This window comes from Corythoichthys intestinalis, chromosome 6 (assembly GCF_030265065.1).
Source record: "Corythoichthys intestinalis isolate RoL2023-P3 chromosome 6, ASM3026506v1, whole genome shotgun sequence".
Lineage (NCBI taxonomy): Eukaryota > Metazoa > Chordata > Actinopteri > Syngnathiformes > Syngnathidae > Corythoichthys > Corythoichthys intestinalis.
Window position 1 is genome coordinate 14721732 of NC_080400.1, and position 128425 is coordinate 14850156.

The window sequence follows — 128425 nt, forward strand, 5'->3', positions numbered from 1 at the left end:
CTGACCAGAGAACATTCTTCCAAAACGTTTTTGGCTTTCTCAGGCAAGTTTTGGCAAACTCCTGCCTGGATTTTTTATGTCTCTATGTCTGAAGTGGGTCTTCTTGGGTATCCTACCATAGAGTCCCTTTTGCTTCAGACGCCGACGGATAGTACGGATAGCTTTACACTGTTGTACCCTCGGACTGCAGGACAGCTTGAACTTTTTGGGATGTTAGTCGAGGTTCTTTATCCATCATCCGCACAGTCTTTGGTTGAAATCTCTCGGCAATTTTCTTTTCCGTCCACATCTAGGGAGGTTAGCCACAGTTCCATGGACTTTACACTTATTGATGAAACAGCGCACGGTAGACACTGGAACATTCAGGTCTTTGGAGATGGACTTGTAGCCTTGAGATTGCCCATGCCTCCTCACAATTTTGCTTCTCAAGTCCTTAGTTCTTTGGTTCTTCTTTTCTCCATGTTAAATGTGGTACACACAAGGACACACACTCAAAAAAATGAATCAGGCAGGTTGTAAAGTTTACTAAAAGACAGTGTGCATTTTCAGCAAGAAACCATCATGTTTCCAAATTGAGCATGATTGAATCATGCAGTCTCTACATAAACATGAACAGTGAATGAGGAGCTCGATTAGATATTGTTGATGCAACATAATGTTAATGTGTCTTTCCAATTAATTGCAATAGTCTCGTGATTTCTCACGAGATTTAAAAGTAGGATTGCCAACTCCCTGAAAAAGTAAGGGACACCTAATTGGTACCGTCACCATTGAATTATTATTTTGTATGTGAAAAGAGATTTTTTATTACATGGGACTTTGAAAGGCAAAGGCCCAGCTAGTAAAATTCCTGAACTGTATTTTTATTTCTTTCTTTCATAATCTTATTATCCACATTTTTTTGGCGCAGTGGAGACTCCAAACCGTTTGACTGACCGGCACCGTTTAAATATCAAAATGACCGGAATTCCATTCATTTTTAATGGCAAACATTTTCCCTTCATTTTCAATGACAGGAAAACATAGGTGGTTGTGATTTTTGACCACTTACCATTACAGCCCATTACAGACATTGAAGTGGCGCCTTAGTAAGTCAATACCACTGTCAGCTGCAGTTGTGGTCAAAGGTTTACATACACTTGTGAAGAACATAATGTCATGGCTCTCTTGAGTTTCCAGTTATTTCTACAACTCAGATTTTTCTCCGATAGAGTGATTGGAACAGATACTTCTTTGTCACAAAAAACATTCATGTAGTTTGGTTCTTTTATGACTTTATTATGGGTTAACAGAAAAAGTGATCAAATCTGCTGGGTCAAAAATATACATACAGCAACACAAATTAGCAATTTCTTGTGAGTGATTATTGACTTGAACAATCATTGACTTGAAAACAAGTCAGGAAAGTCACTTGGAGCCATTTCAAAGCAGCTGCAGGTCCCAAGAGCAACAGTCCAAACAATTGTTTGGAAGTATAAAGTGCATGGCACTGTTTTATCACTGCCACGATCAGGAAGAAAACGCAAGCTATCACCTGCTGCTGAGAGAAAATTGGTCAGAAGGGTGAAGATTCAACCGAGAATCACCAAAAAGCAGATCTGTCAAGAATTAAAAGCTGCTGGAACACAGATGTCAGTGTCCACAGTCAAGCGTGTTTTGCATCTCCATGGACTGAGAGGCTGCCGTGCATGAAGGAAGCCCTTGCTCCAGAAGCGGCACCTTAAGGCTCGACTGAAGTTTGCTGCTGATCACATGGACAAAGATAAGACCTTCTGGAGGAAAGTTCTGTGGTCAGACGAAACAAAAATCGAGCTGTTTGGCCACAATGCCCAGCAATATGTTTGGAGGAGAAAAGGTGAGGCCTTTAACCCCAAGTACACCATGCCTACTGTCAAGCAAAGTGGTGGTAATATTATGCTGTGGGGCTGTTTTTCTGCCAATGGAACTGGTGCTTTACAGAGAGTAAATGGGATAATGAAGAAGGAGGATTACCTTCAAATTCTTCAAGATAACCTAACGTCATCAGCCCAAAGATTGGGTCTTGGGCGCAGTTGGGTGTTCCAACAGGACAATGACCCCAAACGCACATCAAAAGTGGTAATGGAATGGCTAAATCAGGCTAGAATCAAGGTTTTCGAATGGCCTTCCCAAAGTCCTGACTTAAACCCCATTGAGAACTTGTGGACAATGCTGAAGAAACAAGTCCATGTCAGAAACCCATCAAATTTAACTGAACTGCACCAATTCTGTCAAGACGAGTGGTCAAAGATTCAACCAGAAGCTTGCCAGAAACTTGTGGATGGCTACCAAAAGCGCCTAATTGAAGTGAAAATGGCCAAGGGACATATTACCAAATATTAGCACTTCTGTATGTATATTTTTGACCCAGCAGATTTGATCACTTTTTTCTGTTCACCCATAATAAAGTCATAAAAGAACCAAACTTCATGAATGTTTTTTGTGACAAAGAAGTATCTGTTCCGATCACTCTATCAGAGAAAAATCAGAGTTGTAGAAATAACTGGAAACTCAAGAGAGCCATCACATCATGTTCTTCACAAGTGTATGTAAACTTTTGACCACAACTGTACAGTATGTACGTCCACGCCATTGACTATTATAAATGTCGGTACTATTGATGCCAATGTACTGGATTCCATTGAGGCATATATAAATTGATGCCATTGACGGCCATTTACGTTAAAATTCGGGCTGTCAAACAATTAAAATTTTTAATCGCGTTAATCACAGCTTAGAAATTAATTCATCGTAATTAATCGCAATTCAAACCATCTCTAAAATATGCCATATTTTTCTGTAAATTATTGTTGGAATGGAAAGATAAGACAAGACGGATATATACATTCAACATACTGTACATAAGTCCTGTATTTGTTTATTATAACAATAAATCCACAAGATCGCATTAACATTATTAACATTCTTTCTGTGAAAGGGATCCACGGATAGATTCTAAAAGGATAAATGTGAGTTTGTATATTGTGACCAAATATTGCCATCTAGTGTATGTGTTGAACTTTCAGTAAATGATAATGTAGTGACAAAACTGTTCTGCCCAAATGCATGATGGAAAGTGGGTAACCATTACTGTGTGTGGCGGCCGCAAATAATATATCTTCTCTGTGTTGTGAACAATGCAGGGTGCTAAGAAAAAGATCAAACTCCTGCCATTCTTCCCCACGCTTCCCGCCTCAATAGTTATGAGTGTTGTGGAAGAGTTGGCAAAGCTTTACGCAGTTAAGAGCACGGTCCAAATTAATGCCTGTATCCACTCCACTCACTTGTCACTGCCTCTCAGCCCTATATATACTTAGAACATTGCCATTGTAGGCTGATTGCGGCAATATGTGAACGGGCCGTACCGTGCATGCGTTAAATATTTTAACTTGATTAATTAAAAAAATTAATTACCGCCCGTCAACGCGATATTATGTTGGCTCAACATGTATGCTTTATGTTAAAAGAACACAATTGCTAAATGCTGAAGGGAAGCAATATTATCAGGTGCAAATTCTTTCCATTATTTTTTTATGTCAGTTCAACACCCCATTTTTTTGAGTGCAGGATACAGGTTGAGACAACTTTAATCCATCTTAACTGGCTGCACGAGTGATTTAGTTATTGCCACCAACTTTTATGTGCCACAGGTAAGTAATAGGTACTGTTAATTACACAAATTAGAGAACCATCACATGATTTTTCAAAGAGTGCCAATAATTTTGTCCGGCCAATTTTTGGAGTTTTGTGTCAAATGATAATGATTATTTTTTTTCCCCATTCTCTTTTGTGTTTTTTCATTGCAAGCAAAATAAATGAGGATATTACTACCAAAGCATTTGTAATTGCAATCATTTTCTGGGAGAAATCAAGCATTATCTGACACAATTGCAGGGCAGCCAATACTTCTGGCCAGCAGTGTACACTTACATAAAGCAGTCTTGTGACACCACTTGAAATAAGGTTTTTGCATAAATAATATGTTTCATTTTTTTGAGTTTGTGTCACGTGAAGTGTCCACTACTTTCATTTATCCGCATTGCATCAATGGCCAGAAGGTGTCAGCCTGGTTCAATAAGTTACAACACAAACTGCACACGTTATCATTAAAATGTGTCTGGCTTTAAACCTTGAGAACAATTCCACAACATCTGCTTTTGTTCTATTTTTTAGGACAAGTGACAATTATTCAGAGACTTATTTTTGGCACCGTTTTCTCCCAATGCATGATGACGACTTTCAAGTGGAGGATGAAGATCTTCCACCCGAGTTGGGACATCCCGAGGAGGTGGGAGCGAAACTCGAGCAGCACGAACTCCACCGTGGTGCATGTGAAAGTGTTGTCTGCCTGCATATGAACTCACTGGAGATGAAGCCGATGGCGTGCGTGCTCCTGACTTGCGCGTGTTTGTGCACGCTGGCCCCGACGTGCGCGTGCGAAATGTTCACATCGCTGATGGATGTCCAGCAGGCCATCACCGTGGAGAAGAAGCTCATGGGACACTTGAGGACGTACATCCACAAAGAGTGGAAGAGGCTGCAGGACGTCAGGCGGTGAGCAGGAAACTTGTCAAAAGTTAACTTATCTGCTACCAATGACAGCGATAGACGTCCAATCAATCCAAGCGATCATTCGCCGCCAAATCTCTCAATCAAAATGGATAGGACGTCCAGCACCGTCAAAGGCACAGAAACATGGTCGTCAATAGGCCTGTCGCAATAACAAATTTTAGTGTGCGATAATTTATCTCATAAATTATTGCGATATGCGATATCATTGCGGCCCCCCCCCCCCAATTTTTTAAAAACTAATTTACAATAACACAGTGAGAATACAGTATATATTAATAAATCAAGTACACCCATTTAAACGCGATAAATATTTACTCTTAAATTCAAAAATACTTTTTAAGAAATCACAACTAAAAACAATAGACCATGCCTCTTAAGTAAAAGACAACAATATTGATACCACAAAGAAACACAGAATAAATAAAATGTGTTTTTCAAGAAAATAAAATAAAATTGCATTTTATAACTTAAGCATTTAGGCCAGGGGTGTCCAAACTTTTTGCAAAGGGGGCCAGATTTGGTGTGGTAAAAATGTGGGGGGCCGACCTTGGCTGACAACCTCTACATAGAACAATATATTTAAGCAAATTTTAGCAAGCCATTCTGTGTGTCACATTTGCCTTATTATCTTTTTTAATTACCGTATTGGCCCTAATATAAGATGGTGTTTTTTTGCATTGAAATAAGACTGAAAAAGTGGGGGTCGTCTTATATTCGCGGCCTAGACGTTATACCCATTCACGACGCTAGATGGCGCCAGATATCATTGAAGCGATGTTCTGTCATGACAGATCTCAGCTACTCTCAAGTTTAACAACATTGCATTATTTTATTGCAGTGTTTTTCGATCAGATTAGTTTTAAGACTACAGTTACAGTAAGACTTCACTTTGATGGTTAATGCAGTTATTGCAATTTTGTTGTTTTATCACAATAGATTGGTTTATTTACATTTCAAAAACCAGAAGCCATTCATTTACGAATGTGATTGCACTTTAGTTTACATATTTAAATGTTCAGATATTAAGATTTGAATGAGGCAAAATAACATGCTTTTTCTCTCAAATATATTGTTATAATTCTTTGTTTCAGATGTACTGTAATTATTTTCTGTATAAAAAATAATTTGGTGTTCAAAAAGTTTTTATTCAAACTTGAGTCTTGAAAAAGAGGGGGTCGTCTTATAATCAGGGCCGTCTTATATTTGGGCCAATACGGTAATAATTTCAACAGTCTCGCAACTAGCCTTGTGGCGTTCTCTTTCGACTCTCGGGCTCTTGTGAAATACTGCTGCTTTGAAATTAAACAAGCTTCAAGTTGCTTCAATTTCTCGCTGCCTGTAATCTTGTTGTACAGGTCAGCGTGTCTTGTTTGGTAATATTGCCCCACATTGAAATCTTTAAAAACAGCGACTGTCTCTTTGCAAATGAGGCAGACACGGTTGTTGAGTATTTTAGTGAAGAAATAGTCCAGTTTTCACATATCCTTAAAGCGTCAGCCGTCGCTGTCAACTTTTTTTGTTGATTGTCGCCATTTTAGAAAATCAGGAGTAAAGGGTCACACGGGGTAATGTTGCTTAGAGTGCTGCTGCCTTTTAGTGGGTCAATGAGGAGCAGCATTTAGTGTGTAAGCTACTTCATATGCTGGTGGCAGTACTGCTGACCAATTTATTAAGTCTGTGTGCGGGCCAGATGTCATTGATTTTATGACAGAGGCTGGGGGCCGGATGAAATTTGACCACGGGCCGCATTTGGCCCCCGGGCCGGACTTTGGACATTCTGATTTAGGCAAATGAAAACTTTGCCCGTCATAGCTTCTGCAATGGTGTTCCATAGGGATGCAACGATACAGTTAAGTCACGGTTTGGTATGATTTTTGATACGGAGGACACGATTTTCTTTTTTTTTTTTTTTTTTTTTTTTTTTTTTTTAAACCTGTCCTGTTCAGCTGTTTGACACAGAGAATGGAAGTCTAAGTGCCCAGATTCTGAACAGTTTTAATGTTTCACATTGAGAGTCTGACATACTCCCATTGTGATCATTCAAAATACCTTTTTATTATGACAAAGCAGCGAACAGGAAGGGATTATGGGGGGACAGAAGAAAAGAAATACAAGAGAAGAAGGAAAAGAAACACATACACAAACAACAACTAGATATACATTGAACATCTAAACTAGTTACTAATATGCTGGTGCTATCGTCAGCGAGATGTATTTCCGGTTTACACCATGTGGGGGCCTATTGGCCAGTGAAAGAGGAGAATGGGGGTGGGGGTGTCTATAAGCCTATAAGCTAAGTGATTGAAAGGGGTAGAGTGTGCACAAATCAGTTCTGTGATCTAGAACCCAGTAATCGTGTGAATCTCTTACGAGTAAGCCCGTTGGCGACCAACCCTACGCCGCCGCATCGCCAATCCCGGCACCGGGACCCCCGACCCGAGAATGCCCTACCACATCCAGCAGCACGCAGGCCCCACCGGGCGCGCGACAGCCACGCAGACGGGCGGAGAAGCCGCGCGGACGCCAACCCAGGGCCACAGCCCCCACCCAGCCAGCCCGGGGAGGGAGGGAGGGCGGGCGCGGGGGCGGGGGGCCATGCGCAGCCCATCCCTCCTCCCGCAGCCCAGCAAAGGAGCCATCGTCCCCCCCCCGGGACCCAGGGTGGTCCCCCGGGCCACCCGCGCACCCATCAACCGGCCTTCAGGGATGGCAGGAGGGGACGCACCACCAACCCTACGCCTACACCCACTCCCGCCCGCCCACCCGGGCCACGAGCCACAGCCCCCCAACCAGCACGGCACGCCACGGGACCCCCAGTGGCCCACCAAGCCCCAGGCAAGGCAGGGTCCCCCGCCGGTGCAGGCGACACCCCGCTGATACACCGGCGCCCAGCCAGCGACCCGCGACGGAGCGCAGGGCGGATGCCCAGCCAGAGAAGAGAGGGGAAGGCGGAGGCAGGAGAACGCCCAGGAACTGCCACGGGGCGATGCAAGATCGGGGACCCGACCCCCCAACCTACTCCCGCGGCCGGCAGCCGAGGCAGAGGGGAGGCCACACCCCAGGAGCCACGCCATATAAAAAAAGTGTGGGACCCACCTACCACCCTATTACTGTGGCTGCCAGGTTCCCGACTGGCAGCCATCACCCAGCACCGTGATGGGGGTGTGAGGGGAGGGTAGTGCAATGTATGCATTAAAATAGGAGAGCTTGGCTTGGGGCAGTGGGACCGCAGCATGGAGCTTCTGCCCAGCCGCCCGTCCCACCGCCCTTTGCCAGAGCTCTCCTGTGGAGTATGATGTGTGGTGCATTTAAAAAAGGTGCAGAGATGGCGGGGCCTGTGGTGAGGAGGCAGCCGTGAGGTACCCCCACCCCCAACAGGTCCCAACCATCCCACAACCTTGGTGTGTGGTGCATTAAAAACAGGGGGGAGCCGGGCCGGGACTGTAAAGCCCCGTCCCAACTCTCCCCGTTGAAATGTATGAGCATGTAAGTGCCAAGGTGAAAAATATTTACAGTGCCGAAGTGAGAAGTGCGTGAGTTAAGAGGCAGGCTCCCGCGGGCGTGGCCCCGTCCACCAGAACCACCGGCCGCAGGGCAGAAGAGGCGTCAGGGCCCCGATCAATCCCCGCCCCAGACCACCCACGGCGCCTCCGCGACCGCCCCCCCCCCCCCCACCACCGAGCACCCACCCCGCACCCCGAGCAGGCGCCACACCAAGCGCCGGTGACCAGGGGACGTCCACCCCACCGGCAAGGAGGACACGATTTTCGATCCGACTCAATACATTTAATGCTCTGAAAAAAAAATAACAATTATATTTTATCTCTCTTAGCAGCTAGGTTTACTACATGAGCAAGACATCCTATTTGTGGTCCGAATCCATCTGTGTCATCTGTGTCAAAAATTAACAATATTTGCAACATTATCTATAGTAACTGGTATGGATTGATTTGGCCTTCTTAACTTCCATTCAGTCATGACAGTTTAGAATTCATCGATGGAGTATATGGACTACGTGTCCCATAATCACTCTGGGCTCACGTAGCCAATGGCATGGGACGTACACATCTAGTTAGCTATTTCATGATATCTAGTGTGTGCGCGCATTAAAAAAGTTAGCAAACGCCGCTGAAGTCACGTCTGCTCATTACTACACAACACCAGCATATGACAATCGACTTTCATAAACAGGACGAGTTTGAAGCACAGCGCTCTTAATTTCATTCAGCTGTTCGTTGTCAAAGCGAAGTTGTTCATAGCAGCCAAGTCGGTAACAATGTTTTGGCAGACTTCGTTATGAATATCCGGCGTTGTGCCGAAAATAGCCGCCCCGCGTGAAATGTCACTCCTGACGGGAGCGCCCACACGTCAACAACACCGGCGCATCGGAGTTGGAGATGGTCCGCAGTCACTCCGGAGCACTGACGCGGCCGGTATACATTGAACAATAGGAACGATTGGCTCCGGCGCTAGTTTTTGCCGGACCTGAAACAAAGATGCATTTTGCGCGGTTGGTAACAAGGAATCCGCACGTGCACGCGAGGCGATAAATCGCAGCGGAAAAATTACCGCCTTCATTTGCATTTATCGTGCGATAAATGGAATTATTGCATATTGCGACAGGCTTAGTCGTCAACGCACATGATTCTAAAAAGGTTTTCTTTTAATTGTCAAGTCAAACAATCTAGTTTATTATATAATGTAATAAACTTGTTTGAATTTTTTTTCTATAATTATCAATCTTCCCACTCATCTTGTATATCTGAGTAAATTGACAGCCAAATTGCCTTTGATCTAATGCATATTGTAGAGATATGTAATGCAATCATTGTTAGCCTCCTCTCACTAATAGTCATATGTAGGAAGAATTGACGTGAAATTTAAAGTGCCTGTGACACGATAAAAAAAAAAATCTTAAATAGCATTATTGTGTGAATTAAAATCATGTCTTCAGACAATTCAACTCTACAACAATTTGGCATAGCGCAGATGACGACTAATGAGTCTTTCAATCTGTCGTTTAGCTACTCCTATCATTATCGCACTGTGGCGTGCAGCTGGGTGATGACGTCGGCAGAGTAACAATTTCAGCTGATTTAGAATTCAGCCCAATGGAGGAGGAAGATTCAGAACAAGGAAAACGCGACAGAGAGCAGCAAAATATCATCATTGTTTTTTTCGCTCCACTCCAATATTTCCACAGGATATTCTTTTTATCTAACTATTTTTCCCTAATTGCTAAATAAATTGTATGGTCATGACAAATAACAGTCTTGTGCTAAATGGAATATAAGATATTAAAAATGCATTTATTCAGTGCAACAGGGCTAAAATACTGCATAATGGTCAAAACTGCCAACTTCTTAAACCTTCCGAACGGTATTTTATGCCACCGGAGTTAGACCGGCTTTTGTCATTTCCTTGCCCCGGCTTTGGAGATGGAGGAAAGAGCATACAACAAGAAACAAAACAGGACGCATGAGAGTTAGGCGACATCCTAACCTGAACCGAGCGGCTCTTCCAAGTCTTTTCCTCTCCTTTCGAAAACGAAAAATCACACAAAACTCTACCGACTCGTGTCACACACGGTGGCAGGTTTGATTGTCTTCACCAATCGGCCAGTCCCCAGTGGGTTCGGCTTATTGTCCTGCTGCGGCCGCAGCAGGCAGGCAGTTCTCGTCACCGGGGACGCAGAGGGGAATGAACGCTGAAAATGGCGCATTCTCGGAGGACAAACAACGTCGGAACGTGTGGCTGCCCAAGCCCAAGCCGTGTATAGCGCTCTCGAGGCGGGCACGTGAAAAGGGCCGAAGGGGGGTGGAAGTCATGCCAAAATCGAGTCCCGATGACGAAAGAGGAGGGCTCCCTGGGCCCAAGCCGAAGGTAGCGGTCTATAGGCGGGCAGGCCTTTATCGGCCGGTGACCACGGTGTGCGATAAGCCGCTGGTCGTTGGCCGAGTGGCCTTCTCAGTAGACAGGGACCACTGTCACCCACAAAATGCAAGCCACCTCCTCATTAAAACGTTTGCCATGATCTCAGTATTTGACATAACATAAAACACCTAGCTTACTCACTTCGTCATCCGTCCAATGGTCTCTAGATTGTCGGACTTGTTTTCCCCATTCATCGCGGTGAACAGGATCTTTTGGAAATCCAAAAAGCCTCCCACCCCTCATCCTGGTGTAGCAACAAAAGCCTGCAGCACATTGGTGTGACCCCAAAAAATAAAAGAATCCGCAAAATCCGCAGTCCTTTTGCATACAATAGTAATGACTGCTTTGTGAAGATGATTAGTCTGCTGTCATCACATTCGCCTTCTTCCTCAATCCAGACTCCGGCCGGAAGTCACTGATTTTCATATCCCGGGATTCAAAAAATTGGATAAATATAATGGGGCAAATAGGTATTTAGTCAACCACTAATTGTGCAAGTTCTCCCACTTGAAAATATTAGAGAGGCCTGTAATTGTCAACATGGGTAAACCTCAACCATGAAAGACAAATTGTGGAAAAAAAAAAAAACAGAAAATCACATTTAAAAAAAAAAAAAATTTTAAGAATTGATTTGCAAATCATGGTGGAAAATAAGTATTTGGGCAATACCAAAAGTTCATCTCAATACTTTGTTATGTACCCTTTGTTGGCAATAACGGAGGCCAAACGTTTTCTGTAACTCTTCACAAGCTTTTCACACAATGTTGCTGGTATTTTGACCCATTCCTCCATGCAGATCTCCTCTAGAGCAGTGATGTTTTGGGGCTGTCGTTGGGCAACACGGACTTTCAACTCCCTCCGCAGATTTTCTATGGGGTTGAGACCTGGAGACTGGCTAGGCCACTCCAGAACCTTGAAATGCTTCTTACGAAGCCACTCCTTTGTTGCCCTGGCTGTGTGTTTGGGATCATAGTCATGCTGACAGACCCAGCCACGTCTCATCTTAAATGCCCTTGCTGATGGAAGGAGATTTTCACTCAAAATCTCTCGATATATGGCCCCATTCATTCTTTCCTTTACACAGATCATTCGTCCTGGTCCTTTTGCAGAAAAACAGCCGCAAAGCAGGATGTTTCCACCCCCATGCTTCACAGTGGGTATGGTGTTCTTCAGATGCAATTCAGTATTCTTCCTCCTCCAAACACTAAAACCTGTGTTTCTACCAAAAAGTTCTATTTTGGTTTCATCTGACCATAACAAATTCTCCCAGTCCTCTTTTGGATCATCCGAATGCTCTCTAGCGAACCGCAGACGGGCCTGGACGTGTACTTTCTTCAGCAGAGGGACACGTCTAGCGGTGCAGGATTTGAGTCCCTGGCGGCGCATTGTGTTACTGATAGTAGCCTTTGTTACTGTGGTCCCAGCTCTCTGTAGGTCATTCACTAGGTACCCTCATGTGGTTTTGGGATTTTTGCTCACCGTTCTTGTTAACATTTTGACGCCACAGGGTGAGATCTTGCATGGAGCCCCAGATCGAGGGAGATTACCAGTGGTCTTGTATGTCTTCCATTTTCTAATAATTGCTCCCACAGTTGATTTCTTTACACCAAGCGTTTTACCTATTGCAGATTCAGTCTTCCCAGCCTGGTGCAGGTCTACAATTTTGTCTCTGGTGTCCTTCGATAGCTCTTTGGTCTTGGCCATAGTGGAGTTTGGAGTGTGACTGACTGAGATTGTGGAACAGGTGTATTTTATACCGATAACGAGTTAAAACAGGTGTCATTAATGCAGGTAACGAGTGGAGTCTCGTTAGACCTCGTTAGACGAAGTTAGACCTCTTTGACAGGCAGAAATATTGCATGTTTGTCGGTGACCAAATATTTATTTTCCACTCTAATTTGGAAATAAATTCTTTAAAAATCAAACAATGTGTTTTCTTTTTTTTCCCCCCACATTCTGTCTCTCATGGTTGAGGTTTACCCACGTTGACAATTACAGGCCTCTCTAATCTTTTCAAGTAGGAAACTTGCACAATTGGTGGCTGACTAAATACTTTTCTGCCCCACTGTATTTCGATCGCTTCCGCACACATCCAAGCGGTCCATTTCATTCAGGAGCATAAAATACCACGTGTAATATGAAATAAACAATTTTTTTTGTCCTGAGCACTTTAAATATGTAATATTGTTTGTTTTTAATTTTTAATCATAAAATAGGGTAAGTTATTAAACACAAATACTGATCGTTCAGGTGCTTGGTAATTCATTAAATTTCATAATAATACAGTCACTGTACACAACGTTTGTCTACATCCAAAAGAATACACAGAAATACATTCATTTGTAAAATGTCATAAATTGTTTAACTTTTTTGCTCTTATGTGTGAAAGAATGGGAAGATTTGGAATTCCACGCAAGATTTCCTTTAAGTTTGTTGGAAAAGATAATGTGCACTCACACTGACCAACTGGCACACGCAGGTTTTACAGCAAAGTTTGGCGCCTCCACAGTGAGCTGTACAGAGGGCCGTCCAATGGCATGGCTAACCCGCTGCTGGCATTCACGCTCATCAAGCGCCTACATGCAGACTGGTTCAACGTCGTAGATAGCCAACAGGCAGCGGACAACACTCAAGGTTGCGCTCACACACACACACACACATGCACACACACAAGCACACCAGTGGCAACTCTGGAAATTTTTCACAGGGGTGGCCAGATGGGTGCACTAAAAACTGGCACACAAAAACTAAAGGCCATCATTTAAAAACATATTCAGTATAGTGTTGTAATCCAGCCCGTATAAAATGATCAGAAATACTTGCCTACTGTATACTTTGGTTTATTGTATTTTATTTAATGTTACCAATGAGCTATTGTGCACAGACAAATAACAGTAATGTAAGCATTTTAACGTCTACAAATATTATGATTTATTGTGGAATGAAAATATAAGGCATAAGGTGTACATTAAGTGTTCTACTCTTGACTGGTGAAGGAATCTGACCTTTTAGCCAGACCTTCGGAGTCACATCAGCCGAACCGCCGGACCCATGCTGGCGCAGCTCCAGCAACCCAGGCCGGCTAAACTCTAACAACCCGGCCAAAAGGCCAAACTTCACGCGTTCACCTTAGTCTTAACCCCTTGTACTGACTCACCTTTGAAAGCTGGAAAAAGGCTTCGAAGCACAAGTTGACAATTTATTCAGGTCGACAGCGATCATACAGTACAGAGGGACCCAGGCGAGGATTCAGGGTCACCATATCACAAGTCAACAAAAGTTTCCCGAGAAAAATGACAACGATTAGTTAAAAATTGTCTTTTTGAAGGCTCTCGTGGGGCGGGCTGTGGGCAGAAGAAGGGTGTGTTTGGGCATTGCTAAGCATTATTGTCTGTTTGTGGATTGGACAAGAGGATTTGGGAGTTACTGTTGTCAGGGCAACGAGGGTTGTCGATTTTGCCACCTCAGCATCAAAGGAGCTCTTGGAGTCTTATCAGTCGTGTTGTCAGTTGGATTTCGGGCGTTCTCCGGTGTTCCTTGTGTTGGGAGAGGGCGTCCCGCCATTTGTTCTGGACTGTCCAGGAAAACTGATTGCGAGAGTTGGTGGTGCAGACATGGGCTTGCCAGCATAGGCGGAGTTTGACTTTTGGGGCAGGCGGGGCACAATATGTTGATGACCCCATAACGCAGTGTCGGCAATAAAATTAACTTACCAGTATATTTATAATAGTAAGTTGAAAATTAGCATGTTTTGTTTCCCATCATTCGTGAGGGGAATTCTAAAATCAGGCTGCTTAGACTATACTTTTCGCCAAGATCTTCATACACTGAATATGGTACGCCCACCAGTGCCGTGCCAATGTAGTTACCTCAGTCTGGGTGGAGCCACTACACTGCACTGATTTGCTTGATTTCCGTGTTTTGATGATGTAGTTATCTACAAGGTTTTAAAACATGGCACATCCATCCAAAAAACCCCTTTTTTTTTCTGTTGTATACCATAACATACGTACTTAACGTTAAAAAAGGCAATGTTTCACTGTTTTTTTCTGTTGTCTACCATAACATACGTACTTAACGTTAAAAAAGGCAATGTTTCACTGTTTTACTCGTAGGATGACCTATAACCGTTCTTACTGCAATTCAAGTCCTGTATGGAGTTTTTCCAGTTCAGTAAACGTCAATGTCCAAAATATATAACTGTGGGTCTTTTCTGGCTTCAATTAATTGTTTAAGTCAACAACCCTCATACCTAATGTGTGTGTGTGTGCTCCCGCGGCCAGGGGACACAATTTTTGACGGGGGTAACTACATTGGCAAGACACCGGTGGTGGCTCTGTTGTACAATTAGTGTCTTTAGTGGGGCTAATTGAAACTCTGCTCAGTAGGTGTTGTCGCTTTTGAACGTTAGGTTTAAAAAAAAAAAAATACGTATAGCGTTGCCTTTTCGGTCCTTGGGTGGTTTTGGCTAAGCATACAAATGTCCGTCTAAGGTGCTAGTCACATAATCTGTTCAAAAAATAATTTTGACCCATTATAAAAATATCTTTTTTCGTTCCTTTCATTCTTTTTTTGTTTTGTTTTGTTTTTATTTTTTCTGTTTGTTTGTTTTGTTTTGTTTTATTGCTTTACAACTTTTATAGACAATATTTTACCGGAAAATTCTTAATTTTAAAATCATATATTGTATAGGAAAGTCAATTACATGCAAAGACACTTTTCAGCCATGGGGGGGGGGGGCTGGCCCCCCTGCGCCCCCCCCCCCCCCCCCCCCCCGAAAATCCGCTTATGCTTGCCAGCGTCAATCTTGCTCAGTCAGTTGCATGACGGAAACAAAAATCCAGCCAGACCCAACACGGCCCGCTGGTATTGAGGCCCGACCCGGCCCGAGCTCGATCACTTAACTAGATTTGCAGGCCCGAGCCCGAAAAACCCGATTTTTTTTTTTTTTTTTTTTTTTTGGAGTGACGTGGAAAAAACGCAGCAGCAGCAATTTATTTTCATTTCTTCGAGTTGGCAGAAAAAAACGCTTTCTTTTTCTTTCTTTAAGTTTTCTTAATGTTTAAATAATCTACATATTTTTTTGAAAATTATCAAAGCATTCACACAACGAAATAACGCTGGGAAAGTTTGTTAAACATATTTCTGAGTGTGTGGGATATTGTTCTCACATGGACGCGCCTCTCTGACAAGGAGAGGGAACAGCAGCAAAAAAAAAATAAAATAAAACTACAAATGCTTTGAAATAACATTCTTTATTGTAACGACAACAATACCAAAATAAAAAATAAAAATGAAATAAAAGCTTTAAACTGTGGGCTGGCCTTGACTGCAGTCGGCAACTTGCGGCCCCCGCCTCATGTCTTGCTCTTTACAAAGGATAATAAAGATGTTTGAGCAGTTTCTTTTTTGCCCGCACAGCTTTTAAGATGCCTGCTCAGCGTCGAAGTGCCAGTCTTTTTGCTGTCGTACGAGAGCAATGTGCCGCACTTGTTACATTCGACGAAGCCGACACAGTTATTTGTTGCATCTTCCACGATCAAATGAAATTCTTTCCACACCTCACTCTTACCGGTGCATTCTTGCCTCTTCCATTCCCCCGTCTTCAGTTTGTTTTTAGCTTCTTTCTGCTCCATATTGGAAAAGTACCAAGAGGATGAGTTGTGTACACTCGGTGAAGAGAGGGAGAAAATGAAAATGAGGGCGGCGCCTCGGCCGTGCGCAAACGGTACAGCGGGAGGACAAGAAGAAAAAGCGGCCGGCGCCACGGCGTTCGTGCACACGCACAAGCAAAAGCGCAATACAGAGAGCCTGCTCTCCATTTTTTTTAATTTTTTTTTTAAAAAATAATTTATTAGTCCGGCATGGCGGCCCGACCTGACCTGACCCGAATGTCGGGTCGGGTGCGGGTTCAGGCACAAAATCTAACCTCTACCAGGTACCCAAAAAGCTGTGACACAAAATTTTGGGATAACTGAAGTCACCCACATAGCAAGTCTCTAATTAGTTATACCACACCTTTTTATATCTGTAATAATAGCCTGTAGCCATTTCAATCTGAACAAATAAAACTGCTGATAAACATTAATCAAAAAGCTTTAAATGATGATGTCATGATTAGGCCTGCACAATATATCGTTTGAACATCGCAATCGCAATGTGCGCATGCACAATACTCACATCACAGGACGTGCAATAGTTTTTTTTTTTTTTTTTTGCTTTTAACATGCAAACTTTTGTTTTACTTCATAAAATCATCAAGTGTTTTCATGCACTTTCAGAAAAAAGTTACAGTGGTATGAAAAAAGTATCTGAACCTTTTGGAATTCCTCACATTTCTCCATAAAATCACCATCCAATGTGATCTGGTCATTGTCATTATCACACTGATAAAAATGCAGGGTCTGCTCTTAGTAAAACTACCCAAATATGTATAGGTTTTCATATTTTAATGAGGATAGCATGCAAACAATGACAGAAGGGGGAAAAATAACTAAGTGAACCCTCTGCCTAAGGGGACTTATAGAGCAATTGAAAACAACATTGTTGTTCGATTAATGTTCGCAAAAAGGACACTGGACACTCCACAGAAGTTTTGGCAAAATATTTTGTGGACTGATGAAACCAAAGTGGAATTGTTTGGGAGCAACACACAATGTCATGCATGGAGGAAAAATGGAACAGCTCACCAACATCAACACCTCATCCCCACCGTGAAGCATGGTGGAGGGAGCATCATGGCTTTGGGCTGTTTGCTGCCTCAGGGCCTGGACAACTTGCATTCACGAATGAAAAAATGAATACGAAAATTTATCAGGATGTTTTGCATGACAACCTGAGGCCGTCTGTCAGAAAGTTGAAGCTCAAAAGAGGATGGATGCTGCAACAAGACAATGATCCAAAACACAGAAGTAAATCAACTTCAGAATGGTTTCAGAAGAACAAAATACACGTTCTGGAGTGGCCAAGTCAAAGTCCAGACATGAACCCCACTGAGATGCTGTGGCATGACTTAAAGACAGCGATTCATGCCAGATATCCCAGGAGTCTGACTGAACTACAGCAGCTTTGTTGAGAAGAATGGGCCAAGAATAGTCCTAATCAATGTGCCAGACTGATCTGCAGCTACAGGAAGCATCTGATTGAAGTTATTGCTGCCAAAGGGGGGGGGGGGGGGGGGGCACAAAATATTAAATGTGATGGTTCACTTACTTATTTTCCCCCTTCTGTCATTGTTTGCATATTATCCTCGTTAAGATACGAAAACCTATAAATGTTTGGGTGGTTTTAGTTAAAGCTGACACTGTTTTTTCATCTGTGTGATTTTGACAAAGATCACATTTGATGGTGATTTCATACTGAAATATGAGAAATTCCAAAAGGTTCAGATACTTTTTCATACCGCTGGATACACATAAGGACACACAAAGTTGTCATGACGGGATGATGTATCAGCTTCCTGCTCTACCTCCTCCAACATGGCGCCTTCCAATGCGCCGGTCAGCCCTCAGGTGGAGTTACGAGCAAGAACAAAACGACTTGCCCAAATCGGAGGATGTGCGCGGGGCGGCCCGAGGCCTGTTGAGGCTGCAGGACGTCTACGCGCTCAACGTGGCCAGCCTGGCTGCTGGTCGCTTCCAGAGAGCCACCGGCGACAACCAGCTAATGGACGTCTACACACCTGCCGTGGCTACGCCTCTCTCTGGAGATGATTGCTTTTCAGTAGGGAAGGTATGCTATCTAAACTAGTCTAGAGTTCATTTTTTAGAATTTTTTTTTTTTTTTGCACTGTGCAAAAAAAGGAAAAAATATATATGTGAAACATTTAATACTGTATGTTTAGGTTTCTAAGTAAATACAGTGCGGCAAATAAGTATTTTGTCACCCACTAATTGTGCAAGTTCTCCCACTTGAAAATATTAGCAAGGCCTGTACTTGTCAACATGGTTAAACCTCAACCATGAGAGACAATGTGGAAACCCCCCCCCAGAAAATCCAATTGTTTGATTTTTAAAGAATTTATTTGCAAATCATGGTGGAAAATAAGTATTTGGTCAATACCAAAAGTCCATCTCAATACTTTGTTATGTACCCCTTGTTGGCAATAACGGAGGCCAAACATTTTCTGTAACTCTTCACAAGCTTTTCACACACTGTTGCTGGTATTTTGCCCCATTCCTATATGCAGATCTCCTCGAGAGCAGTGATGCTTTGGGGCTGTCGTTGGCCAACACGGACTTTTAACTCCCTCCGCAGATTTTTGAGATCTGGAGACTGGCTAGGCCACTCCAGGACCTTGAAAAACTTCTCACGAAGCAACTCCTTTGTTGCCCTGGCTGTGTGTTTGGGATCATTGTCATGCTGAAAGACCAAGCCACGTCTCATCTTCAATGCCCTTGCTGATGGAAGGAGATTTTCACTCAAAATCTCTCGATACATGGCCCCATTCATTCTTTCCTTTACACAGATCAGTCGTCCTGGTCCCTGTGCAGAAAAACAGCCCCAAAGCATTATGTTTCCACCCCCATGCTTCACAGTGGGTATGGTGTTCTTCGGATGCAATTCAGTATTCTTTCTCCTCCAAACACGCGAACCTGTGTTTCTAGCAAAAAGTTCTTTTTTTGTTTCATCTGACCATAACACATTCTCCCAGTCCTCTTTTGGATCATCCAAATGCTCTCTAGTGAAACGCAGATGGGCCTGGACGTGTAGTTTCTTCAGCAGGGATACACATCTGGCAGTGCAGGATTGGAGTCCCTGGTTGCGCGTTGTGTTACTGATAGTAGCCTTTGTTACTGTGGTCCCAGCTCTCTGTAGGTCATTCACTAGGTCCCCCCGTGTGGTCCTGGGGTTTTTGCGCCCCGTTCATGTTATCATTTTGACGCCACGGGGTGAGGAGGGAGTTGAAAGTCCGTGTTGCCCAACGACAGCCCCGAAACATCACTGCTCTAGAGGAGATCTGCATGGAGGAATGGGCCAAAATACCAGCAACGGTGTGTGAAAAGCTTGTGAAGAGTTACAGAAAACGTTTGGCCTTCATTATTGCCAACAAAGGGTACATAACAAAGTATTGAGATGAACTTTTTGTATAGACCAAATACTTATTTTCCACCATGATTTGCAAATAAATTCTTTAAAAATCAAACAATGTGATTTTCTGTTTTTTTTTTCCACATTCTGTTTGTCATGGTTGAGGTTTACCCATGTTGACAATGACAGGCCTCTCTAATAGTTTCAAGTGGGAGAACTTGCACAATTAGTGGTTGACTAAATACTTATTTGCCCCACTCTATCGAGTAGAACAGAATATTAAATCAAACAATAATTTAAATTAAAAAGAAATATGTGAATGTAAAGTGAAATAAATTAAGGGTCATTCAGGGCCCCTTATGGTCCTGAGGCCCGGGACAGCATGCCCCCCCCCCCCACCCCCCCGTCAACGGGCTTGAGTATGAGTCAATACAGATTTATTTTGATTTGATCATTTCACCTATCAATTAATTAGGATCATATTCGTGAGAAATGTGGCCCTGACTCCCGTTCAATAATCTTTTTGGTCTTTTTAATGTCCGGTCCCCGGCAAAAAGTGTTCATGCAGGTTATGCTGTTATATCATCTCTACCAATGTTGAGACCAAACCTATGCCCTTGGCTGGCAGCAAATGATTGCTTTAACTGATTGGCATGGCAACGTTAATGGCAGCCAATTTAAAACCTTCTCTTACGGAGTATGTATTCTTAGAAAAAAACTGCATTTTATTGGACCATGTGAGCAAGCCTAAGAATTTCATGCACGTGCAAGTCATGATTGGATGAAAAATTCAAAATGCTCTTGTTTCCAAAAGTATGCGGCGGAAGAAAAGTTCTTCTCGTAGGAATCACGAGGCCCACGCACCACAACACATTCCAATGTCAGCCAACGCTCATGATGATATTTGGCTGGAAAGAACATTATCGACAGACCTTAACGTTTTCTTCCTATGTACTCGCATTTTTACCAAAGATCAAGTTTCCTTATGATTACAACAGCCATTCTTTGAGGCAGGTGGCCTACGATCAGGAGGACTATTACCACTCAGTCCCGTGGCTGCAGGAGTCCGTGAAGCTTTTTCGGGCTGCCAGTGTCCGATGCAACCCTGAGGATGAAGCCACACTAGCGGATGCGTTGGACCACCTGGCCTTTTCTCACTTTAAGGTAATACACACAAACACTGCCCTAAAGATGATATCACTAAGTGAGTTTCCTTTTACAGACTGGTAACATCTCTCATGCTCTCAGTGTGTCACAGGAACTGCTGCATTACGGTAACCTTTCCAGCCTTGCTCAGAAATATGAATCATTCTGTACTATCTGTTACATAGTACACCAACATATACTTGAACTATGGGTAATTGAATGGTTCCTTGTGTTGGTGGGTATAGCTAATGTCACAAAATGGCTGCACTCGTAAGTGCTATCACTCTCCTTAATTTCTCCATTATCAGAACTGGAAATCCCGGCTTTTTTTTTTGTCTATAAAGAAATGTCAAATGACCAGTGTTGTTAATAACGGCGTCAGAATATAACGGCGTTACTAACGGCGTTATTTTTTTCAGTAGTGAGTAATCTTGGCAACACCGTTACCAGTACTGAGGTTGGAGAGGCGTGCGTTACTATGTGTTGCTATATTGGTTGAATGACGCGATAAAAGTCTGAGGGGCAGTTTGCATGGCGACTTTGCGACACAAAGACGCAATGACTGAGTAGCGGACTCGCCTCGCGTACATATGGTGTCGGCGAAGACGAAAAATTCTAAATCCTGCCTCCAAAGTGGAAGAATCCGATTGCAGGGGGTTGAGGGGGGCTTCCTCGGCATGCATATCAAAGGCTCCTGCGGCGCGAGACCGCGCCGTTAAAGTCAGCACTCGTACACGTCACATTGGGCGTGCGCAGCGGTGCTACTAAACATTCAAAACAGCAAATATGGCAAAATGTCGGCTTTAATTTACTGTTTTAATAATATTTTTAAATTAAATATGTTGAACGTTTCAATTTTTGTGCCTGTTTGAACAAAGGAAAAATGACATTGCTTCAAGTGGGCGGGCATATTTTTTTCCGGGCTGAGGGCGCTTGGTGGGGTGCATTCATAATAATAATTTCCAAGCCTCAAATTAATGGGATGAATGTTTTAATGCAGTCCCACCTACTCATTCATACATCAATGTTTCAGACCCAATGAATGGAAGAGTGTTGCAGAACGTGGAGAAATATGAGAAGCTGCTGGTGGCATCGGTGCCAGTAACGCTGGGCAGACCTGCTAGCAAACATTTGAAGACCAGGGAAGCTTATGAGCAATTGTGCCAAATGGCAGCATCTCAGGTCTGAGTATACTTGACCTTCCTTTAACTTAAAAACAGGAGTGAAAGTGGGCCAGAACGGTCAGGAACGCAGTTCCGGTATAAGATTCAGGGCCAGAACGCAGTTCCGGTATAAGATTCAGGGCTGGAATGTTGTTTCGGTTCACGGTGCTTTGATTTCGAAAATATGACCGCAACTGTCAAAATGCTATGTAAAAAAAAAAAATACTAAGCTGCCACACATGCATTTCATCTCCAAGAAGAAAACAATCTACCAACATCAGATTTACACACAAGTGTTAACAGCAAGCATAATAAAGTGCTTGTGTAGCGTAATCAGTTTCCACCAATATTTTTTTTTTTTTTCACGGAGGGCATGGAGGTTTCCCCAACTGCTGCAGTTATCTGAGTCAAACGATGATGAGTCATGTCAATGTGCGAATACACGCAGCAAAGCAAAACACCTGGACTCTTTTTATCAGTTCAACTGGCTGACATCCTGACATGTGATCAGCAGAGATAGTCATAGGCGGAGTTTGACTTTTGGGGCAGGGGGGGCACAACATGTTGATAAACCCGAAACGCAGTGTCAGCAATAAAGTTAACTTACAAGAATATTTATAATAATAAGTTGACAATGAGCGTTTTTTGTTTCCCATCATTCTTGAGGGGAATTCTAAATCAAGATGCTTAGGCAATACTTTTCGCTAAGATCGTCATCCATTGAATATAGTACGCCCGCCGGTGTCGTGCCAATGTAGTTACCCAAGTCAAAAATTGCATCCACTGGACGGAGCCATATGGAGGTAGATTTGTGTCTTTATTATTCAATGAAAAAAAAAAAAGTTGCATCAATCAAAATATACAGGTATATTTTTCAATTTAAAAAAAAGTCGTTTCAGTCAAAAAAAAAAAAAAAAAAAGTGTTTGAATGCAAAAATAAGTTTGAAACTCAAAAAAATGCGTGTGAAAGCTATTTTTCCTTGATTGGATTTTTTTTTTTTGATTGAAGCAACTTTTTTGATTGAAGTAATGTTGATAGGTGTTTGGGCCACATTTTGGGTAGGACGTTTTTGTCTTGATGATTCAATCAAAAAATAAGTTGCTTCAAAAATATATAAATTTTCGAAAAGAAAAATCACTTAAATAAAAAAAATAAAAAAAATAAAAATCATAGAAAACATTTTTGAATGCGAAAAAATATTTGACATTGAAAAATTTGCATTTGAACACTTAATTTTTCATTGAAAAAGTTTTCTTTGATTGAAGCTTTTTGTGTTTGGGCCATTTATGAGTAGGACATTTGTGTCTAAATCATTCAATCCCAAAAATGGTTGCTTCAATTTAAAAAAAAAAAAAAAAAAGTATTTTCAATCAAAGAAAAAAATCATTTGAAAATTAAAATTGCCCGCCTCTAGTTTTTTTTTTTTTATACAAAGCAAATGACCGTCTAAGGTGCTAGTCACATGATCTGTTCGAAAAGTAATTTTGACCCATTATAAAACTATTTTTTTGTATATTTCATTCATTTTTGTTGCAGTTTTATTGCTTTACAACTTTTATATATATAGGAAAGTCAATTTCATGCAATAACACTTTTCGGCCACCAGCTCCTCCCCCCCCCCCCCTTAAAATCCGCTTATGGAGATAGTTATCTCTGATTGGTTCAAATGTGCATGTTTTCTGGAACAGCAAAAAAAAAAAAAAAAAAAAAAAAAAAAGGTTGTTGAATTGATGCGACAAAAAAGGGCAATGCAACATAAAATGGATCAAATCTTTGAGAGCAACCGAAATAGTTGAAGAGGCTTATTTATCATATTTAGTTTTATTTACTTTGATGGGGAGGTTCAGAACATCTTAGCTGTCAATGTGCACTTTGAACTTATACTTGTTGATTTATGTTAGGCTACTTATTCATTTCCTTATGATGAAAAAAAAGTAAATGTTTGCTCGATCTTCAAAATATATTGCTCTGCATAATATAAGTCATTTGTACTTATTTTTCTGAATGTTTATTTTAAAAAAGTAAATGTTTACATTAACTTCAACTTTGATAGACATCTTATGTTATTAAGTAGTTAAAATTGAGAGATTTGGCATTTAGTGTGTGAGGAAATGAGGGAAAATAAAAAATTAGGAGATGGAGGTTGAGGTTATTGCTGTTTTTGTTAAGATTTATTTTGCAAATCATTGAAAAAAATATTTTGAATGAAAAGTCAGTTTTTGTATGTGTTATAGAAATAACTGTGCTAAAACAGTTTTCTTTGCATTTCAGTAGTGTAAGGGGTTTGACCCCCCCCCCCCCAAAAAAAACACTTGATTCCCTTAATTTATTGTTGGCCACTGACTGTGATAGAAGTCCAATCCATCCATTTTGACGAGGAGGCCTGTCAACGATCATTTGCTGCCAGCTTGTCCAAATTTAAATGGATTGGACGTCCATCACTCTCGATGGCACACTTATATACAATATAGTAGTATTTATATATACTAGTGTGTGTATATATACAGTGGGGAGTGGGGAGAACAAGTATTTGGTATCAAATACTTGTTCTCCCCACTGTATATATATATATATATATATATATATATATATATATATATATATGTGTGTGTATATGTACAGTATATATATATATACATACTATCACTCGTGAACAAGACCCCAAGATTCTTGAACTCCTCCCCTTGGGGCAGGATCTCATCCCCGACCCGGAGAGGGCACTCCACCCTTTTCCGACTGAGGACCATGGTCTCGGATTTGGAGGTGCTGATCTTCATCCCAACCGCTTCACACTCAGCTGCGAACCGCTCCAGTGCGAGTTGGAGGTCACGGCTTGATGAAGCCAACAGCACTACATCATCTGCATAAAGCAGAGATTCAATGCTCAGGTCACCAAACCGGAACCCCTCAACGCTCGGCTGCACCTAGAAATTCTGTCCATAAAAATTATGAACAGAATCGGTGACAAAGGGCAGCCTTGGCGGAGTCCAACCCTCACTGGGAACGAATTTGACTTACTGCCAGCAATGCGGACCAAACTCTGACACCGGTCGTACAGGGAACGAACAGCCCTTACCAAGGGGCTCGGTACTCCGTACTCCCGGAGCACCCCCCACAGGACTCCCCGAGGCACACGGTCGAACGCCTTCTCCAGATCCACAAAACACATGTAGACTGGTTGGGCGAACTCCCATGCACCCTCGAGGACCCTGGGGTGTAGAACTGGTCAACTGTTCCACGGCCTGGACGAAAACCACACTGCTCCTCCTGAATCTGAGATTCGACTTCCCGACGGACTCTCCTCTCCAGCACCCCTGAATAGACTTTACCAGGGAGGCTGAGGAGTTTGATCCCTCTATAATTGGAACACACCCTCCAGTTCCCCTTCTTAAAAAGGGGGACCACCACCCCGGTCTGCCAATCCAGAGGCACTGTCCCCCTCCGTGAGTCATCACCTTATCGTTGTGGAGGGGTTTGCGTGTCTCAATGATCCTAGGAGCTATGTTTTCTGGGGCTTTAAGCTCCTCGTAGGGTCACCCATGGCAAACAGAACCTAGGTGAGGGGCCAGACAAAGTATGGCTCAAAAAGACCCCTTATGATGAGTAATATAAATGAACTCCAGTTTCCCTTGCCCGGGCGCAGGTTACCAGGGCCCCCCTCTGGAGCCAGGCCTGGAGGTGGGGCTCGAAGGCAAGCGTCTGGTGGCCGGGCCTGTCCCCATGGGGCCCGGCCGGGCACAGCCCGAAAAGGCAACGTGGGTTCCCCTTCCCATGGGCTCACCACCTGTGGGAGGGGCGAAAGGGGTCGGGTGCGTAGGGAGTTGGGCGGCAGCCAAAGGCTTTGGTAACAATGTAACTAAATTTCTATCCTGTAGAGCCTCCTGTTCTCCAGGATAAAAAGTACCCAACTGTCATGCGACTACTTCACCAACGGGAATCCCTCGCTGACGCTGCTACCCGCCAGACGTGAAGTGCTGAGTCTGCATCCTTACGTGGTTCTCTACCACGACTTTGTCACCGACCGTGAATCCGAACACATCAAGGACCTGGCGCGCACTGGAGTAAGTGTACGCTTTTAAGTTCCTCGGTCTACTGTTATCTATATCGGTGAATTTGTCGCGTTAACGGGCAGTAATTATTTTGTTGAATTAATCACGTTAAAATATTTGAGGCAATTAACGCATGCACGGAATGACCCGTTCATTGGTTGCCTCATAACAATTTACAGTGATGCCGTTTTATCACAATGACAGCGAAAAAGCAGAGAAATGCCGCGCCTTTTATTGGCTTAAGCTTTGGCAACTCTTTCATAACAAATATAATTATTGTGGCGAACGACGTGGGGAAGAATGACAGGAAACGATCTCTTCTTTAACACGCTTAATTGAACCCAACGCAGAACATACTGGATACCATTTGCAGCCACCACTGACAGTCATGGTTGCCCAACTTCCCATCATGCATTCGGGTGGAGCAGTTAGGTCACTACAGTATCATTTAGTGATAGCACAACAAAAATAATATTCCTATCTCTCAAAAAAATAACTTTTACAAAAAGAAAAGCACTCAATGCAGAGAGAACTGCCATTCCCAATCAAAATAGCTATGCAACATACACATAAAACCTACTCAGACTTTGCCATGGCTAGATTTCTTATCAATTTAAAACTCGCTATTGACACCTTGTGGTGTATTTCAATCACTACCTTATGCAGTTAAAGACACTGTGGAAGAACGGCAGGTGACGTCCCGCTCGGCGATGTCAACAATGGCGAGCTATTAGCTTATTTTTTGATTGACAATTTTACAAAGTTTATTAAAACCAAAACATTAAGAGGTGTTTAATTAGGGCTGTCAAAATTATCGCGTTAATGGGCGGTAATTTTTTTTTTTAATTAATCACGTTAAAATATTTGACGCATTTAACGCACATACCCCGCTCAACGAGATTAAAATGACAGCACAGTGTAATGTCCACTTGTTACTTCTGTTTTTTGGTGTTTTGTCACCCTCTGCTGGCGCTTGGGTGCGACTGTTTTTATGGGTGTCAGCACCATGCATTGTGTAATTATTGACATCAACAATGGCAAGCTACTAGATTATTTTTTGATTGAAAATTTTACAAATTTTATTAAAACGAAAACATTAAGAGGGGTTTTAAAATAACATTTCTATAACTTGTACTAACATTTATCTTTTAAGAACTACAAGTCTTTCTATCCTTGGATCCCTTTAACAGAATGTTAATAATGTTAATGCCATCTTGTTGATTTAATGTTATAATAAACAAATACAGTACTTATGTACCGTATGTTGAATCCGTCTTTTGTCTTATCTTTCCATTCCAACAATAATTTACAGAAAAATATGGCATATTTTATTGATGGTTTGAATTGCGATTAATTAAGATTAATTCATTTTTCAGCTGTAATTAACTCGATTAAAAATTTTAATCGTTTGACAGCCCTAGTTTTAATATAAAATTACTATAACTTGTACTCAAATTTATCTTTTAAGAACTACAAGTCTTTCTATCTGTGGATCCCTTTAACAGAAAGAATGTTGACAATGTTAATGCCATCTTGTGGATTTATTGTTATAATAAACAAATACAGTACTTATGTAATACTTATGTTGAACGTTTATGTCCGTCTTGTGTCTTATCTTTCCATTCCAACAATAATTTACAGAAAAATATGGCATATTTTAGAGATGGTTTGAATTGCGATTAATTAATTTTTAAGCTGTGATTAACTCGATTAAAAATTTTAATCGTTTGACAGCCCTAGTTTAAATGTAAATTGTCACAGCACTGAATGTGCTTTCACAGAAGTCGTCGGTGGGCTACCACAGTCTCTTTCCTATGAGTGCTGTAGGTTTTGGCACGGCTCACCGAGAGTTTCCATCATTTAGGCGAGCTTTATTGAAACACGCCGAGCTATTGCATTACGAAATAAGCTCTCACGTTACATCATGTGTTTTTATAAAGTGACAAATTACGTCCTTGAGAGAGCGTGACACCACTTTCAGTCTAATACGGCCGTTCCAATTGATCGCTAAACGGCTCCGGAACATCTGGGACCTTCTGGCATCTGCACTTGCACTTGTGGCTTGCGGCGAAATTCCCAGGCATTAATTAACATAAATTGACTTGTAAGAGATGTGGCAGATTTAGGGGAAAAATGATTTTCTTTTTCTGACGCCTCGTGGAATTTTCTGTCGCTTGTGGATGAGTGCATAATATCTAACCCAGATGTGGTTATTAATATTTTTTCTTTTCCTTGCTGTTAAGTTGAGAAGATCGGTGGTGGCAACAGGAGAGAAACAAGCCACGGCAGATTATCGCATCAGCAAGAGGTACTTCTTGAAAAGGGGCTTATTAGAAATGAAGGTAGTTTTGAAGTTCATGAAAGGCAATGTCATCACCATTTAATAATCAATTCTTGAGAAGGAGCAGCATGATGTACTATATTTTCCGCACTATAAGGCGCACCTAAACGCCTTCAATTTTCTCAAAAGCCGATAGTGCCCCTTATAATCCGATGCGCTTTATACTGGATATGGATCATTATTAGTTAATCGTGGCATGACATTCCCTTTAGCGCAGCTCTATCTCGTGGATGCATACCGCAACCCCAACCACTACTACTTCTACACTGCCTACAAGGCGATGCGCCCTATATATGAAAACAGTTTTAAAATAGGGCATTCAATGAAGGTGTGCCTTAAAATCCAATAAGCCTGACAGTACGGAAATGACGGTAGAAGCAAGAGCAGTATAACATTATCAAAGTGTAATATATGCCGAATAATTGGGGACAGTGACAACAGAAGCAAATTATGATATACAGTGATCCCTCGTGTTTTGCGTTTAATAGGGACCTGAACCTGCTGTGGTAAGTGAAAAATTGCAAAGTTCTTTTTTGTTTTTTTTATTGAAAAAAATCCGCGATGGACTGAGGGCGCAAAGTTTGAAGCGCGAAGTAGCGCAGGATCGCTCTATTTTTTTTTTTTTTATATATACATGTATGTGTATGTATATGCATGTATGTATGTATACAGTGTATCACAAAAGTGAGTAAACCCCTCGCATTTCTGCAGATATTTAAGCAAATCTTTTCATGGGACAACAGACAAAATGACACTTTGACACAATGAAAAGTAGTCTGTGTGCAGCTTATATAATAGAGTTCATTTATTTTCGCCTTAAAATAACTCAAAATATAGCCATTAAAACTAAACCACTGGCAACAAAGGTGAGTACACCGCATGGGAACTATGTACACATCCCTATATGTCAAAATTGAGTACTGCTTGTCATTTTCCCTCCAAAATGTCATGTGGCTCATTACAGGAGTGGTGTCAGCATTGCTGCAGAGATTGAAGAGGTGAAGGGGTCATTCCCACCACCATGCTTGATTCTAGGCATGACACACTTATCTTTGTATTCCTCACCTGGTCGCCACCACACATGCTTGGGACCATTGGAACCAAACAAATTATCCAAACAAATTAAATCTTTGTCTCATCAGACCATAGGGCATGTTCCAGTAATCCATGTGCTTTGTTGACATGTCTCAGCAAACTGTTTGAGGGCTTTCTTGTGTACCGTCTTCAGAAGAGGCTTCCTCCTGGGGTGACAGCCATGCACACCAATTTGATGTAGAGTACGGCGTATGGTCTGAGCACTAACAGGCTGACCCCCCACCTCTTCAATCTCTCTGACCTCTCTCTCTCTGACAGCACTCCTGTAACGAGTCACATGACATTTTGGAGGGAAAATGACAGGCAGTACTCAATTTGGACATATAGGGATGCACATAGTTCCCATGCGGTGTACTCATTTTTGCTGCCACGGATTTAGATATTAATGGCTATATTTTGAGTTATATTGAGGGGGAAATAAATGAACTCTATTATATAAGCTGCGCAAAGACTACTTTTCATTGTGTCAAAGTGTCATTTTGTCAGTGTTCTCCCATTAAAAGATATACTTTAATATCTGCAAAAATGTGAGGGGTGTACTCACTTTAGTGATACACTGTATGTATGTACAGTATGTATGTATGTATGTACTGTGTATACATGTATCTGTGTATAAGTGTATGGGTATATGTATGTATATACAGTGGGGCAAATAAGTATTTAGTCAACCACCAACTGTGCAAGTTCTCCTACTTAAAAAGATTAGAGAGGCCTGTAATTGTCAACATGGGTAAACCTCAACCATGAGAGACAGAATGTGGAAAAAAAACAGAAAATCACATTGTTTGATTTTTAAAGAATTTATTTCCAAATTAGAGTGGAAAATAAGTATTTGGTCACCTACAAACAAGCGAGATTTCTGGCTGTCAAAGAGGTCTAACTTCTTCTAACGAGGTCTAACGAGGCTCCACTCGTGTTAGTTGTTAGGACACACCTCTGTTATTGAGAGAGTTGGTATGCTCTATTAGCCACAGGAGCTAAGCTAAGGAAAAGCTACGAGTGACGTCACCACTTAAAATTAGTATCTCAATAAAAGCATAATACCGATCTACAAAACCGTTGCAGCACAAACTAGCACAAATGACAGACACAATTCTGAATTGAAATGTGGGGCTAGCTGACCTCAGATTTACCCAAAAAGAATTGTAAATATCTCTAGAGCGAAAGCAGCACGAACAAAGCTTTTACAGTACAAACGATTGACATCATTTTTATATAAATATGTCTGATGGGGGGAGGGGGCGAACTTCACAGAGGTCCGTAGAGATGGTCAGAAAGCACATACAGCAATATACAATGTGTCGTCCTTTTTTGTTTTTTTCTTGTCCGTAGATGGTCTCAAAGCACTTATAGCAATATACAATATGTCGTCCTTTTTTTTTTTTTTAAATCTGAATTTTTTTGTACTTCCGGGTCATTCTCTTGCCGTCGTGTTGTGGGATTTTGCTGTTATGTTGCGGGATTTTTGCTGCTGTGTCTTTGCATTCACCTTCTGAGCCATTCGTGCTGCGAACCATTTGCTGTTGTGTTGTGGCAATTAGGGTTCGTGCTTTTGCCAATTTGCAATCGCGCTTTAGGAACTGGGGATCGTGTTGTGGCGGTTTGCATTCATGCTTTTTTTCTTTTGCAAAGGGTTTGCAATTGGGGTTCATGCTTTTTTTTATTTGCAAAGTGTTGAGACTTTGCATTTCGCCTGACACCTCTCAGCCACCATAATTTCCTGCTCCTGTTCAAATCCACCCCGTCAGTCGACTGTCGCTCGCTCACACGAGCTCGGTCATCAAGATAAGCACATCCCCCACCCCTTGACGTAGTTAGCACTTTGCATTCAGAAAGCCACATGGCAGAGCTGATCACACTTGGGTTGGGTTGTGAGACCAAAACATTTGAGATTTTTTTGTTCTCACAAATGTATTGATTATTTCATTCATTATAACTTTATACACGTTGCAATGGTCTGTGCGTTTGTTTATTTCATTGCAGTAATTTATACATAAAGTTGCCTGTGTGTGCTATAGGAGAAGAAGAAAAAATGGGCAGAGCAATGAATGAATAAAATAAAACCATATTAAAAAATAAAACTCTCAAATAAAAACTGAAACTATCATGGCAAGAGTCAGTGTAAACTGACCAACCCTTGTGGGTTAGAGTAAGGTTGTTTGCTTGCGTGCTTGAGTGCGCCTATTTGAGAGACAATGACACACTCATTTGCACATATACAGATGCTAATTGTGGATACCCAGAGTTGTGGGGATCATCTGATCCCCTTCTGGGCTTTCCAGTAGGCTAAAAAAATGTTGGGTTTTCTAGTGTTAAGGTCCTGGAGTGGCCTAGCCAGTCACCAGATCTGAACCCGATAGAAAATCTATGGAGGGAGCTGAAAGTCTGTGTTGCTCGGCAGCAGCCCCAAAACCTGAAGGCTCTGGAGAAGTTCTGCATGGAGGAGTGGGCCAAAATCCCTGCTGCAGTGTGTGCAAACCTTGTCAAGGACTACAGGAAACGTTTGGTATCTGTAATAGCAAACAAAGGTTTCTGTACCAAATATTAAGTTCGATTTTTGTGATTTATCAAATACTTATTTCATGCAATTAAATGCAAATTTATTATTTAAAAATCATACAACATGATTTTCTGTTTTTTTGTATTAGATTCCGTCCCTCACAGTTGAAGAGCACTTATGATACAAATTACAGACCTCTACATGCTTTGCAAGTGGGAAAACCAGCAAAATTTGCAGTGTATCAAATACTTGTTCTCCCCACTGTATGTACCCATTGATGACATAATGATGCTTTTCTTTAAAAAAAACATTATGAGCAAAAACAGCATAGAACTTGTTCTGAGCATTCTCGACCAGTAACAAGTTCAAGCTGCCGCTTAGCCTTGGAGCCATTGAATGGCATGCAAACCATCACAATATGTTACTGATCATTTCAGTGCGTGGCTGAAGGACTCGGCGCACGCTGTGGTCGGCACGCTGGACCGGAGGATTTCCATGGTTACGGGTCTCAACGTGACACACCCGTTTGGCGAGTACCTTCAAGTAGTCAATTACGGCATCGGGGGTCATTACGAACCTCACTTTGATCATGCCACAGTGAGTCTTGGGTGTGTAACGGTTGATATTCTAATCCTCACATTGACAGTTTTTTTTGTTTTTGTTTTTTTAACTGTTGCTAGTCACCGTCCAGTCCTGTATTTAGACTGAAGACTGGGAATCGGATGGCCACCTTCATGGTTTATGTGAGTATTTACAAGAGAATGTTCAGGGATCTGGAAATTTGTAAAGATTTGTTTTCAGCAGGGATTTCAAACATATTTGAGTGTATAAATATACATTAATTTGATTAAAACCAAGCACTATTTCTGGACTAACATCAAAGCTGAGGCATATTTGCCAAAATAGGGGGACATTGTATATAACACTAAAAACTTACTGACAAGCTGCTAATCCTCCTGCTGCTTTCAAACAAACCAATTTTCCCCAGTGCATGTGTGAAAATGTGGAAACTAAAAATAGGCAACATGAATCTGAACTTTGGAACTGACGACGCCAATGAGCTCATCCTTAACAACAGGCATGCCTTTTGATTTATTTAGTCTTTCCCTACCCCATCATTGTCTTCAACCCCCTATTTTGAGCTTCTTGCACGTTTTTCAAATCACGGCTGGATATCATTTGTTGCGCTATGATATTTTATTTTTTTGTCCGTATCAAACAGCTCAGCTCTGTGGAGGCAGGCGGCTCCACAGCGTTCATTTATGCCAACTTTAGCGTTCCCGTTGTAAAGGTAAACATTCTCAAATGTACAATGTGGACCTCCGCCAAGAGAGAAACACTCAGTTGAATCTGCATTTTTGGGTGATTTACAGAACTCTGCCATTTTCTGGTGGAATTTACATAGAAATGGCAAAGGTGACGGTGACACCCTGCATGCTGGCTGTCCTGTGCTTATTGGAGACAAATGGGGTAAGAGAACATGTGAACCACAAAAATGTTTTCAGGTTTCTAGCCACATAAAAATATTAGACTAAAAAGTGTTAAACACGCTGGTGGTCTTCCATCTCTTTGTTGCAGTGGCCAACAAGTGGATCCACGAGTACGGCCAAGAGTTCCGACATGGCTGCAGTCAGAATCATGAGGAGTGAGGGAGTGGGTGGAAATGTTTACCCCGGGCCTCTTCTGACTCAAAGAAGTAGTCGCAATCGCAATTGAGAGGCACATGTGCAGGGAGGGACTCAGGGCCAGAGATGTCAGCATAAGGACCCACTTTAAGGATCCGGGCCCCAATATTGCTTCCAGGGTACCTCTAGGGACCGACTACTCAACCGAACGGTTCCTTGAGATAGACAAAAGGCAGACAACATGACTGGTTTCACTTAATAGTGAACAAAATGCTTTTGCCTGCAGGAAAGAAGACATCCAATATGCAGGAGTGTCTTTTCACAGGAAGCACGCCAGAGTTTGATGTTTCAAAATCAACACTGCCCAGTTCAGCTAGGTAGGGAGTCTGTTTTTTAGTCTTTTAATAAACACTGGAAAAACCTTAGTAATTGTGATCTTGTTTTCTGAAGGTGCAAAATATTCTATTTGACTATGTGTCATTTTGTCCAAAATGGAGATTTAAGGAAGGTGACCTTTTAGCCAGATTGCCGAAATCACGCCAGCCGAACCGCCGGACCCATGCTGGCGCAGCTCCAACGACCTGGACCGGCGAAACTCCGACAACCTGGCCAAAAGGCCAAACTCCGCACATTCACCTTAGTCTTAACCCCTTGTACTCCATTTTGTAAGCTGGAAAAAGGCTTCGAAGCACAAGTTGACAATTTATTCAGGTCGACAGCGATCAAACGGCAAGGTGAAACAGAAACAGACTCAGGCGAGGAGGCAGATTCGTTCCAAGGTCACCATATCACAAGTCAACAAAAGGTTCCCGGGAAAAAATGACAACGATTAGTTAAACATTCAGTCTTTTTGAAGGCTCTCGCGGGGCGGGCTGTGGGCAGAAGAAGGGTGTGTTTGGTTGTTGTTTAGGATTATTGTCTGTTTATGTATTGGACCGGCGGATTCTGGAGTTACTGTTGTCAGGGCAACGAGGGTTATGGATTTTGCCACCTCATCGTCAAAGGGGCTCTTGGAGTCCTATCAGTCGTGTTATCAGTTGGATATCGGGAGTTCTCCGGTGTTCCTTGTGTTAGGACAGGACGTCCCGCCATTTGTTCTGGACTGTCCAGAAGAACTGATTGCAAGAGTTGGCGGTGTAGACGTGGGCTTGTAGATGTCTTGCCTCGTCAGTGTCAATCTTGCTCAGTCAGTTGCATGACACACACATTGGGCTTCCGTGATAAGAAGGTGTCATGTATCTCTTATGCCCTATATTCTGCTTGTTTTCCTTAAACTATAGTATACATGCTATTTATATTTTATTGGGTGTGTTAGAGTAATACAAACAGTCAAACACTAAATACGAGAAAAGATACGATTCCCTGATTGATTATATTAAGAGTGTTAGAGTAATACAGTCAATCGGTCAATATGAGAAAAGATACTATTCCCTTCAAGATTAGAAATAGAAATGTAGCATTACCAGACAAAATTGGAGAATGATAACCTCAGGTTATAATTTCTATATCTTGTCCTATTGAATTCCACTTTTGGGATAGCTCTGCTCAGTAAAATCCAAGCTGTAAATAGACGTTAAAAGCTATGATTCAAAGGAACAAATTGCATGTTGTTTATTTTAAGCCAATATGACACAGCTTCACTTTCTATTGACAAAACCATATGTGACGCCCCCATACTGTTTTAATGGCTGTCCCATATATACTTTCAACTTTACATCTCTTCAACTAAGTAGCTGCTTCGTTCCGCCCCCAAAATGAGTGAGACAGGTCGGTATGGCCCCGAAGGCACAGAGGGGCCCCTGAGCACACACAGTACACGTGTGTTTTTGTGATGCACCGTGCTGCTTGAGTGACAGGAATCTGGAAGAGCAAAAAATGAAGGCGGTGCAGAGTGAATAGGAAACTTAGCGAGCTTCATCATTCATTGCCTGGGCTTGAAATCTCTGCAAAGACCACGTCTTTGCAATGGCAACCAAACCAACACCCCGCAGGAGAGTTGTTGCCACACAAGACAGACATTTAACCCGATTGTCTTTCCCATGGGCGAAAACTGTCTTACTCTTTCTTACTCTTTATTGATCCAATTACTTTTTTTCACGTACTAATCCAATATACAGTATTGGCACCCCTGCAATTCTGTCAGATAATGCTCAATTTCTCCCAGAAAATGATTGCAATTACAAATGCTTTGGTAGTAATATTTTCATCTATTTTGCTTGCAATGAAAAAACACAAAAGGGAATGAAAAAATCATTATCATTTTACACAAAATTCCAAAAATGGGCCGGCCAAAAGTATTGGCACCATCAACCTAATACTTGGTAACACGACCTTTAGTCAAAATAACTGCGAACAACCGCTTCCGGTATCGATCAATGAGTTTCTTACAATGCTCTGCTGGAATTTTAGACCATTCTTCTGCTCCAGGTCTCTGAGATTTGAAGGGTGCCTTCTCCAAACTGTCATTTCAGATCCCTCCACAGGTGTTCTATGGGATTCAGGTCTAGACTCATTGCTGGCCAATTTGGAAGTCTCCAGTGCTTTCTCTAAAACCATTTTCTAGTGTTTTTTGAAGTGTGTTTTGGGTCATTGTCCTGCTGGAATACCCATTACCTCTGAGGGAGACCCAGCTTTCTCACACTGGGCCCCTACATTATGCTGCAAAATTTGTTGGTAGTCTTCAGACTTCATAATGCCATGCACACGGTCAAGAAGTCCAGTGCCAGAGGCAGCAAAGCAAACCCAAAACATAAGGGAACCTCCGCCATGTATGACTGTGGGGACCGTGTTCTTTTCTTTGAAGGCCTCATTTTTTCCCTGTAAACTCGATGTTGATGCATTTTCCCAAAAAGCTCTAGCTTCGTCTCATCTGACCAGAGAACATTGTTCCAAAACGTTTTTTGGCTTTCTCAGGTAAGTTTTGGCAAACTCCAGCCTGGCTTTTTTTGTCTCTGGGTCAGAAGTGGGGTCTTCCTGGGTATCCTACCATAGAGTCCCTTTTCACTCAGACGCCGACGGATAGTACGGGTTGACACTGAAATACCCTTGGACTGCAGGACAGCTTGAACTTGTTTGGATGTTTGTCAAGGTTCTTTATCCACCATCCGCACAATCTTTCGTTGAAATCTCTTGTCAATTTTTCTTTTCCGTCCACATCTAGGGAGGTTAGCCACTGTATCATTGGCTTTACACTTATTGATGACACTGCGCACGGTAGACACAAGAACATTCAGGTGTTTGGAGATGGACTTGTAGCCTTGAGATTGCCCATGCTTCCTCACAATTTTGCTTCTCAAGTGCTCAGACAGTTCTTTGGTCTTCTTTCTTTTCTCCATGTTCAATGTGGTACACACAAGGACACAGGACAGAGGTTGAGTCAACTTTAATCCATTTTAACTGGCTGCAAATGTGATTTAGTTATTGCCACCACCTGTTATGTGCAACAAGTAAGTAACAAGTGCTGTTAATTACACAAATTAGAGAAGCATCACATGATTTTTGAATGGGTGCCAATACTTTTGTCCGGCCCATTTTTGGAGTTATGTATAAAATGATAATGATTTAATTTTTTTCCCATTCTCTTTTTTGTTTTTTCATTGCAAGCAAAATAAATGAAGATATTACTACCAAAGCATTTGCAATTGCAATCATTTTATGGGAGACATTGAGCCTTATCTGACAGAATTACAGGGGTGCCAATACTTTTGGCCAGCGCTGTATGGACAAGTTGGTAATTGTGTTATTTTGTCAATGTGGTGCAAACAGAAAGGCTTCATGGAACTTTTTGTTTTTTGTTTTTTTACAGTCACGTGTGTCACTATTACTGGTAAACTATATCATTCCTGTGATTGGCAGCGGATGTGGAGCAACTTTTATCTACTACTGTTGCTACTATATTTATATTGACTACTTAATTTAAAGGCATATTGCTTCGGTACGCTTCTAAGATCAGACTTGCAATTCTTTCAAAACTTTCAGCAAGTTGCAGATGTTTTGGTGCATCCATGCAAATGATTTTGTGCAAATCTAAACTGTTTCCTACATTATCAGTTTCAACTGCCATGATGGTCAAAATGGATTATCATGAGTCTCTATTGAATAGTCTCACCACCCACAACACCTAGTCATTACTTAATTTCATAAGCTTTTACATGCAAAATGGATGAACACGTTGTCAGAATACGTCAACTTGTGTATGCTTATTTCTGAGCATTTTCATTGCTGGTTTTACGCGACTTATTTTAACCTGCCAAAATTTGTAATTATTTGGGACAATGTGAGTTTCCACCACGTCAACATAATCAGGGAATGGTTTGCAAACCAAAACAGAATGGTAATGAAGTTCTTACCATTACACTCCCCATTCCTCAATCCTATAGAATAATTTTTCTCCACATTGAGATGGCAAGTGTATGATCGCCAGCCTCACAATCAGATGACTCTCCTGGATGCCATGAATGCAGCATGCAGTGACATCACAGCAGATGCCTGCAGAGGCTGGGTAAGGCATTCATGAAGATTCTCGCCACGCTTATAGCAAGAGAGGACAACTGTTGTGACGTGGATGAACATTTCTGGCCAAACAGAGAGGAAGAGTAACTGTTCAGCTGAGAGCATGAATAAGCATTTTGACTGTCTTGTCTGTACACAATGAAACAAGGAGTTATAATTCTGACAGCACTAGCATGTTCATTTAAACAGAAATTTAATTTTGAGCGATAGATGAAGTATTTTGCAAAGAAAACTGGCTTTTGCAGGTAATCCATGTTGTTTTTCTACTTGTGCGACATGTTGTGAGAATTGAACAAGTAGTTTTGAGAATTTCAATTCTGATCTGAAAAACGTACCATAGTAATTGCGAAAAACTGCAATATAAAAATTGTCAATTAAATAAAAATCATAACGTGGAGTTGATAGTGAAAGAAAAGACACGTGCTGCCATCTGCTGGACTGAGCATGGCAAATATCTTTTAAACTTCATTTCCCACAAGGCCTTACCGCACGGTTGTGGTTATTATTACTGTAATGTGTCATCATTATAAATCTACAACTCTAAAATTAAATAAAATAACTAAATGTCCACGAGCAGAAAACCGCACACATAAAACCGAAGCACTAAAATGGCGTTGCTTACTGTCAAATGTTAACTACATTTCCCATCATGCCTCAGCTAGCGGCAGCGAAGGCGGGACCGGGGACTCCGGAGTTGAGCTAAACAGACGGGCGCGGAAATGTGTATTTGTGCGTCTACTTGAATGTATTTCGCCTTTGAAACTTTTAATTAAGTCTCCGCTGCGTGATTCAAACATGCCTGAGGGTGTCGGCTTTGCCTCCTCGGGCGCTTCTGCCCGGCATTTTACCTGAGAGGCGTCATGATGAGCCGAAGACATATCTCCATCAAAGCCGGGGCCACCAAGAATAAAGGTAAGTATTGTTGTTGTTAGCTGGCTAGCTTGCTAAATTGGCAAGTAGCTGTCCGCCTGTCAGGTGCTTCACACGTCATATTTTTTGGTCACTGCAATTTAGACATTTTATTTTTGTGTGAAAACAATTCAATTACTTGAAAGGCAACAGTTGGGGCTTCTGATTTAGAATGGCAATATTTTATCTTTAATCGCTAAATCTCTCCATACTGTAGTGTTGTGTCCTGTTATGTAAAGGCAGTCCTACTTTGATTCTATTATGTTTTTCAGTGTATATTATTGCCTGTTGAAGTTTGTATTACATCACGAGCATATTGTTTTTCTAACAAATAAACACTTGTTTACTCTAAAGGTGACTATCAACTAGGAGCAGTGTTGTTAATCTTACTGAAAAAAAGTAATTAATTATAGTTACAAATTACTTCTCCCAAAAAGTAATTGCGTTACTAACTCAATTACCTGAATGTAAGAGTAATCAGTTACTTGGCAAAGTAATTGGTGATAATTACTTTTTTTTTTTTTCCCTCAAAAAAAAAAAAAAAAAAAAAACATTGGCCACACTATGTGAAGTTTTTTGTGGAGGTTTTTGGTACAATTGGCCCGAGCCCAATTCTTTACCCTAATTTACCCTTTACCCTGAATCAACTGTTAAAAGTTGTTAAAATTGCTCCCATTATTGCATTAGTTCCCTTCTCTCTACTTTCGACATATGAAAGTTTTAAAACTGTTTCATCATTTAAAGATAGATTCAAGTCAAGATTTTGCCTATTTAGAAGTATTTTAGATAAAAAGTTACTTAGGTTCGCGAGGAAGGTTCTCTACAACAGAGCCGTCCTAAAAAGCCTACTGCTTTAAGATGGCGGCTGTCATATTGCATCTAGTTATATCTATATACAGTACATGGGATATCTACCATGTCTACCATATCTACCATAACATGCGGGCGTAGTTTGTCCGGCTATCGGCTACAACATGTATTATTGGAGCTACCTAGCGTCGCGTTTGCTCGGCGTCACAACTTTCTTGCCTCCTCCCCGCTCCTGCTCTGCTCTGTCGTCTCGGTGAGTCCGTCTCCCTCAGACTTTTCGACCAATATAGTAACGCATAGTAACGCACGCCTTTCCGTCCTCAGTAACGGTAACGGCGTTGCCAAGATGAGAAAAGTAATTAATTAGATTACCCACTACTGAAAAAAATAACGCCGTTAGTAACGCCGTTATATTGTAACGCCGTTATTAACAACACTGACTAGGAGTGGGAACCTCTTGGTACCTCACGATACGCAACGATTTGCGATACAACGCTCACGATAACGATTGTCTGACGATATGGCGATACAACGATTATCGATACATTGGTCAGGAAATCATTCTAGGATACTCTACAAACAACTAATGAACAGAAAAACAAGCTTCTGCTGTGAATTGGAATGAGTTTATCACTTGTAGATGTCAATCCATTTGAACTGGGAGGCTGCCATCCCTCCCACTTCAAACGGATTGAACGTCTATGGCCGTCAGTGACAGCCAATGCCAGGCAATGAGGTAATTTTGGGCCATGTAAGGTCATTTACCTGTTGATTTTTAGTTACTTCCTGTTGATTTTGGGGTATTTTATGGGTCACTTCCTGTTTATTTTGAATTACAGAACAGGAAGTGACCTGGGAATCACCCGAATCAATCGACAGTGACTCAAACTCAACAGGAAATGACCTGTAAATGCCCCAAAATGAACAGCAAGTGACTTGTAAATGCCCTGAAAATCGGACAGAATAACTGTAAATGGTCTGGTTTCGAATGAACAAACGTTCTCAGTCTAAACGATTGGGCATCGAGTACCGTCAATGCAGCCTTATAGTTAACTGAGACACTATTATGGTGGAAGATTTTGGTAGCAACTTGTTGGTTCCCTTTTTTTTTTTAATTGAACAGGGACACCTTTTTAAAACGATATCTCGATTCTTGGCAGGCGCATATTGATAACCTTTTGGGATACAAAGTATCACGATATATCACCAATTCGATATTTTGTCACACCCCTACTATCAACACACAAGTTTTGTAAAATAATTCATTACAAAACGATACAACATTAAAAAATAAATCGAAGATGAATAGCCCTTCCAAAGAATATACTCACACCAAGCAAGTCTTGCCCTACCTTTACCATTTTTAACATTACAAATAAACAGAATGACTTTTGATATACCGTACTGTACCCTACATTCAGGAAAGTGCAACACCAATGCAATTTTTTCCCCTCTCTCTATTTGGTCATTTTTTTATACTCTTTTAATTAGTGATGTGCAGTATGGTGGAAAATCCTCCATCACGGTATGAGCTATTTTATTTCAGGTCAGCGATATGCCACGATATAATGTATTTTTTAATAGTTTGGTGAAAACCAAAAACCCAGAACATAGTATGAGAGCTCCGCCTCCACCCCATTTTCCCAATTTCTATTTGCCACGTAGATAAAACAATTGTATGCATGTAGACAAAATTATGAAAATAATTTTTTTAGCTCGTGAAATTAACGGAAACCACCTAAAGCGAGACACTTTGGAAAATTTATTATTTCTAAATAAAAGTTAAAAACACATTTTTCTTACAGCTGTTTTTGCATTTTATTTATATGGAAACACAAGCACATTCATGTCAGTCTCTTAAACATATTGCCATAGAATTCTCAACATTGTTGACCTCTTTAGCTTCACGACCACTTCATAGTGCCAAACAGTAAATTAAACCACCTCTGTTGCTTTGACCCAAGTAGCTGCAAAGTAAAATATGTAAATAATGTAGTAAAATGTAACATTCAAAGTTCATGTTCTGTTATATATATATATTTATTTCAGTTACTATTACAGTTGTTTCATTACTTGCAAGTTGTGCTATTTAGTTTGTTGTTAGATGAATGTAAGCATTTACAAGTACAATGTAAAGGCAATTTGACCAGTAGTGGTTTTGTGAATGATCAAGGTCTTTACAGACTGATGTTCTCGCATCATACACAGCAGAGATCTGCCACTGATTTAAGTTGATAAATCATTTCTTCTCTACTTTACACGCTTTTGGACACGTCTAGAGGTCACTTTAAGCATGGTTGATGTGCTAAACTGTTACCAGTAAGTTCAAAGGGCTGCAGGCTTGTACATTTACTTTCTGCCCAACATATCAAGATACTGGTGGTAGGAGAGTTTTGAAGATCACTAGTTTTATTTACTTGTTGGCAGTGTTGTTAATGTTACTTTATTAAAGTAATTAGTTACAGTTACAAATTACCTGTCCCAAAAAATAACTGAACCCCGTACGGAGGTACGTACTGAACCATGACTTGTGTGTATGGTCACACCCCTAATATATATAGATATATTTTTCAATATGCAGCTGAGGCTCTAAATCTCCTGCCTTTCCTGTCTTTGCTCGAGTTGTTTTGATTAAAAAAAACATCATACAAGATTCATGGATACACCATTCAAGAAAAGTTTAGGGCAAGTGACTATTTTTGGTAATAATAATATATATGGTGGAAAACACAGATTTGTCTGAAAAAGCAGTTTCTGCTCTTGCACTCCTCTGTAAAAGAAACTGCTGTATTTTAAGCCAAAACAGCTGTTGATTGATAGAACAGTATGTCTATATGCTGCCATAGCAGATGTATGGCGCATTAAGCCCCCAAACGCTTTTTAATTTGTCCGTTTTACCGCGGAAACCCACGTTTACAGATGTCATGCAACCGCCTTTGTTTCAACCCAGCCATAAAATTAAGGTAATTAATTATATTTATTATTCAAAATGTCTGTCATTTTTAGCTTTGAATCATTAATTGATGTCTCATATTTCGTTTAAAAAAAAAAAACAACATTAAAAAAAATTATTCACTCGCAAATTTTAAACTTTTATACAAATTACATCACAATGTAAAAAATGGTGTCTGTAAAAAAGTCATGGATATCTACCTAATAATGATCGCTTAATTGTATTTTTTTTGTTACTGTCGCATTTTCTCCGTAATGTTAGATGATAAAAAATCGATCCTAACAAAGAAAAATTGGGGGAAAAAAACTTTTAAAAGGGTAAATATATGAAAAAAAAAATCTTGACCCCTCCTTGATATCTTATGTCTGTCTTGATGTCTTGATGTTACATGCTACATGGAGTTTTTGGATCGAAACAAGGTAAGTACGCAATAATATGTTGTTAAAGTCATGGCATCTGTAATTCTGCTCTCGCATGCTCTCACCTCCAGATAGGGTTTTACTGTTCAATTTTTTTTTTTAATGCCCTCCTGTTCTAAATTTTTCTTCCCCCAGAAAATTGAGATTTTAAGCTTTCCAATGATATATCACACTTGCATATCGGACAATTTTGAAATTTGGCCAAATTGGGGGTCTCAGAGCGGAACTTCAAGTCACCTGAGTGCTTTCCGCCATATATATATATATAGTAGCGTCTACAAAGCAACGCTAACTTGATGATAATGCATACTCAGCAGGAAAACAGCACATTATTTTCAATTAATTGTACTCACCTGGACTGGACGCCACGAACTGTTTGTAAAAAAATAAATAAAAGTTGCCCGAGAATTTAAGATGACACTCGCCACGCTAAATGCTAACGCTAACGAGAATGCTAATGCTATGCTAACACTCCGAGCCAACTATCATCATCAACATCATCGCGTTTGCTAAGGTGTCACCACCAACTTCCTTCTTCCCCCCTTCCCGCTCTCCTCTATCCATGCATCTGTCAAAATCAGACAACTTTTCATTCAACCAAATCGTAGAAACACCCCCCTTCACATTCTCAGTAATGGTAGATTACTAACTACTGAAAAAAATAACGCCGTTAGAAACACTGTTACATCCTAATGCTGTTATTAACAACATTGCTTGTTGGACTGGAGCTGCACCACAATTTATTTAATATACAATGACAAATACATTCAATTTAATTCTGTCTTTGCAGCCCCATGCGACGTGACAACCTCCATTAGCTTGCCTCCCCTGGTCGAAGGTGAGCTGCGATGCTTCCTGCGCGTGACCGTTGGCTGTCTGCTCTGGAGTGTGGCCAAGCCTCCGCCAGTGACGTCAGTGCGTCTGCGTTGGTGGGGGGAGTCCTCGGATGGCACACACTTCCATCCCAGAAATAGTGCGCTGCCTTCGCAGAAGAGCGTCAGGACCACGGCGCGCTTCCCCGTTCGCTGTGGACCCAAGCAGTTCACCGCGTACCTGGCAGGTACTGTGAATCACGACTGGGTAGCGTCGAACATTTTAATGAATAAATGAATTTTCAACAGATATGGGAAACTTGGTGCTTGAGGTTTTGAGCAAGCAGGGTCATCTGCCCATCGCTAGAGCTCAAGTGAAGGATATATCCTGCCTTTCCCAGTCACAGCCAATCACTGGATTTCACACCCTGATGTCGCCAACATCGAAGAAGCTTGGCGAGGTGGAGGTGAGACGATGTTGGTTTCCCTGGTGTGGAACAAACCACCAAAAACAAACTTTGTGATTACATGGTGGAAGAGCATGTACCTCCTCAACTGGTACAATCAATACAACATTCTGGTTGTACACGTGACGACGGTCTGTTCTGCGCTCTGATTTGTCAACAATTTTTTACCTGTTAAGGAACACTGCATCACGTTGCTTTTGAATGTTTGTGAACTGTACATTCAAGCTTGTAAGGAACACACAATGTGGTATTCTTACGCAGAAAAAGTTTTTTTTTGTTTGACAGAATTTTTTTGTTGTTGCTAAAAAACAGAACAAGAAAACAAAAAAAGTAATATCCAAGCATCTTGTGAGAATTAAATGATTCATTTTACACAAATAAAGCCAAACATTTTTTTGAACAGTTCTATTTTTTTTTCTTTAGAAAAAGAACACAATCTTCAAAAATAGTCGGTACCTAAAAGAAAAAAAAAAATCACGATACTGTCTGTGAGATTACATTTGTAATTTCCTAAATAATTGCTGTATTTTTTTCAAGAATAGGTAATACATTTTTTTTTTAGATTACAATCAAAGTTGATAAAAATGTTTGATTTGACGATTAAGAAAGTCAAATTTTTATCTCCACGACATATTCGCCTTAGAGCTTTGATTCATCACAAAAAAGTAATACCCCAGATATTGGTGCAACGATCAATCGATTAACTCGAGTAATTCGACTAGAAAAAAGCTTCGGATCAAATTTCGCTGCTTCGAGTATTCGTTTCATTAGAGTGGCGTTGTAATGGTTTGTTTTGAAAGTGTTTGCATTTAGTTTTATCGATTTGGGTTGATAGACAGCCCACGAGTGGCAACAGTGAATATGGCATAACTCATTTAACATGGCTGAATCCAGCTGCTCCCTGTTAAGACCAACATAAGTTTAAAGTTTTTGTTTGATGAAATGCATTTGTAATTCAATTTATATGTATATTTAGCCGTTTTTTGTGGGAGTATGTGTTTGATTGATTTGTTAAAAGCATTGTGAATAAACGTTTGCATTTTATAACATTTAAGCTAGCGGACTTTTTCTATGCAAGTTAGCCAATAGTTCTTTTGTTGTACCTCATTTATTTATTATACCGTTTGAGGCTAAGTGCAGGTCTTTCAATTTATTTTTAAATAAAGATGCAATTCTGCATTGTTTAAAGAAACACTCAGGAATTTTATTTTGTATTTGCATTTAATGCTCTTTTGAAAGTGCAATCTCAGGAAGCCTTTGTTTTATATCTCCAAAAATTGATTCGGCAAAGCTTTAAATGTTGTTAATCCGATTACTCGATTATTTGAACTAACTAGTTCATAGATAAATTTACTACTAAAATAATCGCTACAGCCCTACTTCCAAGAGAAAAGTTTGCCATCTAACTGGCGCAGCCAATGTTATGTTCCTTGTTGGGGGTAAATAACAAACTTTATCCATGTTTCTGTTTGTAGGTCTCGCTTCACTTGGAGCCTCTGGCTGGAGCGTTCGAAAATCGCAGCTCTTCCATTCTCACCAATTACATCACCAGCAGTGTTCCACAGGTACCTTCAATGGCCCTGTTTGACGAGCATCCTGCTCCAGATGCCACCAAATCAGATGAGGGCGGCGATGGAAACACGCTACGGTAGGTCAAGGACCTTTTCCCACATTTACACTAGAGAAAACGCATGCTTATGCTTTCTGTTTTCAGAGAGGAAGATCAAATCGTAGAGAGAGACGAGTCGTTGGAGAACTTAAAGTTGCAAGCAAACTGTCAAAACACTGTGGATCAGCCAAATAATGACATCCTCTCAGGTGTGTCACAAAAGAAAATGTAGGACTAAATGAGTATTAAGACCACAATGAAAAGAAAAAAATGCATTTCCAAAAAAACAATTTTTTCCAGAACCATTAAAATTTCTTTGTAGAAATTAATAATAATCATAATCAGTAATGTAATCAGTGGTTCTTGTCCAAGAGAAAAGCCCAACAGGCCTATAAAGTTTTTCTCTAAACTCTTTAGTTTTTCTTACAAGTTAAAAAAAAATTGCAGAAAAAAAGCTATTAAACTGTATTGGGGTCATGTTAAAAAAACAAAACAAAAGTGCTTAGAAAATGGATTTACATGAACTCTGCTTCATAATATATATACGATGCTAATTAGTACCCCAAAAAAAGTTCTACTCGCGGTTTCCCATCATTTTTTAATAATTAGCGTTTTTGTGTCTGTCTTTTTTTATTTTTTTATTTTTTTTTTAAACTGTGATGCTGTGATATTTATATGGCGGAGTAGCATAGTCAGTGTGTGAAGCTGTTTTAGGTCATGCGCACCAATAGACCCTACCCACCGACGTCACAAAATCACGTGCTCGCTGTATGGTTCCGCCCCCTTGTCCGTCATTTTGTGTCTGTATTATCAATGGTCTCAATTGATCGAGCAATTTATAATGCATTTCATGGAAGACCCGGTGCTTTCGGATGCCGTAAACTCACTTGATGCGTTGCATAAAAGGCGTTATGTGGAAAAGCTTCAGTTTATCCATTCGCCAGATCCATATTTGATGCCTAAATCGATGTTTTTCGACCCGCTGTCTCCGCCGTATTTGCCTGACATCTGCTAGCTACCCTGATATGAACAACTATCTTGTCCACACAAAATCAGCCTATTCTCACTAAAGTTTGAAAAACTTTAAGAGCTTGGTGGCTTATAAATACTTCGTTGCTGGTTTGGTGAAACAGGTCCTCGTCCACGAAAATTCGGCAGGAATCTATCTTGTGCTTGGAAAGGTGAGTTACGAAATTTTCAATTCAAAATCTTTTGTTATTGCTAACATCCACTGTCAAGTCTAATGTATTTCATGTCGTTTGTCAATGGAGTTAGGGCTTTTAATGTTTATATGGTTTAGCGATAGCACTCTCACTACATACATACGTGTATGTTGTCGGCGATTAGCCTTGCAATGATCTTAATTGTGGTTGTCAGCCTAAAACCCTCTATATATATATTAAATGCATCTTACCAGATATAAAATGACTACTACATAATCTGTGGTAATCGTTTGGAGCCCAGTTTTCTCGTCGAATTGCAGCAGCCCATCTCGCTCTCTTCTCTCCGGGTCTTTCGGAATCCGGTAGAACTTCAAGTCTCTCCGTCTTCTCCATCTATCTTCTCTGTTTTTGCAACCGACCGCCACACACGCCTTCACCATTTTGATTATTAATGTTAACGAGCAGAAAAACACGTCGTAAATAGGAGGAATGTACGTAGTCGTAACAGGTAAACATGATGTGTTGACGGACAAATGGGCGGCACCAGTCAGAAGGAAGGAGTTGTGACGTCACGTGGGTAGGGTCTATAGGAGACGAGGATTGTTGTCATGGTTTCAAAAAAACACAACATGGCATCCACCGCGTCCGGCTCCGACACGGGCGAATATAAACAAAAGATAAGGAAACCGCATTCCAAATTTAGCCAAAAGGCATGGAAACGATGCTACATGCATCTCTCATCTGTCCAGGGCGAAGACGTGCAGGAATTTTCACAAAAACGGTGGGGAACTTGGAGCCTATGTCAGACGATGGGTTTCTCTGCTGGGTCCGTGCAAGAATGTTGGATTTTGGCAATGCTCCCGAGGACGCCGGTTTTCATAAAACATGCTACATGCGGTTTATTTGCAAAAGGCGTTTGATTTCTTTCTGTATGTCCTCGTCAGCCTTGCCAAATATTTCCATCCCCCTAACAACTGATGCCCTGTACCAACATTGCAGAAGAGCAAACGACCAAGCAGCAATTATGAAACATTGTCAGACAGGTAAAATGTGTGCCGCTTCACCCATTGGGAATGGGTGGCACATTGAGGATGTGCAGTTGGCATTACAAGGATGACTAAAAAGAATTCACATTGTAAGTTTTAACTTTATATGTGATCTGACCAGAAGCCCCCCAACCTCCGTTATTATTCAAATAATGCTGGGCCAGTCTTGGTTTAGTGGTCTGATGATGCTTCAGGCATAAATATAAAAATATAAATTTTGACCTTTTTAAAAACATGCCATCTAAATGAGAAGAAATTTAAATGAAAATTCACTTAGATTTTGGCTTGTTAGCTTAGATATATCGATTTTGAAGTGGGGGGGGCGATTTTTCTAATTCTATAGGGTTCGGTTCATGCACGGGTTTGGTACCTTCAGCAAGGTTAAGAACCACTGGTCTAAATTCCTGCACGTCTTCGCCCTGGACAGATGAGGCATGCATATAGCATCGTTTCGACTAAATTTGGAAGGCGGTTTCCTTATCTTTTGTTTATATTTGCTCGTGTCGGAGCTGGACGCGGTCGATGCCATGTTGTGTGTTTTTGAAACCATGACAACGATCCTCGTCTTCTATTGGTGCACGTGACCTAAAACAGCTTCACACACTGACTATGCTACTCCGCCGTATCAATATCACTGCGCCAAGGTTAAAAAAAAAAAAAAAAAGACACAAAAATGCTAATTATTTTAAAAAATGTCTGGAAACCGTGAGTAGAATTTTTTGGGGGATACTAATTAGTGAGGTGTATATATTATAAAGCAGAGTTCATGTAGATCTATTTGCAGGCATGAAAATCTCTCACCTTTCGGCGAAATTCGCCGTTTTGAAGTCAAAAAGGATGACCTACGTGAATCGTGTAGATCCGAGGAGAAAATTTTTAAGGGGGGGGGGGGGGTCGTTTGTAGGCATGTGCCAGTTACCTTCACGGATTACCATGCTATGAAAACGTCGCGGTTACAAAACCACTAAAATTTTCCGTCATACAGTAGTACGTATTCGTTATTTTTCATGTGTCGAAAATGCAGCCAGAATTGGCTTGGCGCGGCAGCGCTTACCCCTTCCCCTGTTTAATGCTGCGTGTGTCAGTGACGCTATTCCAGCAAACCCAAAAACAAGCACTCCAAACGCACGGCGTAAATTCTTCAATTTATTGATCTCTCAAATCGTGGTAACTGAAATATACCAAATGAATACATTTAAAACGTTGTACACTCGTATTTTTCCACATGTGAGTAGCTTCAACAGTTTAGCTTCATGAAAAAGTTCGTCAAAAACAAAACACACATTTTCCTTTCAAATTCAATACACAAAGTTACTAAAAACTTACAAAGACGAATGATAGGCAAGGCTTAGCTAGGACATCAACTTCATTGAGGTTAGTTACAGCCGCTGAGAGAGGAACAAGTTTGTATGCGGGGAGGGAAAAAAAAAAGAGCGTCAAAGATCGCTAATTGCGACAGATGATCTTGTACTAAGCACAAATTCACATTCGCTGGAGGAGGTAAAGTATCACTCCCAATTGTTTTTAGATGAATGCATTTGCCAGCATATTGAATTTAGTGAGTAATGGTTTTCGTTTTCATATTTTGTGGTATGACAAAGTTACTGCCGTTCGTTGCAGCTTGCGTTGAACACTGCCGGAGCGTCCGGTGAAAAAATAGCTCCCGTTAAGGTAGCGTCAAGCTTGTGTATTTAACGGTAATATAAAAGCAGTGTTGTCAATAACGCGATATCGTAATGCGTAACTAATCTGATTACTTTCTTTCAGTAAAGAACAATCTAACGCGTTCATTTTTCTAAATCAGTAATCTGAGTAAAATTACTTTCCTTGATGCCTGTGCGTTACTATTACTACATAATGTGTGTAGAATGAAGAATACTGTAGTCATGGGAGTGACATCACATGTCACATTTTTTAATCGGGGATGGAACAAAAAGGGTCACGTGTATTACCATGATGCGTGAGCGCTGGGAGTTTGCGGCCAAAACAACATAGCCTTGCTACCTCGCCAGGATGCAATGAAATAGGCAGGAGATATACTCCAAACGGCTGCATTTGCACACTGGAAACACAGCCATTACTTCACATTTTTGTCCAGTAAAGATAACAAAAATATCTCCGTGCGCTGCGAACTTTGCGCTGGCTCAAAAAGACTGTCGACCGCTATAAGCATCCAATTCAAGCACCACTTGGAATTACAGCACAACAGGTAACACGACAGCCAGGACTTTTTGATACTGCTCGTGCTCAATCCTCGGTTCAAGCTCAGTTGTTGTTGAGGGTTTTGAAAGCTTAGGTTTAAAGAAATTCTAAATATCCATCTTGCCTCCTCAGCTGTAGTTTTGGCTAAGCAATGCAAACGGCTGTCTCTAAGGTTCTATAGTCACATGATCTGTTCGAAAAATAATTTGGACCCATTATGAAATACTTTGACGGATTCATTTTTGTTGTTTGTTTTATTGCTCTAAAACTTTTATAGACAACATTTTAATGGCCATATTCAATGGTCTTTATTTTAAAGGGGAAGTTCAGAAGTTTTCACATTAGGCTTAATCTTTGAGTTAGCCGGGGTTTAATTCGTCGTTGGAAATGATTTGAACAAATTCTGTGCAGTTTGACAGTTATTTGTTAGTTTCAGGGCTCCGGAGTGGCTAAGCTAGCGCGAGTCAATGGTGGTTGAAATCAACTCCTTCAACTAATTAAACCCCCGTTAACTCGAATATTAAGCCTTATGTGAAAAATTAAAATGGTCAAATTCGCCACATGTAGGACGTTTTGCCGACGGCGGACATTTTGGCAGAACGCCAGAACATATTTACTCCACACCTTTCTCACCTTTTTAACCCCTGACCCATTTTCATGCCTGTATTTGAGTGGAACGAACCAACACAATCTCGCTCAGCCAATACAGCCTATATGTGAACAATTCTTGTTTTTTTCCTATAAACTTGTACTAATCCTAGGCGAAGTTCATACAGCAGGTCTTAATGCACAATTCCGATTTTTTTGTCATATCTGTTTTATTTGGCATGCCTGTTCGGACTGCCTTTGTCCATTGAGCACGTTCAATTATTACGTATGCACACTAATTTGCAGTCCGACACGCGCTGAGTAAACTGACCTGCATGCGCAGAAGCATCAAAACAAATTACTACACATGCTGGCTGTATGTCATTCCAGGGTGATCATATTTATTTCCCAAAAGAACACACTAATAACAGATAGTCTTATATTCAAAGTTTATATACTTTATATGGATTGATAGAAGGCATTCACGCACTGTGGGTGCATGACGCACACACCTAATAAGCCTTACGTGTGTGCGTCAGGTGCCCCGACTCAGCCATGCAGGGCTGTCAACAGAATTGTAGGGGCCCGGGGACTAGAGACCATTATAGGACCCCCCCCCCCCCCCCCCCCCCGCCACCGGCTTGTCACGACAACATACGCAGTACTTTTAATGCTTTGCAAGCCATGACTGTTTCATTTTTCAAATTATTTAATTTGAGATGGACAGTTAAATTTTACAGACCGTAATGTGATGTGACACAATATAAACAAACCATTTCCATCTATTGTCCCAAGTAGGCTACAATACAATACAACTGAGAGTGCTATGCCTGCCTGCTAAGAAATAAAAACAATATAACTAAACATCCTGTGCCTTATAGGTCTTCATTACTACTAATACAACAACAACAACAGCATTCATAATGAATGCAGACTGACTGACACACGCTCCCTACCGATCTGCGGCTGCTGCGCTGAGTGGGACCCGGGATGCACCCCCTCCTCAGCTCTGACTGTGGGCTGCCTGACAGCTCCCTGTCTCTCCCTGACAGGCTCCTCTGCTGTTCCACTGTTGCTCGTTTGTGCTGTTTCGGTGATGGATTCGTATTAGCGGTTGCTATAATACACAGTGGGTTGTAAACCCAAGATAAATCAAGCCGCTGGACCCGAGTCTGTTCAGCCTCACGCACCTGCTCCCCACAGACTGACTTATATCCCTGATCTCCCATCCCCTTCTCTCTTCTCGGCTCAACGTAAGCAGCATGTCTTGTCATACTGCTCAATAAGCTACAAGCGGCTGGTGACAGACTCGAATCGGGCTTTGGTCACGGTGATCGCGAATGCGAACGGTCAGTGTTAGCGGCTGTTGTTCACTTACCGACATCACCGTCTACAGCCAACTCTAGCCCTAATTCTCTGGCTTCTTGTCCCCTTTTTAAAAACTTCATCATTTTTTCACGTTCGCCTCTATGACCTTCATCTATTTTTTTTTTCTTTTCTTTTCTGCGCACCCGAATTATGACGACTCGCCATGTTTAGAGTTTATAACAATGACAGATTTTAATTTCCCGCTTCAGGGCACGCACGTAGTGTAGCCTTGAGTGCGTCAGTGCGGGGTCAAACCATTCTCTGCTAAGACAGAGGGGGTCGGGGGGGACATTGTGCAAAAAAAGGAAAAAAAATATATTTGAAATTAGGGCTGTCAAACGATTAACATTTTTTAATCGAGTTAATTACAGCTTAAAAATTAATTTATCGTAATTAATCGCAATTCAAACCATTTATAAAATATGCCATATTTTTCTGTAAATTATAGTTGGAATGGAAAGATAAGACACAAGACATATATACATTCAACATACGGTGCATAAGTGCTGTATTTGTTTATTATAACAATAAATCAACAAGATGGCATTAACATTCTCTTAAAGCGATCCATGGATAGAAAGACTTGTAGTTCTTAAAAGATAAATGTTAGTACAAGTTATATAAATTTTATATTAAAACCCCTCTAAGGCGGCACGGTGGCTGAGTGGTTAGCACGTCTGCCTCACAGTTCTAAGATCAAGGGTTCAATCCCGGGCTTCAGCCTTCCTGTGTGGAGTTTGCATGTTCTCCCGTGCCTGCGTGGGTTTCCTCCAGGAACTCCGGTTTCTTCCCACATCCCAAAAACATGCATGGTAGGCTGACTGAACACTCTAAATTGTCCGTAGGTATGAGTGTGTGCGTGAATGGTTGTATGTCTCCTTGTGCCCTGCAATTGGCTGGCAACCAGTTCAGGGTGTCCCCTGCCCCGAGTTAGCTGGGATAGGCTCCAGCACCTCCGCGACCCTCGTGAGAAAAAGCGGCATGGAAAATGAATGAATGAATTAACCCCTCTAAATGTTTTAGTTTTATTCAATTTTTTTTTTTTAAATTTTCAATCAAAAAATAAAACTAGTAGCTTGCTATTGTTTATGTCAATAATTACACCATGCTCGCTCATTGTGCTGAAACCTATAAAATCATTTGGGCCGAAGCGCCAGCAGAGGGCACCAAACACCAAAAAACAAGTAACAAAGCGATCATTACACTGTGCTGTCATTTTAATCTGTTTGAGCGGGGCATGTGCGTTAATTGCATCAAATATTTCAACGTGATTAATTTAAAAAATTAATTACTGCCCGTTAACGTGATAATTTTGACAGCCCTATTTGAAATATTTAATATGTTCAAGTTTTTAAGTATATATCGAGTCGAACATAATATTTACTCAGACACTGATTTAAATAAAAAAGAAATATGTGAATGTAAAGTGAAATGATGGGTCATTCCGGGGCTCCTATGGTCCTGAGGCCCAGGACAACATACCCAGTGTCCCCCCCGTCGACGGGCTTGCGGCCATGGAAGCAATACGGAAATATAGCTTATTTGGCGCACAGAAAGAAAACCAAGCATTATCAGGCTTATCCTTTTCATTCATTTTTCATCATTTTATTCATTTATTTATTTATTTTTATGACTGTGGTCAAGCCCGCCTCCTGCATAAAAGCAGAGTTCAAGCTAGGCGTTAAAGCTAAAGCACAGCTACATAGCTGCCATGCTGCCTGCTGCTCTCGCTCTTTGCTGACATAATTGCTGCATTAATTCCGATTTGGGGGACTGGACTCTTCAGACCGCCGCCACATTCTGGAAAAATGTGGCCCGGATCGGATTTAAACCACATACAAAAGTGACACAGATCGGATTTGAAATGGTCCACTTCCATGCGATTTCTCCCGTTCAGACCGTCAAGTTAATGCCATCACTCGAGTCGGAAAAACAGGAAAAAAACGGATTTGTGCATTAAGACCAGCGGTCTGAACCTAGCCTTACAATACTGAAGTGACTGAAGAAACAGTTCTTTTTTTTAATATAAGATAAATGAGATTGTACATGTGATAGTACAAGAGTTCTTCTCAATTCTTGAAAGAATTGAACCTTATTTAGTGGCATTCTGTCCCCCGCCCCTAAAAATACCCTTTTACATACACCATTTCTTTGAAAAATGACTACTATTCTTGAAAATTTTCAAATTTTCTCCGAAAAGAAATTACCGTATTTTTCGGACTATAAGTCGCACCTGAGTATAAGTCGCACCAGCCATAAAATGCCCAATGAAGAGGAAAAAAACATATATAAGTCCCACTGGAGTATAAGTCGCATGTTTGGGGGAAATATACTTGATAAAATCCAGCACATAGAACAGATATTTCATCTTTAAAGGCAATTTAAAATAAAAAATACAATATAGAACAATATGCTGAATAAGTGTACAGTATGATAATGTTACATGATGCATGAACAACAAAATGCGAACGTTGCCAGTATGTTAACGTAACATAGCTATTAAGAGTTATTCAGATAACTATAGCATAAAAAACATTTAAACAAGTTTAGCAAACCATCAGTTTCACTCCAAAACACCAAAATAACATGTGAAATGATATAAAAATGCGTTAATAATTTCACACATAAGTCGCTCCTGAGTATAAGTCGCACCCCCAGCCAAAGTATGAAAAAAAACTGCGACTTATAGTCCGAAAAATACGGTATTTTTCCTTTTAAGAATTTGAAAAGAATTCAAGTGACATGTTTTTAGTGTAGCCCTAATCTACTTGCTACTAGCATACTGTACAACTAATGCATCCCATTCACTTTGCCTCAGCCTCTATGGAGTGTGGCAACAAACTTAGGGACACAATGGCAACATCAGATCTGGAAAGTGACAAAACTTCTATCCCGGTTCTCAAAGACTTTCAACTTCCAACCATGTGAGTGTCTTAAAAGTGCTTTAATGACATAATCAATTTTATTTGGCACATTTTTTTCTATTCCTGTGTCTTCAGCCCCTCCGAAATATTCTTTGAAAACATCCTGCTTGCCGATTCAGCCGTCAAGCAGTCAGAAGACAATGCAGTTGTCGATTGTGGTCTTGGTTGTTCTTCTGACATGGATGGCAGAGCTGTGGAGCTCCTACTCGGGTACAGGTACTTTACATGCGCTTGAGTGGAGGTATTCCTTTTTAATGCATGTGATGCTGTCTGTATTTAGATCGAAGACGTCCGTGCCTCCACTGTGGCAAGGTGAGGCCGACTTCTTCGAGTCTCCATCCAGTCACGGCAGCTTGAGTGGAGACAGTGAACTCGGCGACCCGCAGTATGACAACAGCTTGCTGGAAAATCTGTTCTACAAAACAGTATGTGTACAGTATGTGTTAAAAATAAACATCGCATTTGGCGTTTGTCTTTTTATACACATTTTTGTTTGTCAGACGTCAGAGTCAAGAGCAGAGGAGATGGCAGGTAACGGTGAAAGGCAGAAGAACGGTGTATCTCAAACTGAGAAACGGTTGAAACAGTCTGCGACCAAGTCAAGGGAAAAGTAAGGCTGCTTCATGTTTACTATTATGATAGATGCTTTTTAAGTAAGGGTGTGACAAAATAGCGAAATGGTGATATATCGTGATACTTTGTATCTCAAAAGGTTATCGATATGCTCCTGTCAAGAATCGAGATATCGGTTTAAAAAGGTGTCAATCAAAAAAAAAGGGCTGCCATTGATGGTGCTCGACGCCCAATCCATTTAGACTGGTAACGTTTGTTCATTCAAAACCAGAGCATTCACAGTCATTCAGTCTGAATTTCGTGACATTTACAGGTCACTTGCTTTTCATTTTAGGGCATTTACAGGTCATTTCCTGTTGGGTTTGAGTCACTGCCTATTAATTTGGGTGATTCCCTGGTCTCTTCCTGTTCTGTAAGGCAAGGCAAGGCAAGGCAAATTTATTTATATAGCACAATTCAACACAAGGCAATTCAACACAAGTGCTTTACATCACATGAAGACCATAAAAATCACATTTAAATCAACACAACGTAAAAACCAAGACAAAAGATCGCATTTAATCACAGAATAAAAATAAATAAATAAAAATAAAACAACAATAAAAATAAAGCAAAAACTACTACTAATAATAATCATTGAAATCAGCAATGGGGATAAGCACAAGAGGAATAGAAGGCAGGTAGGTTGAAATATATAGACAGTTATGGATATGCAGTGCCAAACAAAAGCGTTTTTAGCCCTGATTTAAAGGAGCTAACAGTTTGAGCATACTTCAGACGTTCGGGTAACTTGTTCCAGAGGTGAGGAGCATAATAACTAAATGCTGCCTCACCCTGCTTGGTTCTTGTTCTTGGAACATGCAGAAGACCCGTTCCAGACGACCTTAGGGGTCTAGATGTCTCATAGGAATCTAACAAGTCAAGCATGTATTTTGGTCCAAGGCCATTAAGTGTTTTGTAGACGAGCAGTAGTATTTTATAGTCTATCCTTTGACTCACTGGAAGCCAGTGTAGTGATTTCAAAACCGGTGTAATGTGGTCCAGCTTCCTTGTATTTGTGAGGACTCTGGCTGCTGCATTCTGTACTAGCTGCAGCTTCCTGACTGATTTTTTATCAAGACCTGTAAATATACCATTGCAGTAGTCCAATCTACTGAAAATGTCTCCATGTCTTGTTGAGTCAGAAGCCCCTTAATTCTGGTTATATTTTTTAGGTGGTAATAAGCGGATTTAGTGACGGACTTTAGATGGCTATCAAATTTTAGGTCTGAGTCAATAATTACGCCAAGGTTTCTGACTTGATTTGTAGCTGTAAGTGACATTGTGCTAAGTTGGCTGCTCATCTTTGACCTTTCCTTTTTTGGCCCAAAAATGATCACCTCTGTCTTCTCCACATTTAACTGGAGAAAATTCTGGCACATCCATTCATTGATTTGACGAATGCATTTACTCAGGGAGACTAAGGGACTATAATCATGTGGGGACACAGAAATGTACAGTTGTGTGTCATCTGCATAGGCGTGATAGGAGATGTCATACTGTTCCATTATCTGAGCTAACGGAAGCATATAGATGTTAAATAAGAGTGGTCCAAGAATTGTAACACAAAATAAACAGCAAGTGACCCATAAAATACCCCATAATCAACTGGATGTAACTGAAAATCAACAGGTAAATGACCTAAATGGCCCAAAGTGACCTCATTGCCTGGCATCGGCTGCCAATGACGGCCATAGACGTTCAATCCGTTTGAAGTGGGAGTGAACTTTCGTTCATTCGCTGCCACCCTCCCAGTTCAAATGGATTGGACGTCTACTAGTGATAAACTCATTCCAATACACAGCAGAAGCTTGTTTTCTGTTTATTAGTTTTTTGTAGAATATCCTAGAATGATTTCCTGACCAATGTATCGAAAATCGTTGTATCGCTATATCGTCAGATCTCGTTATCGTTAGCTTTGTATCGCAAATCGTATCGTATCGTGAGGTACGAAGAGGTTCCCACTCCTATTTTTAAGTTTATATGTTGGGGCTCTTGTTTCAACTATTTTGTTGGCATTTGACCTTTTAGCCAAACACAACACATTCATGTTGTTGTAAGCATTATCTGACTACAACAATGAATTTCCAAAAAGTACACCATTTAATCCAAGACGAGAACAGTCAAAAATAGCAAGAACAACAATGAAAACTGTCAGACTGTCAAGACTGACATCACACTTGGCATCCTGAGAAGTGACGATTTCTGAAGGAAATGTTCAGTCTTTTTGAAGGTGCCGGGAGGGAGGGAGGCCGATCGGAAGGGCTGTCGGGGTAGTGGCCAGGGCTGTTGCTAGTCTTGGATTGAGCAAAAGAGGTGGTGGCCTGTGCTGTCGGGCGTCAGCATGGAGTGGGCTGATTCGACGTCAGTTTAGAACAATATATCCGCCCATTATCGTATGGCGAGGGTGTGACGTGGATCTTCACATAACTGCATACTCTTCTTCTTTTCCGTTTGGCTTTTTACTCCAGGGGTAGCCACTAGGGGCGTGGGAAATTTCCGCTTCTTAGATTATTTGTGATTCGGGTGTGGAAGATTCGAGAATGATTCACAAACATCCAAATTCTGATTATGTAATTATACCAGTTGAAGCAAAACTAAAACACAGTCAGCGTGGTCTTCGGGATGCAATGAGGAATGGACAGAGTGTAAATATCATGTTCAACTCATGCCGCTAGATAAAAAAAAAAATAATACCGGCACCTAACTGCGGCCGACAGCCGCTACAAACAACGCCCAGTTGCTAGTTGCTACAAACATACGGCCACATAATGCTACGGTAGATATCACATATATATTGAACTAGATGCAAAATGACAGACGACTGCAGCGTTAGAACATGTATAGAGAACTAGATGCGAAATGACAGACTTGCCGGAGTTAGTAACAGCCGCCATCTTAAAGCAGTAGACTTCTCTGGAAGGCTCTGTTGTAGCAAACCTAATGAACTTTTTATCTAAAATATTCCTAAATCTGCAAAATCTTGACTTGAATCTAACTTTAAATGATGAAACAGTTTTAAAACTTTAACATGTCGAAAGTAGACAGAAGGGAAATTATGAAATAAAGGGAGCAATTTTAACAATTTAACGGTTGATGCACAACATTACATTAATTGAATGTAGTTTACAGCTGCTGATAGAAAATGGGGATATTTTATTTACTGTTTTGAACTGTTAACATGATACTGAAATAGTCGTTTGGTTTAGCCTTAGAGGGTGTGTGTGTGGGGGGGGGGGGGGGGGGGGGGGGGGGGGGGGGTGTTTCAATCATCGATTTGTAATCGAATCGTAGCCTCTGAATCGTATTCGAATCGTTAGGTGCCCCAAGATTCCCACCTCTAGTCGCCACAACGAATCAGTTGCCTCCATCTAACCCTGCCCTTTGCCCTCACAGCAACGACTGGCTTGTTCTTATCACTTCGTCATTCATTTCTTGCATAAAGGGCTCCTTTGCCTGCCCACACAAATATTCTTTCTCATAATACTTTGGATGTATTTTATTGTTAGTTTTACTATGGGTAACTTGTAATATATTAATTTTATTTTGTACTAAAACAATAGTAGCAGGCATGTCAATGATAAAAAAATACCAAGAAATTACCATATCCTTTCAACTTTTAAAAACCTTTAATACACTCTGCTTGATGTCTCTGGCGACAGTAGTGATTTTTTTTTTGTACGAGCAAATGATGTTAATTTAAAGCAACACTATGTAACTTTTCAGTTTTGGTCGATTTTAGCGACGTTGGTGGACAAAAGCGGTAGTATTTTGCCTTAAGGAAGATTGCGTTTCCCATGAGGACCAGCACACACTGTCATAGTGTAGGCATGAAAATCTCTCACCTTTCAGCAAAATTCGCCGTTTTGAAGTCAAAAAGGGTGACCTACGTGAACTGTGTAGATCCAAGGAGACAATTTTTAGGGGAAGGGGGTGCCGCCCGGACACCTTTAACGGACGCACGCACGGAAGCACGCACGGACGCACAATGTTATGATAGTTGCAGCTGGTTACTGAGCGAGAGATTTACTCCTTTTCAAAAGACTTGAAAATTAATTTGTGTATGAGACAGCCAGGAACCCGGCGGTCGCACTTCTGTGTGCAAGTTATTTTTTTAGAGCGAGAGTAGAAGAGAGATAGTTCGTTTTTTCTTGCCTTTCAGTTGTCCAGCAGTATGTTCAAGTTGTGTTAATTGGAAAATGTCCCTAGTGTGTTGCTAAGTCCCGTGTGCAAGAGGTGAGTACACGAACCCTCTTGTACTGTTTAGCTAATTATTCAGTATATATATATATATATATATATATATATATATATATATATATATATATATATATATATGGCTAATTAATTTATTGTTGTTTTTGAGATGTTACTAGTTAGCGGCGAGCACTCTGCTTATTAGCGGCTTCACTAACATGTATTTCCATGTCAAGTTGTGCATTGTTTGGTGGTGTACAAAAGTTAATTCAGATACAGAACGTGTAAACCCAGGATTAAGTACAGTGGTAACACTACAAACATGGGAAATAGTACAGAAATCTGTAAAAACAAAGTATATTGGTTAAAAGAAGTCTTATTTCAAAAGACACTTTGTTTCCAGAAAATGTGGAATTCATTCCACCAGTTTAATTTTTTTTTTTTTTTTGTATTGTTGGGAGAAATAAGTACTGCTGTTTGAAACAGCTAATGTATTGTTGAGAAATAAGTAGTCTTTAAAATGGTTAATATTTTGCACTTTCTTATAAAAAAGAGAAAAAAAAACAGTTTAAGGGCAGCTTTTTGTTGTATAGTCATGTTTCCATCGTTCCTGTTGAATCATTAGGATATTTTAAATAAATAATGGGCATAAATTTGTTTGGCTACTTTATTCATTCGTAATATATGATGCATCGATAAACGTGATAATCGCGATCACCATCAGCACCGTGATAATTGTTCAATAATCGAATCGTAGCACCTTGAATCGAATCGAATCATGGGGTCCCTAAGATGACCACACACTGTGTGGTGCCTCCTGCAGATCACTGAAACTGTGGGTCGACAGTGCTCAATATTTTGTTGGGTTGCACAGTATACCAGAACATATTTCCTCCACACTTTCCTTCTCACCTTTTTAACCCCTGACCAATTTTGATGCAAATGTTATGAAAATATTTTATAAAGGTTGAAAAGTTACCTAGTGTTGCTTTAACGAAAAGTTATAATATAAAGCAACAGACGACACCTAGTATAAAAGGCCTTCATGTGAAAAATAGAGGCTAAAAATGGCTACTGTCATTTAAAAAGGTCTGACAATGGTTATTTTCCCTACTTCTGGGAAATATTTTCATTTACATTTTTTTACAGTTTGACATATAATTAAGATGAATATGTATTAAAGTTGGCTATTTTTCCATGTAAGTTTTTCTATAGACTTTATAATGTATTGACAGGATACAGGGCGCGGGGCCGATAAATAGGGGGCGTGCATTGTTGGCAAGGCCATCAAAGCTGACCGAGTGGAATGAATCACAGACAGAGCTTTTTTCATTTAAAATTCTTGTGAATTAATGCTGAAATCCCAGAGTTCTTTATAGATATGGACGTAAAAGTCTCGAGTCTTGGTTAAAAGCAAAAAAAAAAACAAAAATGTGCAGTTAGCGTTTATTTTACATAAATACATCGAAGTACAATGTTAGTGTGTTAGTGAATGTAGCTAGCAGCTACCTGATGTAAACGGAGCTTTTCCGTGAAAATTCCTGTGAATAAATGCTTAAATCCCCGAATTCTTTACAGATATGTATGTAAAACAGTCTCAATTCTTGGTTAAAAGCAAAAAAAAAAAAAAAACACAAAAAAAACGTGTATTTAGCGTTTATTTCACGTAAATATGTCCAAGTACAATGCTAGTCTGTTAGTGAATGTAGCTAGCTGCCGCGAGGTCGTCAAAGCTGACCGAGTTGAATCACAGACAGAGGTTTTTTCATTTAAAATTCTTGTGAATAAATGCTTCAATCCCCGAGTTCTTTATAGGTATGGACGTAAAACGATTCTTGGTTAAAAGCAAAAAAAACCAAAAAAAAACGTGCAGTTAACGTTTATTTTACGTAAATACATCGAAGTACAATGCTAGTGTGTTTGTGAATGTAGCTAGCTGCCGCCTGATGTAAACGGAGCTTTTCCGGTAAAAATTCCTGTGAATAAATGGTTAAATCCCTGAATTCTATATAGATATGTATGTAAAACAGTCTCGATTCTTGGTTAAAAGCACACAAAAAAAAACATACAGTTAGCGTTTATGTTAGGTAAATATGTCGAAGTACAATGCTAGTCTTTTAGTGGATGTAGCCAGCTGCCGCCTGATGTAAACGGAGCTTTTCCGGTAAAAAATCTTGTGAATAAATGCTTAAATCCCCGAATTCTTTATAGATATGGACATAAAACAGTTTCGTTTCTTGGTTAAAAGCAAAAAAAAAAAAACGTGCATTTAGCATTTATTTTACGTAAATATTGCGAATTATGATGCCAATGTGGTAGCGGCTAATTTCTCCCATAGATTTTTTTCACAAAGTTTCAAAAGGCATGCATGGTATGAAAAATATAATCATTACCTTGAATCCTCGGACAAATCACTCCTGAGACAATCTTTCCTGTTTGTATGCGGTACAGCTTTCGTACTTTTTCAATAGAAATCCGGCATTAGATCGCTGCAAGCGTGTTTGTGAATAGCTCTTCTTGATGTGGGCTCCCTACTTGAATGCGAGGCACAGTGCATGACCGATCTGAGCCGTCAATACAATATGAAAACTATGTTTTTTCTTTATGATTTAGTCCTGTTTTAGAGCTTCAAGGCGATCTAGCTAATGCCGACATTCCTCTGAACCTGGAGCAGCTGGCATTTTTGAGTTTCATGAGATCAGCCAAAGTGACTGTCGACTCAATGAGTGTGCCTAAGGACTGTGCCAGCCCCCCGTCCGTGAAGACCCCATGCAAATCTCCTTCCCTGTTACGTAGAAAGAAAACGTAGGTGTTTTTTTTTTTTTTTACAAAATCTATATTTTGAAATACAATAGTTAAGGAAGCTCCCCTCATTTTTGCAGCACATATTTTGTCGAGTACGCGTTCCCCAAGACTTCCTCCTCCAATCGACCGGCACGAAATTTGGTGCCCGGGGTGGATGTGACCAGGGCTGCTTCCAGTAATGTTGCAGGAGGAGGTATTGTGTATTTTTAATGCACTGGCTGCCATTGACGGCTATAAATGTCCAATCCATTGTGACATTCAAAATGAATTAGACAAAAATCGCCGTAAATGGCAGCGAATGAATTAAGTTCTGTACATAATGTACTGTTGCTTGTATTCTGTTTGTATATTTCAAGTGGTCAGCTTCCATCAGCTCTCCATGTTTCCCGTCCGCTTCAGCAAAACAACAGTTAAAAGGTGGTGGGCAAGTGATCTCCTTTTCCGCATTTTCGCTCGAAAACATGACCAAAATAAGGTGAGTTTTATGACAACAGATTAATATTAAAATGTGACCATACCTACATAGTGGCGAGAGCACAGTATTGATCTCATTTGTTATTTTTTTCCTGCAGGCTGTTCTAATCGGAGAGGTCGCTTATCCACTGCGTTGTCTGCTGCAGAGCCAGCAGCTCAGCGAGTCTCTCACACTGCCTGTGCATGCTGTGGAGGGCGCAAAACAGGAACTTTGTGTTCTCAGGGTAAATGAGTGTATTTGTAATTAGGGCTGCAGCTATTGATTATTTTAGCAATTATTTAATCGATCAATTAGTTAGTTCGAATAATTGAGTAATCGGATTAGGAACATTTAATGCCTTGCAGAATACATTTTAGGAAATGTAAAACAAAGGCTTGCTAGGATTGCACTTTCAAAAGATCATTAAATGCGAATACAAAATTCCCTAGTGTTTTTTCAAACAATACAGAATTGCACTTTAATTTCACAAAATCAATAAATGCATTTAAAAATAAATTCAAATACTTGAGCTTAACTTCAAATGGTATAAAAAATAAAACAAAAATACGGATCGAAGTACAACATAAGAACAATTGGTTAACTTGTATAGCAAAAGTCTGCTAGCTTAAATGCTATAAAATGCAAACTTTTTTTTTAACAATGCTTTTAACAAATTGTTCAAACACATATTCCCGCAAAAAATGCTAAATGTACCTCTAAATGACTAACGCATAAACAATCATATGATCTTAGACAAAAACGTACAACATTATGTTGGTCTTAACAGGGAGCAGCTGTATCCAGCCATATTGGATAAGTTGTCATATTTACTGTTGACACTAGAAGGCAGTGTATCCACACAAATCAAGAAAACTAAATGCAAACACTTTCAAAACAAACTGTTACAACGCCATTTCAATTAAACAAATCTTCGAAGCAGCAAAATTTGATTCGAACCTTTTTTCTAATCAAATTACTTGAGTTAATCGATTGATCGTTGCAGCACTTGTTGTTATCGTTGTGTTTTGTTTTGTTTTGTTTTGTTTTGCTTTAGGGATTAATCTGCTGCGGGTACTTATACTTTTCAAGAATTAAATCAGATTTTTCGAATTACAGTCCTAGATAAAAAGAATTGACTCTCTCCAAGAAAATTGTGTAACCGTAGTAAGAGAATTTTTTAAGTTATAAAGTTTATCAAAGAAAAGTTAGAATTATTCAAACATAGTCCTATTTTTTAGGAAAAAAGGTGGATTTTTTTTTTTTTTTTTTAAAAGGCAAACTGTTGTAAGGATGTTATCTTTTATAAATAAAATAATTGAATTATACTGTGTGTATGAGAAACAGTCAAAATCTTTTGAGTTTTTTTTATGGAACACAAGTTAAAACTTTACAAGCAGAATTCCAGGAACAAAAACAATATTTTGAGGGGGAAAAACAATCTGAGAAAAACAGTTGTAATTTTAGTTGAGTATTTTTTTTTTTTTAATTAGAATATTATGATGAAGGTTCTACAATATATACTGGATTAAAAAAAAAAAAAAAAAAACTATCAAGCTTTCCTCAAATGTACTTACCATTTGTTAATTTTTCAATTCAAACTTGCAAGAATGAAGGTGAAAGAGTAAAGACACCTGTTTCTGAACTGTCAATAATAACAAATCTAAAACATAACAAATCTAAAACAATCCTATATTGTGAGAAGTCTGAATTTTAAGTCGAACATTCCTTTGAAAAACTGCTCTAGTTTTAAGATATTAAAGTTGTATTTCTTCAGAATAAAAATCAATTTTTGAAGAGAAGAAACATTTTCATTTCCCAGGTGCTGCTCCAACTTTGTACCAACCATGGAGTCTCTGAAACTTCTGAAAAAAGAGACTCCTCATCTTCACGCAGCCCTCAAAGAGAGTCTTCTACTACGTCGCAGTTTGTCGACATTTACTCGAATCATCTCACCGGCCGCTCTTCAGAAGACATTGCACTAAATGTTCCACTTCAAAATTCCATGCTCACCCCTTATCCGACACGGCACACACCGCCGGACCCGGCACGACGTCTGACACCAGAAGAACCCGAGGTCCTGTTGCACACGTTGCTCATGGTGCCGGACGGCAAGAACTTTAACAGTGGCCCGGCGCAGGCTGTCAACGTCTACTTGAGCTGTAAACTCTTCTGGTGCGACGAGGTGGTGAGGTCTGTTGTCAGCTGGGGCCGTGCCAATCCTTCATTTAACTTTGTCCAGGTGGGACGTGACTTCATTAAAGATTTTAAAATGGGTCATTTTGGAAGTGCAGTACAGTGATCCCTTACTTATGGCTGTTAATGGGGAACAGAACCAATCGCGTAAAGTAAAAAAAAAAAACACAAAAAACACAAAGTTGCCCCCCCCCCCCCCCCCCCCCCCCATAGGCTGCTTTAAGACCACATGGATGAAATTAAAAGTAAAATTGGGGAGAAAGAGTTAAACCTCGGTTAACTACATTTCTCAGTCTAATTAACGTTAACAGTAGACAACACATGCAGGAGGACACTTCTCTAAGCAGCTTCCTACTCAACTTTTGCAGATTAGCAAGTTCACACAGTTTAATGTTATGCTAACGCTGATGCAGGTTGGACTTTCAGAGGCAAAATTGGTGTTGTGATCCCTACCTCCACAACATTGATGTCTTTTTACATTTCTTACAGTGGCTGCTGCTGGCTAGAAAAAAAATACTTCCAATATCCCTAATATCTAATGTGTGTTTGTGTGTGTGTGTGGGGGGGGGGTGGTCAAGTCATTAGCAATCAAATGTGCGTTTAGGAGGAAAAAAATGAACCAGCACATCCAGCAAGTGAAAAGAGGTACATGTAAGTCAAAACATAATGAAAATAATTCACTTAATAATGGTGGGGTCAATTGCAACCATTGAAACATATGGGCAGACAATCTAAAATGATCTAACTGAAGTCATTATCTAACGCAAATAAAGTTGTTAAAGGTTAATGGGGACAATTTGAGCATTCTGAGAAGTTGGTAGTGTTTTGTCCCTACCGTCCCTATGCAAACCTACGCCCTCTGTTTATATAATATCAATAAGTGTAACATGAAACATGTAAATATTGATATCATAAATAACACATAATATAATGTATAAATAATACATTATTCTCTCATATGATTCGTGTGAATGTGTGTTAATACATACATACATACAGTGGGGAGAACAAGTATTTGATACACCGCCAATGGGTTTTCCCATTGGCGGTGTATCAAATACTTGTTCTCCCCACTGTACATACATAAAAACATACATACATACATGGGTTGGACAAAATAATGGAAACGCCCTAAAAAATCTACAAAAACTATTTTTAATAGGGTGTAGTCCGCCTTTTGCGGCAATTACAGCCTCAATTCTCCGAGATATTGATTCATACAACTTGTGAATTATTTCCAAAGGAATTTTAAGCCATTCTTCAGTTAGAATACCCTCTAACTCTTTTAGAAACGATGGCGGTGGAAATCGACGTCTTAACTGAATCTCTAAAACTGACCATAAATGCTCAATAAGGTCGAGGTCTGGGGATTGTGCCGGCCATATGAGATGCTCAACTTCATTAGAATGTTCCTTATGCCATTATTTAACAATTATGTTCTATGATTATGATGCCAAAATGTTTGGTGTTTCCATTATTTTGTCCAACTCCTGTAGATGAAAATAAAGGATACATGAATGTTTTTAGAACTCTTATCCTTATAACAAGACTAAAAAGTCTGCAATGCACTGAAGATACGAAAGTTGAGCCGTGAAATAGCGAGGGATCACTGTATTTTAATTAGGAAACTTTTTTTTTTTTATAATTCAAAAAAGAAATACGTTTAAAATATTTTACCTCTAATACCTATAGGTAACCCCTGTGGCTCTAACTCCAAACTTACTGGAACGAATGAAGAACAACTTGATGGTGATCGAAGTGTGGCAGAAGACAAGTGGCTCCAGCCATGAGAGACTCCTCGGCCTTGTCAAACTTCCTTTACACCAGTTCTACATGTCCTTCAGGCAAGTGTCTTAATGCGTACCATTGACAGCGATAGCTGCTTGCCCCTACCAGTTGAAGAGGATTGACATCTATTGTTGTCAATGGCACTGAAACAAGCTCTTTTACCCCCCAGGCATGTCTTCGTTTCTTCTTACTCACCAACTCTGCTCGTTTTCACTCGCAGGGACTCCCAAATTGCCCACCTTCTTCTCCAGGCGCAGTATCCAGTTTTAGGGGTGGACTGCTACATGCCGGTAGTGGACGTCTTCTCTGGCGGCTGCAGAGGAAGTCTTAGAGTCACACTGGCCATGGGCCTCTGCGAGCAGGTGCTCGCCCTGCAGCGCGCCAGAGACAATGAGCGCGATTCGCCGAGCCACCCTTCCCTCAGAAGGCTGCATCTACTTGACCACCAGCCCAGTGCACCCGCCAAGGTTCCCACTGCTTTCATTTTATTAATCAATGATTACCATATGGCTGCCCAGTGGCGTCGTTAGGCCTATTTTAGGGGGGCTTCATGCCCCCTAAAATATTCTCAAGCCCCCCTTAATAATTTGGTGTTATTTTATTTGAAAAAAAAAAAAATACAAAAAATGCTGACACCTTCACTGGGAATGAATTCGACTTACTGCCGGCAATGCGGACCAAACTCTGACACCGGTCGTACAGGGACCGAACGGCCCTTACCAAGGGGTTCGGTACCCCGTATACCCGGAGCACACCCCACAGGACTCCCCGAGGCACACAGTCGAACGCCTTCTCCAGATCCACAAAACACATGTAGACTGGTTGGGCGAACTCCCATGCACCCTCGAGGACCCTGCCGAGGGTGTAGAGCTGGTTCACTGTTCCACGGCCTGGACGTAAACCACATTGCTCCTCCTGAATCCAAAATTCGACTTCCCGACGGACCCTCCTCTCCAGCATCCCTGAATAGACTTTACTGGAGAGGCTGAGGAGTGTGATCCCTCTATAATTGGAACGCACCCTCCGGTCCCCCTTCTTAAAAAGGGAGACCACCACCCCGGTCTGCCAATCCAGAGGCACTGTCCCCGATGTCCACGCGATGTTGTAGAGGCGTGTCAGCCACGACAGCTCCACACGTGTCAGCCACGACAGCCCCACAACATCCAGAGCCTTTAGGAACTCTGGACAGATCTCATCGACCCCCAGGGCCTTGCCACTGAGGATCTTTCCAGCCACCTCAGTGACTTCAACCCCAGAGATCGGAGAGCCCACCTCGGAGTCCCCAGACTCTGCTTCCTCAAAGGAAGGAGTGTCTGTGGAATTGAGGAGGGCTTCGAAGTTTCCTCCCCACCGACTCGCGACATCCTGAGTCGAGGTCAGCAGTACCCCATCTTCACTGTACACAGTGTTAATGGTGCACTGCTTTCCTCTCCTCAGAAGCCGGATGGTGGACCAGTCCAGAATTTCCTCAAAGCCGTCTGGAAGTCGTTTTCCATGGCCTCGCCAAACTCCTCCCATGTCCCAGTTTTTGACTTGGCGACCGCCGAAGCTGCAGTTGGCTTGGCCAGCCGGTACCTGTCTGGTGCCTCCGGAGTCCCACAGGCCAAAAAGGCCCGATAGGCCTCCTTTTCTAGCATGCCGGCTTCCCTTACCGGTGGAGTCCACCAGCTGATTCGGGGATTGCCGTCACAACAAGCACCAACCACCTTACGGCCACATCTTCGATCGGCCGCCTCAACAATGGAGGTGCGGAACATGGCCCACTCGGACTCAATGTCCCCCACCTACCCTGGGACAAGGGAGAAGTAATGCCGAAGGTGGGTTTTGAAACTCTTTCTGACAGGGGATTCTGCCAGACATTCCCAGCAGACCCTCACAATACGTTTGGGCCTGCCAGGTCTGGTCAGCATCTTCCCCCGCCGTCGGCACCAACACACCACCAGGTGATGATCAGTTGACAGCTCCGCCCCTCTCTTCACCCGAGGGTCCAAAACATGCGGCCGCAAGTCCGATGACCTGATTACAAAGTCGATCATCAAACTGCGGACACCTCTATGTTTGAACATGGTGTTCGTTATGGATAAACGGTAACGAGCACAGAAGTCCAATAACGGAACACCACTCGGGTTCTGACCGGAGGGTCCGTTCCTCCCAATCGTGCCCCTCCAGGTCTCACTGTCATTGCCCACGTGAGCGGGAAGTCCCCCAGAAGAACGAGGGAATCCCCAGAAGGGGCGCTCTCCAGCACACCCTTCAAGGACTCCAAAAAGGGTAGGCACTCTGAGCTGCTGTTCGGTGCATAAGCGCAAACAACAGTCAGAACCCATCCCCCCACCCGAAGGCGGAGGGAGGCTACCCTCTCGTCTACCAGGGTAAACCCCAATGTACAGGCGCCAAGTTGGGGGGCAATAAGTATGCCCATACCTGCTCGTGGCCTCTCACCGTGGGCAACTTCATAGTGGAAGAGAGTCCAACCCCTCTCGAGAGGATTGGGGCTAGAACCCAAGCTGTGTGTGGAGGAGAGTTCGACTATATTTACAGGGTACCCGCGGGTTATTAAAAGTATTAAAAAAGCATTGAATTTAGTTTTCCATTATTAAAGGTATTAAAAGTATTAAATTAGCTGTCGTAAGTCTGGAATTTTTTCACCGTGGTTTTAATTTTGAAGAACATCTCAGTGCAACCTAAATTATATCCGCGATGAAGTTTTTTTGTTTTTTTTAATCCATAACGAAGATGACGCGTAGAATTTTTACAGCATCACAACAGCAGGCAATCGCACAGTACTGTGTGCTAACGTAAGGAACTGCTCAGATGCCTTAGTGGTTATGTCCGATGAAAGCCTCAACAAGACAACCAAGTCCAAACAGTTGGACCAGCATGTGAGGTATTGGATCGGCGACCAAGTCGCATCCAGATACTTTGGGTCGCAGTTTATGGGTCATGCGAAGGCAGTGGACCTGATTAACATTTCTAAGTAAGTTGCCAATTTCTCCAATTAAAATGTGTTAGATGCAATAATGTATTTCTGCACGGTTTGCTTTTCGAATGAATGTGAATCTCGTAGTTTTAACTCAAGAGTTAGCCATGTTCAATGGGGTATTGGCAGGTGCACTAGCCTTAGCATGGATAAACCGGAGTCGTAGATCCACCATCACCCTCAGATACACAACACGGTTCACGCTATTATTGGAACGAGTGCGGGGTAACGTTGATCTGAATAATATGGCATGGTGATTGGCAAATTATAATGTAGGTGATAGTAAAACACCTCCTGGTATATTTAAATGTTTTTCTTGATTGAATAAGAGAATGTATTTTCTCTATCTGATTAAAAGAAATGTCTTCAATAGCTAACAAAGGATTAACATGTGTTTTGTATACTTCTTGTAATGTGATTAGGAAAAAACAATTACCAAGGGAAATGGTCATGTGTAGCTTTTTTATTTTGTGGTAATTAATGGTAAACTACTGCCATTTAGTGGTTGTTTTTTAAACTTTCACTGCCAATCGCAAGATTTTCCCAAGCACTTTACAGTTAAGGTGACCAACTTGACAATCACCAACCTACCACCTTGACTAGGTCCTCTTAAAAGGGAAACCTGTTGTATTGCAAATGTAATTTCTGAAGTTGCTTTACAAAAATTGTGTAAAATCCGTTTTATCCTGGGGGGGGGGGGGGGGGGGGGGTGACTGAAAGACCTTATATTTAAATGTGTTTTAATTGTATCTTCAGTAAATGTGCATTCTTTTGTCAAACACGCTTAGTAATTGAGGTGAAATTTGATGTTCAGTGCTTTATTTTTTTAACATGATTCAATATTATCTAAATAATGCGTGCGAGAAGAGTATTAATTTTCAGTTGAAATGGCATTAAAAAAGGTCTTAAAAGTCTTGAATTTAGATTTATCAATCCTGGGGGGACCCTGATTTAGTCGGAACTTCTCTGTCTCACACACCAGCTCGGGCTCGTTCCCTGCCAGAGAAGTCAAACTTCATGTCCCAAGAGTTAGCTTCTGCAGCTAGGGGTCAGACCGCCAAAGCCCAGCCTTTGGCTGCCGCCCAACTCCCTACGCACCCGACCCATTTGGCCCATCCCACAGGTGGTGAACCCACGGGAAGGGGAACCCACGTTGCTTTTTCCGGCTGTGCCCAGCCGGACCCCATGGGGACACGCCCGGCCACCAGACGCTTGCCTTCGAGCCCCACCTCCAGGCCTGGCTCCAGAGGGGGGCTCCGGTAACCCGCGTCTGGGCAAGGAAACTTGAGTCCATTTATTTTATTCGTCAATTGGGGTCATTTTGAGCCATGCTTTGTCTGGCCCCTCACCTAGGATCTGTTTGCCATGGGTGACCCTACCAGGGGCTTAAAGCCCCAGACAACATACTTGCTAGGATCATGGGGACACGCAAACCCCTCCACCACAATAAGATGATGACTCACGGAGGGGGACTATAAGCCAAATCCACCAAATTTCACAAAAAAGGGGAAAATAGTTACATATTTTTCATCATTTGTACATATACAAGCGTCATTGCTGCAGGGTTCAAAGCAGGGGGAAAAATAGTGTTTCATAGTCCCAAAATTGCAGTTATTGTTGATTATTGAAATAATCGATTAGTTGTTGATTTAACATTTAATTTACAATAAAAATGTCTTTTTCCCCTCAGGTAATTACTTCACCAGCTCGAGCAATGACTGAGCACGTGTTTACCATCCAGGTGGAAAAGGTGTCGGGCCTGACCCCTCTGCAATCTACAGTGTGGGGCGAGGCCGACTGTTATATTCAGTACACTTTCCCCTGTCAAGAAGTTGCCGATTTTGACACCACCCTGGATGGATATAGTAACACCAACCTGAAGCCTTTTCGGACCACAACTACTTTGTGCGTTCCTGACCCGTTGTTCGGGCACACGGAGACACACGCCCTGTTGGTACCTGAGGGTGTTCCTGTTCAGAAGCTGTTACTCAGCTCTCTTTCCAGCCAAGGTCTGAGAGGTGGTGGGGGCGTGAATTTTGAAGTTTGGTGCAGGTTTGTAAAGCAGTGAGATGGAAAAATCTATTTATCATCTATTCAATTTCAAATTAATGACAAAATTTGTCAGAAATGGGACATAACAGTATATGCCAGGGATTTGCAAAAGATTTTGCAGAAAGTACGATGCAGTGTGACGCCGTTTAATATGCTTCTGTTCCCGCAGATATTATTATCCCAATGTCCGAGACCAGCTGGTGGCCAAAGGGATTCTGCCATTGTCTAAGCTGTGTGCCATGGTCACAATGCAGGGACGGCATCTTGACGATGCCGAGAAATTTTCGCTACCTCTACTCACCAAAGTGGATGGCCTGCCAGCACATCAGCTTCATTCCTCTGGTTCGCACTCTCAACTGATTGTAATTATTCATAAGTACAAGAATGTCATGTATACATGTTAAAAAATTAGGACACCCAATTAAATATTCAGTTCTTTATTACGAAATGTTCACATGTTAATGTCTGATTTTGTTTTTCTTTATCTCTTTTAAAGAAAGTGATTAAATTGCAGGTAAACAACAAAAAATTAACATTGTTTTACTCATTAAACCAAATTTATCAACAAATTTATCAACAAAAATGCATATTCTAACTGAGGAAAAAGTTAGGACACCCTACCACCTAATAACTAGCGTTATCCCCTTTGGCTGAAATAACTTCAGTGAGACACTTTTTGTAGCCATATACCAGTCTTTGACATCGGTCTGAAGAAAGTTTGCCCCACTCCTCACCGCAGAATACTTTCAGCTGTGAGATGTTTGAGGGGTTTCTTGCATCTCAATGGGATTAAGATCTGGGCTTTGACTCGGCCTTTCCAGGACTCTCCATTTCTTCCTTTTCAGCCAGTCTTGGGTGGATTTACTGGTATGTTTTGGGTCATTGTCATCTTGGAGGGTTCAGTTTTGCTTCAGCTTTAATTTTTTTTTTCACAGATGATCTCACATGTTCCTCAAGTACCCTTTGATATACGATAGAATTCATGAAGAATTTTATGATGGTGAGCTGGCCAGGTCCTGCTATAGCAAAGCATCCCCACACCATGACACTTCTACCTCTATGCTTCACAGTTGGTATGAGGTTCTTTTCCTGGAATGCTGTATTGGGTTTACGCCAAACATGTGGTCTGGTCTGGTGTCCAAATAATTATAAGTATTCTGTTATTCCAGAAGCCCTGGTCTTTGTCTACATTTACTCTGGCAAACTTCAGTCTGGCCTTCATGTTCTTCTTGGAGAGCAAAGGTTTCCTCCTTGCACACCTCCCATGAAGGTTAAACTTGTGAAGTGGCTTTTTGATAGTAGAGGCATTCACTTTCACATCAACAGTAGCAAGAGCCTGCTGTCATGACATTTTTGGAGGCTTCTTTTAGTATCTTGCGGTCTGCTCTCTGGGTAAACTTGCTTGGATGGCCAGACCCGGCCAGGCATGTTGGCAGTTGTTTTGAAAGTCCTCCACATGTGGACTATTTTCCAGACAGTGGAATGGCTGATTTTATTTTCTTTTGAGATCTTTTGAAATCCTTTACCAGACTCATAAGCATCTACAATCTTCTTTCTGAAGCCCTCAGACAGCTCCTTTGATCTCACTATGGTGTTTTCACTCACTTCAACAGTCAGTCACTGTTAAAAGTATTCTGTGTTGAGGAGTGGGGCAAACTTTCTTCAGACCGATGTTAAAGACTGGTAGATGGCTACAAAAAGTGCCTCACTGGCAATGTTCCCTCTAAGCTGCGCGCGTGCGCAATCGCGCACTGCTGGCACCTACTCTGCGCACAAGAAATTCAATGCTGCGCACACAAAAAAAAATCAACAGAAACGTATGTTGTAACTCGGTGAGTGACAGGTGTCCAGCAAATGATACGATAAGATTCACTTCCGCTACGCAGCCAATCATAGCATTGACATTGCTTGTGTATTGCCCAGCCTACACGCGCGGTGTAGGTTAGCAAGCTGACAACAGTGCGTGAGTGCGGCGGAGCTGAGAGACGTAAAGGCCAACCCCTTATCATGGCGAAACGAACGGGCAGCGACACATCCACTCACCAAGCCAAAGTAAAAATGAAATGCGGTCCATATAAGAAGGAATGGCTGTCGGAGCATGTGCAAATAGACGAACAAGCGGTGAAACTGAAGCCAAAGTACCAAGTGAGTTTTCAGAGGGAAAAATGTGGACTGAATGGAAGTTGGACTACCTCAAGCGTCATATTCAGCAGAAAAGTCATTTGAAAGCTGTTGAAAATTACAAAGACTCAAGATGCGATAGGGGATTGGTACATTATTGTGGGAGAAAGCAAAAGACCGACAGAAGAGAAACAAGCTGTCCCACAAAACAAAATCTGACCCAGAGCATGTTGAAGTTCTCATTGACAATATTTTACTCACCATCGAAATGAATGCGTCATTGGTGTCAGTTCAACAAATCCACAATCACATGTCAAAGTATGTGAGTATACCAGAAAGCTGGCGAAGTAAAAACTATGCCTTTGAATTTGTAAACTCAATCAATGATATAGTGGAGAACGAGACTATGTGCAGTGTTAAAAATGCACCCTGGCATACACTGATAGTAGATGAGAGCACTGACATATCAGTACACCAAATGCAAGTCCTATATATTAAGACGTGAAAAATAAGGTACAATTTAAGTCAGATTGGTGTGTATTCCAGTGACATTTATTAAGATATTTTAAACATGGATATTAATCATTAAATGCTCTTACTACTGTATAATTTACGGGCAGTAGAAATGCTAATAGGCGTGAAAAGGCATGATACTGGTGTGTGGCCGCTATGTACCGTATTTTTCGGACGAAAATCGCAGTTTTTTTCTTAGTTTGGCATTTTCTGGAGCGACTTATATGTAAACTTATTCACACATTATTATATCATTATTGCTAGTTAGCATGTTCTTTATGCTATAGTTATCTGAATAACTCTAAATAGCTATGTTACATTGACATACCAGGCATGTTCTCAGTTCGTTGTTTATGAGTCATGTAATGTTATCATACCGTACACTTATTCAGCCTGTTGTTCTCTATTGTATTTTTATTCTAAATTTGCCTTTCAAAATGACATGTCTGTTTTTGGTGGTGGGTTATACCAAATAAATTCCCCCCCAAAATGCTATTTATACGCCGGTGCGACATATATGTTTTTAACTTTTCATTGCGCATTTTTTGGCTGGTGCGACTTATAGTCCAAAAAATACGGTACACATCTGATGTTGCTCACCGTGGGCCGCAGTGTGCTCAGGGAGATTGTGTGTTTGCTCAGACACATGAAAAATTAGAGGGAACATTGCTCACTGGAGTTATTTCAGCCAAAGGGGGTAACACTAGCTATTAGGTGGTAGGGTTTCTTAACTTTTTCCTCAGTTAGAATATGCATTTTTATTGATAAATATGGTTTAATGTGTAAAACAACGTTCATTTTTGTTGTTTACCTGCAATTAAATCACTTTCTTTCCCAGAGATAAAGAAAAACAAGATTAGACATTAATATGTGAACATTTCTTAATAAAGAACTGAATATTTCTTGAGGTCTCCTAATTTTTTTACATGACTGTATGTGCAGTCCTTATCACCAGTTTACCTGTATAAGAGAATTTGTATGCCAAAAGATAGATGGCACCAAAGGAATACTTTAATTACTTTGGTCCAACCACAAAATTAGCAATAGGCAAATGTGCCTTATCCAAACTGCAAATATGCAGGGATTCACAGGAGTGATGCATCTTAACTGAGAGAAAATAATAATTTATGATAAGTAATAGGGAAATCTAAAGAAATTGGCTTAAACATAATCCCATTTTTTGAGAAACAAAAAGCTGTGATTGGTCGGAAAATTGTGATTGGTGCACCTCTTGACATGATACCGATTCTTTTTGACAGCAATATGTTTACCGATATTACAAAACTGGCCACAACTCGATTAATTTCAAGGGATTTAACACAGTTTCAGTTCCCATAAAGCAATAAAATACTAAGCGAGGTTTTTGAAAATGTTGTTGCTGAAACATTTCAGACATTAGTATGAAAACTGTTCTTTATAAAAATTAAAAATAAAATACAACATCTATAAAAGATGACAGTGTTGAACAACGTTTTGCATTTCAACTATGTTTTGCATTTCAATCGATTTAGTTGGTTCATCACTTGACCCATCAATGTATTGTTCCAGACCTTATCATGATACCTCTGGTAAATAATTATTTGTGGTGTGTTTTCCACAAATAATAGGTTTGCAAAGGGTTGGAACATTTTTCTAAATCTTCATAGTAATGTAACTCACTGCCTGCCATTGACAGAGACAGGTTGTAATACCAGTCCTTCTAAAAAAATTCGGATATTGTGATAAAGTTCATTATTTTCTGTAATGTACTGATAAACATTAAACTTACATATATTTTAGATTCATGACACGCAACTGAAGTAGTTCAAACATTTTATTGTTTTAATATTGATTTTGGCAAAAAAGTCAAGAAAAACCAAAATCCCTGTCTCAAAAAATTAGCATATTTCATCCGACCAATACAAAAAAAGTGTTTTTTATTACAAAAAAGTAAACTTTCAAATAATTATATCAGCTATGCACTCAATACTTGGTCGGGAATCCTTTTGCCGAAATTACTGCTTCAATGCGGCATGGCATGGAGGCAATCAGCCTGTGGGACTGCTGAGGTGTTATGGAGGCCCAGGATGCTCCGATAGCGGCCTTAAGCTCATCCACAGTGTTGGGTCTGGTGTTTCAACTTCCTCTCCACAATATCCCATCAGATTCTAATAGGGTTCAGGTCAGGAGAGTTGGCAGGCCAATTGAGCACAGTAATGCCATAGTCAGTAAACCATTTACCAGTGGTTTTGGCACTGTGAGCAGGTGCCAGCTCATGCTGAAAAATGAAATCTTCATCTCCATAAAGCTTTTCAGCAGATGGAAGCATGAAGTGCTCCAAAATCTCCTGATAGCTAGCTGCATTGACCCTGCCCTTGATAAAACACAGTAGACCAACACCAGCAGCTGACATGGCATCTCAGACCACCACTGATTGTGGGTACTTGACACTGAACTTCAGGCATTTTGGCATTTCCTTCTCCCCAGTCTTCCTCCAAACTCTGGCACCTTGATTTCCAAATGACATGCAAGATTTGCTTTCATCTGAAAGTACTTTGGACCACTGAGCAACAGTCCAGTGCTGCTTCTCTGTAGCCAAGGTCAGGCGCTTCTGCCGCTGTTTCAGATTCAAAAGTGGCTTGACCTGGGGAATGCGGCACCTGTAGCCCATTTCCAGCACACGCCTGTGCACAGTGGCTCTGGAGGTTTCTACTCCAGACTCAGTCCACTGTTTCTGCAGGTCCGCCAAAGTCTAGAATCGGCCCTTCTCCACAATCTTTCTCAGTGTACGGTCACCTCTTCTGGTTGTGCAGCGTTTCCTTCCACACTTTTTCCTTCCTACAGACTTCCCACTGAGGTGCTTTGATACAGCACTCTGGGAACAGCCTATTCGTTCAGAAATTTCTTTCTGTGTCTTAGCCTCTTGCTTGAGGGTGTCAATGATGGCCTTCTGGACAGCGGTCAGGTCGGCAGTCTTGCCCATGATTGCGGTTTTGAGTAATGAAACAGGCTGGGAGTTTTTAAAAGCCTCAGGAATCTTTCGCAGGGGTTTTGAGCTAATTCGTTGATTCAGATGATTAGGTTAGTAGCTTCTTTAGAGCACCTTTTCATGATATGCTAATTTTTTGAGATGGGGTTTTTTGTTTTTTCTTGACTTTTTTTGCCAAAATCATCAATATTAAAACAATAAAAGGCTTGAACTACTTGAGTTGTGTGTAATGCATCCAAAATATATGAAAGTCTAATGTTTATCAGTACATTACAAAAAATAATGAACTTTATAACAATATGCTAATTATTTGAGAAGGACTATTATATTCTGCAGTTTTTTTTTTAAAACTTCTCTAAAATTGTGATATATTCGAATTTTAAATGTTTGTCAGGCCTTCTTGATGTGTGCATCCGGTACAAGTACCGTCCGATGAGAGTGGACAAACTGACTGGCAGAGGAGCCGCCTGTTCCTCCGTAACACTCGTGGTTCAAGTACACAGAGGGTGTGGTTTGCAGGCAGCAGCCAGGTATATGCCCTCTCATTATCCCACAGATTGGTTTCACAACTGCTAACTTCAAATTGTCAATTCTAGAGTCATAGCCCAGCAAGACGAAAGGTTCGACTACTTTGCCACCGTGGGAGTCAACTCTTATGTGAGCGTTCACTTGTCCATGTTGCCCGACGACGAGCCGTCGTGCACCCGCGTGGCTGCCAGGACTTTCTGGCCGGAGTTTGACCACCGTGCTGAGATGCGCTGTGACCTACTCGTCCACAAAAGTGGTGGCGAAACCTGCAGTCTGGCCGAGCGGCTGGCTGAAGCTTCGGCTGTTTTCACTGTTTGGAACAAAGACAACCGTAAAGGTTTAATACAATGGAATGATTGTTTTTCTTCCTAGTCCATGACATCTGGACTTATTTAATGTCTTTCTTTCCAGGTGTTACTGCCACGGCTCCGGATGTGATGTTGGGCACAGTAAAAATACCTTTAATCGAACTCCTCCATAAAACAACAGGTGAATGATTGCTTCAATTCAATTCAATAAACTTTATTTATCCCTTGGGAGAGTTAGTGCCATTGACGGAAATAGACATCCAATCCATTCCAACTGGGAGGGATTGTCAGCGAATAATCGCAATGTTAGAGATGCACTGAAAATTTGGTGGCTGAAAATTAAGCAAACTGTTCTTGCATGTACTTCTTTTTAGGGCTGCAGCTATCGATTATTTTAGTACTTGATTAATCTATCAATTTGTTTATCGAGTAATCGGATTAGGAACATTTAATGCATTGCAGAATAAATTTTAGGAGATGAAAAACATAGGCTTGCTAAGATTGCACTTTAAAAAGAGCATTAAATGCGAATACAAAATAAAATTCCCATGTGTTTCTTCAAACTATGCAGAATCCCACTTTCATTTAAAAATAAATGAAAATAACTGAGTTAAACCTCAAACGGTATGAAAAATAAATAAATAAAATGCTGATCTTAGTTCAGTTCAGTTTATTCACACATCGTATCATGGTACACACAAGAACATGGTCATATATACAAACAGCTCATCTGATAAGATGCAGGAAAGGGACACTCCGAATAAGTCGAACAGCACACACATACACACACCCATACACATACATACAATTATGGAAAATTTCAACAGTCTGATTACATCGGATTTGACATGTGACACCTTAGTAATGTAATTCAAAGACTTGGCATATTAAGCATACATTGCAAGGAGGTGAGTTTTCAGTTTTTTCTTAAAAATGGAGATGGAGTGTGACATTTTAAGTTTTTCATCCAGTTCATTCCAGATCTGTGGTCCTCTGCACACAATGCCAAAGCTTGTAGACTTTAGCCTTCTGTTTTTCCCAGTGATGTGATTTTTTTCCTCTGGTAGCATATGTGTGCTGAGCATAGGCAGAGTTTGACTTTTGGGGCAGGGGGGGCACAACATGTTGATGTCCCCGAAACGCAGTGTCAGCTATAAAATTATCTTACAAGAATATTTATAATAATAAGTTGACAATGAGCGTTTTTTGTTTCCCATCATTCTTGAGGGGAATTCTAAATCAGGCTGCTTTAGGCAGTACTTTTCGTCAACCATTGAATATGGTACGCCCGCCGGTGTTGTGCCAATGTAGTTACCCCAGTCAAAAACTTTATCCCATGGGCGGAGCCATATGGAGGTAGATTTGTTTCTTTACTATTCAATCCAAAAAAACCGTTGCTTCAATCAAAATATATATTTTCAATAAAAAAAGTCGCTTCAAAAAAAAAAAATGTTAATCCAAAAATGAATTTGAAACTCAAAAAGAAGCATGCGAAAGCTATTTCGCTTTGAATTTTTTTTTTCTTTTTTTTCATTTAAGAAATGTTGATTTGTGTTTGGGCCACATTTTAGCTAGGACGTTTTTGTCTTCATTATTCGATCAAAAAATAAGTTGCTTCAAAAATGTATATTTTCAATAAGAAAAATCACTTCAATCAAAAAAAAAAAGAGAAAAATTTCAATCATAGAAAACGTCTTTGAATGCGAAAAAATATTTGAGATTGAAAAATTTGCATTTGAACACTTAATTTTTCATTGAAAAAGTTTCATTTGATTGAAGCAATCCTTTTTGTGTTGGGGCCATATTATGGGTAGGACATTTGTGTCTGAATCATTCAAGCCCCCAAAAAGTTGTTTCAATCAAAAAAAATATTTTCAATCAAAGAAAAAAAATCATTTGAAAAATAAAATGGCCCTCCCCTAATTTTTTTTTAATTATATGCAAAGCAAATGAACGTCTAAGGTGCTAGTCACATGATCTGTTCGAAAAATAATTTTGACCCATTATAAAAATATTTTTTTGTTCATTTCATTCATTTTTGTTGATGCTTTATTGCTTTACAACTTTTATACATATCCATCCATTATCTTCCGCTTGTTCCGGGGTCGGGTCGCGGGGGCAGCAGCTTTAACAGGGAAGCCCAGACTTCCCTCTCCCCAGCCACTTCAACCAGCTCCTCCGGCGGGATCCCAAGGCGTTCCCAGGCCAGCGTGTCCTGGGTCGTCCCCGGGGCCTCCCGCCGGTGGGACATGCTCGGAACACCTCTCCAGGGAGGCGTCCGGGAGGCATCCGAACCAGATGCCCGAGCCACCTCAGCTGGCTCCTCTCTACGCGGAGGAGTAGCGGCTCGACGCCGAGTCCCTCCCGGATGACCGAGCTTCTCACCCTATCTCTAAGGGAGAGCCCGGACACCCTGCGGAGGAAACTCATTTCGGCCGCTTGTATCCGGGATCTTGTTCTTTCGGTCACGACCCAAAGCTCGTGACCATAGGTGAGGGTAGGAACGTAGATCGACTGGTAAATCGAGAGCTTTGCCTTTCGGCTCAGCTCCTTCTTCACCACTACGGAACGGTGCAGAGTCCGCATTACTGCAGACTCCGCACCAATTCGCCTGTCGATCTCCCGCTCCCTCCTACCGTCACTCGTGAACAAGACCCCAAAATACTTGAACTCCTCCACTTGGGGCAGGATCTCATCCCCGACCCGGAGAGGGCACTCCACCCTTTTCCGACTGGACCATGGTCTCGGATTTGGAGGTGCTGATCTTCATCCCAACCGCTTCACACTCAGCTGCGAACCGCTCCAGTGAGAGTTGGAGGTCACGGCTTGATGAAGCCAACAGCACTAAATCATCTGCAAAAAGCAGAGATTCAATGCTGAGGTCACCAAACCGGACCCCCTCAACGCTTCGGCTGCGCCTAGAAATTCTGTCCATAAAAATTATGAACAAAATCGGTGACAAAGGGCAGCCTTGGCGGAGTCCAACCCTCACTGGGAACGAATTCGACTTAGTGCTGGCAATGCGGACCAAACTCTGACACCGGTCGTACAGGGACCGAACAGCCCTTACCAAGGGGCTCGGTACCCCGTACTCCCGGAGCACCCCCCACAGGACTCCCCGAGGCACACGGTCGAACGCCTTCTCCAGACCCACAAAACACATGTAGACTGATCGGGCGAACTCCCATGCACCCTCGAGGACCCTGCCGAGGGTGTAGAGCTGTTCCACTGTTCCACGGCCGGGACGAAAACCACACTGCTCCTCCTGAATCCGAGATTCGACTTCTCGGCGGACTCTCCTCTCCAGCACCCCTGAATAGACTTTACCAGGGAGGCTGAGGAGTGTGATCCCTCTATAATTGGAACACACCCTCCGGTCCCCCTTCTTAAAAAGGGAGACCACCACCCCGGTCTGCCAATCGAGAGGCACTGTCCCCGATGTCCACGCGATGTTGTAGAGAAGTGTCAGCCACGACACCCCTACAACATCCAGAGCCTTCAGGAACTCCGGGCAGATCTCATCTACCCCCGGAGCCTTGCCACCGAGGAGTTTTCCAACCGCCTCAGTGACTTCAACCCCAGAGATCGAAGAGCCCACCATGGGCTCGGCCCAGACTCTGCTTCCTCAAAGTAAGGCGTGTCGGTGGAATTGAGGAGGGCCTCGAAGTAGTCTCCCCACCGGCTCACGACGTCCCGAGTCGAGGTCAGCAGTACACCATCTTCACTATACACAGTGTTAATGGTGCACTGCTTTCCCCTCCTCAGGCGCCGGATGGTGGACCAGAATTTCCTCGAAGCCGTCCGGAAGTCGTTTTCCATGGCCTCGCCGAACTCCTCCCACGTCCGGGTTTTTGCCTCGGCAACCGCCGAAGCTGCAGTCCGCTTGGCCAGCCGGTACCTGTCAGCTGCCTCCGGAGTCCCACAGGCCAAAAAGGCCCGATAGGCCTCCTTCTTCAGCTTGACGGCATCCCTTACTGCTGGTGTCCACCAGCGGGTTCGGGGATTGCCGCCACGACAGGCACCAACCACCTTACGGCCACAGCTCTGTTCGGCCGCCTCAACAATGGAGGTGCGGAACATGGCCCACTCGGACTCAATGTCCCTCCTCCCCCGGGACAAGGGAGAAGTTCTGCCGGAGGTGGGTGTTGAAACTCTTTCTGACAGGGGATTCCGCCAGACGTTCCCAGCAGACACTCACAATACGTTTGGGCCTGCCAGGTCTGGCCAGCATCTTCCCCCGCCATCGGAGCCAACACACCACCAGGTGGTGATCAGTTGACAGCTCCGCCCCTCTCTTCACCCGAGTGTCCAAAACATGCGGCCGCAAGTCCGATGACACGATTACGAAGTCGATCATCGAACTGCGGCCTATGGTGTCCTGGTGCCAAGTGCACATATGGACACCCCTATGTTTGAACATGGTGTTCGTTATAGACAAACCGTGACGAGCACAGAAGTCCAATAACAGAACACCATTCGGGTTCTGATCGGGGGGGCCGTTCCTCCCAATCACGCCCCTCCAGGTCTCACTATCATTGCCCACGTGAGCGTTGAAGTCCCCCAGTAGAACGAGGGAGTCCCCAGAGGGGGCGCTCTCTAGCACACCCTCCAAGGACTCCAAAAAGGGTGGGTATTCTGAACTGCTGTTCGGTGCATAAGCACAAACAACAGTTAGAACCCGTCCCCCCACCCGAAGGCGGAGGGAGGCTACCCTCTCGTCTACCGGGGTAAACCGCAACGTACAGGCGCCAAGCCGGGGGGCAATAAGTATGCCCACACCTGCCCGGCGCCTCTCACCATGGGCAACTCCAGAGTGGAAGAGAGTCCAACCCTTCTCGAGAGGATTGGTACCAGAACCCAAGCTGTGTGTGGAGGAGAGTCCGACTATATCTAGTCGGAACTCCTCTGCCTCACACACCAGCTCAGGCTCCTTCCCTGCCAGAGAGGTGACATTCCATGTCCCAAGAGTTAGCTTCAGCAGCTTGGGGTTGGACCGCCAAGGCCCCCGCCTTTGGCTGCCGCCCAACTCCCTACGCACCCGACCCCTTTGGCCCCTCCCACAGGTGGTGAGCTCATGGGAAGGGGAACCCACGTTGCCTTTTCGGGCTGAGCCCGGCCGGGCCCCTTTTATACATATATATATATATACATATATATATATATATATATGTCTATTTCATGCAATGGCACTTTTCAGCCACCGGGGGGGGGGCTGGCCCCCCTAGCCTCCCCATAAAATCCGCTTATGGTGCTGAGCAGTACAGATTGGAATGAGATCACTTAATTTTTGGGTGTGTTCACTTTATTCAGATTTAGCATTGTACAGCGATACACATAAGACATGATTTTTCCCTTTTTTTCGCCAAAGCATATTTCCGCATTAAATTCTTCCTTGAGTGAGTCCTCTAAAATCAACTCATGCTGCTTAGACACAAGACAACGAGTTGCCATAGCGACTACATCCAGTGTTTCACAAGTTAAACGAGCCGGGTTTGAAAGGTAGTTCTCTGGCAACTTCAAAACAGCTCCCTTGTCACTCATCATTAACTTAAACAAGCTGCAACTGCCTTTCCCAGGTGAGAAAGAAAAGTTTCAGGGAGAGAGAGGCTGTACGTGATCAGATTGGACATCTCTATAAAATCCTGCATTTATTTATTTTTTTTAATTGGGGGGGCGGGGGGGGGTCCACATTGGATTGAGGGCGCCATGTTTGAAGCGCGAAGTAGCGAGGAATCACTGTATACCCATAAACTAAATTTCAAATGCTTTGAAAACATAATAGCTCAAACAAAAACTTAACAGGGGAGCGGCTGGATTCAGCCATTTTAAATAAGTTATGTCATTTTCACTGTTGCCACTAGAGGGCAGTGTATCCACCCAAGTCACCAAATCAAGAAAACTAAATGCAGACCCTTCAAACCATTACAACGCCACTCCAATTAAACGAATACTCGAAGCTAAAAAAATTGATTTGAAGCTTCTTTGTAATAGTTACTCGAGTCAATAGATTAATCGTTTCAGCACTACTTCCCTTTCTAGAAGAGGCAAGATGTATTCCGAGTGGTTGTGTTGGCGAGGCACAGCTATTCTCATTTAGTGTTAAAGCACTTATTACATGCTCTTCCTGCTACATTTGATTCCCACCAGTAGATCATCTTTCTTTTTACCCCCTTTGATCAGCTAAGTAAGGTGACAAGCACCCCAGATGTATCTCTAATTACGATACTCATTCGTCTTTCAAGCAAATATGTTGAGAGACCATGGAGTGAAAACGATAGCTACGTCACGATATTCACATTAAAAAATATATGGCGGGAAAACACAGACAAGACTGAAAAAGCAGTTTCTGCTCTTGCACTCCTCTTTAAAAGGAACTGCTGTATTTTAAGCCAAAGCAACTGTTTTGTTTGATAGAACAACAGGGCTACCATATATGCTGCCCTAGTAGATTCATGGTGCATTAAGTCCTCATACTATTTTTAATTTGTCCGTTTTACCCTGAAAACCCCCGTTTGCAGACGTTGCGCAACTGCTTTTGTTTCAACCCAGCCATAAAACGAAGGTAATTAATTATATTTCTTATTCCAAATGTCTGTCATTTTTAGCTTTGAATCATTAATTGATGTCTAATATTTCGTTAAAAAAAAAAAAAAAAAAATATCGGATATCTACCTCATAACTATCGCTTAATTGTATTTTTTATGTTACTGTCGCATTTTCTCCAATATGTTAGATGATAAATAATGGATCCAAACAAGAAAAATTGGAGAGAGAGAAAAAAAAACGTTTAGAAGGGTAAATATATGAAAAAGAAAATCCCCAAAAAATCCAGCTGTGGCCATTCACAGTTGTGTCTTAACACTCGGTGATACTAGACATGTGCCGGTTACCGGTTTCACGGTTTACCGTGGTGTGAAAACGTCGCGGTTTCAAAACCACTAAAATTTTCCGTCATACCTTAGTACGGTATTCGCTATTTTTCATGTGCCAAAATGCAGCCGAAGTGGCTTGGTGCAGCACCGCTCACCCCTTCCCGTTTGTTGCCGTGAGTGTCACTAAACAGCCAGCAAACCCAAAAACAAATCCTCCAAACACAAGGCGTACTTTTCTTCAATTTATTGAGCTCTCAAATCGTGGTGAAATATACAAATAAATACATTTAAAACGCTGTACAATTGTATTTTTCCACGTGTGATTAGGTTCAACAGGATAGCAGTAGCTCCATTAAAAAGTTCGCCCAAAACAAAACACACATTTTCCTTTCAAATTCAATATACAAACTAACTAAAACGTACAAAGACGAATGTTAGCCTAGGCTAAACTGGGAAAGCAGCTTCTTTTATGTCTCACAGCCGCTGAGTGAGAGAAAAGCTTGAATGCAGGGGGGAAGAAAAAGAAACGCGTCAAAGATCGCTAATTGAGAGAGGAGGTCTCACTCCTCACTTTTTTTTTTTTTTTTTTTAGATGAAACCTTTCCTCAACAATATTTACATTTTAACTAATTTATAAAACTAACTTATACATTTTTAACTAACTTATTAACTTATGAATTCTTTGTTCTTTGTAACACAAAGGCATGGCATCATGTAGACTAGAGTTGACACAGTGGCTGAAAATGGTGAAACTTCACTTGAGCTTCCCCCCTCAAAAAAAAGTCATACAGTATATATTTTTAATTTTATTTAGAAGTGTTTTTACTTTTTATAGCAATTATTTTGTTCTTACTCTAAAATTGAGCAACTTGAGCTGTGGCTGTGGGTATAGTCTAGGTTCTATTTATTTTAATTTTATATAATATTTGTTATTTTTTGTTAATTTATTTATTTTCACATTATATTCATGTTCCAATTTGCAAATATGTTTTGAAAAAAATCCTGTTCAATGGATTTAAAAAAATATATATATTTTTTTTAACCCATACATCTCAAAATTTTGGAGCTATAATTGCAATACCGTGAAACCGTGAAACCGCGGTATTTTTGCTCACGGTTATCGTACCGTGAAAATCTCATACCGGCACATGCCTAGGTGATACATGGAGTTTTTGGATCAAAACAAGGTAAGTACGCGATAATATCTCGTTAAAGTCATGGATGGTGTCTGTAATTCTGCTCTCGCGTGCGCTCACCTCCAGATAGGGTTTTCCTGTTTTAAAAAAAAAAAGATTAAATGCCCTCCTGTTCAGAATTTTTCCTCCCCCGGAAATTTGAGATTTTAAGCTTTCCGATGATTTATCACACATGCATATCGGACAATTTTGAAATTTTACCAAATTTGGGGTCTCAGAGCGGAACTTCAAGTCACCTGAGTTTTTTCCGCCATATATAAATTCTTGTCCTATATCCTCTGTCATATGTTTAGGAATTTCTGGTTGGTTCAGCATCTCCGCTAAATGCGATTCCCTTCAAAGACGGCACACGTTGGTTGGAGGCCTAGAGATCTCAGTTGGCTTTGCACACCACTCTGAACGGGAGAGGGTCATTCATGCCGCTGAAGATTTGGGCTGGGATCTGACCCAGGCTCAGATAGACTGTGATGACCAAGGTGCCTGGGAGCTGAGCACCAAGAAGTTATCCATCACCTTCTCCATGCCCAGAGCGTGGTTACCCCTTCACTGCTTCTTCCTGCCGGGTCACGACACTCTTCAGCGCTCCACTTACTGCTACCTCCGATACAGATTCTATGACCACGACACTTTTTGCTCGCACATGAAGCACCCGTGTGTGGGCGATGACAAACAGGCTACCGTAATGTTCCAGGGGAGCCGCACCGTGGAGCTGAACCGCTCCCAGGCTCTCTTGTGGTACCTTCGAGAGGAGAAGCTGGAGGTCCAGGTATGGGTGGCTTTCCAGAAGGACAAAAGCGAGAAGCCACGGGACACGGACCGCCTACTGGGTTCCGCCTTCATTGATCTGTCCTCTTTTGCCAAAGCTCACCAGCCGAAGTTGACTATCAGCGGTAGGAAATAATCGAAATGAATTTACATTTTAGATGTAAATGTGCATTGGAACAAAAAAAACTATGCTCTTAGAAATATCTGATTTTGATTAATTACATAGTAATTATCTGTTTTCATCGAGAACTAAAGAAATCTAAAGATATTGGTAGTTTTTTGTCATTCTTGTTTTATTTAAATTATATTTTTCATTGTAATTTTAATTAGAATCCATTAAAAATGTGGAAAAAAATAATAATAAAGGCTAGCATCTAGGGCTGCAGCTATCAAATATTTTAGTAGTCGATTAATCGATAGACTAGTTAGTTCGAATAATCGAGTAATCGGATAAGGGACATGAACAATTACTACAATAAACAACAATACCTGAGCTGAGCCTCAAACAGTATGATTTTTTTTTTTTTTTTTTTTTTTTAAATAAGAATCTATGTACAACAAAAGAACAATTGGCTAACTTACACAGAAAAAGTCAGCTAGCTTAGATGCTATAAAATGCTAAAGTTTTTTTTTTTTTTTTTTTAACAATCCTCTTAACAAATGGTTCGGACACATATTCCCGGAAAAATGGCTAAATATACCTATAAACTAAATTATGAATGCATTAAAAAACATTAGCTCAAACAAAACTTAGCTTACGTTGGTCTTAACAGGGAACAGTTGGATTCAGCCATGTGAAAAGAGGCAGACCACAGGACAATGTATCCACCCTAATCAATAAAACTACATGCAAACACTTTCAAAATTAACCATTACAATGCCACTTTAAACCAATATTCGAAGCAACAGAATTTAATTCGAATATTTTTTTCTAATCGAATACTCGAGTTAATCGATTTATTGTTGCAGCACTACTAGTATCCTTCCTTTAAAAAATAAAAATACAATGCAAAAAGACAATTTTTACTTGTTTTTCTTAGTTTGTTTTTTTTAATAGTGTAAAAGAAAAAATAGTATTAGTAAATAAGAAAAGAGAAATTATTTACTTGTAAGAGCCTGAAAAAAAGATTATTTTTAGGTGAACGATGTTTGTAAACAAATGACTGTCAAATTGTCAATAATAACATTTTGTCTTAACCATTTTACCCATTTAACAGCGATGCTTTTTTTTTTTTTTTTTTTTTAAGTTATGAAAGATTAAAAATATTAAATATGTTTGTGTGAAATGAAGAAAAGGAATTTCTATTAAACTTGCAGGATGTTTGTAATGTGAAACGGAAGAGCTGATTCTGTTAATTTCTACTCGTCCTATCCTGTTTGTCAGGAGTGTATCCACTTTTCCGACGCTCAGCGGCAGACCTGCAGGGCGCCGCACTGCGGGTTCACCTCGGCCTGACCTCTGGTTGCGTTCCCACTGTGGAAGACGACCCGGCGGGCTCCGACAGCCAGGAGGAGACCTTAGTAGAGGGGCCACTACATCCCACGCCACCTTCTTCCCCGAACCGAATGACACAAAGCCAAACCACTCCAGACGACGTAATATTGCAGCCTGACGAAATTAACGAGGACGAATCCTTCCCAGCGACTGTTGTCCTGCACAGAGCTAAGAACCTCGATGTAAATATAAATGGTGAGTTCATAAGCTATTATTAACCCTGCCCAAGCAGTCATTTCAACATTTTTTCCCCCTCTGCCGGAAGATGAAGCATATGGTAGATTGAGGTTATTTATTTGGTTCCGTATCTTTATTCTAAATAACTCAAAAACGGAAAAATAGATTACAGGTAGTCTGGTTACGGGAGTTCCTTCCTATGCTGGCGACGTAATCGAATTTCCACGTGAGTCAGAAATAACCCTTTAAAAATTCAAAATAACTACCCAAAAGTCCTAAGGTATTTTGTTTAAGGATGGAGGATACACTGCCCGGTGGTGGCGGTGTTGGGTCTGGCTGGACTGTCATTCTAAATTGCTTCCTTACAAGGGCACTCAGACATCTTGACATGGATAAAGAATAACTTGCGCTCTGGTTTGGTCAACATAAGACTGTAAGTTGCTTCAGTTGCGTATGCATTTGTAAGTAAGTCTAATGCTACAGTTTGTGGCGTTACGTGTTAGCGGTTTGCAATGAGAACTGTAAATACATTAGCATTTGTAGCGTTTAAGCCAGCGGACTTTTGTGAAGCAAATCAGGTAATTTAATCTACGAAATTTAAGTATTGATCAGACTAGATGGACGTTTGAATACCAGTTGTTTTGTGTCGAGGGTTTTATTGTTGAAATGCGTATCGTTTCGAACAGACGTGTGTTGCAGCTTTACAAAGTGTCCAAAGTGAAGGAAGTAAAAAGCATCAAAAAGCACAATTGCTTTGTGTGCTGTCTGTCAAGCTGAACAACTTCAAGTTTAGTGAGGACATAAACTCATGAAGTAAAGTTAAAAAGATAAGATGCTGTGAGGTACAATTAGGTTGTGTCTGTTAGGGCAAAAAAAAAAAAAAAGACTGGAGACAAAGTGGCAGATGAGACTCCAGCGTCGTAAAGTCGAAGTCGTGCAAGTCGAGTACGTCGGAACCCAGGGAGTACCTGTCCTGTATTATCAAAACCTGCAGGATATGTTTGTAATATGAAATGAAAGGTGACAAGAGTTGGGGTAATGAAGTCCAAGGTCACTGAGGTTAGAAAAGGAATTTATTGATGACGGTCGAACCTCTTTAACTAAAATTTGCAGGGTAAAGAACGGGATAACGGTCAAAGATCACAGAGGTTAGTCAAGGAATTTCTTGATAACAGATTACGCTCTGTAAAACGAACATTGCAGAGTAGGTGGTGTGATGAGAAAAGAAAGGATCAAAGGTCACAGAGGTCAGAAATATGGCAATGTTTTGCATTTGGCTCCTCTAGTTACTGTGAATAACTTGCTCCTTTTTTGTTAGGCCAACCCCCATTTGACAGCAGCACTCCGGCAGCATGCTGCTTCATCTCATATGTTACTGCCAACACTGCAGAACCCGTAACTACGCCCGTGGTGGCTGACACCAACTGCCCCATTTGGGACCACCAGCATGACACCAGGTTAGACCAATTTTCCGACACATATTACAAAAAAAAATCTCCCTATGGACTAGGGATGGGAATTGATACAATTTTTACGATTCCGATTCCATTATCGATATTGCTTAACGATTCGATTCTTTATCGATACTCTTATCGATTCTAATTTGGACTAATGGACTGTATGAGGTTCTGGGTTCAATGTGTTTTATGGTTCATTCACCTCGGAGTGTCGGTTAGAACAAAAAGAGCGGAGAGTGGAGTTGGTCTTTGGCACTTTTAATCCAACTTGGCGACAGGCACAGCTATATTACAGGTAATAGCAGATGAGAGCATGCGTGGAAAGATGTTGATGTATTTGTATGCGTGTGGAAAACTGGAATGTGTGGGTATATGTGTGGTTCTGAAAGGAAAGAAAATTACATCATATTAGTGCTGATGCAATAAACAATGCAAATTGACTGTAAAGCAGTCAATGACACACATACAGGACTGTCTCAGATAATTAGAATATTGTGATAAAGTTCTTTACTTTCTGTAATGCAATTAAAAAAACAAAAATGTCATACATTCTGGATTCATTACACATCAACTGAACTATTTCAAGCCTTTTATTATTTGAATATTGCTGATTTTGGCTTACAGCTTAAGAAACCTCAAAAATCCTATATCAAAACATTAGAATACTTCCTCAGACCAAGTAAAAAAATAATTTAATAACAGCAAAACTAAATCAAACATTTGAAAATGTCCATTGATGCACTCAGTACTTGGTTGGGAATCCTTTTGCACGGATTACTGCATCAATCCGGCGTGGCATGGAGGCAATCAGCCTGTGGCATTGCTGAGGTGTTATTGATGCCCAGGATGCTTCGATAGCGGCCTTCAGCTCATTTGCATTTGTAGGTCTGGTGTCTTTCATCTTCTTCTTAACTATACCCCACAAATTCTCGATGGGGTTCAGGTCAGGGGAATTAGCAGGCCAATCAAGGACAGTGATGCCATGGTCAGTGCACCAGTTACTGGTGGTTTTGGCACTGTGGGCAGGTGCCAGATCATGCTGGAAAATGAAATCCTCATCTCCATAGAGCTTTTCAGCAGATGGAAGCATGTAGTGCTCTAAAATCTCTTGGTACACAGTTGCATTTACTCTGGACTTGATGAAACACAGTGGACCAACACCAGCAGCTGACATGGCTCCCCAAACCATTGCTGACTGTGGGAACTTCACACTGGATTTCAAGCAACTTGGATTTTGCTCCTCTCCAGCCTTTCTCCAGACTCTGGCGCCTTGACTTCCAAATGAAATGCAAAACTTGCTTTCGTCTGAAAAGAGGACTTTGGACCACTCTGCAACTGTCCAGTGCTTTTTCTCCATAGCCCAAGTCAGACGCTTCTTCCGTTGTCTTGAGTTCAGAAGTGGCTTGACCATGGGAATACGGCTATTGTAGCCCATTTCCCGGACACGTCTGTGAACTGTGGCTTTTGATACCTGGACTCCAGCTTCAGCCCACTGTCTGTGAAGCTCCCCCAAATTCTGGAAGCGGCTCTTCTTCACAATTTTGTTAAGGCTGCGGTCATCTCTCTTGGTTGTGCAGCGTTTCCGGCCACATTTTTCCCTTCCAACAGACTTTTTGTGGATATGCTTTGAAACTGCACTCTGTGAACAGCCTGCTCTTTGAGAAATTTCTTTTTGTGTCTTACCCTCCTGATGGAGGGTATCAATGATGGTCCTCTGGACAGCAGTCAGATCAGCAGTCTTCCCCATACTTGTGATTTAGTTTACTGAACCAAGCTGAGTGTTTTTAAGGCTCAGGAAACCCTCGCAGGTGTTTCGAGTTAATTAGATGATTCAGGTGATTAGTTGAATAGCCTACTTGTATACTTTTTCATGATATTCTAATATTTTGAGATAGGATTTTTGAGTTTTCTTAAGCTGTAAGCCAAATTCAGCAATATTAAAATAATAAAAGGCTTGAAATAGTTCAGTTGATGTGTAATGAATCCAGAATGTATGACATTTTTGTTTTTTTAATTGCATTACAGAAAGTAAAGAACTTTATCACAATATTCTAATTATCTGAGACAGTCCTGTACATGACTCGGACTGTATAATGATCACAAAGGGGGGGCACGAGTGCGCGCGCACTGCCCGGAAGCACGTGCGGTCAGCTTGGCCATAGAAGTGGCGAAAACTAAGCACTTTACACTCATACTGTATGGGTGTACAACATCATCTTAAGATGCTAAACTAACACATTCCCTCTTAACACAAATGTGCAACGCGAATATAATGGAAACAACGCTCTCCCAACGCTCTCCTCGACGCAGCGAGAACGAGCGGCAGCAACCAGCCGACATAACAGTAAAAACACGAAACGGTCACGCTGATAACGGCTCTAACTTATCATAAGAACTTTATGACATGAAGAGGAAATGCTTACATTCGTTCATGGACGCACACAGATTAACAGGTCGCCGCACTCTGCTCGAAATGCGCACCTTACGCCTATTCTCGGTCCCAGAATACGCAGCGCGTGTGACATAGAATAATAACAGGAAGTAACTGACTGGTAGCTGTGGGAACGAACGCATACCCAAGGAACATATTTAACAGGAGTATTTAAATTGCTAATAAAATCGTATAGGATGATTTTAGATGCATACGTATATGTCATATTTTTCTAATAGAGAATTTGACGAGGAATACAATAGACTTTTTGGCAAAAATCACAATTTTTTAAAGTATTCTCATGAATAATGACCTGGCCTGTAAAAATCAATGCAAAATCACTCGGCGATGACTCTTCAGATTATACATGGTGAGTGGGTACTCTTTGAGTAATTATATAGTCTTACTTGTGGATTCGACTGTGTGTAATATGCGTAAATTATGTGACATAATTTGTGCTGGTTGGAATCGATAAGAGAATCGTTAAATAAACTGCTAAATTATTCCACGGAATTGAAATACACGGAACCGGTACTCCATAGGAACCGGTTCTCGATTCCCGTCCCTACCACGTACATCTAAAAAATGAATTTCTACATTTTAATCGCCAGGCTTTCCAAGCAACTCCTACTTGACCCACAACAAAGCCTGGTATTCAAAGTCCTCCACAAAAACCCCTCAGGAGCTGAGCAGGTGATCGGCTTCACGTCCGTCGACTTGTCCCCGTTACTCTGTGGACTGCAGTCGCTGTGCGGCTGGTACAACGTCGTTGACTTCAGCGGGCATTGTAGAGGTCAGCTCAAATTGGCCGTCACACCACTAAAGTGGGTGCAGGACCTCCGCGGGCACAGAAAAGCTGCTCTGGACAGGGAGGTAAGATAAAGATGCACACAGAGTATGTAATGTTATAGTAAAGGAGGAAGAAAATTTGCTGGTATATTGTAAACAACCAGTAGATATCTAGTCCATTGTGACTGGAAGGTGTTGGCATTGAATTATCGCTGCTAATCCTCCCTGTCAAAATGGATTTGACGTCTCTAGCCGTGAATAGCAGCTAATGAGTTAAAAGTGTTTTCTTCACAGCCTTTGTCCCAGGTTGCATCTTGCAGCTACCAGACCACCGGAACTTACAACAGCTTCCCTTCTCACGTCAGTCGATTCCCTGAGCAGCACATCTCTTCACCTGACCACAGGGAGGCACTCACTCCCAAAAAGTTTGTACCTTCACATCAGTTTTTTCCATTAATGAGACAAGGTCCTGGAACGTATTAACTTTGTATGTCGAGGTACCACTTTAATTGAAATAAATAACATACAGAAGTAAAAATATTAGTTACATTAAAAAATACATTGCATACAAATGACACAAAATTTGACAGATTTTTACAGTATTTTTATTTACTTTTTAGGCATCCTTTGACTAATCCTGTGCCCAGTGAGAGTGAACGCCACCACGAGCACATGCAAAAGGTGCGTCTTCATCATCAGAGTCTCCAGGAGCAAGCCACACCGCACTCATCCTGCGACAGCATCAGTGACGTCAACCCTTCCGGCTCGTTGCTCTTCTCCACCATCAGGTAGCAGCACTAGTATGTGGTTATATTGCTGACACTATTCTGAGCGAGCAATAATTGAAATTGAGCAAAAATAACCTAGATTTCGAGCACAAAAAACTACATTGAGCGAGCAGTTAAAGATTTTAAGCGAGCAATCGTAGATTTTGAGCACAGAAAATAATATTGAGCAAAAAAAAATCTACTCTGTGCCGCTCAATTCCCCCCTCCTGCTCTCGCTACGTATCTCGACTCCGCTCAATTCCCCCCTCCTGCTCTCGCTCCGTATCTCAACTCCTCTGCTCGTCGGTTTCTTTTCTCTGCGCGCTGAGTTGTAGGGATGGGCGGACCGATACCAAAATATCGATATTTCGATCCAGCGTAAATTTTAGGTATCGATCCCTCAGCAAAAGTATCGATATCTGGAATTAATATATTTCCTTTCTCAATTTTTGGGTATATTTTTGTGCACACTTTTTGTACTACTTTTCCCTTTCGCATTCTACACGCACGTAAGCAGTGCACACACATAAGCAGTGCACCGGCGTGTGCTCCCGCCCCCATTCATGTCCCTATCCTGTGTCGAACAGCATGCTTTTTCTCCGCCCCTCTCACGCCTAATTTCTTACTTAACCTTTTTATTATTTCTTATTCATTTATTATTATTTCTTGTGAATTTGTTTCATATTTTTATTTTTTCATCAAATGTTTTTCCATATTTTTTTTATGTTACAAACAATTAAATGCTTGATTTGTTATGTTTTGTTGCTACTTAGTTTTATTTTGTTAAAGGTCTGTTTCAATTATTTCAAGATCTGTTTTTTGAAATTTATCTATTTTTATTTATTTATTTTCAAAATCTGTTTGAAAATTGTGTTAGTAAAATAAAATTCAAAAACGGAAAGTGACTATTGATTATTGGATTTGTTTTTAGTGATCTACCATTTGAGGGCGGTAACATGCTACTATTAATTCATTCTTTAATTAGATCAGAAATGTTTAATTTAGGTAGATTAAAATTTGATCAAATACAACGTGTAGCAGGGAAATGTTCTGTGCATATGAATTTAAGGGTCATGGTTAAAGAGTGAGACTGACAAAGCAGAGTTTGTTGTTGATAGATTGGTATGTGAGTTTGAGGGAAACTGCTTTGCTCGTTATTAAAAGCAGCAGTTTTCTATTGCAAAGCATATTTGACACAAAGAGACTTAATAGTTTTTGAGTGCTTGATGTAGTTGTACATTAGATATCATCAGAATAGCTGAGAACACTGCAGGGTTGTCTAATATATATATATATATATATATATATATATATATATATATATATATATATATAATGAACTTCCGGTTTCGATATCGGATCGGGATCGCAATATTTGGCCTTGGTATTACTTGGTATTGGATCGAATCCAAAATCACTGGTATCGCCCATCTCTAATCTCGACTCCTCTGCTCGTCGGTTTTTCTCTGCGCGCTGAGTTGAGCACATGCGTCACCAACGTGTCACGAAGACAACCAATCAGAGAGCTGGCGGAAATACCGCCAGCTCTCTGATTGGTTGGCGGAAACCGACGAGCAGAGGCGTTGAGATATGGAACGAGAGCAGGAGGGGGGAATTGAGCGGAGTCGAGATACGTAGCGGGAGCAGGAGGGGGGAATTGAGCGGCACAGAGTAATTTTTTTTTGCTCAATATTTTCTGTGCTCAAAATCTACGATTGCTCGCTTAAAATCTTTAACTGTTCGCTCAATATAGTTTTTTTGTGCTCGAAATCTAGGTTATTTTTGCTCAATTTCCATTATTGCTCATTCAGAATAGTGTCAGCAATATAACCCCGTACACTAGCAGCACTCAATTCTCACTCCCGTTTTCACCTGATAGGAGATTGACCTTAAACGAAACTTTATAACATACAGGAAAATTATGAGCGATCAAGATAACATCCAGAGATACTTCAGCAGCAAGCTCACGTCGCCTACTTTCCCACCTGCTTCAGTACCTGATGAGCAGAAGCAGGCTGAGAGCAACGAGGATCGGCTTCTCGTCACTTCCCAACATTTCGCAGACGATGTCCACAATGGTGAGCCTTCATACTCTGGCATCCCCTAGTTAAATGTCATTACAGTTGATGACATCTCAGCCTTTTGACTATTTTTAATTCGAAGGTCATCACCAACAAGCCATTTCCTCCATCATCCACTGTAGCCCAGCCAAAGAGAACCATTCTAAGATGCTAATATCCTCATCTTGTCCACGGTCATGTTTCCCTACATCTCAGTCTGAGGAAGAACAGGATAGCGGACACAGGGAGGAAAATGTAGTCGATGATGAAGAATGTAAATCGCATTTTAGCAGCGAAGAAGAAGAGGAAGATTACGAGGAAGAGGTGTTGGAGCCAAGGCATTTGAATGAAATCATGTTTTCCCCGGTTAAGACCACGCCATGGAATAGCATCCTATCAGAACAGGGCGAGAGTCTGACGAAACCCAGCGAGGAAAAAGACGTCGTCGTTCAACGCCACCGAGCCAACAGTTTAGAAGACTTATTCGGAGATTTCGAAGAAGCTTCAAATTCTCCTAGTGACGATGACAACAAATCAGCAGCGGCCAGTGAGGCAAAGTCTACGTCAGAGAACCAAGTGTATCCTTGATTGGCCTGTAAAATTTCTCTGCAGATGAGCTGTAATCACAGAAACCACCATTGTACGTACTATAGTCCTTTCTCTTCTTCTGTTCAGCCAAGCAAAAAGCTCATAAGTCAAAAACCAGTGGTGGACAGTCGACACTCCTAGAACGGTTTGTTTCCTGGTGCAAGTATGCAGTGTTGTTAATCTGTCTTTTTAAAAAACTCATTAGTTACAGTTGCGAATTACTTCTCCTAAAAAGTAATTGAGTTAGTAACTCAGTTACCTCATTGTAAGAGTAATTAGTTACTCAGCAAAGTAACTGATGTTACTTTTCATGTTCTACACGTTATTACATTATACATTACATTTTATAACATCATTCACATCAAAGATGCTTATATTAACTGATTGAAGAATAAAAACACTGTACAGGTAGTCCCCGGGTTACGAACAAGTTCCGTTCCTTGGCTGGCGATGTAACCCAAATTTCCGCCTAAGTTGGAATTAACCCTTTAAGGACCCCAAGATACCCCCTGAACCTCAAAATAACTGTCCAAAAACATGTATTATACGTCATATTAACAGGATAAAGTATAACATAAGATACTGTGAGGTACGTAGTGTTAAATGCTGTTATATTCAATGACTATTCAGGCTTTTAAAAAAATTTTGAGGTACCGTTTAAAAAAGGTGTCAATGTTTAAAAAATAAAAGGAACAAACAAGTTGCTACCAAAATCTTCCACCAATCTTCCTCTTTCCTTCTTTTTTCTTTTTTTTTTTTTACGTTGATTTTAATGCTGATGATGATGATGATGATGACAAATGACAATAAATTCAAATTCAATAAAATAGTGTCTCAGTTAGCTATATGGCTTCCATTGACGGCGATGGATGCCCAGTCCGTTAAGACTGGGAAGGGGGAGTGAACGGTCGTTCATTCGAAACCATTCTTTCCGATTTTCGGGGCATTTAGAGGTCACTTTCAGTTCATTTGAGGGCATTTACAGGTCATTTCCTGTTGAGTTTGGTCACTGCCTATTCATTCCCGGGTCACTTCCTGTTCTGTAACCCAAAATCATCAGAAAGTGACCCATAAATTGCCCCTAAATCAACCGGAAGTGACTTAAAATAACAAGTAATGACCTGAAATGGCCCAAAGTTACCTTGTTGCCTGGCATTGGCTATCACTGATGACCATAGAAGTGGGAGTGGCTGCCATTGACGGTAATCGATGCCCAATCCATTTAGACTGAGAACGTTCGCTCATTCGGAACCAGAGCATTCACAATCATTCTTTGGAATAGAATTTATTGTCATCAACATCGGTATCATTGACAACCATTGACAATTACAAAATGTGATATGATTTGCCTGAAGGAACCGAAGAAGAAGACAAAGGCGGACGGGATGAAGCATATGCTTATCAGTTTCCCGTCCCCCATACAGCTATAGACTCACATTCAGGCATGGAACATACATCAAAACTGTACAATAACACAATCAACAATCATTCTTTCCAATTTTCATGGCGTTTACAGGTAACTTTTTGTTCATTTTAGGGCATTTACAGGTCATTTCCTGTTGGGTTTGAGTCACTGCCAAATCATTTGGGAGATTCGCGGGTCACTTCCTGTTCTTTAACTCAAAATAAACAGGAAGTGACCCATGAAATGCCCCAAAATCAACAGAAAGTAACGAAAATCAACAGGTAATGACCTGAAATGGCCCAAAATTCCCCCAATGCATGGCATTGCTTGCCATTGACGGCTATAGACGTTCAATCCGTTTGAAGTGGATGGGATGGCAGCGAATGAACATTCGTTCATTCGCTGCCATCCCATCCACTGTTCAAATGGATTGGATGTCTTCTAGTGATAAAGTATTTCCAATTCACAGCAGAAGCTTGTTTTTCTGTTTATTAGTTTGTAGAATATCCAAGAATTTATTTCCTGAATGTATCGATAATCATTGTATCGCCATATCGTCAGATCATTGTTATCGTGAGCTTTGTATCGCATATCGTATCGTGAGATACCAAGAGATTGCCACCCCTACTCTCTACTGAAAAATAACGCCGTATCTTACGCTGTTATTAACAACACTGCTACTATGTCCTAAAGGTTCTAATATTTTGGTCATTTTCCATCATGTGATATTTTTTACTTAACTCTTTGCTCCAAAAGCTCTCTTCCCAACTTTTTCCTGCCCTCACATCAGTTGGAGGCTTCTCTGAAAGTGGTACACCTGGCGCCCTTACTTTCCAGTTCGTCAAGTGATGCTGTGAGTAGTCTAGCTTTTTTGAGAAAATGTTGAGAAATGCTTATAATAGATGGGTAAGCTAGGTCTTGGGAAACACTTACAAAAGAACAATGTAAAAGCTGTTTCACACTAGCGACAGCCCAGTGTGAATAGTGGCCAGCAGCAAGCGCAAAACAGGAGGAGCCACGAAGGCTGACGTAGACTGTGTCAGGAAGTGAAAAGCGAGTGGACTCCAGCAAGTGTATTTACTATAGTCCCAAGCGTCAAAGCATTTATTTTCCATTGTTGTACAAGACAAAAAGGCGACTTTTACTATTTCAAGGATAAGGGGAGATTTTAATAGCACGTAAAGAGTTTTTCTACTTTTGATGAGGTGATAAACGTAATTTTCAAAATATGAGCTGCTACTCTTTTCCCTCATTTTGAATCCTGCGGTTTATAGTCCAGTGTGGCTTATTTGTTGATTTATTTGGGTTAATGGGTAATAGGGGTGTGACGAAAATATCGAAATGGTGATATATCGTGGTACTCTGTATCCCAAAAGGTTATCTATATGCTCCTGTCAAGAATCGAGATATCGTTTTAAAAAGGTATTAAAGGGGAAAAGATATCGTCATCGCACACACCATATAATTGTTTGCATTAGTCTAACACATATATAGTCTAACACATACATATGGTACAGGTTGGCACCGTCTAACTGTTTGCATTACTCTATCACACGTAATATAATTAATCAGGAAATAGTATCATTTTTATATTTACGGTAGGACTACACTACTAATATAAAATAAATAGCACACCATAGTTTAATGAGAAGAAATAGAAGAGATACACAATGCCGTCTTATCACAAGATTGACGCACCAACTCGTGCAATCAGCTCTCCCAGCAAACTCCAAGGACAAAGCGCTTTGTTTCAACAGTATCAATTTAAAAAAAAAAAAAAAAAAAAAAAAGGCTGCCATTGACGGTGCTCGCCACCCAATCCATTTAGACTGGGAAAATTCGTTCATTCAAAACTAGAGCATTCACAATCATTCGGTCCGATTTTCGGGGCATTTACAGGTCACTTGGTTTTCATTTTAGGGCATTTACAGGTCATTTCCTGTTGAGTTTGAGTCGCTGCCTATTCATTTGGGTGATTCCTAGGTCACTTCCTGTTCTGTAACGCAAAATAAACAGCAAGTGATCCATAAAATACCCCAAAATCAACAGGAAGTAACTGAAAATCAACAGGTAAATAACCTTAAATGGCCCAAAATTACTCATTGCCTGTCATTGGCTGCCACTGACAGGCCATAGACGTTCAATCCGTTTGAAGTGGGAGGGACCCTCCCACTTCAAATGGATTGGGCGTCTATTAGTGATAAACTCATTCCAATTCACAGCAGAAGTTTGTTTTTCTGTTTATTAGTTTTATGTAGAATATCCTTGAATGATTTCCTGACCAATGTATCGAAAATCGTTGTATCGCTATATCGTCAGATCATCATTATCGTGAGATTTGTGTCGCAAATCGTATCGTATCGTGAGGTACCAAGAGGTTCCCACTCCTAATGGGTAACACTTTATTTCACAGCGGCGTCATAAAACTGTCAGAAAACAGTAATAATTGACACTGTCGTAGGCATTAATGGATGCTTATGACAGATAGACAGATAGAAAGACATGTCATTCTTAAAAGAGAAATGTTAATATGAGTTGTTATAATAACTTCATATTAAAACCCCTCTTAATGTTTTCGTTTTGATAAAATCTGTAAAATTAGTTTAAAACTAGTAGTAGGTCGCCATTATTGTTGACGACGCAATGCACTCTGGGCTGTGACGTCACTGGGCGGCGCTGCCGGGCTACTACAGTCACGCTTTAGCTACATAAACATGTGGTCGGTTCTGCCCTTCCAATTTGAACCCGAATGGAAAAGTGATGAGCAGGACAGCACTGTCAATATTTCACAAAACGAGCAGCAAAAGCAATTAAATGAAGGTCTCTCGCGGGACTCGAGCCCACGTTTCCCATGCGACAGACGAGCGCGTTGACCACGGGCTATACATCCGAGTGACGTTGGAGTCATGATTTTCCTCATAAAGCAATCGCAACCCTGTCTCTGTGCGGTAAAACCTGAAAGGGAAACGCAACTGAACCGAAAGTGCAGTCGGCTTGACCAAGGAATTGGAAAACGCACCTCACTTCAGACATCAAGTAGACAAGAATAACATTGGGATTGCGTAGAAGAGTTCATTGGACACACAAAAACACGCGATCGTGAAAAGTGAGACACAAAAAATGTCCGTGACAGTAGGTCGAGATCAATAAAAAAAAATAAATACAATTAAAAACTGGCGAAAACCGCGGTGTGAGACAGACAAACGAAAAAAAAACAAGGCAATGATGGAACTAGCAACGAAGGTATATACAAACTGTCAAATGGCAGCAAGTCACTATCTCGGCAAGCCGCCTAGGATCGGTTTTAAGACACTGCTGATGAGCTGGAATTGGATGCAGGTACGACGTTCGGAATTCATCCCACAGCTCTGTAACAAAACAATCTGGCCAGCAGCAGAATGTGACAAAATCATGCCAGTCGTCATATTAGCTTCGCTTGCTAGCTAGCACAACCATTCTCCCAGTCCAGCGCAACCGTGTCATCAACGCCAGCGTGCCCTGTGCGGGTAAAACATGGCGCCCTCCGCAGGTCAAAACATATACTAGATATTATAGGTTTTTAAATCAATGGCAAAAATATATGTGTTTGTAATAACATATTTTAGTAAAAGAGAACAATTGTTGCTTATCAGAGCCTACAAGTCTTTAAGTCCGAGGTTTCATTTCTCGGATCTTTTACAACCATTCAAAAGTGAGATCATTTGCCGGATGGCACAAAATGACATCTGTCATAAGCATTCAATAATGCTCATTACAGTGTCATGTCATAATTATGACAGTCTCATGATGCCGCTGTCAAGTAAAGTGTTACCGGTTATTATCTTTTGGTGTAAATATCCCATAATACAGTGAGGACAGCTGCGGCTTATAGTCCGGTGCGGCTGTTTTAGCTTCAATATTCAATCCTAAAAAAAACCTGTTTGTCAGAAATGTTCTTAATTCAAGAATATTGTTCAAAACATTATTTGAAAGAGTTTTTTTTTCTTGATTTAGGTGAAAGATGACCAACTTTTAGGTGTATGGGCTCAATACGAAAAAATAGTAATCATCCAGCATGCTATCCTCAATAAAATATGAAAACCTATAAATGTGTGTGTAGTTTTAGTTAAAGCAGACACAGTGTTTACATCGGTGTGATTTTGACAAAGATCAGATCACATTTGATGGTGATTTTATGCAGAAATGTGAGACATTCCAAAAGGTTCAGATACTTTTTCATACCAATGTAAATGAATAAAAACTGAAATACCATTAAAGAAACTATAAATGGATAAATATTGAAATGAGTCATAAAATAAATTAATCCGGAAATAGTAACATATTTAATAACACAGTAACACTTTATAATAACTATCCGTTTTACTAGTTAATAGATCATTAGTAAACTGTTGATAAATGATTTATTGTTGATTTGTGAAGTATTTGTTAACAGTTTGTTAAGAATTTACAGGGTGTTCTTAACCTGAAACATGGTTTGTGTAGAAACGTTTCAACTTTTTGTGTGTAACGTTTGCCATTCGGTCTTTTCAGGTTAAGAAATGCTGTTCACTTCAAAAGACAAGGCATTTTGATAAAGCATTTTGCAGGCAGCGCTCATGTTGCACATTTATGAAAATCTGCCATAGAACCAACTAATATTTGTACTTTTCTTTGTATATTTAATCACTAAAACTTATGACCTTCAACATGAAGTGTATATAGTTTTATTAAGATCCATCAACTAGCATGGGCATTTAGAATGGGGTCAACCATATTGGAACACCCTGTAAATGCTTAACAAACTGTTAACAAATACTTCACAAATCAACAATAAATCATTTATCAACAGTTTACTAATAATATATTAACTAGTAAAACGGATAGTTATTATAAAGTGTTACCAATAACACTTTAAAATATTTATATAACAATGTATAAACACTTAACAAATAATTACAATATAATGGAAAAGTTCTTTAAATTTTTGAAAATGTTTGAATTTATATATATATATAAAAAAAAATTGAAATATATAAGCTTATTTTTTCTTTTTTTTTTTTTTTGTTTTAAATCTTCATTTAACATCATTTCGGCACTTGTGGATGCCCATATGTAAGGATCTCATGCTTATTACTTGATATTAACACATTGGGTGCCATTGATGGTGGTAAATGTCTGATCCATTTTGACTGGTAGGGCGAGAGCCATCATTCGTTGCCAGCCTCTCCCAGTCAAATGTCTAGCGCTGTCATTTGTAGCCAATGAGTACAAATGTGTGATTATTGCCCAACCCTTTTGTTATCTATCTTTTGTGTTTGTCCTTTAATATCTAATTTGCTATTCGACAGGAGGGTGGCCTTCCTCCTCTTCACATCCCTCACAAGGGTCGTTGGCGCTGTCCCTCCATGTCGCCCACCTCCAGGAGGAGAGAGACTGAAAGATTTGCCAGAATCTGCGCCACTCGCTTAGATGACGATGATTAGCCGACATGATGTTGTGCTTTTTAATGTATAGAAATTAGAGAAAAAAGTTACTGTAAAGTGTCATAGAAATTTATTTTCTAAATAAATATTTGCTATCCATTCAATGTGCTTGCTCAAAGTTTGGAGTCAAATACTTGCACTGGTGACGTGGCTTTGCGGCGGGCGTGTTCGCTTGACGTTTTCACGAGCGTGCACGCACAACAGACTGAGCAACCGGTTGCCAGTCTTTTTCTTTTCTTTTTCAATAGCGGCATGACAATTTGCAGCTCTCGTACGGCTAGAGGCGCGACACCAGCGCTCAGCTGTAATATTTCCTCCTAACAGACATTTGAAGTCACTATAATGCAACTCCCAGAGGTGCGTAGTTGTTTTTGTTGATCCTCAGCCAAACATTTTTGTTTTGACGATGGCTGACGGAGGAAGATCTGCTGATTTGCAGCCGTCGGTGCTTGTCAAAATCTTCTCGGCCGGGGCGGCCGGATGTGTGGCGGACCTGGTCACCTTCCCGTTGGACACGGCTAAAGTCAGGCTGCAGGTGAGCAGAAATGGGAGATCCTCAGCTCGATAGATGGGTCACTGCATTCATTTGTTCTAGATACAAGGCGAAGCCAAACCCTTGGTGAGAGGTCAGAGGGCCACATACCAAGGTGTGTTTGGTACCATCTTCACCATCGTAAACTCTGAGGGGGCTAGGGGACTTTACAACGGACTGATCGCCGGCCTGCACAGACAGATGAGCTTTGCATCAGTGCGGGTTGGCCTGTATGACACCATGAAGCACTTCTACAGCAGCGGCTCAGAGAGTGAGTGCCACCAGTAATAGGAAACGTCCTGACTTGTGCTCACTCAATCGATACATTCCACGTGGTTTTGCTGCAGGCTTTTTCTTCTGTGTCATTAAATTGTTTTAGGTTGTCGGTAAGACGAGTAAAACTATACCTGTTGCCAGTGAGACCAGTTTGACCGGAGCGCCCTCCCCACACACACCTAATTAATGTTTCGTGTTGAAACTCAAGACCTTACACACCAAGGGCGTACTAACCAAAGCGGCCATTCATTTTTCCTGCTCCCCATTTTCAGCCTTCAACTTGATAACTTAATTAATGTGATTTTAGGGGAAAACACGTGGTAGACTAGAGAGAGGAGCGCTATGAGAGCACACGTCCCACCTAAGAAGCCAAATTCAAAGCATCGCCATATTTTGTAGAGTAGGTATTCCTTATAAGCATAAAACAAGTTATCACGAAATTCTTTTTCTGACCTCCCAAAATGTAATCACCTCTTCCGTTTCATACAGTGTATCACAAAAGTGAGTACACCCCTCGCGTTTCTGCAGATATTTAAGTATATCTTTTCATGGGGCAACACTGAAAAAATGACAATTTGACACAATGAAAAGTAGTCTGTCCTGCTTATATAATAGAGTTAATGTATTTTCCCCTCAAAATAACTCAAAATATAGCCATTAATATCTAAACCCCTGGCAACAAAAGTACACCGCAACTACTTACAGTGCCTTGCAAAAGTATTCGGCCCCCTTGAATCTTGCAACCTTTCGCCACATTTCAGGCTTCAAACATAAAGATATGAAATTTAATTTTTTTTTGTCAAGAATCAACAACAAGTGGGACACAATCGTGAAGTGGAACAACATTTATTGGATAATTTAAACTTTGTTAACAAATAAAAAACTGAAAAGTGGGGCGTGCAATATTATTCGGCCCCTTTACTTTCAGTGCAGCAAACTCACCCCAGAAGTTCAGTGAGGATCTCTGAATGATCCAATGTTGTCCTAAATGACCAATGATGATAAATAGAATCCACCTATGTGTAATCAAGTCTCTGTATAAATGCACCTGCTCTGTGATAGTCTCAGGGTTCTGTTTAAAGTGCAGAGAGCATTATGAAAACCAAGGAACACACCAGGCAGGTCCGAGGTACTGTTGTGGAGAAGTTTAAAGCTGGATTTGGATACAAAAAGATTTCCCAAGCTTTAAACATCTCAAGGAGCACTGTGCAAGCCATCATATTGAAATGGAAGGAGCATCAGACCACTGCAAATCTACCAAGACCCGGCCGTCCTTCCAAACTTTCTTCTCAAACAAGGAGAAAACTGATCAGAGATGCAGCCAAGAGGCCCATGATCACTCTGGATGAACTGCAGAGATCTACAGCTGAGGTGGGAGAGTCTGTCCATAGGACAACAATCAGTCGTACACTGCACAAATCTGGCCTTTATGGAAGAGTGGCAAGAAGAAAGCCATTTCTCAAAGATATCCATAAAAAGTCTCGTTTAAAGTTTGCCACAAGCCACCTGGGAGACACACCAAACATGTGGAAGAAGGTGCTCTGGTCAGATGAAACCAAAATTGAACTTTTTGGCCACAGTGCAAAACGATATGTTTGGCGTAAAAGCAACACAGCTCATCACCCTGAACACACCATCCCCACTGTCAAACATGGTGGTGGCAGCATCATGGTTTGGGCCTGTTTTTCTTCAGCAGGGACAGGGAAGATGGTTAAAATTGACGGGAAGATGGATGCAGCCAAATACAGGAACATTCTGGAAGAAAACCTGTTGGTATCTGCACAAGACCTGAGACTGGGACGGAGATTTATCTTCCAACAGGACAATGATCCAAAACATAAAGCCAAATCTACAATGGAATGGTTCAAAAATAAACGTATCCAGGTGTTAGAATGGCCAAGTCAAAGTCCAGACCTGAATCCAATCGAGAATCTGTGGAAAGAGCTGAAGACTGCTGTTCACAAACACTCTCCATCCAACCTCACTGAGCTCGAGCTGTTTTGCAAGGAAGAATGGGCAAGAATGTCAGTCTCTCGATGTGCAAAATTGATAGAAACATACCCCATGCGACTTGCAGCTGTAATTGGAGCAAAAGGTGGTGCTACAAAGTATTAACGCAAGGGGGCCGAATAATATTGCACGCCCCACTTTTCAGTTTTTTATTTGTTAAAAAAGTTTAAATTATCCAATAAATGTTGTTCCACTTCACGATTGTGTCCCACTTGTTGTTGATTCTTGACAAAAAATTAAAATTTGATATCTTTATGTTTGAAGCCTGAAATGTGGCGAAAGGTTGCAAGGTTCAAGGGGGCCGAATACTTTTGCAAGGCACTGTACATCCCTAAATGTCCAAATTGAGTACTGCTTGTCATTTTCCTTCCGAAATGTCGTGACTCGTTACAGGAGTCTCTGTACTCCTCACCTGGTCGCCGCCACATACAGTGGGACAAAGAAGTTTTTAGTCAGCCACCAATTGTGCCAGTTCTCCCACTTAAAAAGATGACAGAGGCCTGTAATTTTCTTCATAGGTGTACCTCAACGATGACAGAATGAGAAAAAAAATCCAGAAAATCACTGTCTGATTTTTAAAGAATTTATTTGCAAATTACGATGGAAAATAAGTATTTGGTCAAGAACAAAAGTTCATCTCAATACTTTGTTATATTCCCTTAATTGATAATGACAGAGGTCAAAACGTTTTCTGTAGGTCTTCAAAGCTTTTCACACACTGTTGCAGTTGTTTTGGTCCATTCGTCCATGCAGATTTCCTCGAAAGCAGTGATGTTTTGGGGCTGTCGTTGGGCAACATGTACTATCAACTCCCCCCAAGGATTTCATATATGGTTGAGCTCTGGAGACCCGCTAGGCCACTCCAGGACTTTGAAATGCTTCTTACGAAGCCACTCTTTGTTTCCCGGGCAATATGTTTGGAATAATTGTCATGCTGAAAGACTCAGCCACGTTTCATCTTCAGTGCCCTTGCTGATGGAAGGAGGTTTTCACTCAAAATCTCACAATACATGGCCCCATTTATCCTTTCCTTTACATGAATCAGGTGTCCTGGTCCCTTTGCAGAAAAAATGTGGTAAAGCATGATGTTTCCACCCCCATGCTTCACAGTGGGTATGGATACAATTCAGCATTCTTCCACCTTCAAACACAAGAAGTTGTGTTTCTACCAAAAAGTTCAATTTTTTGTTTCATCTGACGATATGACATTCTCTCAGTCCTCTTCTGGATCATCCAAATGTTGTTTAGCAATCTTCAGATGGGCCCCTGGACGTGCACTGGCTTAAGCAGGGGGACACATCTGGCACTGCAGGATGTGAGTTCCTGGTGGCGGAGTGTTGTATTGATAGTACTGTAATTTCCGGACTACAAGCCGCTACTTTTTTTTTCCTCATTTTGGGTCCTGCGGCGTGTGCAATGATGTGGCCAATTTGTGTATTTTTCTGACGGCCGCCAGGGGCACTCGAGCATGGAATGTGGGAGTGAGACACGTGGAATATATGTGTGGAGGAAGACGCTAGTTTGCACTATTACCAGTAGTTTAACTTTGTGCGTTGTGCATCCGCCTTTGTGCATGAGTAGAATTGGCATACCTGCATCATGGAAAATGCTTGAAGAAATTTAATTGGCCATCCGAATTGTATGGGAAGCTTTGATGATGAGCGGCGAGAGATCGTTTGCCAAGACTCGCCGCATGCAAAGAGCAGCTTTTGCACAGGTTTGCCAGGGGAGCCTGGTAACGTGAAGCGCTGTGAAAGAGTCCGCCATCACCAACAGGTTTTGAAGGGGCCATTCTGCTGCGTGCCGAGGACAGCACGGACTAGGAATGAATTTGCCTCATTATGGGAGACATTGAAGGCGACAGCGAAGGAGACTGAGTAGGTCTGTGCCGAAATGCATCTGAGCGTCTTCATATCCGACACTGAGGGTGAAGACTTCCATGGTTTGAATGCACAGGAGGAAGATGAAGATTGCTAACAAAGACTTTTATGTTTTTATTAACCAGCACAATTAGTGCTGCACCGCCATGCTGATGTTATGTAACTTCCGTGCCGCTGCTATATAACTGCCGTGTTTGCGGGCGCTGTTTGGAACGAAAAGTTAAGGTGTGTTATTAAAATTTGAAAACCGTATATTTCTTTGTCAATGTCTCTTGTTACTAAGTGGGCACACGCGGCTTATAGGAAGGAGAGGCTTATGTATGTACAAAATGGTTTTTCCTTTAAAAATATACTGGGTGAGGCTTGTAATCAGTGGCGCTCAATAGTCCAGAAATTACGGTAGCCTTTATTACTTTGGTCCCAGCTCTCCCCAGGTAATTCATGAGCTCCCTCTGTGTGATTCTGTGATTTTTGCTCACTGCTCTTGGGATCATTTTGACCCCACAGGGCAGGGGTCTCCAAACCGGTCCTCAAGGGCCGCTGTGAGTCCTGGTTTTTGTTCCAACCGATCGAGTACCAACAGTTTAACCAATGAAGTTTCTACGAAAACAACAGTTTAACCAATGAAGTTTCTACGAAAACAAGCAGCACCTGACTGCAATCAACGGATTACACTTGTAAGACACCAGATTGGTGCAAAGGTGTCATCTTGTTTTGTTGGAATGAAATCCTGTGGCCCTCTGTGGAATAGTTTGGAGACCACTGCCATAGAGTGACATTTTGTGGGGAGCGCCAGATCAAGGCAGATGATCAGTGGTCTTGCATGTTTTCCATTTTCTAATAATTGCTCCCACAGTTGATTTCTTCACACCAAATTGCTTACCTATTGCAGATGAAATCTTTCCATCAAGATTCAGGTCTAGAATTTTATTTCTGGTATGTCCTTTGACAGCTCTTTGGTCTTGGCCATAGTGGAGTTTGGAGTGTGACTGTTTGAGGTTGTGAACAGTTGTCTTTTGTACTGAGAATGAGTTCAAACACGTGCCATTAATACAGGTAGTGAAGGACAGAGGAGCCTCTTAAAGAAGTTACAGCTCTGTAAGAGCCAGAAATCTTGCTTGTTTGTAAGTGACCAAATACTTCTTTTCCACCATAATTTGCAAATAAATTCTTTAAAAATCAGACAAAGTGATTTTGTGGATGTTTTTTTCTCATTCTGTCTCTCATCGTTGAGGTATACCTATGAAGAAAATTTAAGGCCTCTGTCATCTTTTTAAGTGGGAGAACTGGCACAATTGGTGGCTGACTAAATACTTTTTTGCCCCACTGTATGCTTGAGGCCATCGGAACCAAACAAATTAATCTTCGTCTTATCAGACCATAGGACATGGTTCCAGTAATCAATGTGCTTTATTGACATGTTTTCAGCAAACTGTTTGCCGGCTTTCTTGTGTACCGTCTTCAGAAGAGGCTTCCTCCTGGGGTGACAGCCATGCACACCAATTTCATGTAGAGTACGGCGTATAGTCTGACCACTAACAGGCTGATCCCCCACCTCTTCAATCTCTGCAGCAATGCTGACAGCATTCCTGTAACGAGTCACATGACATTTTGGAGGGAAAATGACAAGCAGTACTCAATTTGGACATTTAGGGATGTTCGTATTTACTAAGGGGTGTACTCACTTTTGTGATACACTGTATTACAAACTTTACACATTGGTACCTCGACACACGATCTTTTCGACATCTGACGTAAAATTTGACTCGCCATTTGTTTCTACATCCGACGACATGCTCGATGTACGACGATTTATGACAGCGCCGCATTTTCTTTGGTTTTCTGCATGACGGACGCAGGCTTGACGCATGGTTTTCTTGTGAGCGAAATCAACATGGGTTCCGAGAAGGTTAGTTCAGGCGTGGTAAAAAAGGGAAAAAGATAACGCTTACCATTGAAATGAAGATGGGAATGATAGAAAAATATTAGCGTGTTGTGCGCGTCTTTGAACTGGCTCGACAATACGGCCGTAGAATGTCTGCAATCTCAATAGTCCTCCTCCGACCTCCGTTCGCCAGTCTTTATAAGTTAAGGTGACAATTATTATTGTTGTACCATCGCCAAAGAAATCGCCATCTTTGGCAGGTTTTTAATCATTCATTTTAGAAGTTGTGCAAAACAACATGCCTACTGTCCACCGCAGTTGACATCAACAAGAAAACATTAAAAGAGAAAGTAAAATCTCTACCGCACCTATCTCACTGTCACGTCAGCCTCGCGGTGTGTTCAGGTACAGCATACAAAACACACCCGCCGAATTCGTTGCCTTATTACCGGAATTATTATTCCGATTTTTATTTATAATTTATTTGTTTTGCTATGTGTAGTTGCCATTTGTAATGGTACCACCAGTATTTATTAAGGATTTAGTGTAGGTTTTCAGGCTGTGGAATGAATTAATGCAATAATAATGTATCCTTATGGGAAAATCCTGCTTGACATACGACATTTTCGACTTACAAACAAGGTGCTGGAACGAATTAACTTTGTAGAGGTACCACTGTAGTTTCATGATAATACATTAATTCTTGAGTTAGCGCAATTTTTTTTTACCTCTGTGAGCTTTGACCTTTGGCCTTAAAATCTAATCACCTCTTTCATATAAAAAAAAAACAAAAAAAACGTCCTGCTTATTTGAAGTTTGTTAATAATCTCTTTATTCTTGAGTTACGTATTGCAAAATTCATTTTCTGACCTTTGACCTCATCACCCCAAAATGGAATCACCTCTTCATGTTACAAAACATACCTTGCAAGTTTAAGCATTCCTTAATGCATTCCTTCATGCATTCTTGAGTTATTGTGTAATTTATTTTGTGACCTGTATAAGCTTTGACCTTTGACATTATTACCCTAAAAATTAATTCGAACACAGCGCTAACTATTTTGCACGTTTAACTCATTGGATGTCATTGACGGCAATAGATGCCCGGTTCATTTCCACTGGGAAGTCTCTCAGCGATTATTTATTGGCCAGGCTCTCCCAGTTGAAGTGGATCAAACGTCCATTGTCTTCAATGGCAGTCAATGTAGCAAACCTTTAAATGCCTTAAAAATGTCATTATTGACAATTATTTCATCATTTAGACATTGTTGACCTAAAAATTGAGCCTCTTACAATTAAGTATCTTTTTTTTGGTACATTTTTGTACAAATTGGGGATCCCAGTAAATAATTTATTGATTGATTTGGAAGTATGTATAAAATAAAGAAAACGAAGAACAAAATAGTTTGTATATTTTTAACTAAAATAATATTAAAAAAAGAACTAAACAGTCAATATTGTCAAAGTTTTGTAATTCTCAATTTAAAAAAAGATGACTTTAATGTAAATTCTTCCTGTAGATGCCAGCATTGTGGTTCGATTGCTGGCAGGCTGCACCACGGGGGCCATGGCGGTGGCGGTGGCCCAGCCCACCGATGTGGTCAAAATCCGCTTCCAGGCGCAGGTCCGTATGCCGCAAGGCAGCGCGGCAACCAGGTACACCGGCACCATGGAAGCCTACAAGACCATAGCCAGGGACGAAGGGATCCGAGGACTTTGGAAAGGTCTCGCGTATAAATTTATAATGTGACTAGTAGTGAAATTTACAACAAGACAAACAAAAAGTTACGAGTTTGCCGGTATTCGCTAAAATGCGGAAGATTGATTAAAAGTCTACACAGTTGTGCATGACGGATAATTCTGAATGTCTAAAAACATCAGAATATTGGCCTTAACCTGAAATTTAGTGTTGTTTTTGGTCGTCTGGTCGTCTACTAGAAAATTTTTAGGCCGGTTGTTTGAGGGTATAAAATTCAGATAAGTATGTGATTAAAGCAAAGGCGTCAACATTGTGAGGGACGATACAACAACGTAACCTGCATGTACACAGGACATTAATCAGACCAAAAAGATTGGGTGAGCGGGGGTCAGGGCTACATTTCTGACAAATATGAACCGAATTAATTGATAGGCTAAATGATCAATGCAAAAATAAATATTCTCTTATAGTGGTATGAAAAAGTATCTGAACCTTTTGGAATTACTAACATTTCTGCATTAAATCACCATCAAATGTGATCTGATCTTTGTCAAAATCAAATAAGTAAGTGAACCATCACATTTAATATTTTGTGCCCCCCCCCCCCCCCCCCCCCCCTTTGGCAGCAATAACTTCAACCAGACGCTTTCTGTAGCTGCAGATCAGTCTGACACATCGATCAGGACTAATCTTGGCCCATTCTTCTTTCCAAAACTGATATATTTCAGTCAGATTCTTGGGATGTCTGGCATGATTTGCTGTCTTTAGGTCATGCCACAGCATCTGAATGGGGTTCAAGCCCGAACTTTGACTTGGCCAGTTCAGAACGTGTATTTTGTTCTTCTGAAACCATTCTGAAGGTTATTTACTTCTATGTTTTGGATCATTGTCTGCAGCATCCATCCTCTTTTTAGCTTCAACTGTCTGACAGACAGCCTCGGGTTTTCATGCAAAACGTCCTGATAAACATTTGAATTCATTCTTCCACTGATGATTGCAAGATGTCCAGGCCCTGATAGAGCAAACAGCCCCAAATCATGATGCTCCCTCCACCATGCTTCACTGTGGGGATGAGGTGTTGATGTTGGTGAACTGTTCCATTTTTCCTCCGCACATGAAGTTGTGTGTTGCTCCCAAACAATCCAACTTTGGTTTCATCAACTTCTGTGGAGTTCCAAGTGCCTTTTTGTGAACATTAAACGAGCAACAATGTTTTTAGACAACTGTGGCTTCCTCCATGGAATACTGCCATGAACACCAATCTTAACCATAGTTTTACATATAGTTGATGTGTGCACATAGATATTGGACTGCCAGTGATTTCTGTAAGTCTTTAGCAGACACTCTAGGGTTCTTTTTTACCTCTCTGAGTATTCTCCGCTTAACTCTTGGCATCATCTTTTGTGTACGTCCACTCCTAGGGAGAGAAGCAACAGTGCCAAATTCTCTCCATTTGTAGACAACTTCTCTGACTGTCGATTAATGAACATCCAGACTTGGATGGTTTTGTGTCCTTTTTCAGCTTTATACAAATCAACAATCTTTAATCGCAGGTCTTCAGAGAGCTCTTTTGACCTAGCCATGATGCACATCAGACAATGCTTCTCATCAAGATAATTCTTACCAGGTGTGTGTTTTATAGTGGGCAGGGCAGCTTTAAACCACTCATCAGTGATTGGGCACACACATGACTTAAATAAAATTGGTTTCAATTGCTCTTTAAGTCTCCTTTGGGAGAGGGTTAACTTACTGGTAGGGTTTTTCCGATCATGTTTTTTTGATCCGATCCCGATCGTTTTAGTTTGAGTATCTGCCGATCCCGATATTTCCCGATCAGATTTCTTTTTTTTGCTCCCGATTCAATTCCAATCATTCCCGATAATTTTTCCCATCATGTGAGAGGGATCCACGGATAGAAAGACTTGTGACGTTGTATATTGTGACCAAATATTGCCATCTAGTGTATTTGTTGAGCTTTCAGTAAATGATACTGTAGCCATGCTCAAATTCATGATGGGAAGTGGAACCATGACTGTGCGTAGTGCTAACAATTGATAGATCTTCTCGGCGTTGGGATATAACATAAGGTGTTAAGTAAGGTGTTAAGAAAAAGATCAATTGCTACCTTGCTTCGCCACATTGCTTCCCATGATATTCCTAATCGTAGGGAGAGGGACTGTAAGGCTTTAGCCAATTAAAAAAAGGCTCCAAAGGCTGCCAAAATTCACTCTACTCATTTTACGCTGCCTTTCATCTCTCTATATAGGTAAAACGGCGCCATTACAGATTGAGCGCGACAATGCGTGGGTGGGTCGTGCAGCGCATACATTAATTGCGTCAAATATTTTAACGTGATACATTTTTTTTAAAAATCGGGATAAATTTGATAGCCTAAACCAAAGACTTTGGATGAGTGTAACATATTATGTTTGTAACGTTAATACAATTAGAAAACGATTTAATTAAAAAATGTATATATATATTAAAAAAAGGCATGGCCGATATTTTTTTGCCGATTCCGATACTTTGAAAATGACGTGATCCCGATCGATCGGGACATTTCTACTTACCGGTACTTGTTTTTTTCCTCTTCTGTTATTGTTTGAATATTATCTTCATTCAAATATGAAAACCTATAAATGTATGGGTGATTTTTTTGTTAAAGCAGACACTGTTTTTCCATCTGTGTGATTTTGAAAAAGATAAGCATAAGATTTTATGATGATTTTATGCAGAAATTGTATGTTCCATGCCTGAATGTGCCTCTTTAGTTGTATGGGGGACGGGAAACTGAAGCGGGAACGGGAAGCATATGCTTCATCTCGTCCACCTTTGTCGTCTTCTTCGGTTTCTTCGGGCAAATCATATCACATTTTGTAATTGTCAATGATACTGATGATGATGACAATAAAATTCCATAAAATAAAAAAAAATGTGAGAAATTACTAGAGGTTCAGATACTTTTTCATACCACTGTATACTAACTTTCATGTTTTCATATTGCTTCAGGTTATACACCATTCAATTCAAACCTTTATTAAAAAAAAAAAGAAAGAAAAAAACTACTCAAGAAACATTTGCAAAACTTCCAGAATAAATGTCTGTATTCAACTTAACCTATGTATTAGTAATACATTGCTTTATTTGGTTGTCTCTCCATCTTATTCTCCCTTATTTTCTTTCATCTCTAAAGTGCATCAGTGGGTTGAGCAATTCTGAAAAAAAATCTAAATCAGGATGAAACTTTCTATCTCCATTATGATTAATGTATAGTAATGTAAAGTGAAATCCCCAGGTTGTCTGCCAAACATCACTCGAAACGCCATCGTGAATTGCTGCGAGATGGTCACCTATGACATCATCAAGGAGCGTATCCTGCGTTCCGGGCTGATGACTGGCAAGTAGAATCTCGCGCACGATGAAAGATCACCACTACATATTCCTAACGCCTATCTTCCTAACCCTGCCACTTTAGATGACATGCCCTGCCACTTCACGGCTGCCTTCGCCGCCGGCTTCTGCACCACCGTGGTGGCGTCTCCGGTGGACGTGATCAAAACGCGCTACATGAACTCCCTACCTGGACAGTATAGCGGCGCCATTAATTGCGCTTTCACTATGCTGTTCAAAGAAGGACCCACAGCCTTCTATAAAGGGTACTTTTGTGTTGTATGAAAAACAAAGACTAAAAGTGCATATCTCATTTTATATTTTCCTCATTTTTTTTAGATTCCTGGCCTCCTTCTTGCGCTTGGGCTCGTGGAACATAGTTATGTTTATGAGCTACGAGCAAATCAAAAGAGGGATAGCAAGACTGCACAAGTCCCTGGAGTCGCGGCTTTAACCCGTCCAACCGGTTGTCGTTTTGTAGGGGAAAACTTGACATTACCGCTAAGATACATAAATCATATACTATCGTACATGGCGCGGGATGGTCGCCATTGAGCTATGAACTGGCCCGGGTAGGGCTCCGTTGTTTAATGTTACACACCTATTTACATACTCAGAGCATAAATATTTACCTAATCAAGTCAGAAAATGAATGAAAGAATGTCTTGTCATATTTAACCCAAAAAAAATTTTGCGCTCCTTCCCCCTGTGAAAATTTTTTACTTAGTATTCTCACAGAATTTTTCAATTGTAAATAATAAAAGTACGTACTAATGTCAGTACAGTACATTTGAGTACATTTATTTTCTTGTATTTGAGAAAAGAATTGCTAATTCATTTGATTTTGATGAGAATGCAACTAAGTAATGAGAGTAATATAAATGTAACATACTATAACATATTTATGGTAGCTTTTTTTTTTTTTTTTTAAATCTACCTCGGTTGAGAATGGCCCAATCTATTTAAAAAAAAAAAAAGAGAGAGAGAGAGACAGAGAATGTACCTTTTAAAGCAAGAATGTTTGCACTATTTGTTTGAGCTATTTTCTTCAGTTTTGAATAAAAAAAAGTCTCCTAAAATCATAGATTTGAAATTTTTATTCTATTTTTCATTGTCTTCTGATACAACTGTGTATTAAACATTTTTTTGTCTCATTACATTAAAATAAGAAATACAGTACAAAACAGATGGAGTAAATCATTCATTCAAATCATTTTTTTCCTTTTGTAATATGAAAAAAAAAAAAAAAAAAATGGTTTGGAAGGATGTTCTCTGGTTAGATGAGACAAAAGTAGAGCTTTTTGGGGAAACAGTTTACAGGGGGAAAAAAACATGGCGAAGGTTCCCTGATGTTTTGAGGTTGCTTTGCTTCCTCTGGCACTGGACTGCTTGACCGTGTGCATGGCATTATGAAGTCCTAAGACTACCAACAAATTTTGAGGCATAATGTAGTGCCCAGTGTGAGAAAGCTGGGTCTCCCTCAGAGGTCATTGGTCTTCTAGCAGGCCAATGACCCAAAACACACTTTAAAAAGCACTAGAAAATGGTTTGAAGGAAAGCACTTAGGCAGGTTGCTAACCGTTATATGCTATTGTTTGGCCACAACAGGATTTTACCTTATTACTCCTTATCCTTCACACAGCCGTTGGACACAGAAATGTTGTTTAAACCATCTGCAGGTGACAGAGAGATCAGGATTTTACGACACTGTGCGGGTGTGCTCTCATCCTCATGGGAAACGCAGTCTTCCTTCAGGCAAAACACTACCTCTTAGTTATCTAGTGTTGCTTTAAGGGTTAAAGCGGGAAATTCGTATAAGACGATAACACTGTTCATCTCCGTGTGTGCGCCCTATTTGCAGTTGAATTTTCAATTTCAAGGAATCGCTATATTTTTCATATGAAATTTGTATTGAAACTTGTGTTACCCCAGGGCCGTTTGTAGTCTTACAGAAATTGTGGTAAACTGAACATGGACCTATGCAGAAAACTGCAATTACCTCTTTTGGAGGATTGACAAAGTATTGAAACGAGGGTCTCTTTGAATATCTGTGGCACAATAAAGCTAAAAAATGTAACTTGCTCTGATCCTTTTTCTTAATCAAGTTTTGTTTGCTATAAAAAGCTCAGTCAGTCAGTCATATGCAAACAGGCTGAAAAGATACAAATCTTTCCTTTGTTAGTTGAGCTAAAACAACATTTAAATGTTGCATTTATGGGAGGCAAACTAGAAATTTCCATGGGCATAATGTCTACAGAATCGTCTTTGTTCACAGAATTGAATCCTATTTGTCGAACCTGATTGCTGGCTGTTCAAGTTTTTCAGGATTGTTATCTCCGCAGACAGTGGCGTGTTTTCCTGTAAACTTAAGCCCGCCCAAAAGCACCAGTGGCGGAACAAATGTGAACAGGGCCACGGGTGCGATGAGTAGCAACAGCCCCCCCACCGCTCGCACCTGGTATTTTAACACCTGTACAGTATATTACAGCTATAAGTTAGGATCGGGACATCTCTAGCTCCGATCTACTCCGATCACGTCATTTTCAAAGTATCGGAATCAGCAAAAAAATATCGGACATGCCTTTTTTTAAATATATATATATTTTTTAATTAAATCGTTTTCTAATTGTATTTAACGTTACAGACATAATATGTTACACTCATCCAGAGTCTTTAGTTTAGGCTTAAGGTAGGGTTATCAAATTTATCCCGTTAACGGTGATAATTCATGTTTTTTAAAATGTATCACATTAAAATATTTAACGCATGCGCTGAACGACCCACTCACGCATTGTCGTTTTACCTATATTTAGAGCTAAAAGGCAGCGTAAAATGAGTAGAGTGAATTTTGGCAGCCTTTGGAGCCTTTTTTTAATTGGCTAAAGCCTTACAATCCCTCTCCCTATGATTAGAAATATCGCGGGAAGCAATGTTGGGAAGAAAGGTAGTATTTGTTCTTTTTCTTAACACCTTATGTTATTTCCCAACGCAGAAAAGATATAAATCAATTGGTGCCACTACGCACAGTCATGGTTGCACTTCCCATCATGCATTTGGGCAGAAGAGTTAAATGGCTACAGTATCATTTACTGAAAGCTCAACAAATACACTAGGTGGCAAAATTTAGTCACAATATACTAAGTCACATTTATCCTTTAAGAATTATGAGTCTTTCTATCCGTGGATCCCTCTCACAGAAAGAATGTTAATAATTTAAATGTCATCTTGAGGATTTATTGTCATAATAAACAAATACAGTACTTATGTACTGTTTGTTGAATGCATATATTCGTCCGAGTTTTATTCATTTTTTTTCTTAATGCATTGCCAAAATGTATATGATCGGGAAAAATTATCGGGAATGATTGGAATTGAATCGGGAGCAAAAAACAGCAATCGGATCAGGAAATATCGGGATCGGCAGATACTCAAACTAAAACGATCGGGATCGGATCGGGAGCAAAAAACATGATCGGAACAACCCTACTATAAGCATCATCTTACCTTTCTGTTTGACACATCCCTCACCCAACCACGCCCACTTTACACCAACAAACTGGGCTCTGTAGAGGCTGAGGTGCAACCAAGCACCTCTTTTTTCAAGCGTAGTGTTTTCTTAGATACTGAGTCATGACATTTTCACACCGACCCCTTATTTTCTTGAGGTAAAAAAACATTATGAAGGTTGAATGGCTTCTTATGAGGAGATCAGTAGCTGAGAGTGATACAGCTGTCTGCTTGCAATTTGGATGGTGCTACAAATGCAAACTGTTTTTGTGAAGGCAGCCACTAGGATAGGAGTCGAGAATCTTTTTGGCTGAGAGAGCCATGAACACCACATTTTTTAAAAACGTAAATCAGTGAGAGCCATACAATAAGTTTAAAACTAAAAATACAGTACAAGTAATGTGTGCATCTTATGTAATTTCAACACTTTCAAGGTACAAGGGTTTGTGTTAGTCTGAATTATTTTTAATAACATCGTTACGCTGTTGCTAATCAATGATGGGTATTTCTTACCATTAATGCGACTTCTGGTGCTGCGTGCGTTTGCTGATGGCTTTGTAGTCTGGTTGATACTTGGTGGGGTTAAGCTTCATGCAGGCTTTGAGAAACTTGGGATGCGTCTCTTTTCATGTTAACGAAGTGCCACAAATCCTGATTTTCCCCACCACGCACGGAGCACCATCAGTGCACACCGAAACAAGTTGATCCATCAGTAGATTTTTTTATTTTGCGAACTCACTGAAGGACTTGAATAAATCCTCCCCTCTTGTTGTCCCTTTCATAGTCAAAACCTTGCAATCACACTGAATTGGGATAAATTGCTTACGTCTACTGACTCATCCAAAGCGAGACAAAAAACGGTGCCGCATTTATGTCCTTCACTTGCGTTGCCTCAATTTGATTTGGCATCATGACGGTCATTATTTGAAAAGTTGTCAAAAACTCCACTAAGGCAAATTCCTCTGTCGGTTCCCGCTAAAAACTACATACTCCTCGTCTTTTTTTCTGTTTCCCATCTTCTCAAAAGGGTTTCTAAAATTAGATGACAAACGCGGGAAATGAAACTAAAACCGTGGGAAGTTTACTTCACGCACATCGGCCGCTATTTTTGAAAGCAAAATACTGCAACCCCACTTGAACAGTGTCTCTGCCTCATCTGCGTTGCCAATGTGATTGATAGATGAATAAAAATATAGATAGATACAATGACATGGATGTTTGCCACTTTCCCACTGAAATTGCTGCGAACCGGCTTTCTAGTCGCCGGTTGTAGTAACGTTTCCCATGATCACCCTGGGCTCACTCAGCCAATGGCATGGGACTTGGGGGGATCTAACGTAGCACATCTAGGTTGCTATTTGATGATATTTAATGCTAATTGCGCAAGTGTTGTCGGTGCATTAAAAAAATTAACATACACTGCTCATTACTGGACAACACCAGCATATAACCGGTGACTGTTGCTGTTTCGCACAATCCGCAAAGGATAATAACGAAACTTTTTTTTGTTTTGTTGTTGTAATAATTAAAGATATGGTTGTTCCGATCATGTTTTTTTGCTCCCGATCCGATCCCCATCGTTTTAGTTTGAGTATCTGCCGATCCCGATATTTCTTGATCAGATTGCTTTTTTTTGCTCCCGATTCAATTCCAATCATTCCCGATAATTTTTCCCGATCATATACATTTTAGTAATGCATTAAGAAAAAAATGTATACAACCCAGACAAATATATACATTCAACATACAGTACATAAGTACTGTATTTGTTTATTATGACAATAAATCCTCAAGATGGCATTTACATTATTAATATTCTTTATGTGAGAGGGATCCACGGATAGACTTGTGACTTAGTATATTGTGACTAAATATTGCCATCTAGTGTATTTGTTGAGCTTTCAGTAAATGATACTGTGGCCATCCCAAATGCATGATGGGAAGTGGAACCATAACTGTGCGTTGTGCTACCAATTGATATATCTTCTCTGCGTTGGGAAATAACGTAAGGTGTTAAGACAAAGATCAATTGCCACCTTGCTTCCCCACATTGCTTCCCATGATATTTTTAGTCACAGGGAGAGGGATTGCAAGGCTTTAGCCAATTAAAAAAAGGCTCCAAAGGCTGCCAAAATTCACTCTACTCATTTTGCGCTGCCATTTATCTCTCTATATAGGTAAAACGGCGTCATTACAGATTGAGCGCGACAATGAGTGAGAGGGTCGCGCAGCAAATGCATTAATTGCGTTAAATATATTTAACGTGACACATTTTAAAAAATAATAATCATAATTGCCGCCGTTATCAGGATAAATTTGATAACCCTACTTTAAGCCTAAACTAAAGATTCTGGATGAGTGTTACGTTATGTCTGTAACGTTAAATACAATTAGAAGACAATTTAATTAAAATATATATATATATATATTAAAAAAAGGCATGGCCGATATTTTTTTGCCGATTCCGATACTTTGAAATTGATGTGATCGGACCCGATCGATCGGCACATCTCTAATTAAAGATTTGTCTGCAACCCAGATGCAGCAGTCAAAAGAGCCAGATCTGGCTCGCGACAATAGGTTCCCGACCCTTGCAGTAAAAGGAACAGGGAATGACAATAGTGGTTCAGGTTTGAACAGTAATCTATCAATTCAAGACGCTTTGGTTGCAGGGCCGGCCCAGCCTATACGCAGACTATGCAGCTGCTTAGGGCCCCTGACCACTAGGGGGCCCCCAATCTGGCAATTGTTTCATTTATATTCTATTTTGTTTACTACAGTTCGCTTTATTTGACTTTTGTGAGTTTTAATACTTGATTACAAGCTTAAAAAAATAAAAGTTCTTCCTCAACTTCTTTCTTTCCTCTTTTAGAAAAAGGTTTGGCGCTATCTACTGTAAGTACTGACAATCATTTGGGGTGAGAAGTTTGAAGTAGAGCAGGGCGGTAAACCGAAAATTTACCGTTACCGAAATTCTTCACGATGACCGACTTAAATTTGACCATGTCGGTAAATTCGGTAATTTAATAAAACAAGAAAATATAGTCTTTTCATCCCGCTCTGACTCTGTGTTGTTCGGCTATGTTCATTCCCCTTTAAGAAAGCAGACAGTGTACTTACTGTACGTATGGAGTCACGTGGTTTTCAGGAAGCCAAACAAACAGAAGCCCAGTAGGCTAACGCTACAAGTAAACGGGATGGAGTCGGGCTTAAGTTAAGTTCGCCAAACTTTCACCCGACATTAAGTAAACTCTTGGCGGGTTCCAGATGGGCTTTCACCCGCTGTCCTCCCTTGTTCTCACGATTTCAGGAGAGGATGCTTTCAGTGCTTTTTTCTGGTAGCCAAGCCACAGGCTAACACTAGCGGCTAACAGCGGCTACAAATGAACGTGATGGAGTCGGATAGCGGCTCTAACCTTTTCGAAACGGCTGGAATTAATGAGTGGACTGGGAACGGACTTTATGTAGCAATCATTATGTCGCGTTATTTGGTGTGTGACTTCTCTGAAAGCTTTCATGATGGTAAAGCTCTCAACATGAAGTATAATCCAACAGTGAAGCCTACATATTGTAAATGCAGCTAATCTGCACAATCTGCCAATTCCAGCATAGTCCCGGTTTTGGTTTCTTCATCACTAGAGCCTCAGCGACAAGTTCTGACCTATGCTATACTCGACCAGCAGAGCGACGCAACCTTTATTCTAGAAGATCTGCTCGACGACCTCAATGTAGAGTCAGCCCAACCAACAACGCTAAAACTTAGCACCATGACTGCCGTTGACACTGTCTTACCAAGTAAATATGTCAGTGGGCTGCAGGTTCGAGCACTCCTTTCCGCAAAGCCTATCCAAATAAACCAAGCCTTCTCACGGAGCTTTATTCCCGTGGATAAGTCATACATCCCGACAAAAGAGACAGCCCAGCAGTGCTGTCACCTACAGCATTTGACAAACCAGATACCGACACTCCAAGATTGTGAGGTAGGACTGCTAATTGGATCGAACTGCCCAGCAGCACTAGCCCCAATTGAATCTGTCATAGGTGGAGGAAACAAACCGTTTGCACAGTGGACAGAGCTCGGTTGGAGCATTGTAGGACCATCCAATCTGCATAACAAAAAAAAAGGAAGCACCAGCTACGTCCACAGAATTGCTGTAAAAGAAATCCCAACCTCACCAGTCATGGACAAATTGAAAGCCCTTAGATTAGCGCTAGATTTTAGCGAGAGAAACTGTGAGAAGTATATGTCACAAGATGTTAACTTAAGACAGTTCCTCAGCAAGAAAATTAGGCAAAAGGATAGACACTTAGAGATGCCTCTACCTTTCAAAAATTATTCTCCATCATCTCTTTCAAACAACAAGAAGCTTGCCACCATCCCACTTCAATGTCGGAAGAGGAAGCTGAAGTCTGACGCCCTCCCAAGTGACTTGAGATCACGGTGGGAGAAGTGGAAACGCGGCCTCAAGAAGCTACAAGAAGTTGTATTTCCACAATGCTATCACCCACAGAACTTCAGCGCCATCATTAGAACTGGGCTGCATCACTTGGCCGATGCCAGCTGCAAAGGCTATGGTGACCCCAAAGTTAAGGTAACTCTAGCATGTGATACTAAGCCCAACGATAGTGTAGACCTCCTCAACCATCTAAGTCGGATCTCTTTGTTGATGAAACTCTTGAAAGTAGTCACAAGAATCAAGAGACTAGAGTCCAAAGAACCACACACAGAGCTGGTGACTGTCACAGAAACAGACAGAGCTGCTAAAATCATCCTCAAGCTCGTCCAGCAGCAAGCCTTTCCCAAGGAGCTTAAGATGATCCAGAGGAGAATATCTACCAAGTCCAAGAGCTCTTTCCCGTCTCGACCCAATCCTGCGGAAAAATCTACTCTGTGATGGTGGAAGATTAAAGAAGTAAACACTGAGTCTGGAACGAAAACGCCCTATCATCCTTCCAAAGGACAGCAATGTCATCAAGCTGATTCTTGCCCACTACCATGTCAAGACCTGCCATCAAAGACGAGGACAAACCTAGATGGAACGCAGGGCCAATGGGCTCTGGGTTATTGGTGGGAGCAGACTTGTGGCCAAGCTCATCCAACTCTCTGTGCAAGGCAGAAAACGAAGGGACCGCCTCATGAAGCTCACTACCAGACAGAAATCGTTCAGACCCCGTCGCAATCTCCAAATGGATGATGAAAATCTCCCAATATACCAATGGCTACTAGGAAGAGTGGTCGAAGCCATTCAAGGAGGTGATGGATTAGTTAGAAGAGCTATCCAAACTGGAGAGCACAAATTGAGAATTCAGGATCATTCATCCGAACCTTCGATTATAGAGAGGCCAATTCAAAAGTTAGTGCTTCTCCTCGAGAGCGAATAGAACTGTTACCTCACTCACACTTATTAAGCTCGAGCGTTTACGTCACAGCAGCACGGGATCGTGCGAGATTTGCGACAACGCAGCCATTGAGGAAGCACGTCTGCATCACGGGAAATTTAAACTTAACGGCAAATACAATTGAACTACGAGTGCCAAAGATGGAAAAATGTAGGGAAAACTTGCCAGTTCGACACAGAGACAAACTTGTTACCACGGCGAAGGACAGATATGTGAGCAATTTTAAGGATGTGAACAATGTTGACCCTCATGAGCAAGCCGAACACAAATGGAACAAAGATGTCGACAAGCTTCCACCACTACGCGAAATGGACATCATGCTGTATTTAGTGTTTGGTGTATGTTACTACACTCATCAGCAAACTGCAAATCGCTACAAAGCTACGAACAGTTTTGCTGCGGATGGGTGCAGGATCTGCACATTATGACCATAGCAAACGGCAACACCATCTTTCTAGCAAAGGTAGGCATTGTGTGTTTACATTAGTCTGTGACCACGGATGTACAAATTTTTTGTAGGCAAGGCAAGGCAAGGCAAATTTATTTATATAGCACAATTCAACACAAGGCAATTCAAAGTGCTTTACATCACATGAAAACCATAAAAATCACATTTAAATCAACACAACGTAAAAACCAAGACAAAAGATCGCATTTAATCACAGAATAAAAATAAATAAATAAAAATAAAACAAAAATAGAAATAAAGCAAAAACTACTACTAATAATAATCATTGAAATCAGCAATGGAGATAAGCACAAGAGGAGTAGCAGAAAATGTAGCCTGTGTACAAATTCTTTGCCACTCTCTTGTGTCAAAATATTACAGCTTTTTCATTTAGCAACGATAGGAATTATGTCTTATGAAGACAATGCACATGTATGCATGCTAGTTGTTTAGCTGTAGCTATAGCTAACAACAGGCCGACTTAGGGCGTAAAGTTACTGAAATTTGCGTAAACAAACGAAATTAACTTACCGGAGTGGAAGTGCATAGAGCAAACTCAGTGTGTAACTGGAGAATCAAACGTTATGCCCTTCCTTCTGATCGAGGCCACCCATGCCATTCTTCGATGTTTGGTAAATTCAGATATGACCTTTCCCTCGCCTTTTCTCTAAGTAGGGATCCGGAAGAAACTCAATGGTGTTCCGTCGAGCTGTACATTCTCCTTTCTATTCGATCGGTTGTTGCAATTCTTTACCGCACAATAATTTCCAACCATTTTTAAAGAGCGACCTGTGTTGAAATGCCTCATTGTTTATGTTTCTCGCTTCCATAATGGCGATAGCGGCGGAAACCTCGCGAGTGCCACGTCATACGCTCGAGCCTAATTAGTGTAAAAGTACAAGGTAAAATCAGTTGCAGATTAGAGTTTAAAATCCTGCATGAAGCATTTAAATTGTTCAAAGCAGGATTTGGTGGGAGTGTAAATGCAGCTAATCTGCATTCCAATGTAATATAATTTAATATAATGTTTAAAGGTTCAAAGGTTAATTTGTTTTGAATGTAATTATTCACATATGTCTGCTCGTTCATTCTGTATCATTATTTCGTGCAATTCCCATAAGCGCCATAGGGTGGCAACGTTGCGCAGGCTTGCCTAGTTAATCTGCGCGAAGTAAAAGTAGTGAGGAGGAAGGCAAGGCAAAAGCTTCAGAATAGTGACGGGAAAAGTCGTTCACCTGTGGAAACGAATCAATTCCGGCTCGTTCAGTAAAAAGATTCGTTCAAACAAATCGTTCAACGAATCGTTCGCCCTCCTCATCCCCCCCACCCACAACCGCCCAAATGAATCGTTCGGTCAGTGAACGGGAAGTGACGTTGCCGAACGAATCACCAAAAGACCGCTTAGCATTTATAACTGAACAGGAAGGCTTGGTCCCTCCCCCTCTTGCACAGTACACAGGCTTTTCATTGGCCGCTCTCTTCGTAGATTCAGAAGTGAGTGACAGACTGTGTTTTTCTGTCTTTTTTTTTCACTGCCTCGTCTCTGCAGCCCAGCCGCTGCAGCAATGAGAATTTCCGCGTCTATCATATTTCTATGGGATCAAAGCCATGGCTTGTGCTTGCTTCACTTTGATATAGGAAACGGTTAAACATTTCCCCTTTTTTTAAGCACAAACTTTTTCAATCATGCTAAATTACGTGTACGCTCCCTTCCGTATTCGTAGTTTAAATGCGTGTTTACGTGAGCTGGCTGCTCGTGAAAGCCATTTGATATACAGTACCACCAAATCATTTCGGCTGAAGAACAAATAAATGTGGAATTTAAATAAACTGTCTTCAGCTATTTTTTCCGCTTGAGTGAGATTTATTGCACACAAATAAGAAAATATAAAAAATATTAATAAATAATCAATTTATTATGTATATTAATAAATATTAAATCAGCATTATAAATAAAATGTATTATTATTATTATTATTATTATTTGGCTTCTCTGACACGAAAATAAAGAAATAAAACAACACTCGAAAAAATATTACCTAAAAATCGTGCTGAAATGTCATTTTTGCACTGGTATTAATATATAAATAATCCCATCAACTCCACGCAGTCATCCCCTCCCGATCTCAGATCGCTAAATGCTGACGAAAAGAGAATCGTTTGCTCTTTACAATGTAACCATTCCACTCTCATTGGTATGTTAAGAAAATGGAGACATACATCCTACATCCCCGCGTTTAATTTTTGGACGCTTTAGTCGCACAGGATGGACTGATGGACTCAACGTTAATTAATTTGCGCCCCAACCCGACAAGCTGTGACACGGAAAAAAAAAAAAACTCGGAAAAATATGTCATGAAACTACCGTTTCATAGCAAATCAGTATTATGGTGATCATACTAAATAGTCATTTTCCATGAGCACAGATTAGATAAATTTCGCTGCCATGAAGTCCAGCTAGTCTCTTGACAGCTTTCTCGCCCGCCCCTGCGACGTATCCATAGCTCAGCCTTATCGCCTTGTAGCTACTGGCGAAAGTTTTAACGTACTGTAAAGTGGATACAATGTCGTCATATGTAGTCTCGAGTCTGTTGAGAAAAGCACAGTAAACTTTGTTCACGGTGTTTATGTGGTGATTTTTGTGCATTTGAGTAGCATATGATAGGCTCAACATGAAAGAATATGTGATAAAGCCCTTCCCTTTCAGTCCTTAGCTCGTTCACTGCCGCAGCGCTGCTGTGTGACTGCCGGTGTAGGCTGACTATAAATTAGCGTAGCAGTCTAGCAGAACGAATCATCTAAGCATTCTCGGTAGGACGGAGAGTCAGTGAACGGGAAGTGACATAACTCAGTCTTGCCCCCTGCCTGCATGCTGGCTGCTTATTGGCCACACGTGAAAGTGAGTGACAGACGCCCTGATTCTGTTTCCGCTCCCTCCCCTGCCCGCGATGAGGCTGGCGTCTGATTGGTCGTGTGCTATGTCAGTAGACGCTGCCGCTTGCTGAACGCCCTCCCACGCAGATAACAAGGCAAGCCCCAACTTCATAGAACGAATCAGTGCAGAAGATGATTATTTCGGTCTCGTTCACCCAAACAATTCGTTCAAAAAGAACGAATCGTTCACGACCGATACAACACTACTTCACAATGCGGGAGGCAC

The 128425-nt window shown here is 41.0% G+C and overlaps 3 protein-coding genes across 5 annotated transcripts; all 3 read left to right on the forward strand.

The window, feature by feature from the left end:
- Positions 1-4240: 4240 nt before the first annotated feature.
- On the forward strand, positions 4241-33631 carry LOC130917702 (prolyl 4-hydroxylase subunit alpha-3-like). Its single transcript, XM_057839347.1, has 13 exons — positions 4241-4572; positions 13004-13158; positions 18029-18255; positions 20569-20718; positions 20777-20828; positions 21734-21882; positions 25740-25925; positions 28157-28221; positions 32287-32446; positions 32530-32592; positions 33072-33140; positions 33223-33319; positions 33428-33631. The coding sequence occupies exons 1-13, from the start codon at positions 4241-4243 to the stop codon at positions 33496-33498; spliced, it is 1776 nt and encodes a 591-aa protein (XP_057695330.1). The 3' UTR covers positions 33499-33631.
- A 5042-nt stretch (positions 33632-38673) lies between these two features.
- Positions 38674-104252, forward strand: LOC130917475 (C2 domain-containing protein 3-like). Of its 2 annotated transcripts, none has more exons than XM_057838920.1 (31): positions 38674-38898; positions 43868-44137; positions 44199-44356; positions 45832-46004; positions 46071-46174; positions 55151-55256; positions 55332-55472; positions 55537-55681; positions 55757-55866; positions 62679-62870; positions 62948-63063; positions 63227-63345; positions 63443-63568; positions 65144-65563; positions 67210-67361; positions 67526-67772; positions 71976-72337; positions 72507-72679; positions 78334-78469; positions 78536-78804; positions 78879-78956; positions 87137-87733; positions 88993-89298; positions 90599-90737; positions 93780-94041; positions 94252-94382; positions 94578-94745; positions 96639-96802; positions 96888-97362; positions 99534-99630; positions 104105-104252. In XM_057838920.1, the coding sequence occupies exons 1-31, from the start codon at positions 38847-38849 to the stop codon at positions 104237-104239; spliced, it is 6123 nt and encodes a 2040-aa protein (XP_057694903.1). In that variant the 5' UTR covers positions 38674-38846; the 3' UTR covers positions 104240-104252. The 2 variants fall into 2 exon arrangements, with proteins under 2 accessions (XP_057694903.1, XP_057694904.1); XM_057838921.1 differs by having other exon boundaries at positions 55332-55466.
- Positions 104253-104623: 371 nt separating this feature from the next.
- Positions 104624-116833, forward strand: LOC130917479 (dicarboxylate carrier SLC25A8-like). 2 transcript variants are annotated; one of them, XM_057838926.1, is made up of 6 exons: positions 104624-104774; positions 104835-105042; positions 112342-112545; positions 115816-115917; positions 115996-116176; positions 116250-116833. In XM_057838926.1, the coding sequence occupies exons 1-6, from the start codon at positions 104646-104648 to the stop codon at positions 116362-116364; spliced, it is 939 nt and encodes a 312-aa protein (XP_057694909.1). In that variant the 5' UTR covers positions 104624-104645; the 3' UTR covers positions 116365-116833. The 2 variants fall into 2 exon arrangements, with proteins under 2 accessions (XP_057694909.1, XP_057694910.1); XM_057838927.1 differs by lacking the exon at positions 112342-112545.
- Positions 116834-128425: the final 11592 nt, after the last annotated feature.

Excerpts from the sequence above, each read along its gene's own strand:
- LOC130917475 (XM_057838920.1), top strand. The coding sequence starts at position 38,847 with ATGATGAGCCGAAGACATATCTCCATCAAAGCCGGGGCCACCAAGAAT. Across the intron at positions 46,175-55,150 it reads AAATAATGACATCCTCTCAG|CCTCTATGGAGTGTGGCAAC; the intron begins GTGTGTCACAAA and ends ACTTTGCCTCAG. Across the intron at positions 89,299-90,598 it reads CCTCGATGTAAATATAAATG|GCCAACCCCCATTTGACAGC; the intron begins GTGAGTTCATAA and ends CTTTTTTGTTAG.
- LOC130917479 (XM_057838926.1), top strand. The coding sequence starts at position 104,646 with ATGGCTGACGGAGGAAGATCTGCTGATTTGCAGCCGTCGGTGCTTGTC. Across the intron at positions 112,546-115,815 it reads GATCCGAGGACTTTGGAAAG|GTTGTCTGCCAAACATCACT; the intron begins GTCTCGCGTATA and ends TGAAATCCCCAG. Across the intron at positions 116,177-116,249 it reads CCCACAGCCTTCTATAAAGG|ATTCCTGGCCTCCTTCTTGC; the intron begins GTACTTTTGTGT and ends CATTTTTTTTAG.
- LOC130917702 (XM_057839347.1), top strand. The coding sequence starts at position 4,241 with ATGCATGATGACGACTTTCAAGTGGAGGATGAAGATCTTCCACCCGAG. Across the intron at positions 4,573-13,003 it reads AGGCTGCAGGACGTCAGGCG|GTTTTACAGCAAAGTTTGGC; the intron begins GTGAGCAGGAAA and ends TGGCACACGCAG. Across the intron at positions 18,256-20,568 it reads ATTGCTTTTCAGTAGGGAAG|GTGGCCTACGATCAGGAGGA; the intron begins GTATGCTATCTA and ends TCTTTGAGGCAG.